Source organism: Jaculus jaculus, chromosome 1 (genome assembly GCF_020740685.1).
Source record: "Jaculus jaculus isolate mJacJac1 chromosome 1, mJacJac1.mat.Y.cur, whole genome shotgun sequence".
In the NCBI taxonomy this organism is placed as follows: Eukaryota; Metazoa; Chordata; class Mammalia; order Rodentia; family Dipodidae; genus Jaculus; species Jaculus jaculus.
In genome coordinates this window covers 46,604,470-46,748,648 of record NC_059102.1, presented here as the reverse complement: position 1 = coordinate 46,748,648, position 144,179 = coordinate 46,604,470, and the positions used below count along the sequence as shown (strand labels likewise).

Here is a 144,179-nt window from a genome sequence, read left to right as displayed (position 1 = left end):
GATGACCTCCCATGCACATTCATTCTGGCATTCTTAATTTCATGCAATTTATCAACTTTTTTCAAGTTTCATTAAGCTTAAAACAAGTTACAGTAAACTTTTCAAGTCTTATGAAAACACTTCCACATTACATTTTAGCCATTTTGAGGGACCATAATGCCCTCAAGTTGTCCTTAGGCTCATAAAATGACATCACCATCACCATCGCCATCGTCATCACCATTGCCAGCTGTTTCTAAATTTCTGCAGAAACACATTCAAGTAAGCAGATTAATTGGCTGGCTTACATTCTATCATTCTTTATCTAATTTAAATATGTACTTTTGTGACTACTTTGAATGATTTGTAGTATTTGCATAGTTCTAACATTCTGAATTAAGTAAAATATTAACATATATTCATTCTTATGTGTCGTTTCTTACCCTCTTTTGAAAATTAACTTTTCCTAGTAATAATTCTCTTTCAAGAACATGTTAGGTCTTACTTTGTGGTAAAATTGCTGCCACTTCCTGACACCAAACCACCACTACACTACTATATCCCAGCCACAAACAGGATCTGAATTCTCCTCAGATGTTGGAACTGAACCTAACTCAGAAAATCATGCCCCTGGCTAGGAGTCAAACAATGGCATCTTTGTGGTGCTTGACAAAACAAAATACTTACTAACAAAATTTTGGAAGTCAAATAATAGAGAAAACTAGAAAACTGATGGATTTACTAATTCATCTTCTTCTAATTCATCTAATTCATCTTTCCCTAAGACTCAGCTTTCAGTGTGCTTTTCTGGGCATGTGCCTTACTCATTCCAATGAGCACTTATTGGGGATTTACTGTTCTACTACTTTCCCGCTGTTAGTATGGTGTGTGTGTTTTTAACAAGAGTAGCCTAGCCAAACATTTTTTTTTCAGATTCTTCATTATAAAAATACCCTAAAAGACCAGTAATGGTTTAGACAGATATGCTGAAAAACCTCCCGCTATAAAATACCTAGAATGACAGGAAAAATAAATCAAACATCCTTTTAAATCCACAGCTAAGCTTAAAAGGAAATAGGACTAACTGTTGTAGAGCAGCTAGACATTTACATGCAAAATAAGAAATCTAAACACACACGTAGCCCCTTCCACTAGGTGTTCATTCAAAATGATCATAGACCTGAATACCGATCTGAAGAGAAGAAAGGGAAAAGTCTGGACGACCTGTGATACAGTGATAGCCTTTTAGTTATAACAACAGAGACATGATTGATGGAAGAAATAAATGATAAGCTAAAATATTAAAAATTAAAATCCACTATGCAAAAGACTCAGGATAAGATGACAAGCCACAAGGTAGGATAAAAATATTGAAAAAGACACACCTGATTAGAAAATGTGTTGCCAAAAACATACAGAGAATTCTTGAAACTCACTGAGAAGGAAACAAACAACCCCACTAAAAGGTAAATGGGAAAGATCTGATTCCACACATACCAGAGGAGACAGACTGATGGCAAACTGAAAAGATGTTCAATGCATTTCACCAGGAACCTGCTAGTTATGTGGCTACCCTGACACCCCTTTTCTCCTAGGCCGCTTACCTACCCCCTTCAGCAGGGAACTAAGGTGGATTCTGATGTAAGGAATAATATAAACAGCAATATTATTTTCTCAGCCTTTACATCTCTTCTAGATTCACTTCTTCTTTTACATCTGACTCAATTACTCCTACTCTTATTTCCATTACCCAAAACATACAAGTAAAATGACAGTTTGAAAGCTTGAAAATAAATGGCTCTATGAACCATTCATTCTCTTGGCTTTCTCCCTTCCTCTAGCCCTATACTGTTTTAGTGAGAAGTTTAAGTTAAACTTAAACCAAGAGCCTTCAAAGCTCTGAGCAAGTTCAGACACTTAACTTCCAGTATTAAGGATTGCAAGAATTTATCCTCTGCCTGTTGAACAAATCAAGTGATTCAAACTAAATCCTTGCTAGATTGATGGGATCTGACACCCACAAAATTTAATTAACAGCTAAATACCCTAGTCAACAGTATTCAGTCCACTTCTGCCTTCAAGAAAGCAGCAAAGCAGGAGAAGCATTGGCAGAATTGATATTTGTCCTTTGAATTTGAAGTTCAGTGTGAAGTTTCCCCTCAGGACTTAGTTAAAAGAGGAAACAAGGGCTGGAGAGATGGCTTAGCGGTTAAGCGTTTGCCTGTGAAGCCTAAGGACCCCAGTTCGAGGCTCGGTTCCCCAGGACCCACATCAGCCAGATGCACAAGGGGGCGCACGCATCTGGAGTTCGTTTGCAGTGGCTGGAGGCCCTGGCACGCCCTTTCTCAATCTCTCTCTCTCTCTGTCTCTTTCTCTCTCTCTGTCATTCTCAAATAAATAAATAAAAAATGAACAACAAAAAAAAAGAGGAAACAAGCTCCATCTTCAGGTTTGCAGGCTAACGATTATTCAGACTTCTTACCTAGTCCCTTAACCACTGACTGTCCCGCATGAATATGGGAATTATACCTATTATTCAGAGCTGGGGCTGAAATAGTGGGGTACTGCCCTAGTCCATCTTATCTGAGCAGAACTAATTCTGGAATAATATATAATTCTGATTTTATAGAAAATGATTCAAAGCATGCAAAATGAAGGAACACTCCACAACAGGATCTTGTCATTAATCTTCGAAGAATAAAACCTGTCTGGACACTAAAACCAAAATCACATAGTGGGGTCTAGGTTAGTATGACTTTATGATGTCCCTTTGATTCTCTTAGGTTTTTGTTGTTGTTGTTATTGTTGTTGTTGCTGCTGCTGCTGTTTGTTGGGTTTTTGGATTTTTTTGGAGGGGTGGTTCGTGAGGCAGGGTCTCGCTCTAGCCCAGGCTGACCTGGAATTCACTATGTAGTCTCAGGCTGCCATCGAACTCACACTGATCCTTCTACCTCGGTCTCCCAAGTGCTGGGATTAAAGGTGTTTGTTCACTACCACTCCAGGTCCTTTGTTTCTGTTAGTATGGTGTTTTTTGTTTGTTTGTTTGTTTGTTTAACAGAAGTAGCCTACCAAAACATGTTTTTTTCAGATTCTTCATTACAGACATATCCTAAAAGACCAGTAATGGTTCAGTCACTACCCACCTGTCACTTGATTTGCCCCAACCCATGTTTCCACCAATCCTGAACTACTTCATTGTTATGCTTGCTCAATTTTAATCAGCTATATTCTCACTGAAAGACTTGTTTTCAATAAAATTCCCAATTCAATAAATTCTGACTTACATTCTTCTCTTCAGAGACACTGCTAAAGTTTTTCAGGGGTCGTAGTGTCTTGCTGAAGTGAGCAGTTGTCACATCAACAGACAATGTTGGATATGTTTCTGGAATCACCATTTGACCTGCCAAGACGACACACTGCTGTGGAACACTGTCCTTCAGGCATAACCTGGCCATTACTATCTTCTTCAGAGTAGCTGTGACTATCCAAGAGGCCTTATCAAGATCAGGCTTATGGACATTCTCTTAAAGAAGAACGGGATGGGCAGAATCCTTAAACCCTTGCCTGAGATCTCACCCACTCATTCCTCCCCTAGGTACTCCCATTTTATATAATTTTGTCCTCATTCCACATGGCTTTTGGAGTTTCTGGACTACATTGGAGGTAAAAGTTAACAGATGGCATTACTCCATCTACCACGTCTGGGGACTTCAGCTAGGGTGGACTTTTCTGTAACATAGTTATTTTGGGGTCACCCATGCTCCTATAAGTAACCCTCACCTATGTGGTTGTGAACAAGCCCAACAAACCAAGCTAGACATGAATGGAATTATTTCTTTGGTCAGCTGTTGATTTGGGTTATTGATCTATCTATGGTGAATCAACATTTGCTCATGTCTCCCCAGAAAAAGTCATGCAACAGGCTGAGAAAAAAAGAAAGAAAGGAAGGAAGGAAGGAAGGAAGGAAGGAAGGAAGGAAGGAAGGAAGGCTAGCTTATCTGTTCAAATGGTGAGCTGTGGTTTCAGCAAAAGACCTTGTGTCAAAAAATAAAGTGAAGGGCTGGAGAGATGGCTTAGCGGTTAAGCGCTTGCCTGTGAAGCCTGAGGACCCCAGTTCGAGGCTCGGTTCCCCAGGTCCCACGTTAGCCAGATTCACAAGGGGGCGCATGCGTCTGGAGTTCGTTTGCAGAGGCTGGAAGCCCTGGCACGCCCATTCTCTCTCTCTCCCTCTATCTGTCTTTCTCTCTGTATCTGTTGCTCTCAAATAAATAAATAAATAATTTAAAAAAAAATAAAGTGAAGACTGATAAAGACATCCAACATTAACCTCTTCCCTCCACACATGTGCACCTACATGTACACACACACACACACACACACACACACGCCAGACACACATACTAAGGAAAATAACAACCTTATTTATACCGATAGATGCAAACAAAACATAAGCAAAACCTGACATGACTAAATACAGAAGCTACTCAACTTAAGATAGGGTTAGATCCACATAAACCCACAGCAATTTGAACATGCATCTGGTAGATAAAACCTCCCCAGTTCTAGAGCTTAGCAGCAGATGGCAGAGTCCAGGCTGTTTCCCCTCGCACAGGGGTGACTAGAAGCTGCATGTCACTGACCAGCATCTAATGCAAATGTGTTTTACAGAAACTGTGCTTGTAATTTTGAATCTTGACCATTTCCTGAGCTAGTGAGCCTTATGCAGTACAAGCTTTCTGGTGATGTTTGGCAAAAGCAGCAAGTCTCAACTCCCACTCAACAATAAGATCATGAGATAAATACGATCCTCTTCGGCTGAGTGGATTGTGAAGCTAAGTTCTGGTGTTCTAGAGGTTTGGTGTGTTAAATGCATTTTGAACTGATTGTGTTTTCAGCATATGGTGGCCTTATCTGTGCTCAATATAAGTCCACAGTATGTTAAGGAGCATATCTATATAGTAATGTATCTAGTTGCTATATGACAAAAATGTATATAACTATATATATATAAAATGTATAATAATATAATAACTATTATGCGACAACCAAGTTTAGTTTATCCCAAAAACATAAAATTGAATTAATATTGAAATATTTTGTAGTGTAATTTACCCTATGATCAACTCAATAATGTAGAAAACTTACATGATAAAAAAAAATAGCATTTGTGGTTTGGAGAGATGGCTTAGCAGCTAAGGCATTGGCCTGTGAAGCCTAAGACTCAGATTTGATTCCCCAGTAAGCCAGATACACAAGGAGACACATCAATCTGGAGTTCATTTGCAGTGGCTAGAGTCTTTGGTGTGTCCTTTTGTTCTCTATGTGCCCCTTGCTCTCTTTCTCTCTCAAAATAAATTTAAAAAATAGCAATTGTCCAAAATAAAGAAAAGTATCAGATTAAATTTGCCACAGTTGAATTCATTAAGTAAATATTTACTTATAAGCATAATCAAAATAGCTTAACCTGGTCTAAACCTTGCACATAACCAAATAGCACTAACAATAGGTATGGTAAACATATTTAATAAACAAGTAATGAAAAAAATCCCTTTCAGATAAGAATAATACAGGGGTATTTCTATCACCATCTTTTTCTCCCAACATCTCATCAGAAGTTCTGATTGTGGTGGTTTGATTCAGGTGTCCCCCATAAACTTAGGTGTTCTGAATGCTAGGTTCCCAGCTAATGGAGATTTGGGAATTAATGCTTCCAAGGAGAGAGTGTATTACTGGGGGCGGGCTTATTGGTGTTATAGCCAGCTTCCCCATGCCAGTGTTTGGCACACTCTGCTGTGGTTATTGTCCACTTTATGTTGGCTAGGGGGTGATGTCCACCTTCTGCTCATGCCATTGTTTTCCCAGCCATCATGGAGCTTCCCCCTTGAGCCTGTAAGCCAAAATAAACATCTTTTTTCCACAAGATGCTCTTGGTTGGGTGATTTCTATCAGCAACATGAACCTGACTGCAACAGTAAAATGATACCAAGCAGTGGGCTTGCTGCTAGACACCTGACTGTGTGGCTTCAGCCTTTTTGGAGCTGATTTTAAAGAAGAATGTGGAAGGATTTGAAACCTTGGCCTAAGAGATGCTTGCATTTCTGTAAGTACAGCTTGATGGACTATTCTAGTCAGAGTAGAAAGACCTGAATGAAATAAGAACTATGGACTGTGAGGTTTGGCTTATGAGGATTACAAAGAGCTTTGCTTGGACTGGGCTAGAGGTAGTTTGTGTGAAATACTTGCTGTTATGCCCATGTCCTGAGAAGTTGTACAGGGTAGCTTTGAGGGCAATGAACTGGTATGAGCAAAGGGATATGGCACAAAAAGAAAAATCGTTGGGTAAATTGCTACCCATTCATCTGTAATTGAGAGATTACAACCTTTGAGATTGGACCAGCTGACCTGCACTTGGACAACAGGAAGAATGTAGACTCTTTTGAAGGGGCCTGAGTGCTCAAGGAGCATCCTGTTCTTCAAAGTCTGCTTTATTCCCCCATGGATTATTAACAAATTGGCACCCCAGCTGGTATTATGGAGTATAGGAAATGCAGGAAAGAGAAGGTCATTGAGTTTGCAACACGGTCTTGTGTTTTGGAAATGGCAGTGCGCAGTGTGAAGCAGGTTTGCTGGATGCCTGCATGGAGACCCCATGAGGCCATGAGGATGAACCATGGATTGCAGTAGAGACCCAGTGGAGATGCCAGGACCATGAGACAGCTGGCAAGGAAAACTGCCAGCCCTCATGAAGTTTTCTAGGACTGTGAGTAGCCTAGCTGGAAGAGTGGAATTGGAACTCCAGAGACTTATTTCTGGTTAGAATTATCAGACTTGAAGATTTGTCATTGACTAGCATTGTTGGACTTGGAGCTACAGAGTTTTATGTTTGCTCTGGTTGCTTTAAATCTTGTATTGGTTAAATATTTCTTTGCCATGCCCAATGCCATCTTTTGCAGTGTGAATGTTTCTTCCACACCATCATGGGTTTTTTTTTGAGGTTACTTTTTGGTATTATGACTCAGTTAAAAGACCTTAGATTATGGGGATGTATGAATATCATTGGAATTGATTAAAAAAAATATGGGGACTTTTAAAGTTGGATGAATGTATTGCATTTTACATCACAATTGGTTATCAGTTTATGGGGGTCAGGGGTAGAATGTGGTGGTTAGATTCAGGTGTCTCCCATAAACTCAGGTGTTCTGAATGCTAGGTTCCCAGCTGATGGAGATTTGGGAATTAGCAACTCCTGGATGGAATGTATTATTGGGGATGCCATAGGGGCATTATACCCAGTTTCCCCATGCCAGTGTTTGGCACACTCTCCTGTTGCTATTGTCTACCTTATGTTGGTCAGAGGGCGATGACCATCCTGTGCTCATGCCATCATTTTCCCTGCCATCATGGAACCTCCCCCTTGAGCCTATAAGCCAAAATAAACGTCTTTTTTCCCATAAGTTGCTCTTGGTTGGGTAATTTCTGCCAGCAATGTGAACCCGACAGCAACACTTATGCAATAAGAAAAGGAGGTAAACAGGTTAGAAAAGACAAGAAAATCTGTTTAGATGATTAAATTAGAAAATTATCTATTCTGGAAGTAACTCCATACTAAATAAGATTTTTAATTATTTGTATGTATGTATTTAGCCAGTTATGAAATCAGGATAATAAATAATTTATAAGTCTATACAACACAAAGTAACTATGATTTTAAAGGGAAAAAGACTGTCACTTGCCAATGCTTCCAGAAATGTAAAGTACCTAATAATAAAATTTAGCAAAAATACGTATTCATGTAGAAAAAAATTATAATATTTTAAGTGTTAGTACAACCTTATTGAATGAATAAAGAGCTGTTTCAATTGATTAGAAATATACTGTCCTAAAGATGTCCATTCTCCTTGAGACCACCTAAGGATCTAAAATTATTACAATTAGAATACCCATGGATTTGGGGGTTTGCTTTCTTGGTGGAGGGAATTTGATTAGAAATTGAAAACATGGGCTGGAGAGATGGCTTAGCGGTTAAGCGCTTGCCTGTGAAGCCTAAGGACCCCGGTTCGAGGCTCGGTTCCCCAGGTCCCACGTTAGCCAGATGCACAAGGGGGCACACGCGTCTGGAGTTCATTTGCAGAGGCTGGAAGCCCTGGCGTGCCCATTCTCTCTCTCTCCCTCTATCTGTCTTTCTCTCTGTGTCTGTCGCTCTCAAATAAATAAATAAATAATTTAAAAAATATATTAAAAAAAAGAAATTGAAAACATAATGTCAAAAATAAATAATGCTGAGAATGGTTAAAATATTTCTAAGACAGTAAAAAAAGACAATGGCCATTTCTAGATATGTACAATTATTGTAACACTATAATGATTAAAACAGTATATTAATGATTAAGACAATATGTCAACTAGTTAGATAGCATGTTATCACAAAAAAGTCTAAATTAAACAGAATAGGCTAGAAATAAATGTATCTGTATATACATGTAGTATATGATATATGTGGCTATGAAAATCAATGGTGAAAAATTTACAAAAGGGGGATTGGAAAAATGTTACACATATCTTTAAGAAAATAAAATTGGGTCCCTAACTCAAGACATACTCAATCAAAGTCCAAGAAGGCTGATTCTTAGAAATGGACAAACTGACTTTAAAATTCATACAGCAATTCAAGAGAGCCACAACTTCTTAGAAGAAGTGGGAAGGGACATGAGACTTATTAAATCTCTGTGGTTTTGTTGCCAGGACTTATACACAAATCAATGGAAAAGAATTAAATATTCAGAAGTAGATCCAAACATATACAAAAGTTAATTGACATTAGACAAATTAGAAAAGCATAAAAGTGTAGTCTTTTCGATAAATTATGCTGGAAACATTAAATATCTATATGGAACACAATGCATTTCAGCCTTACTTTACCCAGGACATAATTAATCAAAAATAAGTTGCATTTAAATGATTTAATTATAAAGCTTTTAGAATAAAAATAGCAGAAACTCAAGAATCTTGAGTTAGGATTTCTTAGATGGGATCCAATCACCATGAACTACAGAAGAGAAAACTTTTGGTTCATGAAAGAATTGTTAAGAAAATCAAAATACAAATCACAGATGGGCAGAAAATATTTGTGATTAAAAAAATAAGGAACACATAACCAAATGATAAGATAAAAATTTAAATACAGAAGGAATTTGAATAGGTGCTTCACAAGAGAAAATAGATGAATCACCATAAGAGACAGATTCTCCACATGTTTATAGATGAGGAAATTTTATTTTAAAACACACTGATATATCACTGAATGATCTCAGAACAACAGAAATTGCAGACATGTAATCCCAAGAGTTGGTGAAGATGTAAGTCACCAGAACTCTACAATATCATAGGCATATATGCAAAAGTATAACCACTTTGGACAACAGCTTAGAGTTTCTTATCAAAGCAAGCATGTACTTGCATAACTCAACTCCATAACTCAACTCCATGATTAATGTTTTAAAAAACTTATATATTTAAAAGCACATACGATAATAATATACTTACTGATTAGAATCAGAATGACATAAAAAACAAATAATAGATAATAAATAATAAAAATAATAAATAATAAAAAATACACTTATCATATGCCACAACAGTACAATTCTAGGTAATTATCAAAGAGAAATAAACCTATATACCTACATAAAAAATGTATCTGTAGGGCTAAAAAGATGGCTCAACAGTTAAAGGCACTATCTTGCAAAGCCTGATAGCATTGGGTTCAATTCCCCAGTACCCATGTGTGGTGGTTTGAATAGATGGCCCCCAATATATTCAGGTTTTATTGTTTGTACTTTGCATCTGCAGCCACCTGGCTGGAAGCAGTGTCACTGGGTGGATCTTAACCTGTGGTGGTGGGTTTCAGGTTTCAATATAAAGATATGCAAAGTGTACCTAGCAGGAGTTCCTGAAGTGTGCTGTGGCTTTGGGCTCTTTGGCTGTGCTTCTCTCTCTCTCTTGGTTCTGTAAAGGCAGGCCAATTTCTTCTGCCATTATGGAACTTCCCCTGCATCTGTAAGCTACAATAAATATCCCATCCTCCATAACTGTGTCTGGTCTGAAAGTTCATCTCAGTGAACCTGAAGCTGTCTGCTACACCATGTAAAGCCAGATGCACAAAATGGTGCATGTGTCAGGAGTTTGTTTGCAGTGGCAAGAGGCCCTGGCATGTCACATGTCTATGTACACATGTCTGTGTATCTGTGTTTCTCAAATAAATAAATTAAAATGTTTTTTAAAAATATGTATGTACTCAGGCATGGTGGCGCACACCTTTAATCCCAGCACTCGGGAGGCAGAGGTGGGAGGATCACCAAGAGTTCAAGGCCACCCTAAGACTACATAGTGAATTCCAGGTCAGCCTGAGCTAGAGTGAGACCCTACCTTGAAAAAACAACAAGAATAAATATATATGTGTATATGTATATGTATATGTATATGTATATGTATATGTATATGTATATGTATATGTATATGTATATGTATATATCCGTGTGGTGGCACAAGCCTTTAGTTCCAGCACTTGGGAGTCAGAGGAAGGATGATCAGCATGAGTTCAAGGCCAATTTGAGACTACAAAATGAATTCCAAGTCAGCCTGGCCTACAGCAAGACAGTACCTTGAAAAAAAAATGTATATATAAATGTATATATAAATGTTGATAATAGGTTATTTATAATAGCCCTAAACTGGAAATAACCTAACTGTTTATCATTTGAGTAATGAATAATGAAAAGGAACAGCCGCTTACATACACAATGGGTCTCAATAATATTGTACTGTGTGAAAGGATAGCAAATCATCCTGTGAGCTGCTAGTAATGATAGATTTAATGAACAGAGGTAAGAAATGGTGGCTGCTGGGACCATGATTGGGTGGACATGGACACAAATGGGTATGGGGAAACTGGAGTGACACATGATTTTATGTCTATTTTTTATTATTACTAAATGAGTGGATGCATTTGTCAATGTGTATACTTAAAATTGGTAAGTTTTATCATTACATACCCATATCTCACACCTCAATAGGTGAATGGAACAAAATAGGTAATTCAGAATTAGACTCATGTGTGTGTGTATATATATATATATATATATGTGTGTGTGTGTGTGTATATATGGCCTCCTGCTTTTAAGCAAAAGTAAACTTCACATTAAAATAGACATGGGCTGGAAAGATGGCCTAGCAGTTAAGGTGTTTGCCTGCAAAACCAAAGGACCTAGGTTTGATTCCCCAGGACCCACATAAGCCTGATGCACAAAGTGGTGCATGCATCTAGAGTTTGTTTGCAGCAGCTAGAGGCTCTGGCACACCCATTCTCTCTCTCTCTCTCTCTCTCTCTCTCTCTCTCTCTCTCTCTCTCTCTCTGCCTCTCTCTTCTTCTTTCTCTCAAATAAATAAATAAAAATATTAAGAGCTGGATAGATAGCTTAGTGGTTAAGGCATTTGCCTGTGAAACCTCAGGATCCAGGTTTGATTCTCTCAATCCCATGTAACCCAGATGCATAACGTGCCACATACATCTGGAATTTGTTTGCAGTGGCTGGAGGCCCTCGTATGCCCATTTTCTCTCTCTTTCTCACTCATAAATAAATGAATAAAAAATATTTTTAAAAATAAAATAATGTTTTTAAAACCACATTAAAAATAGACTTGAGGGGCTGGAGAGATGGCTTGGTGGTTAAGTGTTTGCCTGTGAAGCCTAAGGACCCCAGTTCAAGGCTCGATTCCCCAGGAACCACGTTAGCCAGATGCACAAGGGGGTGCATGCGTCTGGAGTTAGTTTACAGTGGCTGGAGGCCCACATGAACCCATTCTCTCTCTCTATCTGCCTCTTTCTCTCCATGTCTGTTGCTCTCAAAGAAATAAATTTTTTAAGAAAAGTGAAAAAAAAATAGACATGAGGGCTGGAGAGATAGCTCGGTTTTTAAGGCACTTGCCTGCAAAGCCTAACATCCTGGGTTCAGTTCTCTAGTACCTATATAAAGCCAGATGCACAAAGTGATACATGCATGTGGAGTTCATTTGCAATGGCTACAAGACTTGGCAAGACCATTCTCTCTGCGTGTCTGTCTCTGTTCTTTCTGTCTCTCTCTGTGTGCAAATAAATAAAATATTTTATTTTTATTTAACAAACTCCAGATGCATATACCATTGTGCATCTGGCTTTACATGGGTACTAGGAAATTAAATCCAAGTCATTAGGCCTTGCAGGCAAATGCCTTTACTGCTCACCAATCTCTCCAGCCCAAATAAAATATTTTTAAATACACATAACAATTAAAAATGAACTTAAACATTTATCATGAATATGCAAAAGTGGGGGATCAAGATGATGCATTCTGTGGCTAAAGTACTTAGTTTTTCGAAGAGAGTACTGTTAATCATTTACTTTGTTTTCTTTATATTAAGTATATGTTTTTATTAGACTTAACCATCAAAAATAGAATTCATTAGAAATAAAACATATAACATTAAATCACAATGTAAAGTTAGGCAAATAAATATCCAAAAGAATCCAAGAAGAGTTGTAAAAAGTAAAGTGTAGGTAAAGTGTTAAATAACACTAAATGATATAAATACAAATACATGAGTAAATCATGGATCATGTGGGCTGCATTTGCCCAGTAGATGGCAGATGGGTGTCAACTGTCTACAAGGACTGCATATGGTACCAGGAGTAGAAGCAAGGAATTAATGGAAACCTGAGATGTCAGGCAATTGAGGACAGAGGTCACTGAGGGGTGCTACAGGACACCAATAGGAAGGACATAATCTCCTCTGGGAAGTCACGTGTCCTGGTCAGGAGCCAAGTCACCATCCAGTTAAGTTACAAGGAACAGCCAGGAAAACCACAGAGAAGATGACGGATAAGTTGCTTGACTTAGGGTCCATGAGCAATTTCACACTGTGAGAGTGCTATTAGCCCAGGTTGTTGGTTTTGGTCAACTCTTTCGCAGTCCTCAGTTATAAAACTGGAATATTAAGCAGCAAAATATATTTCTATATATGCCTATATACATAGATAGATAAAACACAGATAGATGATAGATATAGTGTTTTTTAATATATTTTAGCTATTTATTAGAGAGAGAGAGAGAGAGAGAGAGAAGAATTGGCACTCCAGGGCCTCCAGCCACTGCAAACAAACTCCAGATGCATGAGACTCCTTGAGTATCTAGCTTACATGGGTCCTGGGGAATCGGACAGGGGTCCTTTGGCTTTTCAGTAACTGCCCTGCCTAATGCCACTAAATGCTAGGATCACAGGCATGTGCCACCCCACTCAGGAACCAGGGCATGTTTAGAAGGTGACAATGAATGCAAAGCCTCAGGCAGAAAATGACCTTTTGTAAATAAATAGTTGGTGGACACCATCAATGACAATTTTCTCATTATCGTCACAATCATTTTGTAGATGGTCATTATTTGAAAACCTCTTCTTTCTGCTACACTCCATTTTTTACTAGTGCACAACATACTTAGATTATTTTCCTTGTTAGAATAATAAATGAAAGGACCCTTCTTTACCCTCTAGTTAGTCTCCACCATAGCCATATTTCTTCCTGCAAAGCATCATAACAGAATTTCTCTAGTTCCTCATTCACTTGTATCTGCTATAAGAAAGTATTCTGCCCAACAGATGACCAAATCAGCTTTTCTCAAGAACACCAGTGACCACTACTGGCCTAAACACAAGAAATCATTTCGCCAGCCACATATTACTTATCTTATTACTGTATCATAAGCATTCTTCTTCCTTGACTCACATTTTCATTTTAATTCCAAGACTACACTCAACTGGTTCTTTCCTTGCTGTTCCTTCTCAGCAATTTTGCAAGAAATTTTTCCTCTTTCATACTGACAAATTTTCGACATGCTGCAGGGTGCAATATTTGGAAAATCACTCTCTCATAAATCTAATGGCTTTAATTATGGTTTCATCTATTAAGGGATAATTTCTAACTTGTTTGTTTGTTTGTTTGTTTTGTTTTTCAAGGCAAGGTCTCACTCTAGTCCAGGCTGACCTGGAATTAACTATGTAGTCTCAGGGTGGCCTCAAACTCATGGTGATCCTCCTACCTCTGCCTCCCAAGTGCTGGGATTAAAGGCGTGCCCCACCACACCCGGCTTCTGATTTCTAATTTTTATCTGCAGTTGAGATCCTGTCTCTATGCACATGCCTATGTCTACAACCACCTACTTGCTGTCCTCAGCACTCAGAGTTTTCCCCTCACTTCCTTTTCCTCTTTACTCAAAACATCACTATTTCATTGAAATGCCCTGGGCATCCAAAAATTCCAACAGCCCTGTCCAAAAAAAAAAAAACATCTTGAGTAAGAATGTTGCTTTCATGGCAAGCCTGACCACCTGGGCCAGGGTGATGGAGACAGACACTCAGGATACACAAAATGTACCAAAGCAGAAATCCAGAAGCTGCTGAGAGCTCAACGCTAATGTGGATTGATAACACACCCACCAAGACTCAGGGAATTTTGTGGAAGAGGGGGCGGAAAGATCATAAGAGCCACAATTGGGAGGGAACATCCAGAGGCATTGTCCCCCACATACAACGACTGACTGCTATCCTCACAACCCATAGCCCGCAACTCCATGGTGAATGTCAGCAATCCCACTGAGGAAGGTCCTTAGTGAAGTGGAGGTAGGGAGGAGGAGAATGAAGGAACCAACACACGATGTGTCCATATACAGTTTCTCCTTAATAGAAAAAAGCAATGCATTTCCTTTCTGTTTTACTTTTATTCTCAGCACTTGTCACTACCTAACATATGATACCTCTCAACTACAATGTCAGATTGCTGGACAAGCATTTCTGTTTTCTTTATTCTCTACAGTATCTGATGTGTTTGGCCTATAGTTGTTGCTCAGTAATGGAAAAGGGAGTGTAGGATGCCCTTGTGTAGTGGAAGGAGCACTGGTTCAGGATTGTCCCTACCAGGGCCAAAAGCTAGTCAACGTCAAGGCTGTAAACTGAACCCGAGGCTGCCTGAGGACAGCTCGTGCCCTCTTCACACTCAGGATGGGCTCACACCCAGCGTCGTGCCCGCGCTCTGTGGAAGGGTTTTCTTTGCATGATCACGTTCACTCTGGGGCTTTCACTTTGTCAATGACAGTTTCTGAGGAATTCACTGTTATCCCCGAGCAGGATATCAATCTTTTCCAAACCTTGTCAAGAGCACAGCATCGAAAGATGAGGAAATGTCTGGGTGACATCTTGCCTCAGGCTTGGTGCTGGCCAAGAGTCAGTTTCAGAAAATTTGTGTCAGAGCAAAAGAGAAGTGTGTAATACTTTCACATCACGTCTTCCTGTCACTCTCCTCCCCACCCTTTCCTCTGCCGTTGGAAATAGTGCTGGAGCTTTCTTTCCACAGAAAGTACAGAAAAAATAGGAAATAGAGGTTTCTTACATAGCATGACTCCTCTAAAAATAAGGCTTGGTTTAACTCAAAAGGAAACAAATTTGCTTCTTTTTTATGAGTAGGAAAGAGTGACTTTGTACCCTCAGCAGCCGGATGGAATGGAATGTGAGCGGAATTTGAACAAAAGCATTCCAGCTCTGTATTTTCCTGATTGCTGTCTGGACATGCCTGAGTTTCATTGTCCTTTCCTCAAAAATACATATCATAGCATTACCTGGGAGTGTTGCTACAAGTATAACACACACCAATGGCTTTCCACAAGGCTTAGAAGCTGGATGAAAGCCAACTTGTTTCTGATTACAATTAAACTTGTTGTTTATTCTCTTTAGCAGTAAATGAGACGGGTTGGCTGACAAGGAATGGACTTCACAAGGTAATAGACTCCTATGTGTGCCATGCTGCTGTGGCCACACGTGCCACCTTCTGCCTCTGGTTCTCACGGGGACTTCACAAGGTAAGGGAAACCAGCTCCACCTGAGATGCATGGGTGGTAAACACGCGGCTCTGGGCCATATTTCATAAGTGACGGAGGATAGAGTCACTCTCAAGTCCAACTCCAAGGAGCCTAATTTTACAGCATCACCTCCAACATCCTACAGGCACAAAATCAGCCTCACCTCTCTAACTCACAATCACCTCTCTCAGTCTTGGCAAATATCATCATGCAAAGAGGCCCAACCAGCTCTCAAACAGGGAAATGCAGGTCCAATCACTTACTTGCCTAAGGCAGCTCACAGCATTGTGTTCTCTCTAGCCCTGGTGGCACACCCATTCACACGTGCCACCTCTCACCAAACCATCATGTCTTCCTGTCATTTTCCAAGTGCCCATTCTAGTGTCAGTGGCTGTCAGATATGGCTCAAGGAACACAGGTAGGGCCTTCCCTTCCTCTGAGTGTTTGAAGGGCACCAAGTGCTTAAGGAGTAAATCTCAAACTTCCTATTATGTCATCCAAACAGTCTTTCTAAGTTCACCTCATGCCGCAGCAACCATCTCTACTATTTCCTAAGTCTGCTGGATTCAGCCCGACTGGTCCAGCTAGGCCTATGTGCATCACAGTGCTTTGCGTCTGACTCCTTTGTTCGTGCTCACCTTTGCATGCGAGTGGACAACTGAAACAGAATTTCCAGAAAACTATCTAGCAAACGGTACCAAAATTCTTGTGACTATCTGAATCTCTATCTCGATATTCCACTTGTGGGAATTCACCCTCAGGACCACTACAGAGATGAGCGCATGTGGACTATGCAGCAGGATGTATTTCTCCAGAGTTGTTCATAATAAGAGTACACAGCCAGAGGAAACTTACTCTGAAAATTGTAAAAATGTATACATGGTGATGCATTCACAGAATAGAAACAACTGAATATTTAATCTTGACTTTCAAAATATTTAATACATGAAAATGTTTTCACAACTGAAAAAAGGCAATGCATATGTTATAAGTTCAATTCTGCTAAGAAAATATAAAATAATAATATAATATAAATAATATGACATGATGTAACTAAGTATAAAGTAATACAAAACATAAACATAAATATGCATTTTATACAAATATAAAAATAAATAACATAAAATATAAATGTATACCCTTAAAATTCCTGGAAATATATATTCTTTATCTTTTAGTGTATCTTTCAGTGTAGGAATTATTTATAGTTTCAAACTATGTAGTGAGCATTTTCTATTATTTAAATGTGTCACCCAAAAGTTCATGTGCCAGAAACTTAATCCCTAAATTCATATGTTAGTAATATTTAAAGATGAGGTGTTTGGAAGGCAGTTAGGGACCAATGAGGTCAGAGGACAGTGTTATTGACTTTATAGAGAGGAGAAGTCTAAGTTAGAACACTTGTTTCATCTCACCATGAGATACCCCTCCACCATGTCTTGATAAAAGAATGACTCCTGTCCATATGCCAAGCTTCTTCCAGCACCATGCTCTTGAATTTCCCAGGTTCCAGAATTTTAAGAACTTTTATCTAAATAAGTTTCCCATTCTCAGGTATTCAGTTATAGAAAATGTATGATGATCATATGTGTGTTTATTTTCTATATAGAGAAAATCTTTAAAACATTATATTCACCCTTGAAACCTTAGTACAAATTGCTTCTCTAAAGCCATCCCTAATTCTCAGCCTGATAAATGTCTCTTCCTCTCAACACCTAGAGCGGTCTTGGTCCATTTGGTCCACTCATACTACAGAGGGCTACTTACGAGTGCTTCTCCACAGTTACTATGCAAGGGCTCACCATAAGCCTAGGTCCTAAGCCCCTGGCACAAATATTACCCATTCCAGATGAGCATTCCCCAAAGACACTTGAGGGACTATTAAGTCCTCAAGCCAAAAAGACAAGGAGAAAAGGCTGATGAGTTTTATTAACATAGTTTCATAATTGGCTGGCTTATGCCTGGGACTCATTTGAAACAGAACTCTTTATGCAAAAAATCACTTGGAATTTAATGCTTAGAATGGGACTTTCTGGATTCTAGTTCTAACTTTTGATAACTTTAATTTTACACCCCACCCCACCCCACACACACACAGGGAACCCGTGAGTACAAGTTCTCCAAAGCCACGACTCATGCTGCCACCACTGCGGTGCCAGCCCCCCCGCACCCCCACCCCCCATCAGCCCAGCCTTGACATTGTAACTTGCAAGCCTTTGCTGCACATGCTCTGGGATGACCATACCTTCTGACCTTATGCTTATTGCACAAGAGTTTCTTGCCATGCTTGTTTGAGGTTGTTTTATTACCAATGCTATAATTCTCAAGATGCCTTGGCAAAGTAAATTTTTATGGTTATACTTCTAGCATAAATCATCCACTTTATTTCAATGAATTCTTCCCTCTCATATGGGATACATTTTCCATTCTTATTGAAACAATTAACCTGTTCAGTTCTTATCCTTCAACCCCTGATTCCAGTGCTTTGTGGATTTTTATGCTTGCTAACCATGAATGTAATTGTGTTCCTTCACAGTTTTTGAATTTTTTTCTCATGTTTCCTTTAAGGACCAAAGACACACACACACACAAAAAGAGAATTGTAGAGAGGATATCCAAGGCAGAAAAGTATCAGCAGTCAAAATATTCCTTGTTTGTCTTCTGAATTTCCATCTCAATCTTTTCTAATCTATGATGGTTTTACCTGCACGTAAGTGACATGGCACGCTAGGGAAGATTACCATTTTAATACCAGATGCGGACAAAAGCCTAGACTTCCCAGTAGCCTCCAGGGCCTTGGGAAAGTTTGTGAAGTGAATGTCGGTTATCTCAACCAGGGAATGGGAACAGTGATCCTTCCAGGCATGAGAGGGTAGCTGTAAAAGCGTAACGTGACTCCTCTCACTTAGTGTGTTAATTTTCTCATTGCTGTAGCCAAATTCCTGACCTAAGCAACTTCAGAGAGGAAGTATTTGGCTTGCAGTAGAGGTGGTTTTCAGTTCATCATAGGAGGAAGGCAGGCTGGTAGGAGCAGCTGTCTGTGTCTGCGAGAGCCTGAGGCAGCTGCTCACTATATCATGGTGGATCAGGAAACAGAACAAGATGAGAAGCGTTAGGTTATTGCCCTCCATGGTCAGCACCTAGCAGTTAGATCCCACGCACCAAAGTTTCTATCACCTGTCAAAACAGTACCACCATGTGTTTTGGGTTGATGATGACTTTTAAGTCATCTCAAACATTATGTTAACTAATTTAATTCACTCAACAAGTCCATAGAGGATGTTATTTCATTTCCTAAAAGAGGAAAATGAAATGTAGGGATATCAAACAACCATATGAAAATCACACAGCAGTAAGCAGTGTGGGCAAGAATTGAATGGATATCTGCCCGATCAGAAACCCAGGTCTCACTTCATAGGGAACTGATCACGAGGAGAGTTTCTCATTCCTTAGCCATGGACAGTAGTTGTCTGTGTCATGCTTCTGATTCCATTCCTAACCCACTTCTGTCCTTCTGCATTTGTGGTGGACAGTTAGCCTTCCAATACATGCAAAACTTAGACCATACAGTACTGAACAATGCTGTATATAGATTTATATATTTAGCTTTAAATGTATTTGTATTTATTTTCTATTCATTTTTAGGGGAGCAGACAAAGTAATAATAGGCGCCATGATGTCATTTTCATGCTTGTTTTCATTTGGTCTTGTTCCCCCACTCCACTTACAGTGCCCCCTGCTGCCCTCTGCCCACTCCCTTGCTTTCCCCAGGTCATCTCCCGCTTTGCTTTCATGTCACATTGCCCTCTCCTTTCTCCCTCACTTAAGACTGTATTACATGCAATCGCTTTATAAATCTGTGACAGAAAACAAAGGTAACTGTGCAATGTACATTCAGCCAATCAAACATGCCTACCTTACACAGATTAAATTTCATGCTATCTTAAACTCTCACTTGGAGATGGAAGTAGCTCAGACAAATGGCGCTGCTTTGCATTGAATACCTGATGAAACCCTAAGGTAGAAGATGCTGGCAAGTCGTAGGTTGATGATGTACTCATTGCTCCAGCGTAGTAAATCTTCCAAACCAAAGGGAAAGAGCAAGGTAAGGATTCTTCCCTGGTGAGTCAGAGCCCTTTACCCTCTGGAACCTCCTGACTTAACCAATCTTGCTGCTGTGCCAGAGGGCATTGGGCTGATTGTGCCAGACCACAGTCCTTCCCCCAGTGTCATCTCTACCTAGCCCTGGGAGGTAAACCCTCACGTTACTCTTGGGATCTTATTTCTTCAAGTATAATTGAGGAGACTGGGATAGATCAAATGATTTAATTTCAATTCTCCTTGAAAATTACTTGTTGGTTTCAAAGAAAAACACAACATAAATTTCACCACTTAAATTTCTGTCTCAGAACAGTAATAAGTATATCTACACAACAGCCCTGTAAAACTTTCACCCTATGCTCACTGTTGCAGTCCGGTTCATATTGCTGTTAGAAATCACCCAACCAAGAGCAGCTTCTGGGAAAAAGAGTTTTATTTTGGCTTACAGGCTCGAGGGGAAGCTCCATGATGGCAGGGGAAAATGATGGCATGAGCAGAGGGTGGACATCACCCCCTGGCCAATATAAGGTGGACCATAGCAACAGGAGAGTGTGCCAAACACTGGCATGGGGAAACTGGCTATAAAGCCCATAAGCCCACCCCCAACAATACACTCCCTGCAGGAGGCATTAATTCCCAACTATCCATCAGCTGGGAACCTAGCATTCAGAACACCTAAGTTTATGGGGGACACCTGAATCAAACCACCACACTCACTGAGCAAAAATTTCTCCTGTCCTCCCTGAGCCCTTAGCTACTTCCATTCTACTGCCTGTTTCTACAAGTCTGATTGTTTTAGAAACATCATTTTAATGGAATCATGCAGTGTTTGTCCCTGTCATTTATGAATTACAATTAGCGTAATACCCTCAATATTGTATTATGTAATCAAATCCCTTTTAAGGCTGAGTAATATTCTTCTGTAGGCATGTGTGTTAGAGAGATTTTCCTTAGCCACTCATCTGGCCATAGACATTTAAGATGTTTCCACATCTTCACCATTGTAAATAATGACCCACTGAAAGGGAGGAGGGTACTTAATAGGTTGGTATTGTATATATGTAAGTAGAATGATTGAGATGGGAGGGGTTATGATGGAGAATGGAATTTCAAAGGGGAATTTGTGGGGGGAGGGTATTACCATGGTATATTTTTTTTATAATCATGGAAAATGTTAATAAAAAATGAGGGCTGGAGAGATGGCTTAGCGGTTAAGCGCTTGCCTGTGAAGCCTAACGACCCCGGTTCAAGGCTCGGTTCCCCAGGTCCCACGTTAGCCAGATGCACAAGGGGGCGCACGCGTCTGGAGTTCATTTGCAGAGGCTGGAAGCCCTGGTGCGCCCATTCTCTCTCTCTCTCCTCTATCTTTCTCTCTGTGTCTGTCGCTCTCAAATAAATAAATAAAAAATTTAAAAAAAACATTGAGAAAAAAATAATGACCCACTGAAAAGGGGTATGTAAATAATCTCTTTAAAATCCTGTCTTTAGGGCTGGAGAGATGGCTTAGCGGTTAAGCGCTTGCCTGTGAAGCCTAAGGACCCCGGTTCGAGGCTCGGTTCCCCAGTTCCCACGTTAGCCAGATGCACAAGGGGGCGCACACGTCTGGAGTTTGTTTGCAGAGGCTGGAAGCCCTGGCACGCCCATTCTCTCTCTCTCCCTCTATCTGTCTTTCTCTCTGTGTCTGTCGCTCTCAAATAAAAAAAAAAAAAAATCCTGTCTTTAGTCATTTGGCTATACATGCAGAAGTGCAGTTCATGGATTAAATGTTCGTTTTCTTTTCCTTTTTTTTCTTTTTGAGTAATCTCCATTCTCTTTTCCATAGAGTCTATCTCATTTTACATCTCATCAATGACATACAAATGTTGGAATTACTTCACTCTCCAACCCTTCCTATGTTCTGGGGTTTGGTAACAGCCATGCTGATGGGTGTAGAGTGACGTCTTCTTAGTTTTGATTTGCACTTTCCTGATGATTAGAGATGAGCATTTTCTCTCATGGCTCTTGACCATGGCTGTGTCTTCTTTGAAGAACTGTCTTCAAATACTTTGTCCATTTTTAAGTTCAACGTGTCTTTTTTTATCACATTATAGGGTAAAATACTTCACAAACACAAATGAGATCCATGTGTTATCTTTTAGATGTTAAAACCTGAGGTATATCTCCAGAATGGTTTTGACAGTAAGATGGGAGATGGATTGTTATGTTGACCAATATCTCACACATGAAAAGCATTCACTAAGTATGAATCAATTTCTTCTTTTTGTGTCAAGTAACTAAATTAATCGTCATTTCTTTCTCTTTGTTTCTCTCTTTTCCTCCCTTTATCTAGCATTCCCTCTTATCCTCAGGGATAAATTTATCCTTTTTGTAAATGTGTCACTGCTAATAAAATAAAGCAGTTTCATAGTGTATTTCGTATAGTTCAGGCTGGTGCACATATGCTCCCTTAAAATTACTAACTGAGTAAAGACTGGGTGATCACTCCCAGAACTCAAACAAGTGCCTGGGAAGACTCAGAGACATCTACTTTATTTCTTATGGTATCCACATGGCTGCATAATACACATTGAACTCCAATAACATTAACCCATAATAATAAATCCTCAGTGGTGTTTTTCACATGGTTTTATTGCATGTCTATTTTTAATACATTATGTGGTCATGTGTGTGATACACAAGTTGAACCTACTCAAGAGACTTTCATGCCCATTCTCCACCTAAACATAGGTTACTGAGGTCCCTAATTAGCCCTACACTGACACATTCGGTGATTATACATCAGCCCCCTTTCATTTACCCTACATATTAAAGTATCCACTTATTAGGGTTGTGAAGCTATCTTTTAATATCTCACTTACTTATGAGAGAGGAGGAAAGAGAGAGCAAGAGAAAGAGAGAATGGTGACACCAACTGAACTCCACACACATTTGCCATCTTGTGCATCTGGCTTTATGTTGGTCATATGGAACTGAACCCAGATCCTTAGGCTTTTCAGGCAAGTTTCCCAACCACTGAACCATCTCTCCAACCCCTAGGAAGCTGTTTTGAATGATCCAGTAAGAGAGAGAGAAGAGGGCTGGAGAGATGGCTTAGCGGTTAAGCGCTTGCCTGTGAAGCCTAAGGACCCCAGTTCGAGGCTCGGTTCCCCAGGTCCCACGTTAGCCAGATGCACAAGGGGGCGCACGTGTCTGGAGTTCGTTTGCAGTGGCTGGAAGCCCTGGCGAGCCCATTCTCTCTCTCTCCCTCTATCTGTCTTTCTCTCCATGTCTGTTGCTCTCAAATAAATAAATAAAAAATGAACAAAAACATTTAAAAAAAAAAGAGAGAGAGAAGAGAGTAATACTGAAAACAGAAGACATGCTTACAGGGTGAAAGAGGAGATGGCAGCAAGGAGACAAATGAAGGAATTGGCATTTAGAGAGATGCCGCTCTCTATCCTTAGAAGGATGAGAAACAAATCTAGGCACATTGGTTGTGAGAAAAAGAAATTCTGCCCACATGGCTTCCTTTCTTCTGTGAAATAAAAGATCAAGGCAGAAATATAGAGAAAGTGTTAGAGGTTATGGAATGAGGATAGTCAGTAAATATTCTTGGCAAGTGATTAAACGATTATTGCTCGACACAAAACACCTTCCTAAGGTTAGTAATATGTGAGCTATGGGAAGGAAAGACATTGGCCAGCGGTAGAGTAACCTTTTTATTACAAATTTTATGACATCATATATAGTTAACAGATGTGGAAACTGCAATGAGTTAGAAGTTGTGTGTTTATTTCATTGGTCTTTCATGAGTGTGGGGGCTAGGTAATGTACACCCAAACAATGATGACTTCAGTACTTCATCTGTTCATCTTCCTCTTCTGCTCTTTTCTATACTGTAGGATTTGATCTGAGACTTACTTCCACATACACGCTTGCTGGCTCTGTTTCTGTGATAACTGTGCTACGTGATAACTAAACATCAAGGTCATTTCTGTTTCCTCAGAAAGTAATCTTAAATTCTAAAACAACTACAGGTTGTCTTATTCAATAATATTATGCTCTCGTAATAATATTTAAATTTCTATACCAGTTCCCTGAAAGGAATAAACTTGAATTTCCTTTGTTAATTATGGCCCTTATTTGAAAATTCTCTTTTCCTTTCCACCACTGGAAGTGAAAAATAATGCCAAATCTTAACTATAATATTTATTCTTTAAACAAATTCAAGAGTATGATATTTAAACAATGATGAATGACATGATAATTGTAAGGAAATGTTTTGATAGTAATATTTCTATGTTCAAAGGTAAATTCTTTTCTCAAACACATTGAGATAAAATTATGATAAATACCAAACCACTTTGTTGATTAATTTTTATAAGATTTTCAATTGTGGGAAATGGTCCAAAAGTTGTAGAGTTCCTTATATTTCAAACATTATGATAAATTATGTTGGTACTTAACTTAATGAGGATATTTAAGAAAGGAAACTAGAAAATACATGTATTCACTTAATGAATAATACTTGGCATGGAACTTCCTTTTTATCTTCATAAATTTTGACTTTTTGTGAAAAGAATAATAAGATACATAAATTTATTTGCCTTTTAATGGTTCCATATTTTATTAGTTCCATCAAATGTTTAAATTGTGTGATACTTGGAAACAATGGCCCTATTTATTGGGATAAAGATAATTACATTTGGAGGGAAGAGTAGAAGGAGGTTGGAAGGCTGAGTCATGAGCCTAAAGCAAAAAAAAAAAAAAAAAAAAAAAAAAAAATAAAAAGCATGTGGTTTTCATTGCTTTCAAAAAGTCCCCACAATATTCCAGCATGAGGAAGCCAGAATCCAGTTTCTTAACAAGTCTGACTTTCTGATGCTAACAGGAATGTGACCAATTATTTTTCAACTTGGAGTCATGAGGCTTCAGGGAAAACAGATCATTAAGACTTTGAGCATTGCAAGTGAAGAAAGACCCAGGTCAGGTGACTAATCAGAAGCTACTGGATGTCGCAGAACATTTTGATATGACTTAAACAAGTGAATTTCAAGTTAATACAGAAGAAAATTTCTGGAAAACAGGACCACACCTCAACCAGTCTGAGTAAGCATGACATGGTGAATGGCAAGTGTTCATACCCATGTTTATATATTTACTTGCAAGCAAATACAGAGAGAGAGAGAGCGTGCACCAGTGCCTCTTGCCACTGCAAATGTACTCCAGACATAGCACCACTTTGTACATATGGCTGTATGTAGGAATCAAACTTAGGCCATCAGGCTTTGTAAGCAAGCACCTTTAACTGCTAAGCCATGTCTCCAGCCTCTTTATATCTATGTGTAAATTTTTGGATCTTTTACAAAAATTAATGAGCTAGACATAGAAGAAGAGAGATGAGGGAAGAAAGAAAAAAGAAAGGGAAGAAAAGCTATCAATATATCAGAAGAAAAAGGAAAGAGTAAGAAGGACCTCCAGGATTGAATTCTGATTACTCCATCAAAGTAGTTGGATTAAAAGATGATTTAAAAAAATATTTTATTTGAGAGAGAGAAAATTGTGTGTGTGTGTGTGTGTGTGTGTGTGGAGAGAGAGAGAGAGAGAGAGAGAGAGAGAGAGAGAGAATGAGAATGGCTTTCTAGCCACTGCAAACAAACTCCAGACACATGTGCTACCTTGTCTAGTTTACATGGGTCCCCTGGAAGCAAATCTGGGTCCTTTGGCTTTCAGGCAAGTGCCTTAACTACTAAACCATCTCTCCAGCCCAGGATTTAAAGATGTTAATACTACAAACCTAAGATGGTGACGTACATAATTCTTTTTAGACTAGTTGGTCATGTCAGCTCTGAGAGTAGCTTCAGTTTCACATTGAAGAGAACATAAGAGTGAGCAAAATAAATTTTGTAAATCACATTACCTGTAAATTGCAAAGCTGAGACCTAAACTAGATTGCCTGACACCAGTGAAATTCTTTCACAATCCTTATAAGCATGGTGCCAATTAGCCACTACTATTCTACCTCCCTCAACTTTGACTTTCTTTGTATGCTATAAATATTGTAATAATTCTCAACTATACTTATTTTCTCCTGCATGACTTGTTTCTGCTATGAGTAGTTAAGACCCAAAGAACTAAAGGCTGCTATTATTCTCATAATTTCATTTTGAAGGGAAAAAAATGTTTCCAGGATCCACCCTGAGCAAGTAATCAAATATTTTTGTAAAAGCTCCAAGGTGATGCAAATGTGTAACTAAATGTGGAAACATCTATCTATGACCTATGTTCCTCCCACAGTTTTCAGTGACCAGAGCAGATTCTACCTGTTGGGGAAACTCAAGGGTGAGAAAGAAAGGAAGACAGACACAAGTAGCAGAGTGAAAGCTGGGTTTGTGTGGTCTGCAGGTTCTGATGCAGACACTGTAACAGCACCAAACTGGTGTCCTGTGGGGTCCCTGGTTCCTCAGGGGGCACACCAGCTCCCAGAAAGCTTCCAAGCAACTGTAGAGCAGGGTCTTGAGCAGACATGAATGTGATGGGAAGAAACACCTGGGAGACAGCTTCAGCGAGCAGCTCATTCATTGGTCAGGGGACTGAGTTTTTAAAAGCAGTTGAGATAGAAAGCAAGAAGAGTGTCCTAAGGACATTGGTGGGTTCAAAGATTGCTTGCTGATGCCTAGTTGGCATATAGGGACATTCATTCCAGCACATAGGGAGAGAGTCAGGTGATCTATGTACTGGCAGGAAGAGGTATGGGGTACAGGTCGCAGGGGGATGGGCTGTGTGAAGGCTGCTGGCTGATCCCATATAAGGAGTTTCCTAGGCAACTGGCCGAAGGTCACAGGCTATGAGTGAAGCCTAAGTCTTATCCGGACATCCAAGTACCCTGAAGGACTTGGGGAGGGAGTGCCTGTACTTCCTGCTGATCTCAGGGCCTGAGGTTTGTTCGGGGAGTTCAGACTCACTGCAACCCCCAAGGATGGGAGAAGGAGGCTCCCTGCTTGTCCAGGGCCGAGATTTTGTCCAGCGGTTCAGGCTGCTATGAACTCCCCACAGCCTAGTCATGTCTGATAGCTTAGGCTTGCCTTAACTTGGGGCCCTGTCTATTCCCAACAGTGTGGGTTTATGTTATACACATTCAGAAAAGCTTTGACAATAACTTTCTTTTATCAAATATAGAAAAAGCATGGGAATGGGGGAGACAAGGTCAGATGATGTAGGAATGAGGCAGTTGCACTGTTTTCTGCACATACTGTCTTCTGTACAAAGTCAGGCCTAAACAAACAGTCTAAGAGGACGAATTAAAGAGGGGCTATACCCCACTCCAGTCTCTACAGTTCAACTGGAGGCACACATGGCTGTGCCAATCTCAATGGTTTCTACTGGTTGTGGCTCTCTACAGCAATTCAAGATAGTATTAACTATGTTGGTATCCACCTCACATTGTGATATTGGGGAAATTTTCTTCAATAATTTTGTTGAATATGTTCTCTATGCCTCTGGCTGGGATTTCTTCCTCTTCTGGTATGCCTATGATCCAGATATTTGGTCATTTTATTGTGTCCTTCTATTTGCATGATTTTTTGAACTTAGCAAAGGTTTTGGATTCAAGATCAATTTCTTCTGTCTTGTCTTCCAGCTCAGAGGTTCTGTCTTCCACATGAGTAACTCTTTTTTTTTTAATTTTTTTGTTTATTTTATTTATTTATTTATTTGATAGTGACAGAGAGAGAAAGAGGCAGATAGGGAGAGAAGAGAGAGAATGGGCACGCCAGGGCCTCCAGCCACTGCAAATGAACTCCAGACACTTGCGCCCCCTTCTGTATCTGGCTAACGTGGGACCTGGGGAATCGAGCCTCCAACCAGGATCCTTAGGCTTCATGGGCAACCACTTAACTGCTAAGCCATCTCTCCAGCCCCACATGAGTAATTCTTAGTGAGGGCTTCTAGAGAGCTTTTCAAAAGCTCTATTTGATTTTTGTTGTCTGTTGTGTTATTTTGCATTGTGTTTATCTCTTTTTTCAAGTACAATTTCACTTTGTGGTCTAATTTTCTTGATGCTTCCTGGAATCATTCTTGCATTTGTTCATGTCTTCATTAAACTTAATAAGCTAGTTATTAAGCTCCTCTATTTGTTGACTCTCCTTCAATTCATTTATCTCTCTTGTGGGTTCTCTGGTTTTCTTCAACTAAGGTAAGCCTAGTGTCAAAAGCTGAGTGCACTAACAGATGATTCTGCTCAATTTCATTTATGCAATTGTTGGTTTTTTGATCCTTTGCTTCCAAATCAGCAATTTTCCTGATCAGGGTCATATAACTTATTGTGCTTTCATTTTTATATTCAATTTCTTCTGATTTCTCTATGATTTCACTGGAGGCTTCCATTGTAGGACTAGGCATCCTTGGTGAAGATTTCTGTTATCTGACTTTGGGGGGGGGGCATTGTAATCTATCCAACTCTTGGTAAAACTTTTATTTTATTGAGGAGGAAGCAAGTATTTGTCCTTGTAGGATCTTCAGTGAGTGTTCTGTTTCAAATGTGAACCAGATTGGTGTAAAATGGGGTTATAACTGCAGATGTACAGATTGTGGAGAAAGCAAGTACATCAAATGTACTAGGGAACTGGGAGGTGGGGAACTGGGAGCTCAGGCCTACTCACTTCCTTTGAGCTGCACTCTTCTGCACAGGAAAACCAAGGGTTGGGAAGCCAGGAAGCTGGGAAGCCAAGGACAAGAGGTCAGTTCCCATAGTGACCCATGTACCCCCTCACTCAGGAGAACACCGATTTGAGAACCCAGTGGCCAGCTAATGAGGAAGCAAAGAAGAAGCTGGACAAAAGGCCTGCTCTGGCAGCACACACGCAGGGTCCAGACCACCCCGTGACCGCAGCAGGAGCAGGGAGCAGTAAGCTGGGAAGTGGGAAATGAACCTCCTGAGCAGAGCAGAGGATGCAGGAGTGGGGGACACAGGGGCAAATCAGTCAAGAAGGTGGGGCAAGGGGTCTACTTCGGTAGCAAGAACACACAGTCCAGGCAGCCCCAAGCCAGCAGCAGGGGTACCTGAACCAGAAAACTGGTATGTGAGGAAGGAACCCGGAGCTCTGGCTTACATACTCTGTGCGTGCACCCTCTGGGACAGGGGAATCAAGATATTTTTATTATGATAATCACAGATACTGCTCCTTAGCTATGTATGCCTTGACTCCAAATTTGAATTTATATCCCTGGGATTCCATAATGAATTTTATCTCAGTTGTTGCTTCTATCATGTCAGGTGGTTAAATGGTTTTTTAGTGCTGCTTTTTACAAATGTACTTGACATCCTTCTCAGTTTTATGTCATTTGCAAACTTGACTGTCACAGTTCAAGGGCCTTTCTAATTACTAATATAAAATAAGGCAGAGTTTAATTGCATAATCTTAGAGATTCCCCTCCAATTTGGCATTGATCACCTTATTAATCATCTTCCTTTGCTATCCATCCCGCCCACATTGCATCAACTTTCCCTACTCCATACACTATTCTTAACATCTTAGCCATAACAATGAGATATTTTTAAATTACTTCCCTTTGGGAATTTCTTGGGCATTTTTATGGCCAATTTTAAAACATGTATAGTATTAGAGGCTTTTCTCCATGCTAATGGATATCCAGCTCAATGTTGACTAAACTTTATTGCATTTTATTTTATTTCATTTTTGGTTTTTCAAGATAAGTTCTTACTCTAGCCCAGGATGATCTGGAACTCACTCTGTAGCCCAGACTGGTCTCAAACTCATGGCAATTCTCCTACCTTGGCCTTCCGAGAGCTGGGATTAAAGGTATGTGCCACTATGCTGGGTTTCATTATCATTTTATAAGCATATTATCTACTTCAAAAGTCATGACTCCCTGAGATTTTGGCAATTAAACTTAGAAGCTACTAACAAGAACTTGAATTTACATAGAAATTAAAATGAAGAAATAAGGATGGATGCAATCATATACGCAAACAAGCTGGCAGCAGAACTTGGTGTGACTATGCAGGTAGCCCTGATTTCACAGGCTTCCAGGTGATGCATGGGTGCCTGGAGGCCTTCACCAAGGTTGCTGAAACCCTCTGAGGCCAGGCAGCATATAGCAGTGTGGAATTCTCCACACAAAGCTCCCAAGTGGGCTGTTTGTGAAATGAAGGTGAAGTTTAAATTGGAAGCATCAGGGATGTGGGGTATCTGTCAAGCAATGCTTTTGTCTCTGAGTGGAGGCAAAGGGAGAGGTCATATGCACAGCAGATAGCAGGGCTATGGGGACAGGATTACCAAGCCCAGTGCACCCCAGACATCACCACAACCCCCAGCTGCTGGACAAGAAAATTCACTGCAGCCTTTCAGTCTTGTTCTGGTGTGGCCATTATTTTTTTACTGTCTCCCTATTCTTCCCACTTATTATAGAAATATTTATTCTGTACCCATAATATGTTGGAAATAATGGTTTTTTTTTTCTTTTTATTTTACAGGGTTATGAATTTCACTTCAGTCTCAGAAGAGACTCTGGGCTTTCTAACAGTGCTGAAACTGTTAAAGTCTATTGGCGCTGTCAAAGTTTGACTGTATAAATTTTACATTATGAGATTGACATGAGTCTATGGGGGGCAGGTGTGTAATGTTATGGGTTGAGTATAAAATGTACCCCATAAGCTAAGAGAAACACTTGCTTCCCAGCTGGTGGTGCTGTTTAGGGAGGTTGTGGAGCCCTTAGGAGGTAGGATGTGGCTGGAGGAAGGAAGTCACGCTTGAGGGTTTTAACTTAACCCTGATTCTGGCTCCAAGATCTCTGCTTCCTCACCTGCTAAGGTGTACCAGGCTACATAGCAAGTAACTGTCACCATGACTTAAGCCAGCCATTATGCCTTTCTTGCCATGATTGACTGTGCCCCTCAAACCATGAGTCAAAATAATTCCTTCTTACCTCAAAAGAAAGTGACTACAATGGAATTAGAATATGAAAAGAAGCTGTGCAGATTATTTATTCATACAAAAGTTATCAAAATTGTTTTCTGTGATGTTGGAATTACCTCATTGTTTAATTATATATTCTATGGTGGGTGGTTTGTTGTTGAATTATTTATTAGTTTTGTCTTATTTGGATTGGATTAAGAAGATGAAGGAGAAACAAGTTATTCTCTACTGGACCTTTTTTATTAACTTTGCTGTGACACATGACCCCATACATTCTGTAATGGCTCTAGTGTTATCCTAAGAAACTAACACAGAACAACACATTTATTGCTCTTATTCACAAAGTCTGGTTTTTAGTCTGTTAGTGAATGTAAATGTAAAAGGTAAATAGGAAAAAAGAGGTAGTAGAGATTATGACCTGTTTTTTTTTCATTTTTTATTATACTTATTGTATTTTTGAATGATTATTTGTAAAATTTTGTCTCTTTCATAGTAATTATAACCTACACAAGTGTAAAGGCCTCATTCCCAGCATACTGTGTGGCTCTTGGTAGATGATCAAAAGATATGTCATGACAAATAAATGGAATGTCCTTGATACATAAATATATTCCTGAAGTTATTTAATTTTTTAAACAATCTTGTACTGTAGATGCTATATTCCCATTTCACAGATTTAGAGACTGAAGCTAGTGGACCTACTGAAGAGGCTGAAGATGCATGCTCTGCATTGTGACCTTGACATCCTAGTGCTGGTGGCCAAGTCAGGATTGACTCTAGGTGACGTCTCAGCTTGGGACTTTTCAGGGGCAGGTTTCCATTCTGTTCCTGAGAAGGTCAATCTTAGTGGTTTCCTTCATGTACATTGGGACTAGGTCCTATACCACGCAAGCTATATGCATGTTGCTGAAAAGCTGAAATAGATGCTCATCATCCAACATGCAAGAGATTGGGTCTTCTCCTCAGCAAATGAGGCCAGAATTGAAATATGGCTGGTGGCCAAGTCTCCAGTGATGATCCAGATCCTGAAGGGAAGAGGGAATGGGCATCTCTAGGAACTGACCTCAGCTGTGAGCTGGAAGCTCTTCCTGCAGTACCAGCTTGCTGCTTCTCCCTCCCTCTCTCTCTCTCTCTCTCTCTCTCTCTCTCTCTCTCTCTCTCTCTCTCTCTCTCTGGACCTCCGCTCATTTGTACCAGGTGAGTAAGCAGCAAAGTATGCTTGCCAGGAAACTGAAACCAGAGAAGCTCTGCAGACATGCCCTAACACTACTCGCCAGCATCACAGCTGACATAAGCACAGGCTCATCAAACAAGGCACTGGGATTTAAACTTATGCAACGTCAAAGTTTGACTCCGTGTCAGCTCCTAAGGAGGTGTCAATTGAAAGTTCTACTGGTGGTTCTAACTCTGTGGTGTTAGGAGCAATTTACCATTGATAAAGTTTGAACAAAGTGATGGAGAGTTCTAGAGAGAGAAAAAATATTAACCTTTGACCATGTGAGAGTGGTGCATACTGACCAGGAGGCAGCGTGTCCTGCTCCTGATGATGAGAGAGCTATGAGTGGTGGCCAGTGCCTCCGTGGTGGCATTAAGAACACAGAGGAGGCCCGGGGCAGAGAGGACACCAGCCAGGGAAAACACATGAAAGAGAACTGATTGTAGGACAAAGTACAGCAAGCATAGAACTGGAATGACTTTTGGGTTCAGTATCCTAGCCTAGGATCATTTGTCCTTTAGTCATGCTGAGAATACAGTTAGTGTTATGAATGAATATCAGAAGGAGAAGAATGGGAGGAAATTAACAGAAAAAAACAAGTGAGAAGTCTTAAAGGAAAAGGAGCAGTGAAACCTAAGACAGGAATTGGAGTGTGGAGAGCTTTCAAGGTGCTGGTAGAAGAAATTCCAGGAAGTTACCTCAGGAAAAAAAAAAAAAAAAAAAAAATCAAGTGATTCAGACGAGATTAGGTACATTCAGGGTGGTATGGCCGTAGACAGATTTCTGTCAGAGTACTTGATGACCCACCAAAAGTTAGTGATAAGACCCTACTGCTGAAGACACCTTATGCAGTTGACACATAAAATGGAATGGCATGGCTGGAAGCTGGAAGAGTCAGTCCCCAGACAGTCAGTGTATCTAATACCACAAGGTGCTACATGGGCAACTGGGGGAAAATGACCAATATCTGTTCAAGCAACTCATGGTTTAACCTACTTAGCAGCAAATAACTTGTTGTGATGCTCACACAAGTGCAATAGTGGCACACAGCCATGGTGAGAAACCAACTACTCTTGATTTGGCTAACTGATCCCCTCAATGATAAGGGACCCATAGCTGGATCTGGGAAACAAGTCAGAACCATATCCAAACATGAGCCCACTCTCCATTATCAAACTACCACCAATCGTGGGCTACAAGAGGGCTACACCTATTAAATTCTCTATAAAAATGTAAGGGTTATCTCATTTGTCTGGTGCTAACTTATTCTCCGTTGGAGAATCTGCTTCTGTTTTTCAGATAGACATAGATCCTAAGGAGAGAGCCACCCAATCAAACCTCAAAAGGACCCTGACTGAAACTAAGAAAAATTGGCAAAACAAGCAAGGGCACTGTTTTCTTGGTGAACCAGGTACCAGCACAAGGGTGAAGGAGATCAACACAGAGAAAAATCAACTCCTACCAAATCAGAGATCTAGAGACCCAGAGGCCCCAACCCCTCATCACTGAAGCAGACCAAAAATGAACCCAACATGGCTCAGGGAAATTTTGCAGAAGAGGGGCCAGAAAGAATGTCAGAGCCACATGGGTCATGATATGCAGAGACCTTTATCCTGCCCATAACTGTGGGCTAACTCCAGAATGCATGATCCATATACCTTAACAAGGAGGGGCCAGGGGGAGGAGGTAGGACATGGATGAGCCTAACCATGGTACCAAATTGACTGTATTGGCTGAGTACAAAACTAATTAATAAAAAAGAACTGTTTCTTTAAAAATAAAATCAAGTGAGGAAGTGTTTATTGAATCAGAATAAGAAAAGTTAGAGATACTGCTGCCAAAGAAAAGAAAAGAAGTAGTGCTTTGGGGGTAGACATCGATCAGCCAAGGAACAGAATGAAAGATACTACAGAAGAAGTAAACGTGAGGTCTTAACACAAAGAGTTAAGCATAGACTAGGGCTAGGGAAATGGCTTCGCAGTCAAAGGGGCTTGCATGCAAAGCCTGGCAGCCTGGAGTTCAACCCCAGGCACCTATGGAAAGCCAGACCAGCATTTGCTTGCAGAAGCAAGAGACCCTGGCATACATGTACATACACACACGTGTGCAAGTAAATAAAAATTTAAAAGTATAATGCCATTATTATCAGTAGGATTTTGTTAACCCAAACTCACACCCAAGATTTGATAACAGAAAAATATTATTTCTCAGTTTGACCAGGATTATGGGTGTGGGGAGATGGTGGAGGTGGTAGACAGATATTTGGCCAGGGTCTCTTCAATGAAGTGACAGAAATAGTCTCATGAGATATCTGGCAAGACTGACGAGAAGATGCTGACACACAACACACACACACACGTCTTTAATTTAGGTATGTGTCTGGTATTAAGCATACTCATACAACTTAGAGAGGATAGTCTAAATAACTGAGAATTTTTATTATCTCTCAAGACCCTCATCCTTTTTCCATTCTACTCTATTTGATAAAATAATCATGGTAAGTAGGGCCTTTGTGTCCACATTTTAAGTGGGAAGTAACAGAAAAGTAGTGGACAGAAAGCAAAGTGGCTGCTTGGAGCATTAAGGAGACTGGGCAGGCAAAGTTTTGCAATAGGAATTAATATTTTAAATAGATCCCATAATTATTCTACCAAAACATGTTCAATTTTCCTTTTATATATGAACAGTAGTCAAAATATGACCACTTAAAATGAATTTTAACATTATACTTTAAAGTGATCCTATTAAAAACAATCTATTCTCTAAACATTTTAAATGGCTTAGGCTTTTCCATCTCTGAAAGATGTTGCTATATAAAAAATGAGATTATAAATGTGTGTGTGCGTAAAGGAAATGCATAAAATCTGAGAATGAGAAATGTTAGTAATCATGATAAATAAGTAAATTATAGAATATATGCCACCTGGAGAACATCAAATCTAGGATGAGGATCACTGGGCAAGCACACAGTCAAAGATGGCATCAGGAGAAAGTCTTTCTTCATTGGACAACAGTCATGTTATCGGAAAATGGAAGACTGAATATATTTGTGACTGGCTTTTAAGAAGTTAAGGGCAATAAAAGCTATTCCCAAGCCAAATTCTAATCCATCAAGGAAATCCTGTGAGCAAATGTGAAGGAAGGAAGTAAACTGACTGCTGAGCAGGTGAGGATGAGGAAGACTTTGGGCTTCACCCTCACCCACACCACACTTCAGGAAAATATGTCTCAAGGCAGTGAGGCAGAAGAAGACAGTTAGAAGATGACAGTGTGTGGATTTAAGGCTCACTCCAAGACCGCAGCAGTCAAACAGGAGCTATGGTGAAAGGACAGACAAATGCATCAGCAGAGCAGAACACAGTATGCAGGAACCAGCCAACATGGACATAATCAGCTCATCTTCGGTAGTGAGCTAAGACAACACAGTGAAGAAAAGAAAAGAAGGTCGTTTCAGCAAATGGTGCTGGAACACTGCGCCCAGTGCTTCAAGCCTCACATCTTTACAAAGCCACTCAAAATAGATCGCACACTCATATGCTGTCACACTCATAACACTTCAGAGGAGAAAATCTAGATGCCTTTGGCTGTGGCGATAAATTGCTACGTGTCACACCAAAGGCACAATATATGAAAGTAATAACCGACAAGCTGGAATTTATTAAAATTAAACTGTTTCTGCTCTGCCAAAATCACTTTCAAGGATGAGAAGATGTCACAGCGATCCTCATGTTGCTGGGAAGAACCTGCAGACCAGACACAGTTAATGATTACAGATTCAGGGGAAGTTGCATCATGGCAGAAGAAGCTGGCCCACTTTTCAGAGGCCCAGGCAGAGAGAAGCACCACCAGCAGCATAAGCAAGCAAGCACACTGCAGGGACTCCAGGCGAACCTCAGGCACTTTACATATCTTTAAACCTGATTTTAAAATCCACCCCCACCCCTTTTGGCTGGACTCTAGGACCCACCTACAGTGACACCTCCTCCAGCTAGAGATACAAATTACAAGCTTTTAATCAACTCCTGAATCAACTGGGGGACATCTATTCAAACCACCACAGAAGCCAAGCCACAGACTAGAAGAAAATATCTGTAGAAGATAACTTGATAAGGAACTTGTATCCAAAATATACAAAAATCTCTTCAAATTCAACAATGAAATGAGCAAGTCAATTGAATAATAGAAAAGATTTGAATAAATATTACCAAAGATGATATATATGCATATATGACAAAATAGTATAGTATAAACATTATATGTAATCAGTGAATTGAAAAATTAAAACAATATTGAGATACCACTATGCAGAGGTTGTATAATCCAAAATCTAAAATGCTGACAACACTAAACAGTACTGAGGATGTAGAACAACAGAAACTCGTATTCATTTCTCATAGGAAGCAAAATAATATAGTTATTCTGGAATACATCTTGGTTATTTCTTATAAAACTAAATATACTTTTATTAAATGATTCAGAAATCATTCACATAAGCATTTACAACAATGAGTTAAAAATCCTAGTACATGAATGTCTATAGCAGATTTATTCATAGTTATAAAAGCTTTGAAGCAGCCATGATGTCCTTCATAGGTGGATAGAAAATTATATGAATGAATAAATGAATGAAATAATGCTGTCTTATACCTTCAATAATCAAAATTAGTACCTAACTGAAACTGATACCAGCAAAAGAAAGATCAATATTAGAATACATAAGTCCAACAGTGGAATAGATGCCTCAATATAGCAAAGTTTCTATCATTAGTAAGGCCTCAATGGCCAGAATACTGATTGAAGGTTGTATTCAAAACCTCTAAATGACTCTTCAAATGTCTATGGCTGTTTTAATCAAAAGTCTATGCCTTTTAATAATTATCATCATAATAGGCAGAAGATGATAAAAGATTATATGTCTTGAACAGTATCTCATAAATGGATTTATGCAGAATAATGAATGTATATGAAATGAAAAACTGACTCCCATTGCTTACTGCATCAGCATATTCAATTTTACACTATCTAATATTTTTCACAATGATTTTGGATAACAACACAGAGAGATTGCTAACTACACCTGATGCTAGAATGGTCCAGAAAAGATGTTAAATATTCAGAAAGCAAATATTTCTGAGCATTTGGCCAGTTTAAACAAAGGAGGTGATGTTTAGGATGACAGGAAAAATCAGAGCAAGCTCTGCTTGCAATACTGCACGTGGCTTTTGTATTTGAGGAAAAGGTAGACTGAACAAACAGAGAGATGTTTTTGTAAAATTTGACTTACAGAAGCTAATGAATTGGCAATGGATTAGAGGAAATACAATAAGATGTCAGGAGGCTTATAAGGTTCGAAGAATTAAAGTTGAGAGAAGCACATGAAAGTGTATGTGGTGCCTTCAGAACTAAAAATAAGGTCAGTTCTCCACAGGGAATGAATCTACATACATTGTAAGGTTGCAGTGTAAGTACTAAATGTCTGGAAAGCTTCACCTAACATACCCAAGCACCAGCTCTAAATGGGAAGGTCACTGTGTATGTGCTTGAGTGGCATCTTCTAGTACAGCTATGGTAGTCTTGCTGCAATGTATCAGAGTCACCTTCTTGCTTATCTCTCTCCCCACATGTGTGAAAAATACATCAGGGCAGGGTTTGATCTCATTCCTTGTCAAAACCCTGGAACCAAATTAATGTCTGGTGAAGAATGAACACCTTAGAAATAGTTGAAAGAATAAATAGTGACCTGTGATATGCCAAGTAGTAATGATGAACAGGATGAGGATGAGGAAGTGTTGGACAAGAGTGGAAAAGGAAGAGGAGGATGAGGAGAGAAAGAACAGAAGAAAGAGTAGGGGAAGAGAAGGATTAGGAGGAGGAAGAACCTCAGTGAAGAAAAGTAGAGTAACTCTGTCTTTCAGAACATCATGACAGATATGTGGTTTATACACATTGAAGGGCTAACTGATAAGAAAGAAACACAGAAGATTAAGGATCTCAGGCATTCAGATCCTGGTAAGCAAATATACATACATTCATACATGCATACATGTGTGTGTATATATATACATATATATGTGTATATGTATATGTGTGTGCATATATATATATATATATATACACACACACACACATACATACAAAGATGACCACCATAGAGTGGATTGTGATCATGGTGTATGGTTTATATTTATGGAAGTTTTCAATTAAAAAGTTTAAAGACCATCACCTGGTGATACAGATTTGAATCTGAGATCCCTCATACTCATCAAGCGGCCACCTGAAAACTGTTTCATTGCCTATAGCCTCACTTTCCCGGCCTGTAAGATAGTCACAATAACATCTTTCTCCTTGGGTTATAATGAAGAGTAAAAGAGTAATGTATTAGCATAAATCATCTATCACTATGTTCCTTTAACACAGCAGACATGAGATAATCTTTCTTTTTCTCAGCATTGATTGCACCAACTATTTCCTTTATTTCTCCCTACAGACATTTGGGATTTCAGAGTAAAAAGAGGGGAGAGTAGTAGTGATTATATAATGGAAGGGGAGTTAAGACACCTGTCACTAGGAACTGCCCTAAGTGCTATCCTATTCATTCTCTCCTCTCCCCCCCCCCCCCCAGTGACTGCACTTAGAGAACTGGCAGATCAACATGTGTAGGAACAACAAAGCCAGACTGAACAGGACTATAAATCTTAGCAGTGTTGGAATCCAAAAATGAAAGAAAGAAAAAAACTTGCTAACTACTGGAAAGGGTCAAATTTAAGTGAATGCAGTTAAATGTGATGGAATGTAAGCTCCCAGATGTGTGTCCTACATCCAGGCATGTGAAAACAATCAGAATTGAAGTGGGAACGTCAGCTCTCAGATGTGTGTCGTACAGCCTGGCATATGAAAACAGTCAGACTTGAGGTGGGTCAGTCAAAGAGTGAATGTAAGCTCCCAGATGTGTGCCAGGCATGTAAGGAAGATAAGCATCATACCTAGTCCAACAGAAACTGAAAGTTACACCTTTCACAGTATCTCATGCTAATTTGCAAAGTCACATGAAACTTCAGCCAAACACAGCTATGCCATTTGGCCCGTTTGCTTAAAAGTTTATGGGAAAAGTGAAATGCAGTCTGTGTCTGCATGACTCACGTGATAAGGAGGTCATTTTCATTTATGCCAAATATCTTCAGGCTGCCCTAAACACAACACAGCCTAGGTGACTCAGAGCCAATGAACATGACTTTACCTCCTATTTCCTCGTAACTACTTTCTTATATGCATGGCAGTCATACAGAATCTAGGCTTAAGTTCCTGAAAAAAAAATTAAAACTATTATAACAATGAGTTAACATCAATAACTTATATCACAGAACCAAGAAACAAATCAGGTAAGAAATGCTGGAAGTGAATATAGTTAGTTCATTAACAATGGTTCCACAAATATGTGCATACAACAGACCTAATTCCCAAGGACTAGAAAAAGGGGAAATCTCTTTGAGGGTGAACTTTTAAGTAAAGAAGAAAATATTCTAAATCCATAAACACAACTACTGTAAGAATGGCTCCTTATATAAATGAAAAATATTTAATTCAAGTAAACCAATAATATGGCAATTGATGGAGTTGGGACCTGAGAAAAAAACACAGAAGAATGAAGGAAGGATGAGACATGTGGTTTATTAAAGGCAATATGCTGATGTAGCAACCACCTGACTAACAGCACAGTTTCTTAGGTACTGAAGTACTAAAAACCATACATCCCTCCTTGTTAAGGAAAATGGAGAGATGGCTTATAAGTTAAGGCACTTGCCTGCAAAGCCAAATGACCCAGGTTTGATTCCCCAGATCCCATGTAAGCCAGATACAAAAGGTGGCACATGCGTCCAGAGTTCATTTACAGTGGCTAGAGGCTCCGGCAGGCCAATTCTCTCTGTGTGTGTCTCTCACAAACAAATAAATAAAAATAAATTTTTTAAAAGTAGACTATTCATGATGCTTTGCATTAAAACCAGTAGTATGAATTTACAGTTTAAGTTCAGTGTCAGGCTATGTACTGCATGCTACAATTAATTAACCCACTTTTATATGATGAATACTGGGCCTATGTGGATCATACACCATGTCTGGTTCTGAGAATGAAGTGAAGAACAGCTCCCACAAAGTTTAGGATCCAATTCTGTGCTTGTTTCTTCATATGAAACCAATTGCCTCCTGGCAACATGTTCATAATACCAAGCACGTTCCTCTGCCTCCCCACCACATGTGCTAAATCTAATTAAATTTCCCAGAGAACTTATAACCCATCTGAAGTTGTTACAAGAGCATAAAGTAAACACTTCTAAAGTTTTCAAGAAATGCAGGCATGCCACTCTTAACCTCTCTTAATTCCAGTTAGGACTAGAACATTGGACTCTATTGCTCAAGGATTAACAATGTGATCTTGATCTCCTTGAAGTCCTAACACAACATACCAAGAAAGTGTGCCTTCCTCTTTACTTTATAATGAAAACAGTAAAATTAAAAGTTATCTCAAGCTGGGCGTGGTGGCATACGCCTTTAATCTCAGCCCTTGGGAGGCACAGGTAGGAGGATCACCGTGAGTTCGAGGCCATCCTGAGATTACATAGTAAATTCGAGGTCAGCCTGAGCTACAATGAAACCCTACCTTGGGGAAAAAAAAAAAAAAAGTTATCTCAGATTACATGTTGGACAAATAAATGTCAGTGTCAATGTATAAAGAAGCTTGCCAGCTAGGGACAGTTCATGAATCTGATTGTCTTAAAGGAAAGTAAACTTTGAAAGTCCTGACAAGTCAGAGTACCATCCCACCTCTCTCTCTCTCTCTCTCTCTCTCTCTCTCTCTCTCTCTCTCTCTCTCTCTCTTTCTCTATTTCTGGATCTCTCTCTTTCTCACTCTCTCATACTGTTATAGATTTAATTAAGGATTTCTTCATGTAGAAATGCCTTGACTCTATTTGCCTCTCCATTTTGACATGGCTGTTTATTTGACACACATAAGAATACACCTGCTTCACTTTTAGGCAGGCAGGCAATTCACTATAAGAATGAGCCTGAACTAGTGCATGAATCTGAGATGAAGGTAGATTTTATAGCCAAGAATTCAAGTAAACTTCCCTCAATTCACAGTCCTTCCCCAGCCTATCCTTTAAGTTAAGCACAGGAGTCCAAAGGGGACTCAAATGCATAATCTCCACTTAGAGAGAAAGCTCCAGTGGGCCACTGCTGCTCTGAAGAAAGATTTTGCTTTCTTTATTTTTAGAAAGAGCCTGTAATTTCTTCTGGGTAAACCAGAACCAGAGCAGGCAGAACACTCAGCTACACAAACGGGGACCAGAGAGGCCTGAAAGCAGAAGTAAGTCAGTGACTGTTGTTGGAATAGTATTTGCTGAGACGTGCTAATGGTTCTATAGTCTAATTAACTTAAAGAATAACAAAGTAAAGCATCTCTGGAAGATCCACAGTTCCAAGACCCTCCACCCTGTGTGGTGGTTTGAATTAGGTGTCCCCATAAAGTCATATGTTTGGATGCTAGGCTCCCAGCTGATGGCAATTTGGAAGGTGGAGCCTTGCTAGAAGAGGTGTGTTGTTGAGGGTAGGCCAGCTCCTCTTTGTTAGAGTTCGGCTCATTCTCTTGTTGTCATTTCTACCTGCTGTGGCAGAGGTGATATCCAGCCTCTGCTCATGCCATCTTGTCCCAGCCATCATGTTTTGGGTTGGGTGTTTCACCCGAGCAATGACAATTAAAATATTAAAAATAACCCCTGTAACTGAGCTTGTCTCACACTGGTCATCTTTCAACAACACTGACATACAAGGATTTCCAAATAAACCATTCTCTTTGCCTTGAACCCCCTGCATCCTGACCATCACGGGACTACCTCCTTCCTGTTAGCTGAATCTCCAGTTGACTGGCAACTTCCCAGAGAAACACTCCTGACCGCCAAATGTAAGCCTCCCTTCAGCCCACTCTATTCCTTTTAAGGATACCTGTTTCAATTTTCTGTATCTTCGGTATGTGTGTTCATGTGAACATCAAACTGTTCTCCCATGTGGTAGATTGACATTCCCACTACAAATCTAGCATTCAGTAAGGGCTTGTGAATAAATTTCTGAATAAATATCTGCTTCTTCATAGAATATAATTTGGAAAATAATCCCCAATTTCAATTTTTTTTCTTGTACAGGTATGTGGTAGTTTGAATGGACATTCCCCCAATACATCCTAGTATCCAGCCCTAAAGTGTGTTTGGGGAATTCCAGTCTAAAGATATGCCAAGTGCCTGAGCTTTTCTGTGAGTTCCTGACTGCACTTGCTTGTGATGGTGTTGGCAATGGTTCTTCTCTGTGCCTGGACCTGTGAAAGCCGATCCAGCTTCTTCTGCCCTGATGGAACGTCCCCTCTATCTGTTTCAATAAGCCCTTCCTCCATAACTGTGCCTGCTTTGAAAGTTCATCCCAGCAGCTGACTGCTGCAAGGTAGAAACATGCTGGCCCAAAGATAGATAGTGGCTTTTCTAAGCTGTAGCTTGCCCTGCGAGCCAGTCAGCCTCAGTCCCACAGGAGGAAGAAGGAAGTGACTCTTGCTGGGTGACCGCCATGTGCTTCCCAGTAGGAGAGCTGATGTTACTACTGACGGCTTACAACAGTTCTACAAGACACACTACGTGGTCATTGCTTCAGAGGAGGGAACAAGGGCTCAAGCTAATAAAGACTGGACTGAAACCTGAGCCCATGACTTTGAACTCTACCACACTGCCATCAATTATCTGGAATAAACAATGGCAGCGTGTCCCAAACATGTGAAAAGTATTTGTCCACACAAATCCAACACCAGGGTGTACCCAGAACCAATGAGACTCTATGAGTACTCAAAGTTACTGAGTTAAAGCTTTCACAATTCTGCCTTATAAAAACAGTATTATTGCCAACCCCAAGGTCAAGAACAGCCTGCAGATGGGAGCCACATGCTTACAGCACCTTCCTTACAGCATTTGCAATGTAAGAGCAAGAAATAAATCAAATCACTGTAATTACTTAGGCTGGGCATTGTCTTGAAGACCGTGATAATCTGAGAGCCCTCTATAAATATGCTGCTTTACTTATGAAATTGATATATGAAGGGCCTTTTATACAACTTATATTAAACAAGGCTTGAGGATTTGCCACATCTAAGCACTGAGTTATGTGATAATTCAGGGAAGGCAAAGTCTCTATCCTAATCCCTAAATATTTAACTACAATGTAGGATGAATGTCTCTATAAAGGTTTGCAGGGCTTCAAGAGTCACTGCCTCTGCTTCAAAGCATGTGGCTCTGGGAAAAGACACTGTGAATATTGTATTTCTTATCTCATAATCAACTTACCTTGAGTAAATTTGAGTTCTGCTGCAAGGGAAGCTATTTTACTGTGCTTCTGTTTAGTGATTCAGGTCTAATCAGGTGTCAAGTACCACCAGCTTCTTCTCTACCCCAGTAAACTGACACCTGAGAAGCCTATATCAGTCTTTGACGTAAAAGCCCTTTAGGCTCAGAAAGACAACTGCCGCATGTTCTCCCATATGTCTATTCTAGCTTCAAATTGTTATCATATATGTGTCCTTATTGTGAAGCAAGCATAGGCTAGAGGCCAGGAAACTAGAAAAGAGCCTAAGAGAGTAGGGTGTGGAGGGTAGCAGAACACAAGTGATGAGAAAGTGGAGTGGGGAACACGGGGAGCAGAAAGGCGCGGTAGAGACAGCAGGGGCAGAGGGGTTGGGAGAAGAGCAGAGAGGGGGTGATCAACAGAAACTACATATGAAAATACTGTAAGGAACCCATTCCTTTGTTTGCTAATTTAAAAATACAAAATAAAAATAGAATCTCTGGGGGTATTTTTAAAATTTTTTTAAATTAATTTTTAATTATTAGGAAGAGAGAAAGAAGCCAAGAGAGAGAGAGAGAGAAAGATAGAATGGGCATGCCAGGACCTTCAATGGCTGCAAACGAACTCCAGAAGCATGTGCCACCTTGTGCATCTGGCTTTTGTGGGCCCTGGGGAAACGAACCTGGGTCCTTTGGCTTTGCAGGTGAGCACTTTCACTGCTAAGCCATCCTTCCAGCCCAAAAGTAGAATCTTAAAAATTGAAAAATAAACAAATAATCAATAAATACATACTAAAAACATACCTTTTACTTCAGCAAAAGATGTGGTATGGGTGTGTTAATAGCTTGGGCTCTCCAGAAAACTGAACCAATAGGACATTTGTGTACTTATAGAGAGATTTCATTTGAGGAATTAGCTAGCCTATTTGTGGACACGAAGAAGTCCTAAACAGGTAGATCAAGCCAGATGGCTGGAAATTTAAGCAAAATGTCTCTGACACAACTTTGAAATAAAATTCCTTCTCTAACTAACATGCTTCTGCTCTCAAGACCATCAATTCAGGCCATCTGCATTACCAAGAATAATCACTTTTCCTTGAAGACAATGGATGGTAATAGTTACATCTTCAGGATACCTTCCTGGCAGCATCTTGTTACTGTTTTCCCAAAGAACAAATACCATGCCCCAGCCAAGGCAACACACTACCGTGATCCAGCCATAGGTTTTGTGTAACCTAACTAAAAGCCTCTGGATAAACTGCTGTTACATGTTTTTTAGTGTTAGTTCCAAAGTCAATTATGTATCAGAGACTCCAAAAATGAAATAAGTTAGCCAAGAAAACAGAACAATAAGTGTATTTTTATTATTTGCAGAGGATTTTCATGGGCTTGTTGCGTGATATTTACAAAAAGTAAAAGCATTGCAAAATAACCTACCCAATTAGTATTGTCAACAAAATAACCAGGAGACTCACAAAGATAAATTATTGTGGGATGCTGGCTCCCCTGGGCAGTTGAGCCTGAGGAAATTGTAGAGGAATAAGTTGGCCTTGTTATTAAGGAGGAGATAAAAGGATAAGAAGATGATGGGGAAAAGGAGAAGGAATGGAAGACAGAAAATAAGGAGGAGCAGAAGTGACAGAGCAAAAAGGAGAAGGTGGAAAGCAGATAAGTAGAAGAAAGGGGGGGAGAAACCCTTTGAGAAGTAGAAGCCCGACTGGAAACGTGTGGGCGTGTGGGGTGCAGCATGTGCTGTGCATGTGTTATCACCATTCCCTCCTCTCCACCTGTCCCCCCGCCCGCGTGCACAAGAGCGCTGCATTCTAGGGTCTCTGGGAAGTGGCGGATACTTTCTTTTTTTTTTTTTTAATTTATCTATTTATTTATTTGAGAGCGATAGACACAGAGAGAAAGACAGATAGAGGAAGAGAGAGAATGGGCGCGCCAGGGCTTCCAGCCTCTGCAAACGAACTCCAGACACATGCGCCCCCTTGTGCATCTGGCTAACGTGGGACCTGGGGAACCAAGCCTCGAACCCGGGTCCTTAGGCTTCTCAAGCAAGCACTTAACCGCTAAGCCATCTCTCCAGCCCAAACTTTCAAAGGATAAGTTGAGCAAAAGCAGGATAATCTCTACTCTTCTCTCTTCCCTTCCATTCTGTTGAAACAACCGTTGCCTGCTTTCCATAGAGAAATCTGTCACCACGGCCAGAGTACAGATAAAGCAGCATTTAAAAATAAAATCTTGGCAGAGCAGATGTTCTGTGGGCGGGATGAGCTGCATAAAGCAGCAGAACCAAATTTCTTCAGAACTCACCCCTCCACAGTACCTCTGAAGGCCTCCAGTGCTAAAGGTTAAATCCAACAATGGTATCACTCTCCTGCCTTGTCTTTCTGGGAGTGGGGAGTGGGGAAAACTGAAGAGTTGCAGGAAAATAATTGCAAAGGAGACTGTTTAACTGTGGTTTCTACTATCCAAGAGCTCAGTGTTTCTTTTTCATGACACTCCTCCTGTGGGTACAGACTAGAACAAGATGCCTGGACCTCAGTAAGATGGTCATGTGGGGCCAGATAATTCTGTTGTAAGGAGCCTGTCCTGAGCCTTTCAGTATGGATATCAGCATGCCTGGCCCCAGTTTGTCTGTCTAGAAAATGCTGAATGTCACTTGGGATGACAATTGCCCCTGGTTTAGTGTGCTTGTTCTGAAGTCCCCTGGTCCTTCCCCAGTCAGGAGCACCAGAGTTGGCAACCTGAATTTAATTTAATTTAATTTGAAAGTATCAGCCACTTCCCAGAGACCCTCAACTGAGTTGCACAATAGCCCAAAACAAAAACAAAAGTCAGAAAAACATAACAAAAGAAGAAATAACAATTTAAACTCCAATGCTGCTTGCATTCCTAGCCTGACAACCTCCTTCAGAAGATGGTGATAGTGAAGAGACTCAAAACTCATGAAAACTGATATTCAGAAGATGCAGAGAGCTCATCACTAAAGAAAACTTGTAACATACCCACCAAGGCTCAGGTAACAATGTGGAAGGGGGAAGAGGAAAGACTGTAAAAGCCATAGGGTGGAGACATTGTTTCCCCACCACTACCACTGAGACTGACTGATGCACTCATGGCCCACAGTGAATAACAACAACCCTCCTAAAGATGGACTTCAGTGGGATAGGGACAAGGGAGAGGGGATATAAAAGTATAACCTGATAGGAATATGACCAGCATGAAATATATTCATACTATAAAGTTCTTAATAATAATAAAAATAACTATTTTGAAAGGTTTTGCAGTGCTGGAGAGATGGTTTAGCAGTTAAGGTGCTTGCCTGCAAAGTCTAGGGTCCTAGGTGTGACCCACAGTACCCAGGTAAACCAGATGTACAAAGTGGCACATGCATCAGGAACATTTACAGTGGCTAGAAGCCCTTGCATGCCCATTCTCTCTGTCTCTATAGCTGTCTCTCTCTCTTTCTCAAATAAATAAATAAAAATTAGATTTATTTAAGTTAGATTTTATAAGCAAAAAATAAAAAGGAAAAAGGTTGTATACTACTACAAAGAAGATATAATTGGGCTTTAAGAAGTTGTTTGTCATTCTTTTTCTATCAACACACTAAGGATAGCATTTTCCTGGTTGCCACCAAGCACTGTGACTTTTATTTGATAAGGACTCAGTCTAATAGTGGTCATCCCTTAGAAGATAAGGTATCTCATCTCTGAAGATTTTTAAGATTTTTCACATTACTTTTAGATCTCTGTAGAATCATTATGATGTCTAGATATACATTTAAACATTATATATATTTTTTACCCTTAGACCTATAAATGATTGGCTGGGTATCATGAGCTGCAAATATTCTATCTCTTATATATTTTCTTTTTTTGTTAAAAATTTTGTTTATTTTTATTTATTTATTTGACAGTGACAGACAGAGAGAGAAAGAGGCAGAGAGTGAGAGAGAATGGGCATGGCAGGGCTTCCAGCCACTGCAAACGAACTCCAGACACGTGCGCCCCCTTGTGTATCTGGCTAATGTGGGTCCTGGGGAACCAAGCCTCGAACCAGGGTCCTTAGGCTTCACAGGCAAGTGCTTAACCACTAAGCCATCTCTCCAGCCCAATCTCTTATATATTTTCATTTCTATACTCCAGATAATTCCTTTAATTGTTTAGCTGTTTTTGCATCACTGTGTCCAAAATATCTGGCAGAAACAACTTAAAGAAAGAATAATTTATTTTGTCTCACAGTTTCAGAGGACTTCAATTCATCATGGTAGGATGGCAGGAAGTTGGAACTCAATTCACAATAGTAAGAGTCCATATCACAGGGGAGTATGACACCAAGGGTAAAATGGGAAGAGGGCAAAGATAGCTTACTCCCAAGAACTTACCCCCAAAAACCTATTTTCTCAAGGTAGGCACCATGTGTTGGGTTTTCAGAACTTCCAAAATTAGCAATACCAGTTATGAACTAAGCATTCAAGATATTATCTTGTGGCCAACGTTTCAGATTTAATCTGTAACATTCTCTAGCTTCTAATTTATACATCTTCTATTCTACTATGTCCAATTTATACCATAGCATTTTTATTATAAATAAATACTTATATTTTAAGCACAAGTAAATATAGTTTGTTAACTGAAAATTAATGGTGGTCAGTTCCCTTCAGATATTTTAAGTATATTTAATTACTTGAACCCAATAAAATAATTGTTTTCCAATCTAAGTCTAGTTCAGAATTCTATAGAATGAAGTCAGTAAATCTTTTTCTGTTATCTGTTGTGTACTTGTTTTTAGCTGTGCAGCCCTGTTTTATAGAGTATTTGTTAAACTTGCTTATAATTGTACAAGGAAAAAACTATAGACATAATTGGAAATAGGAAGTTGAATATATGATTTTTAAATAAGGAAACCCCAAGAAATTAAGTAGAAAAACAAATACATGCAATGAGAAAATTATATTTCTGCCTCCATAAGAATAGTACAATAAAACTTCTTTTTAAAAAAGAACATGTTCTCTATCTCCTCCTCCAATCCCTCACCACTCCTAGTTCTTATCCATATTTTCCAAAGTGTCCTCCCCTTCCTTAAAGGCATCTCAGTTTGAATGATTTTCATCCTAGTTCTAATTCTCTTTTCTAATATGTTTTTCCAGTTTGCTATTTCTCGTTGGATGTTTCCCAGTCTATTGTGTCAGTTACCTTTTCATTGCTAGAACAAAATACCTGAGAGAAGAAACTTAAGGAAAGAAAGAGTTTATTTCAGCTTATAATTCCAGAAGGTAGTGTCTGTTGTGGTCAGGAAAGCACGGTGGGAGCAGGAAGCTGTAATCACAATGTCACATCAGCAAGGCAGAAGGAACAGCAGGGCTGGACTATACAGCGTCAAGCTCTCCTTCAGGGACATACTTCCCTCAACAAGGTTCTCCCTCCTCAAAGTACCACAACCTTCCCCAATAGCACCACCAGCTGGGATAAAGTATTCAAACACATGAACCTATGTGGGGGGAGGTACATCAAATTCAAATCACCACAACCATCTACTCACATGTCTTGTTTTTTAAGAGATGGTCATGAGGCAATTTTTTTCTCTTATTGTTCTAAATATTTTTAACTATTATCTATGCATGCATTTCCTATTAAAATGGGACACAAAGAAATTCAAATGAATTTTGCTGATTCCGCTCAATTTTTTCTCATCTCCCCTATAACACAGCAAGAAGCATGCAGCGTAGAGGTTTGAATTAGGCATCCCCCATAGACTCATGTGTTTTGAATGCTTAATTCCAAGCTGATGGCAACTTGGGATGTGGATCCTTGCTGGAGGAAGTGCGTTGTTTGAAGTGGGCTTAGGGGTGTTATATCCAGCTTCCCCTTGCATACAGCCACTCTCCTGCTGCTTTTGTCCACTTGCTGTGGCAGAGTTGATGTCCAGCCTCTGCTCATACCAAGCTTTCCCCTGCCATCATGAAGCTGTAAACCAAAATAAGCCACTTTCCTCCCATCAGCTGCTTTGGGTTGGGGATTTTTGTTCCCGCAATGAGAAGGTAAGCACGCCATGTGGCTTGGTTACTTTTTTCATTGTGAAAGAGTAGAAAGAATCACTCTCTCACATATGTTAGCTCAGGTTGCCCTATCTTTGGTAAACCTCTCCAGCAAGCACCTTTACTGTTTCTTCTACTCACTGTTGGAATGGCCAGGAGAAATTCTGTATCTTGAGTAGTTATCTCTGTGAACCCACATAAAATGTAGCTCTCCCACCTTCATAAACTTCTAAGTTTATTTTTTATATCCCTAGGAAGATTTGAGATGATTCAGGATGGATGATGTAGGGGATGAGCTGTTATCCAACCAACTGTAATCTCAGATCTAATCCAAGGACAGATAGCATGTCTTTCTAGCAAACTTTAGGCCAAAGCTGTCACATCAAACTAATGTGCAGAAAGACCTTATATTGATTGAGCTGTTCTTAAGTATTGCTCTCACTTGTTTCCCCAGGGAAGGAAACACACAAAGGCCCTGAGGAGAAGACATTCAGCATAGCACCTTAGCCTCAATATTAGGGTTCAAAAGAACACATATTTACACATCTCAATATCATTCAGGAGGTAACACAGCGGCCAAGGGAGTGCCCTCAGCACAGTCAGGAGAAGCAAACTCAGACCAAAGCATCAAGAAACCTTACTGGGGCTGGAGAAATGGTTTAGCAATTAAGGTGCTTGCCTGAAAAGCCTAAGAACCAATGGTCAACTCTTCAGATAACCCATAAGCCAAATGAACAAAAGTGAGGCAAGTTCAAGGTCATATATGCTCACTAGGTAGCCAAATGTCTGGAGTTTGATTGTAGTGGCTGAGGGCCTGGCACACCACTTCTCTCTCTCTCTCTCTCTCTCTCTCTCTCTCTCTCTCTCTTTCTCTCTCTCTCATAAAAAAAGAAACCTTATTGAAGATAGTTTAAATTCTGATTCTATGGTGATTTCTGTCTTACCTTTGTTCAGGACATATCTAACATTCTTAGCACAGAGTATAATTGTCAGGGCATGGAAATTGGTGTCCAACTAAGTTGATCATCCTGAGATATGTGGGAAGACAAAAAGTCACAGCACAGAGATATCCAAACCCTAGCATCATCTGTTCTGGGCAACACAGGCTGAAGATACCTTTCTTTAGTTCCTTGAAACCATCTACAATCCATGCTCACAATGGTCTGTACCCTTGGAAAGTTGTTTTTAAAACTGTCATTCTTCACACTAAGTAAAAGATTTGGAAGCATAGTATTCTTTTCTGGCATTTTATGCCACTGGCAAGTTTGTCTGAGATCCATTTTTCCCTGCCTAGGTTTGCAGTACATGCTACTTTTTGCTTTTGAACAACATTGTCCTTCTGCCATTCATTTATCTATGGTAAATAAAGTTTGCATCTAGCATGGATGTGAAACCTCAATAAATTCCTTTCTTTCCCCTCTTATAATAGTGTCCTTAGATCTTGAATCCCCATGTAATTTCTGATGGCCATTATATAAGAACACTGTAGAAATTAAGAGTAATGCAGGACAAGAAACTGTACAAAATTAGACAGAATTGTCTGTTACAATATGGAGAAATTTAGGAATAATACTTAAAGAGGCAGGTTACTGTTGCCTTCAAAATGATTTTGATCCCCACTGTCTACTCTGACCCTATCTTCTACCCTTCCATGTATCTTACAACCAAAATGAAAATCAGATCTTGGACAATATCATCAGCAGTAAAATTTCCTCCATCTGCAAGTGTGCCTTAATGAGGATCCATTCAGCCCCACATCCTAACTGAAACTGGCTCTTCCCTGAGGATTCTGCTTGCCCCTGCAGCCTTCTTGAATGCCTTCTTCTGGCCCTCTCTTCTACTTGCTGTGCTCTGGGTCTGAAGATAAGAAAGTGGGTGCTTTTCTTGCTCTTTGTTTACTTGTTTTTCATTTCTCTTTTTGAGACAGAGTCTCACTCTGTCCAAGCTGGTCTCAAACTTGTGATGCTCTTGCTTCAGCTTCATGCATGTTAGGATGACAGACAAGAGCCCTCACATCCAGCCCCCCTTTTTTTCTTTAGTGCTATTTTCTTTCCAAAAGTCCTTCTTTTTTGGATCTGATTTCCAGTTGACACCCTCCCCTATCCATCTGTGTTTCCATCTCCCAAGCATCTCTGGGACACTCTGCATTCTTTGAAAATTTTAGATGCTGGCTCACTGTCATTCACTCCAAAATTCTCAACCACTTTAATACTCATACAAAAGTGTTGTTTTTTAAAATAATTATCTTATTTCTGAATGCTGTGATTCCCAATGAGCTTGTCTACAAGTTTTACCTCTCTTCCTCCTGCCATTATATCCTGGATGCTGCTATAAATAACTCCTTTTCCACCAGAATCTAATTTCAACCTTTCCATATTTCAGTCACTCCATTGCCTTACTTTCATGCATCATCAACACAATGCCCTGGTTCTAGCAATGTTCTTACCTCAATGAGACCTATAATACATAGATTCATAGAACTCAGCTAAGATAAGGCTCCCCATAATTACTAGCAATAATCATTGCTGTGACTGAAAATAATACTGACATTTCTCTTGATATGCAAGTAATACATACTAATGTTTTTAAAATTGGAAATATAAGAAATGACACAGGTAAACAATTATAATTTTATCATGCAAAGAATACTCCTTTAAACTTAATACATTTTAAATATTATTTATTTATTTGCAGGCAAAGAGAGAGAAAAGAGAGACAGAGAGAATGGGTGCAAAGAAACTCACCTCTGCAAACAAACTCCAGATATAACCACTGAGCAATCTCTCTAGCCCTAAACTTAGCACTTTGAAAACTATATTACTATTGACTACAGATGCAAATACCTATATGTAATGGTAAAATTTACTGATAAAATTTCACATTTGATGAGGAAAATAAATGGATTCCTAGTAACTACATAGTGTGATAATATTTAAAGGAAGATTTAAAAGCAGGCGTAGTAACAAAAGTAATTACTATTAATGATACTATTAATGATTTAGAAGGAACCTTCTCTATGACTTTTCTTTTCCATTCTTATGTCCCCACAGAGCCACAAGCCTGTTCTTTAGGATGCTTTCCATCTTACCCTGCCCTGTTGACCAGTTCATACTTCAATGCAGAATGACAGTTGAGCTACTATCCCCCAGAGGGCAAGAACAATTCACATGTACACACACACATACACACACACTCTCTCTGCAAAGAGTATTGTTTAAAACTGCTAAAACTCATGTTCCAGGAAAAAGTCAAACCCCTTCAGGTCTTTCTTGTGGCTGGAAACCTTTCATTATGGATGGACTTGTCAGTGACTCTTGCTGAGTAGAGCTCAAGGCTTCTGGGATGAGTGGTCCTGGTTTTCTTCTAGGGCAAATTTGAATTTACACTCATGTACATATGCTTGCATCCATTTTCTTGTACTAGATCAAATCTAGTCGATAGGCCAGCAGCATTCATGACTCCTGAGGCTTCTCTCTGTAGTTACATGCAGTTCTTATATTCATTTGATCACCGATGTCACATTTCTCATCATTCCTGACCACAATTTATCACTTCTCAGATGCCATACTATAGCATGTCAGAGCTGGAATTGAAAATAGAGATTGAGCAGTTTGATTAGCATAGTATATACATTTATCCAGACATCAGCAGATGTTACACTCCTAGGGCTCATGACTACCCATGTTTTAAGTTTTCAGTATCAGGGATGTATTCCCTCCCATGGAGCGGGCCTCCAGTCCAATTAGAGGGCAGTTGGTTTCTGCCATGATAGACGTGCCACTGTTGCACCCATTGGCTCATTTGGCTTTCACAGGGGAAAGTGGAGGGAAGGAAGGTATTACCATAGGATATTTTTTATAATCATGGAAAATGTTAATAAAAATTGAGAAAAAAAGAAAATAGAGATTGAAGTTCATCATTACAAAGGGATAATTAGAGAAGTAAGTCATTGTTCAATGCTGTGTGTGGTGAGAATAGGGCTGGACGGAGTTGAATAAGATTTATCATTACCTTTGGTTGCAGTCAGGTTCGCAGTGCTGCCAGACAACACCTGACCAAGAGCAGCTTGTGTAGGGGAAAAGGGGGTTATTTTGGCTTACAGACTTGAGGAGAAGCTCCATAGTGGCAGAGAAAACTAATGGAATGAGCAGAGGGTGGACATCACCTCCTCATCAACATCAGGTGGACAACAGCAACAGGAGAGTGTGCCAAACACTGGCAAGGAGAAACAGGCTATAACACCCCTAAGCCCACCCACAAGAATACACTGCCTCCAGGAGGCATTAATTCCCAAATCTCCATCAGCTGAGAACCTAGCATTCCGAACACCTAAGTTTATGGGGGACACTTGAATTAACACCCCCCCACGTTTCTTTAAAACTTCTACTCCACAAACTTCTATCAGACAGGTTTATTACACTTTATTACACATCAGGATTTTGAATAAAGTGTAATGGTTTTAATGTTAAATATAGGAGAAATATATGTGCACAAAAGTTTATTAAAATTGTTTTAGTAAGTTTGGTGGCTTGAAACAGATGTCCCCCTTAAACTCATACATTCTGAATATTTGATCCCCAGCTGTTGGCAGTTTAGTAGGGGGAGCCTTGCTAGGGGAACTGAGTTGCAGGGGCTGGACCTTGAAGTTCATTAGACCCTGCCTTGCCCGTGTTAGTTTGGCTCACTCTCCTGCTGCTGACTTCCATCTGCTGTGGCAGAGGTAATGGCCAGCCTTTGCACATACCATGCTTTTTCCTGCTATCATGAAAGTTCCTCTTCAGAGTATAAGACAAAATAAAAACTTTTCATCCATCAGCTGCTTTTGGTCAGGCACTGTGTCCCAGCAATGTGAAGGTAACTATAACAGTTAGAGAACCCTAAAAATCTTCCTGGCGGACATATTCTAAGGACAAGTATTTCCTTTTCGTACCTTCTAATGCATGTTAAGTAACTTTTATATTCCTTGTCAGTTTGGCTGGGTTATTCTACACGCAGCTGTTTCCGAGTCCAAGCTGGTGGAAAGTAGCAGGGATAGCAAACCTCATCAATAACTGGAAGTATTTTGACCAAATGTTTACTATGAGTATAATAATATGGAAAACAGTTTGGTATTGTCTTAAGACACTAGAAACTGAACATCCATGTAGTCACTGAATCTCATGGTGTGGTGTATATCTATAGGAAATGAAATCTGCATGCTTGTGTTCATTATAACACAACTCACAATAGGCAAAATGTGGTGCCAAGAGAGTCGTTTGGAAAAAGTGAGGGAGAGAAAGAGAAAGAGTGCAAGGGCTTTGCATGGCATCGAGGAGAAAGAAGAAATGGTTGCTAAGGGATGTAGCTTGGGTGTTCTATTTTAACTGATGGTCTTGGGTTATGTAAGTTTTTCTGTACTACCCATGTTCTTTCCCATGATGTATCTGATTTTATTCATTAGTGTGCTCAATTATGGATAAGGTGCTAAGCAGGAGGCTCTCTATATAAGTCCATTCAGTGAATATAGTTCTCCTTACTGTGCATGCACCTAAAACCAGTCTAGTCAAAACAGCCCCCATCTCAAAATTCTCAAACTATCCTGGGACATATTTGAATAGAAAAAAGGTATTACCAAATAGTTGATAAAGGGAATAACATATTTCCATTGTTTAAAGCAATGTATGTACAGCTTGATGTATGTAAAGGACCCAAGTTGTCAATAACTTGCTAGGTACATGGCTAGGAAAGGGGTATGTTGACTGCCTGTGCTGGTTTGATTCAGGTATCCTCCATAAACTTGTATATTCTGAATGCCAGGTCCCCACTGGTGGCAATTTGGTAACCGGAGCTTCATGGAGGCAGTGTATTGTTGGGGGTGGGCTTATGAGCATTGTAGCCAGCTTCCTCTTGCCAGTGTGTATCACACTCTCCTGTTGCTGCTGTCCACCTAATGTTGACCAGAAGGTGATGTCCACCCTCTGCTCATGCCATTATTTTCTCCTGCCACCATGGAGCTATCCCTCGATTACTTAAAGCCAAAATAAACCCTTTCCTTTTGGTTGAAAGTGGCTTTTGGGCTTTTGGAACCAAGGTCAGATTCACATCCATGTGTATCTAGCTTACATTGGGTCCTGGGGAATTGAACCTGGGTCCTTTGGCTTTGTAGGCAAGCACCTTAGCCAACCCTCCATCTCTATAGCTTTATTTTTTAAAAAAGATTGCCTAACATTGTTAAGTGAAATCTGCCTTACCTACTTCTTCAGGCTTCATTGTGGATTAACGGATTAGAATAGCCTTGTTAAAACACTGAGTTTATGCAAATGTAAATTATTGATACCTGCAGGTGGGTTGAGCCTTTTGACATTGTTGACAGGATGTCAACTACAAAGCTCACACATAAAAACCAGACAACTGAGTTGCAAAACACCACACACACACACACACACACACACAACTCTCATAATGTTTTAAGGAGATTTACAGTTTTGTCTTGAGCCAAATTTAGCTATCCTTGACCACATTCTGTAGACCTCAGGTCAGTCACATCTGAAATGGTCATGATTTTAAAGTCATAATATTTAACAAGCAGGAAAACATCATAATCATAAAGGAACGTGATGTTTTCCACTGTATCTTGATGATAAATATGAAAAAACTTGCTAATAAGATAGCTTTCCCTGGAAGAATATGGTAGAAAATGTTGCTTTGTCATTCTTTCAACATTATTCTCACTTTATTCTAAGTACATTAACTCTGGAAGTGGGGGTGCTGGAAGCTTTGAGTAGAAGCATGTCAAAAATGCATATTTGGACTGGAGGGATGGTTCAGTGGTTAAAGGCACTTGCTTGCAAAGCCTGATGGTCCATGATCAAATCCCCAGTACCCACAAAAACACAGATGTACAAAGTAGACCAAAGTGTCTGGAGTTTGTAAATAATGGCAAGATGCCCTATTGTGTCCCTTCCCTTTCCTTTTCTCTCTCTCTCTCTCTCTCTCTCTCTCTCTCTCTCTCTCTCTCTCTCATTCTCCCTCTTTCTTCTGTCCCTCTGCTTACAAATAAATAAATAGTAGTTTTGTTTAAAGTGTAAAATTAAGGTTATATCTACAGTTGGAATCATCTTTCCCAGGCTCCACCTAAGTCCTACAAGATGAAATTTAGATGTAATATGGAAGCTATCATTCTGGAAAGTTCTAGCAAGCATGTCTGACCTACAGTGCACAGGCCATAAGCATGCTAGGATAGCTTTGAATGTGACCCAAAACATTTGTAGATTACAGCATGTCATAATGTCAAAAGGTTCAATACTCCTTTGTGTTCTGGAAATTGGTGCTTGGTTATTCGTTTGCCTAAAATTCACAAAATCTGGCAGTGTAGCTGTCACCTCAAAAATCATGCTGTCAAACATCAAAAAATCAAATGAAAATAAATGCTGGTAAGGATGTGGAGAAGCAGGGACACTCATCCACTGCTGGTGGGAATGTAGGATGGTACAACCACTTTGGAAAGCAATATGGAGACTCCTGAAAAAGATGACTATAGAGATACCAACAGACCCAGTTATTCCCTTACTGGGCATCCACCCTAAAACCTTCAAACCACAGGCCAGAGAGATTTGCTCAACCATGTTTGTAGCGGCTCAATTCATAATAGCTAAGAGCTGGGATCAACCCAGATGTCCATCACTAGAATAATGGATAACTAAGATATGGTATATCTACATAATGGAATTCTACACAGCAGTAAGAAAAAATGACACAATGAAATTTGAAGAAAAATGGTTGAATCTGGAACAGATCATTCTCAGTGAACTTACCCAATCACAGAAAAAAATTGCCACATAGTCTCACTCATCTACAGCACCTAACCTGAATCTACCCAAGATACCTTACATATCCAGCAAGCATCTCGTGGACTAGACACTAAGATGGATGGGGAGGGAGGGGAGGGCATCGGAGGGGTGGGAAACACAAATCTAGACCCAAACGGCAATGGTACCATAAAATTCTACTTCCTAAAAGGCAGACCAAATGGCTGAACCTTCACCAGGCCCTTACAGGGAACATCTGAACCACAAGACACTGGAGAGGGTAGGATCAAGGCTAACCTTAATCTTCTACATCTTCCCTTCCTCCCTCCCTCCCCCCTCCCTCTTCTCTCTAACTCTTGTATATTAGTTATCTTTTTCCTCATTGTCTTAGTAGGCACTGACCTGTAACTCCCAGTACCAGCATGGGGCTATCATCCACAATGAGTTTTTGATCAGAGAAATCTACAAGGTTTCCTAAAAGACAGACAGATTTCTGTCAGAGTACTTGATGACCCACCAAAGGTTAGTGGTAAGAGCCTACTGCTGAAGACACCATTTTCAGTTGACACATAAAATGGAATGGCATGGCTGGAAGCTAGAAGAGAGTCAGTCCCAAGACAGTGCATCTAGTGCCAGAAGGTGCTACATGGGCGACTGGGGAAAAATGAACAATATCTGTCCAAGCAATTCATAGTCTAACCTACTTAGCAGCAAATAACCTGTTGTGATGCCCACACAAGTACAATAGTGTCACACAGCCATGGTGGGGAACCAACTGCTCTTGATTTGGCTAACTGATCCCCTCAGTGGTAAGGGACCCATAGCTGGAGCTGAGAAACAAGTCAGAACCATATCCAAACATTAGCCCACTCTCCAATATCAAGCTACCATCAATTCATGGGCTACAAGAGGGCCTACACCTATTAAATGGTGCTAACTCACTCTCCATTGAAGAATCTGCTTCTCTTTTACAGATAGATGTAGATCCTAAGGAGAGAGCCACTCCATCATACCTCAAAAGGGCCCCAGCTGAAACTAAGAGAAACTGGTGAAACAAGCAAAGGTGCTGTTTTCCTGATGAACCGGATACCAGCACAAGGGGGAAGGAGACCAACACAGAGAAAAATCAATTCCTACCAAATCAGAGAACCAGAGCCTCAGAGGCCCCCAACACCTCATCACTGAAGCAGACCAAAAATGAACCCAACATGGCTCAGGGAAATTTTGCAGAAGAGGGGGTGGAAAGAATGTCAGAGCCACATGTTGGGTCATGATACACAGAGATATTTATCTTACCCATAACTGTGCACTAACTCCACAACGCACGACCCATATACCTCAACAAGGAGGGGCCAATTGGGAGGGGGTAGGTCACGGATAAACCTAATAATGGCACCAAACTGACTGCATTTGTTGAATACAAAACTAATTAATAAAAAAAAAATATGCTGTCACCTTTCATTTTAAACCTTCCACCTCATTCAATAAGGATTTATCACACATTGGCCTGATCCCCACCATACCACATCAGAGCTTCTGTTATTCAGCCCACAAAGCTGTACTAGTCACAATTTTCCCCAGTGACTCTTTTTTTAAAATATTTTTTGTTTATTTTTATTTATTTGAGAGTGACAGACGGAGAGAGAAAGAGGGAGAGAGAGAGAGAGAGAAAGAATGGGCATGCCAGGGCCTCCAGCCACTGCAAACAAACTCCAGACACATGAACCCCCTTGTGCATCTGGCTAACGTGGGTCCTGGGGAATTGAGCCTCGATCCAGGGTCCTTAGGCTTCACAGGTAAGCTCTTAACCACTAAGCCATCTCTCCAGCTCCTCCCCAGTGACTCTTATACATTCTACAACTTGGGAACCATGATCAGGCAGATTCTTAAGTCCAACTTATGGAGTGCAATATGAACTAGACCTGGTGATATTGATGCTCTATCAGGTCAATCTGTTGAAATCGCAGGTTCATCAATGCTCTGTATTTCATTCCTAATTGAAAAACAACAGGGAAAGGTTCTCTCCTGAGAGCAATGACGAAGACACCAGGTGACATTAGACCCTCAGTCATTTGCTCATATATTTAATCTTCTTCTTAGTTTAGTTCTATGTATTCTCAGTGACTAAAATACATATAAGGCATTTTTTACTTACTCAATAAATATTAATACCTGCCATGAGCCAGGTCTCGTACTTGTCAGCATAGCATAGAGATTAAGATGTGATATTTCCTCAGAGTAGAATCCTTTCTTCCAGATCTTTCCTAGCAATTCCTGAACAGCAAATACCTCATTCTAAAACTCTTCTAATCCACTGCTTTTATTATTTTTGTACTGTGTTCCTAAGAGTTCTAAAAGTGACTGTTCCTTGGGGATACATAGGTGACAGATCAAGGGGACTAGGTACAACTATGTCCCATCCAACTGTAACAATTCCAGTTTTCTCTACTTATTTTTACTAAATGTCCACATCCAATTTCAGGTGTGACAAGAAGGAAAGTTTATGAGATAAGAGCTTGAAATAGAAACATTTTCAAATATTTGTCTCTAACAAAGAGGTTTCAATATCTTCTGCATGTGTATGTATGTGCGCTATGGATGTAGATGTGTATGTGTGTTTGCATATGCAGTCATGTGTGTACAGTGCACATACATTCAGGTATGTGTGTGAGCGAATGCCAGAGGAGAATGTCAGATGTCTTCCTCAATTCCTGTTTTTAAGACAGGGTCTCTCACTGAACAAAAACCTCACTAATATTTTTTAATAGATCTGCATAGTTAGATACAAAAGCCTTAGACAAGCTGGCCAGGAAGCTGCAGGGATCCTTCTCTTTCCACTTCCCATTGGTGGGATTACAATAGGTGCTACCATGCCTGCCTTTTATGTGGGTGCTAGGAATCTGAACCCAGTTCTGCATGCTTGCATGGCAAATACTCTATGGGCTGAGTCATGTCCCTTACCCCTTTCGAATTTGTTTAAAGGCATAAAAAGTCTATTGACTTAATATTTGTAGGGAAAAAAACAGGTTTTGTGTGATATTTCAAGCATTTATACTTGTCTTAGAATATCTTCTGACAACATTATTATCATCTCAATTACTTTTGGTTAAAATTTCACAGAGATTCAGAAGAGATTGAGTGAAAAATTACAGATGCTAAAAGACTAATTCAAACAACATTTGGTTGTTACTTTACATTTATTAAATACACATAAAATCAAATAGGAAATCTTCTTCCTTTCTCTTTCATACTAAGAGTTTTCATTGGTTAAAATTAATTAAAGTCATCAATGTATGAAAAGAACAATCTAAATTACATCTACTTTTTAAACCTGCTGATTCATAGCCATTTATGTTACAAGCTCCAATATTTTAACAAAAGCGTTTATTCTAAAAGAATCAAAATCACTTCACAATAAATAAATATGGACAGTGGAAAAAGCACAAAGGGTTTAAAATAAGGCACATTTCCCAAAGAAAAATACTAAGTAAGTCATAATGAACGTACATTTCTTTCAGGCAAAGCAAACAAAGACCTTGGGTAGGATAGACTAGTGCTTTGTCTCAGAATTACAGGCCCAGCCCATCTTATCTTTTGATGGTGTTCCTATAAATCAGAGAAAACGCCCCCAAAGTGTGGAGGTTTTTTATTTGCTTGTTTGTTTTTCTTTGTTTTTGTTTTTGTTTATTGGTTTTCAAACTAAAGTCACACCATAGCCCAGGCTGATGTGGAATTAACTATGTAGTCTCAGGGTGGCCTGGAGATTACAGTAATCCTCTCCTACCCCTGCTCCTGAGTGCTAGGATCAAAAGCCTGCTCCATATTGGTGTCTATTGTGTATAAACTCATTTCCTGCTAGCCAAGTTTAGCAAAGGTCTTTGCCCTGAGGGAGCACAGGCAGCCTGTCAGAGAAAACACTGGTACTCACTGGGAAGAAGCTGGAACAACATCAAGCCACAAAAGGAACATTTTAAGTAAACCTTAATTCTCCCATTTCCTGAACATGCGCTCTCTCTCTCGCTCGCCCCCCCTCCCTCCCACCCTCCCTCTCTCTCTCTCTCTCTCTCTCTCTCTCTCGTTCCAAACCGTTTCTATCTAGCTATCTGTTGGCTGATCTGTGTGCTAAGTCTCTTTGAGGTATGGATTCGGGCCAATTTCTACTGAACTAAAGGCCTTTTCCATTTTTGTCTTGAACATCAAGACAAACTTTAAATTTGTTCAAGGCTGTTCCCAAGAAGGACGAGCAAGAAACAATTTTTCATTTGCCACTCGTTGGATCAACCTAAGCACTCAGACACAAAAGACCTAGGGAAGACAGATACAGACGTGCAAGCAGCAAAGCAGAGCCCTCGGAGGGGGAGCATAGTAAGTACAGGTCCCGTGTCCAGATACCTGAGTCTGAATGTAGCGCGGCCGAGCGGTGATCAGCGGGCTGGAATGTTTTCTTCTGTAGGCTGGCAGGCCACTTGTCTGCGTGGGAATGAGCGTTATCAGTTATGCTGAGGGGCATTCGTGTTGAAGCGACTCAGTGAACACTAATTGAAGTTCTGCCTTCTCCTGTTTATGCTGGCACTAGTGGGTGAGACAAAGGGTTATCTAAAGTTCTGTATCAGGATAAAGCAGCTTAAGGTCTTCATTCAACTCTTATTAGTCTAAGCTTTCTACAATACCTTGAAGATGTCTCTATTGTTTTTCTTGTTGCCATGGGAAGTCTTTATGGTTAGGACTTGGGGAAGCAAACGACATACTGCTCATAACCTCCAGATGGATTCAGAGTTCATCTAGGCATCCTTGAAGAAAAAGTTCCAGAGATTTCAGACTCTTATTTGGACATTTTATTTAACATTGCTATGCTTAGAATTTAGATCTGTCTTTTGTAAGACATAAGCTTATCCATCCATCCCACCTCACAAGGTTATAGTATATCTAAACATTCCTAACAGTAGTCTGCAAAGTTATTTAGAAACTGAAGGAAATATAATAATTTAATAACCATTAATGTGAAAATTAAATAAAATTATTAACTTGGGCCAACCCAAGCCATAGATCCTTTTCAGTTCCACTGAACCTCTCTGCACTGCTTCACCTTCCTGCAGCACAAACACCTTGATTAAGATATGATTCCACTCTTTGTAAAAGGGGGAAAAAAAAAGGAAAGAAAACTAATTTTTGAAAAAAATCAGTTGGTGGAAGAAGTCCTGTTATTATATTATAATATTATATTATTATATAACAGGTCTCTAGCATTTAGCAAGCTGGCCTAGAATAGAGGGAACCATACCCAACTAAAACTATTCATGTCCTCTCATCCCCCTAAATTCATATATACTTATATATGAACATATATGCTATATATATTCATATTCATATATAAATATAATACATGTCTCATCACTAAGGGCACAGAGTAGTATTAAGTTATCTTTTCTGGGTTTATTTCATTAAAGACTGTCTCTAAGACTTTTAGTAGATTAATCATATATAAATAAACATGTGCATGAAGGGAAGCTTCTGAAAATAAATCAAAGTTTTTGTTTTGCTTTGTTTTTGTCTATACCTTGGTTTTAATTCCAGATAGGCAATCTTTCTCCTGCCATGCTCTGGGGACAGCTATTAGCCCTATTGGAAGATAAATATTCAAAGAATAATACAAGTGAAGACATCACCATTACCTTGAGAAAGTGAAACCACATCATGAGAATTGATAAGATCAGGTTCATTCCTATTACTCAGTCACAGAATTACAAAATCATACATGGAAAGAACCTTCTGGAATAATCAAAGGAGCAATTCATGGTTGGGAATTTGGCAGTCAAAGCAAACAACTTCTTGGGATAAAACTCAATTATTCTAAGGGTTCACACATTGTATACCTCCAGGGGTGTCTTTCACATTGACCCCTATAAAAATGGCACACTCTGGAAGTGCTCAGTATATAACCTCCATGGCTGGCTGTACATGGAAAACCTAGAGCGTCTCATATATGCCAATGGAGAGAAAAGAAGGAAGATGTAGAATAAAGAGGCTTTATTTAGAAACTAAATTTGTATCTTGGCTCTCCTATTGTACTGTGGATGATAATGGGAAACCTCTCTGATGATTGCCTTCCTTCTTTTTATTATATTATAATATTATATTATTATATAACAGGTCTCTTTTATCTCCTCACTCTGGCTCCTGTTACCCTGGAGACCCTCCTCAGTGATGTTATGGTATTCACTATAGGGTCATGAAGGCCTCAGGCAGTCACTGTGGAGTAGTGGAAGCAACCATGTCATAGGGTCTTCCTACCCACTCTGTGGCTCTTATACTCTTTCTGCCCCCTCTTCCACAGTGATCCCTGAGTCATTCAAGGCATGTTGTCAGTCTAAAATAGTGTTGAGATCTATATAGCCTCTGGATTCCTGCTTTGATAGGTTTTGTTTGATCACTGTGTCTGTCACCATTACCCTGGAGCTGGTTGTTAGACTAACAGTAAGAGCAGTATTCATGTTGCCTCTTCCTCTGCAATTTCTCCTGGGGTCTGGTCGATGTGGTAAGGTGGAAAGTCTCATGGTAGGCAGTTGTCTCTCGTTTGTCTTATCAATGGATCTTGGCTCTTCTTGCTTTTCTGCGCCAACTGTGAGACACAACAGGTTCTCCAACCAAGAGTGAGAGCAACTTGTATTAGATGGGGTAAGCAGTTATTTGAGAAATTTTTTTTTTTTTTTTGGCATGCACTCTTCTTCTCTAGAGAAAAGTAGGGGCTTCTCTCTGATGTCTGAGTTTCCTGACCATAGGATTCTGACTTGGTTTCCAGTGCCTGATAAACAAATAAAATATTTTTTAAAAACTAGGACTACAAAGAGAAGTAGACATGTCCACAATTAAAATCAAATATTCCAAAACCATACCTTAAGTAGGACAACTAGAAAGACATAAGGATACAGGAGATAGCATCTCAATGGACTTGGTGTCATTGACAAATACAGAACATTCCAGCTGATAAGAGAATGCAGATTATTTTCAGGTATTGTTATGGGAAAAATCTTTGTGTCAACCTCATTGTGATTAGATTGGGAAGTGGGAACCTTTAGAAGGTAATTAGACTTAGATGAAGTCATAAGAGTGGGACTCCAAGAGCTTGTCTTCTTTCCACCATAAGCCATAACAAGAATCTCTACTAACTGAATTGCTCAACACCCTGGCTCTGAACTTCCTAGCCTACAGAACTGTAGAGGAACAAATAATTTATTGTTTAATCTATGGTATTTTGTTGTAGCAGATGAAAAACCTAAGCTCACATGAAACTTTTTTCAAAATAGATAATATTCTAGTTTACAAGGCAGCCCCCATACATTTAAAATTATTCCAAATAGGTCTGGAGAGATGGCTTAGCAGTTAAGCACTTGCCTGTGAAGCCTAAGGACCCTGGTTCGAGGCTGGAGTCTCCAGGACCCATGTTAGCCAGATGCACAAGGGAGCGCATGTGTCTAGAGTTCATTTGCAGTGGCTAGAAGCCCTGGCACACCCATTCTCTCTCTCCTTCTCTACCTGACTCTTTCTCTCTCTTTCTCTCTCTCTCTCTATCTCTCTCTCTCTCTCAAATAAATAAATAAATAAAAATTCCAAATATACAAAGATGGGTTTTGGCAGTGAAAATAGAGTAAGAACCTATGAAAGCTATTACTTCTTAAAGACATTCGAACATAATAAAAAAAAAAACTATTATAATGAAAAATTTTCAACACTATAAACTAAACAAATGCTTTCAACAAGCAGAAAAAAAGCTCACAATGCACATGCCCTAAAGCTGACTATCATTAAGAACAAAGAAATGAATGTTATTTAAATTTTAATTTACTTGTTACTTCCTCCAGCACCACATCACCCATTCTAGGCACACTGGTAAGATACGGGTGTCAATAGGAGCATAATAGACTTTAGCCACAAGGAATTGTGGTTTTGATTAGTGTGGTGAACTCCTGGAAGACAGGCCTCAAAAGATTTGCCATTTTGTTGGAGCAATAAGTAGTCATTGTGCAAACAGCTGAGAAACAAAACCCTTGTCAGGAAACACTTGAGAAGAAAATCTGGAATGAAAAGGAAGATGATACAGGGTATCAGGACTTTGAAACATTTCAGCATACTCCTGGGGCTCTAAAGATAAGCTCCGGTCTGTCTAGATGCTCAAAAGAGACGTGAAAGGACTGAAATTTGCACTAATCTCTGGTCTTCTTGGATCCTCAGAAACTGAAGGCTAAAACAGAATTGGAAACTGCCCAGCTGAGTGATGCAAGTGTGCCCAGACAGATGAGCGACTCCATCTTCAAGGGAGTGCTTCACTTCATGCATCTTAAACTAAACATGTGTCATTAAAGAAGCATATCTAACAACTAGGAAAAGCAAAACAGCGAACCTGGGAGGAGCAGAAGTCTGACTGACAACTTTGCTGTGTTATAAAATTCAAAGTGTTGTCAGGCATGGGTGGCACATGCCTTTAATACCAGCACTTGGGAAGCAGAGGTAGGAAGATCGCCGTGAGTTCGAGGCCACCCTGAGACTCTATAGTGAATTCCAGGTCAGCCTGAGCTAGAGTGAGACCCTACCCCGAAAAAAAAAAAAATTCAAAGTGTCTTATTTTTAATTAGAAATTAGGTGATATAGAACAAATCAAGAAAGCATATCCCATCAGTGAGGGAAAAGACAACTGTTGCTGAAGAAAGAACTCAGTTCACTTATTAAAGACTTTAAATCAGGGCTGGAGAGATGGCATAGTGGTTGAGGCACTTGCCTGCAAAGCCTAAGGACCCAGGATTGATTCCCCAGATCCCATGTAAGCCAGATGCACAAGGTGGTACATACATCTAGAGTTTGTTTGCAGTGGCTGGAGTCCCTGATGTGCCCATTCTCTCTCTGCCTCCCTCTCTCTCTCTCTCTCTCTCTCTCTCTCTCTCTGTGTCTCTCTCAAATAAATAAAAATAAAATATTAGAAAAAAAAGACTATAAATCATTTGTCCTAAAATACATGGAGTTAAAAAACAAAAACATGACCAAGAAAACCCTGAGGACACTCTCACCAAGTAGGTGATAACAACTAAGAAACTGAATGAAATTATAAAAAGGAAGCAAACAGAACCTCTGGAGTTAAACCCAAAATTGAAAATTCACTAAAGAAGCCTACGAGCAGATATTAGGAGGAGGAAAATGAATGCACCAAAAGCTTGAAGACAGGACAACTGATATTATCTACTCTGAGGAACAGAAAGAAAAGAATACAAATAAATAAATAAATAAAATGAATCTAAATGGCTTATTTAAGTATACCAACATGTATGTGAAACAGGAATTTCAGACAAAGGTATAGATTAAAAAATAGGAATATTTTTCTACCATTGTACTTTTATTAATTTCAGGATGCCTAATACCAAAGGAGTGAATAAACAAAGAATAGTGTCTTTTTTCAATTAGGTAGGAACTTTGGTGTATGGATAAATCATGTGTTGCTCCCATTTCCCTTTGCATTATCCTATTATATCCCCTCCTCCCGCCCTCATTCCACTATGGGGTTACTGGTATTCACCATGAGGCTATGGGTTATGAACGCTGCAGTGTTCAGTGAAGTAGAAATCTGCTTAGAGCTAGAGCCAGAATCTGCAGTGGAACTCAGACACAAGCTCAAAACGTGATGAGCCTAGGGAAATGCCACCCAAGTGAAGGATCAGCATTCACAACCTGACCCATGAAAGGACCAGAACCTTTATACCAGAACCCACAAAGGACATCACAGATGTGCAAACAACATTTGAACCCCAACCTATGAAGAACTGCCCACAAGTTTAGCCAGCATTCTGGACTGGACCAGTGAAAGTCTGGGGAGATAGCTTAGTTGATGAAGTAGTTAACTAAGCAGCATAAGGACGTGAGCTTGATTCACAGATGCCGTGTAGAAGGAGGAGGAGGAGAAGAAGAAGTCATCATGGGTTTGTAATTCCAGCACTAGGTAGGTTGAGGCAGGTGGATCCTTAAGCTCACTGACCAACCAGGCTACTTGGTGAGTGCAGGCCACTGAGAGACCTTGTCTCAAAAGAGATGCCTGAGGAATGACCTGAGGTGGACCTCTGGCCTACCTACATACGTGCACTTACATACTGGTGTAGTCAGGTTTGCATTGCTGGCAGAAATCACCCGACCAAGAACAGCTTGTAGGAAAAAAGAGTTATTTTGGTATAAAGACTTGAGAGAATTGTCCATCAAGCTGTACTTTACAGCACTGCAAGGTATTTCTGAGGCCAAGGTTTCAAATTCATCCACATTCCTCTTGAAAATCAGCACCAAAAAGCCAAAGCCACATCAGCTGGAGCCTAGCATTAAGAGCAATTAAGCTGGGCTGGAGAGATGGCTTGTGGTTAAAGCACTTGCCTGTGATGCCTAAGGATCCTGGTTCAAGGCTCGATTACCCAGGACCCATGTAAGCCAGATGTACAAGGTGGCGCATGCATCTGGAGTTCATTTGCAGTGGCTGGAGGCCCTGATGTGCCCATTCTCTCTTTATCTGCCTCTTTCTCCCTCTGTCACTCTCAAATAAATAAATAAAAATTTAAAAAAAAAACAATGAAGTTTATGAGGGACACCTGAATCAAACCACCGCACATACACATGCAAGTACACACACAAGTACACCCACATGCATGCACACATTACCACACGCACACAGACTTCTCAGAAGCACTAATAGCATCTAACACTAGACCTGAAAAAGACTGCCCAGGGGTATGGCTGGCATCTGCAAGCCTGGGGAAGAAACTCTCCAAGTTCCTTATGGAAGCAATGTAGGTGTCCATCAACAGAGAAATGTAAGTGTAGTGGACATGCACAATGGACATTCTCATCACAAATAAGAATGAAGCTATGACATTCATGGGAAAATGGATGTACCTGGAGATAATTATAGTAAGAACTAAATCAGTCTCAGAGAAATAGTGCATGTTTTCTCACCTTTATGGTTCCTGGGTTTTCTACGGAGACTATATCAGTTACTTTCTCATGACTCAAACGAAATAACTGTCCAAGAGCAACTTAGGCAGCCTGGAGAGGTAGCTTAGCGGTTAAGGCGCTTGCCTGCAAAGCCTAAGGACCCATGTTCTACTCTCCAGACCCCATGTTAGCCTGACACACAAAGGTGAGGCAAGGGCAAGGTTGCACATGCCCGCTAGGTGGTAAAAGCATCTGGAGTTCGATTCAGTGGCTAAGGCCTGGATGTGCCAATTCTCTCTCTCTCCTCTCCTCCTCTCTTCTCCTCTCCTCTCCTCTCATCTCCTCTTCTCTCTTTCTCTCTCATTCACTCTCTTAAAAAAAAAAAGAAAAGAAAAAAAGAAAGAAAAGAAAAGAAACTCAGGGAAAGGATTGATTGTGGCTTAGAGTTCAACATTTCAGAGGACGGACAACATCATGGAAAGGAAAGCATGAAGAGCAATGATTTGTGGTTTTCATTCAGCCGTCTCCCTTTTACTTAGTCCAGGACACTGGCCCAGTTAATGTAGCCTTCCCACCTCAATTAGCCTCACCAAGACAATTCCTCACAGGTGTTTCTAGGTCCTGCCAAGTTGAAAATCGACATAAACTACCACAGATACATAAACTCATGTGTGTTTCCCAGTACCATGTTCAAATAATATACACCAATTGAAGAAGATAATAATAATAATGGGAAGGAAACTATGACTCTCCTGTGTGAACAGAAACTCCTTGCACACCTCAGCTGCTCCTCATGCACCACCTGCTGCTCTTTACAATCAGTGCAAAGCCCTGTTTCACACTGAATCACCAAAGGAGGCATGTAAGGGCCCAAACCTTGCATTCTGTTTTCCTATCAAATTGTTTTTGTAATAAAAGTAAAGAGGCTGTTATTATTTTCTTAATCCAAGCATGACTTCATAATGTCTCTATCAAAAGAGAACAGAATCCTATAAAAGAAAAATCACAGATAAAAGAAGATTGTTCAGTGAAAGGTGGACAAATGTTTACTTTTTATTGAGGCAAATAATAAGCCACTCTGATTTACTTATAGGGAATTTTCACATGTTTTCAAATACTCTTGCTTAAAAATGCATCATATGCAAGAATATATCAAAGTCAGTGCATATCAAGGAGTGTGTCATAAGACAAAAGTAGAGATATATAAAGTCTGTCTTCTCAATAAAATGGTTTTGAAGTTACATCTCAGATGGATTCTATTATAAACATTATGTGGTATTGTGTTTGATGTAAAAAAAAAATAACCATTCCCTGATGGCAATTTTACAAAGTAACATATGATGAGTTTAATGGATATAATTTGCCCTGAATAAAAAGAGGATGTTCCTAAAATCACTTTGTTTTATAAGACTATAGCCAGGAAAGTCTAATAAACTAGAAAGATCTATCAAAAGAAGTTTGGAGAGTCGAGCTACCAGTTTGATACATTTTTCCTTGGCAGTGAATAGCAGTACTGCTGCTACAAATATGGCCCAACTTGCCAATTTTTCAGAGGTATGGCTGATGAATAGGTCACTGTCACTGAAGAAATGGGCTCACTGATGACATTTAAAAGACACAAATACATTAAAAGATTTGTATGAAGCAGTTAAAAATGAAGTTAAAGCCATTTTCCTTGTCTACTATCAACATATCTGGTATATTTACCCATGGTGCCCTCAAAGGCAGATAAATAGCCAGTCTTATAGTGAATACAAGATAATTGAATTGCTGCCTAAACCTTCATGTATTCATGCAGCACCACTGCAAAGTACAGAAGGACAATTTATGTTCAAAGGCATTGCAAATGGGTAGTGTGTAAATCATCATCACAGCTATGATTTTTTTTAAGAGCCAAAGAATTAAATCATTGCCAATGCCAGAAATTCATTCAAAGTATAATTCTGACTATAGCAACATTTTTTACTTTTCAAAAGCATGATGGATATGTTGAGTCAAAATATTGAAGAGGTTTTATGATTTGTGACATGTTGTAGAGACATTTATGGTATCAGAAGCACAACTTATGCCAGAACTTGATGATGAAAACTGTCTTGCCTATTTAGCATTTTATAGGATTTAAATGGATTTAAATGAGCATTTGCATGATCTTAAAGTGTGTCTTCAAGGTGAACTACCAGCCTGTGAGATCTGATTGGAGTGACCATTTTGTGTCTGGAGGACAATATTGTAAGCACTCCTCCCCTTCTTTTGGCTTTTATATTCTTTTTACCATCTCTTCTGCAATGGTCTTTGAGCCTAGGAGGGTGCCATAGAGATGTCTCACTTAGTACTGAACACTCCACTGTCAGTTTTTCTCAGCATTTTTTGAGTTTTGAGTCTTCTTAGTGGTCACCACCATCTGAAAAGAGAAGCTTCTTTAATCAAAAAGTGAGAGTAGCATTAAAATATTGGAATAAACATAAATATTTAGAGGGCATAATATATCCATTTAGTCAAACAACAGTAGCTTCTCCCATAAGACTTATGACATCCCCAGTTACAGGTTTTTGACCAGGTTTTCAGTACCAGGCAGGAATTCCTTCCTCTGGAGCAGGCCTCAAATGTAAACATAGCAGTTAGTCTCCCCCATAGAAGACATGACGCCATTGCCCCATTTGGTATGTTTTGCCTGGCTGGCTACCTGTGTAGCTTGCAGGGTCCACTGCTGGTTAAACCTATTGATGACTTTTCTCCCCCAGCAGGCTGCATAGCACTTTCCAGCACTATGACTGCTAGTCAACGGGGAGCAGGCTTCCAGCTCAGCTCCAGCTTGATTTCTCAGTGTTCCACAGTATCTTTCATGTCCATAAGAAAAATAAATTAGAAACTAATAATGAAAAAGCTCACACAAATAAATGGAAATCGCATCACATAGCCATAGTCAAAGAGAAATTACATGGATATTGTAACACTAGTTGAGATCAACAAACACAAAAGCACAACCTGCCAAAATGTATAGGATAAAGTAAAAGGGGCTGATGGCTATTTAAACTGTAAATGCCTACATTGTAACAAAGAAGGATTTCAAATCAGTAACTTAAGCTTATGCCTTCAGGAACAGGGAAAGAATAAATACTAGAATGAAGAAAAAGTTTCATAGCAAGTAAAACATCCATAGAGAATATATGTGAAACTAAATTGGAATGAAAAAATAAGCAAAAATGAAAATGCATGAACTAGATTAACCAAGAAAAAAAAATACAAGCAAAATCAGAAAGTAAAATTGAAACATTACAAAAATAAAAATAATTGCATAATATGATCAATTATATGACAATGAATTGAATAATTCTTTTTAAAATTTCTTAAAAAGAACACATTTTCCAATCTCAAAACTTGCCACAAAATCCCAGTATTTTAAAAAGTGTCATCCTGGGATAAGGACAAATGTTTAAATCAGGGTAACAGAAGTAAGAGTCTTGAAATAAATTCTTTTTTTAAAAAATGTTTTTGTTTACTTTTATTTATTTATTTGAGAGTGACAGAGAGAGAGAGAGAAAGAGGCAGAGAGAGAGAGAATGAGAGAGAATGGGCATGCCAGGGCCTCCAGCCACTGCAAACAAACTCCAGACGTGTGCATCCCCTTGTGCATCTGGCTAAAGTGTGTCCCCGGGAATCGAGCCTTGAACTGGGGTCCTTAGGCTTCACAGGCAAGCACTTAACACTAGGCCATCTCTTTAGCTCTGGAAATAAATTCTTGCATCAATGGTAAATTTGTTTTTGACAAGGTCCCCGAGATCACTCAGTGGGGAAAAGAGTATTCGTGACAGATTGTGGGTAAAGCCACTGGACACCTGCATGTAAAAGGATGAAGATAGACTGACCCTTAACTCACTCCATACACCAAAAAAGTAACTCAAAAATGACTAAATTTATGAATATAAGAATTAAATCTATAAACCCTTAGAAGAAAATATAGGTATAAATTATAATCAATACAAGTGAAGGATCAAAATTGTTTTAAATATACCACTACAAGCATAAGTGACATAAGAAAAAAAGTAGACATTGAACTTCAAAATACTTAAACTCTTTTGTTCATCAAGAGGACAATATCAAAGAAATTAACAAGATAACCCACATAATAAAAGAAAGAATAAGAAGCCAGGTGTGGTGGTGCACACCTTTAATCCAAGCACTGGGAGAGAGAGGTAAGAGGATTGGCGAGAGTTCAAGGCTACCCTGAGACTACATAATGCATTCCAGGTCAGTGAGACCCTACTGCAAAAACACAAAGAAGAAAATAAAAGAAAGAAAGGGAAAGAAGGAAGGAAGGAAGGAGGGAGGGAGGGAGGGAGGGAGGGAGGGAGGGAGGGAGGGAGGGAGGGAGGAAGGGAGGGAGGGAGGGAGGGAGGGAGGAAAGAAAGAATGTGGCATATATCTAAACAAAATATAGGCTCTAGGATAAACAGCAACTATTTAAATGGATAAAGAGAATGATTAAAGCATTCTGAAATAAAATCATACTTAAGGTGACACAGTGAAAGTTCTTCCATAACCAGAAACAAGAGATGGATATCCCCCCTCTTACTATTTCCATTGAGAATTTTACTGAAGGTAATAGTAGCCTGTAGCCAGAGCAAGAATGAAAAAGAAAGTAATGAAAGGAATCTAGATTGGAAAGAGCAAAGTAAAATGTCTTGATTTGCATACATATTTTGTTTCCATGCTTCTCCATTCTAGATTCCAACCTGTCCGCACTTTACCGTCATGTTGATTCTACAGGCTGAGGTCTGCAATGGGGTGATACCCTTAAGCCCCAAGACATGCTGCAGACTAACTGCAGTGGCCAGATGCGCCCACAATCCAAGCTTCATGGCAACTGCTGGGGCTAGAGGACATTTTAGAAGAACATATCTAGCTAAGGGTAAGACATACCTTAACAACTTTCCATAAAAAGTCAGAGGACAGAAGGAAATGTGTGACCAGAATGAAATAGAAATTTTAAGAAGCGGAAGCAAGGGAGGACTTTTAGAGGTGAGTGAGAAGCATCCAGAGCGGGTCGTGACAGGAGTGGCTTAGGGAGTGGCCGTAGAGGAAAGGTCACAGGTGTCAGAGCAGCCTGGGTCCTAGTTTCAGCTCTTACCATAAAGCTATTGGATCTTGGAGAATTTACTTAACCTTGTTGTTCTGTCTGTGAAAAAAAAGTAAGTGCTCAGTGCCCATCACCCAGCTGTCTCCCTCTTCTCAGTGAAGTCTTACTGAAATAGCACTGCCACCATTGGGTGTTCCCTTATTCCCTACCTATAAGAACCATGCCCCTACACCTCCAGGGTTCTTCCTATCACTGCTGTCTCATTTTCTTCATAAATTAGCCAAATCTTAAATTAACTTTTTCCTCAATTTGTGTAATGTCTGGAGTAGGTCCTTATGATCAGTGCATAAGTGTCAAACCAAGTAGAATGTTAGCTCTTGACATCAGATCTTTTGGAGGATGGAAAGGTATCTAGGTGCAAAGCATTTAACACTATGCCTAGGCCACCAGAAGCAATCGTTCTAAAATAACCACAGCTAGCATTTCTGCTATCATGACTCTTTATTATTCAAGTGCTAACTCACTCAGGTTTTGGCTGATTCAAGTGCTGGGCATTAGGCCAGGGAAATGGGATAGATAATTCGGGATAGTGTAGTAAGGTCAAGCACAGGCAATGTATCAGAGAGAAGTTGTCACTGGCGCAGGACCAACAAAAGGTCAATCCAGAAATAAGACTTGATCCTGGATGACCAGCCGGCCCCACAATTCTCAGCTTCCAGGTCTCACTCCCGAAAACTTGCCACTGCAGCCCCTTTGTAGTCTCCTTTATGGCCCTTCAGGAAGACTTGAAGTCCCCACTGGAATGATGTATGTAGTGCCTGCAGTGTGCACAGAACTTCTCTTCATAAACTCCTTTCCTATCTGATTCATCCTTTCATCAGCAAACCCGAGCTCCGGTGACCCCCACGCAGTCTCGATTCTCACTGATAAGCCCAGAGTGGGTTGTATAGCCACCGCTGCCTATGGGAATGTTCCATTGAGTCAGTTTGCAGGCTAGCTTCCTTTCAGGAAACTGAAACACTTGCTTGTGAGAACTCATCTTAGACCTGCAGAAAGAGGAAGAAGTTGCCAAAAGAAAAGCTAAAGACACAAGTCTAAGCAGCTATAAGCTCACTTTTCTCAGTTTAAGGAAAGATGAGCTACCAAGAGACAGAAAAATGTGATGGTGGGGAGGATGGCTTGATCCCAGTCTTCCTGGTGTGGACAACAGGTGCATACATTTAGCTACGAGAGTTTCCCTAATTTTCTGTGCTTTTCTGGGACTGCTGTGAGCAATTAAGAGTTGCTACATATAAAGTGAGTCAGGGAGTCTAACACCTAGAAAGTACTCGATAAATGTCATCCAAAGAACAAGATGAAACAGATGAGAGAAAAAGGAAGTAGAATAATCACAGCTAGTCAGACATCAAGACACATCCAGTGGGAAAGTGCCTGCAGAGGAAGCCAGGCCATGTGTTAACAGGCTGCTAGCATGAGCTGAAAACTGAAGGCATCACTGAAGGACCCATGACCCAAAACAGGGAGAACGGAGTCAGGGTAAGGTGTGAGCTTACAAATACACATTCAGTCAAAGTGACTGATTGAACTTGGAATATCTTAGTAAAAATGTGGAATAAGCTCTGCACTCAAGTTGCCAAGCAGTAGCCCTTGTCCACCTTGGGGGTTAGATGATCGAGATGAGGTTTCTCCCACTCCAAACTGCCAATGTCTTCCCCTCGGCCCTTAACATCCACACACAGTCGGCTGCCTCCCTGGCCTGTGGGGTACCACGGCTTCTAACCAGCACTTAGGATGTGGCTATTCGTTGTCCACCAAGGAAAACCACCCACAACCTCCTAGGTTCATTTACCCCGAAGGGACTTCCCCTTCAACGTAAAGGCAGAAGGAAGCCACAGAGCCTTTGTGTTCTTTTGAATAGAGGAACCAAAAAGGCATTTGACCAGCCAAGAAGGGGAAATTACTGGAAACCACGAAAGCCAGGGCAGGAAGCACCACAGACTTGAAACCTAGACTGGAGCTGACAGAGCCTCAGAAACGAAAGCTGCTGACTGCTCTCAGCCACCCCCTCTCCCTTCCTCTACTCTCTTTCCTGCGAGTCTGTCTCTCATTTGTTATTCCTAACAGTCTGGCTCTCTTCTTGGTCTTGAAATGATCTTTCTCTGTGCCACCATCTCCACAGCATGGAATGGATGGTGTGCCCAAAATGGTAATTTTGACCCTCTCATTTATGACTCCTAAATTCCTAGAAAATAGGTTATATGTTCATAAATGAATCGGATTTTCATCCAAGACCCAGAAAGCTGTGGCCATGACAGAAGTATCACATAGCTGCAGCGATCCAGCACATGTGTGTGTGTGTCTGTGTGGAAGTCCCCTGCAATACTTTTTGGCTTTCAAAGATTAAATCTTACAAAAGGTCCTGTATTTATCATAATCTTCACCACTACAACTATTATCATTTAGAATAATTCACATACAATAAACTATACATACTTAAGATCTATAATTAGATAAAAACCTGACATATGCATCCATTTACACAACCATCACCATATCAAGAAAGTGCATACATCCATCATCCCTCAAGTTTTCTAGAGCCCTTTGTAATCCCTATCTGCTATCCCTTCCCCTCTCCAAAAAACTGCTGACCTTCTTTTTGTCACAATGGATTTATTTGCATTTTATGGGGATTTTGGTATAAATGGAGCCATAAAATATATAGTCCTGAGCTGGAAGGATTGCTTAGTGGTTAAGGTGCTTGCCTGCAAAGCCAAAGGACCCAGGTTCAATTCCCCAGGACCCACGTTAGCCAGATGCACAAGGGGACATACGCGTCTGGAGTTCATTTGCAGTGGCTGGAAGCCCTGGAGCTCCCATTCTCTCTCTCTCTCTCCCTCTTTCTGTTAAATAAAAAATAAAAAACCAATCTTTTAATATACATGTATATTCTTATTTGTCTGGCTTTTATTCAGTTAATTAAGATTGGTCCTTATTACAGAATGTGTAAATGTTTAACTCCCATCGATTGCTGAGGTGTATTCCATTTTGGATGCTTTCTAAAATATATTTATTTTATTTTATTTATTTATTTACAAACAAGCACCAAATGCTTGCATTACTTTCTATGATATTTTTATTTATTTGTGAGGGACAGGAGATTGGGTATGCTAGGTAGGTCTGCAAAAAAAACTCCAGATGCATGGATCACTTTGACTTTATGTAGATACCAAGGAATTGAATCCATGTACACAGGCTTTGCAAGCAAGCACCTTTAACCACTGAGCAATCGTCCCATCCCCCTCTTAAAACATTTTAAAAATATTTTTATTTGTTTATTAGAAAAAGGGAAAGAAAAAGAGGCAGGGAGAGAGAGAGAGAAAATGGGCATGTCAGGGCCTCCTGACACTGTAAATGAGTTCCAAACACATGTGCCACTTTGTTCATCGTCTTTACATGGTTAATGGAGAACCAAACCCAGGTCATTAGGCTTTGCAAGCAAATGCCTTTAACCACTGATCCATCTCTCCAGCCCCTTAAGATATTTTTAATGGAATTTTTCAGAGTTGGTATGTGACAGGATGGGTCTAAAATACTTCCCCCACGTTCCCACAGGTCAACAGAGCAGTATATGTAAAAGATTAGTAGAGTATAGACTGCAACCATTTCTGAGTGCATACTATGACTGCCTTCCTGACAGCAAGCAAAACGTCCAAGGACTGTGTGGAACCAGAGGATGGGAGGAAAGCAGAAGAGAGGAGGGGGAAAGCACGGGTCTCTGTACTCCAGACCAGCTGTGAGGCCTAGAGAAAGTCACTTCCTATCACGAAACCTCAGTTTCCTTATTTACAAAATAGGGAAACTGGACAATGGCATCTCAGCCTTAGCTTTCGTGGATTCTCCTAATTTACCAGGGTCAGCATGCACACGTGAGCTCTCTTCCCTCCACAGTAATGGAGTTGAGTCATGTCCAGCTCATAAAGGCCTCACAGGAAACTCAGACTCTGTAGAAGTGACCTGTCCTCATATTGTCCAGCTCTGAGAGGCTGTTTTCAAAAGCTCTCTGCGGCTAGCATTAACTTGCGGAGCAGGAAGCAGCTCTTGGCTGTAAAGGGAGTGGGCCCCCTCCTGGAGACTCTCAGGCTGACAGTCCATCAGACTTGCTCGGCTGGTGTCAGCTGCGGTGACAGGGCCAGCTTCCTCCTTCCCTGGAAGTGCTGGTGCCTGGCCCTCCCAGATTCTCCTCACATCCTGCAGGAAGCCAGGGCTTGCGGAGGAGAGGAATACAAGGAATGGCGTCTGCAGTGCAGCCCAGGAGCTGCCTAGAACAAGGCAGAGCATCGTCCCAGCAGAGATGGAGGGAGGTAACGTGCCAAAGCACATCCTCTCTTCACGTGGTGTCTGGGCTCCTCTGCTCCTCAGCGAGAGCATGTCTTCACCCTGTACCCATTTTCCTCTGCTCTCCGAGAGTGCATTGGCCCCTCTGCATCCTGCCTCTAGGCCTTAGTCCATCTTCGTAACAGCTTTAGGAAATTGTCAAGACTAGCTATTCGTCCTCTACCCTCCAACATTAGCCCAGAGATGGAAGCTAGTGTTTCAAGTGATTTAATAATTTCCTTCAAAACAGATAATCAGGCAGCTCAACCCCAGACTCTTCAGACATTGATGGAGCCCTTTCCAAGCATACTGTCCTTTAAGGGACAAGCGATTTAAAAGAACTGGCCTCTTCTTTCACAGTCCTTTCTCTCCAGTAGGGGTGATTGCTTCAGTAGGAGGCAGGGAATGAAGTTATTGTAAAAGAACCAACGAAGCACCATAAGCAACTGAAGAAAATAGGAAATCTTCAGGGGCAGGAAGCAAGGTTTCCTTGCTTCTCCTTTGGCCTGACACCACGATGTCAGATGAGGAGCAGGCATGCCACCCAGCAAGCCTTCCACAGAGGCTTGATTAAAGAGTAATCAGGAGATGTAGAAAAATGGAAATGAGGGGCCTGGGAAGATGGCTCAGCAGGTAAGAGCATTTGCCACATAAGAATGAGGTCCTGGGAGAGGGCCTGATTCTCCCTGACTTTGATTTCCCAGCACCCATGTAAACAGCTGAACAAGGCCGTGAATGCATATAACCTCAGTCTGGTGGGGCAAGAGACCAAAAAAATTCTCTGGGACTCCCTGGAGTGATGGAGGAGAATATCTTAGATTCGCCTCTGGCCACCACATGCTAACACATCTGTACACACATGTACATACAACACACACACATACATACACACATGAGCAAATGTTCTGCCCTCATTTGGAAAGAAAGAAATAGAAAAAAATGAAATGAACAAAAAATAGGAGAAAAATAAATGTTGGAGATTCATTTGAAGAATTTCTGTTCATAATAATTTTTCAACTTTTAAAAACTATTAAATGAATCCTGGCTTAAAAAGAGGAGGAGAGGAATAAAATGATTAATTTTGGGTTTGGCATTCAAGATTACATCTGTAGTGCTAACCTAATGGAATGTGAATGAAAATTAAGTTTATAATTTTCATTGTTCTCCAATATTTGAAATCTTAATATGTGTATATCTTACTTTTGTAAAATAATAACTTCAGGGCTGGAGAGATGGCTTAGTGGTTAAGCGCTTGCCTGTGAAGCCTAAGGACCCCAGTTCGAGGCTCGATTCCCTAGGACCCATGCTAGCCAGATGCACAAGGGGGCACAAGTGTCTGGAGTTCATTTGCAGTGGCTGGAGACCCTGACATGCCCATTCTCTCTCCCTCTCTCCCTTTGTCTCCCTCCCTCCCTCTCTCTCTCTCTCTCTCTGCCACTTTCAAATAAATAAATAAATAAATAAAATAACTTCAATGGTAGAAGGGAGCTCCATTCCTCCACTCACGTCTCATGTATACTTGCTTTGTGACAGGCTCATTATCTTTCATCTGTACTCATGCCAATTTTATTACAATGTATTTTTTAAAATCTACAGAGGCCTGTATGTGTCAAGTTCCCTTAACATTATCATCCTTATTCCTCACCACACACTACTGCTCCCTTCAACAAATGGAAAAATTGGGGCTTAGAAAAATGAAGGCATTTACTCATCATCACAGAGCAAATGAGCAGTGGAGCCAGCGCTTGAATCCAGACAGAACTTGTCATGGTCTCTTAACTGGCATGCACTGCTATTCTCTGCTGCCAGTCATCCTCTTGAGCAGACGTAATTGTTGCCCCTGTGCCTCTGGTCCATGAAGAGCCCTGGCCATCACCTCCATTGCCCCAGTCCAGTTTTCAGTGCACTCATCTATCTAGTCATCATACAACATAACTAGCGAGTCTTAATGTTTGCTTACAAAGGATGTTACATGTGATTCTTCAAAACTCCTGCAGCATGGGCAGTGAGCAAGCAGTCCTAAGCAGCACCTATGGTCTGTTGAGGCAAATGCAGTCTACTGAGAACCAAACCCTGCCCCTGATTGCCTGGCTGGACTCATACCTTGTTCTTTCCTGGCTCATTCAGTGTTCTGAGCTTCCTATCAGGTTTTTTTTTTTTAATTTATTTATTTTGAGAGTGACAGACACAGAGAGAAAGACAGATAGAGGGAGAGAGAGAGAATGGGTGCGCCAGGGCTTCCAGCCACTGCAAACGAACTCCAGATGCGTGCACCCCCTTGTGCATCTGGCTAACGTGGGACCTGGGAACTGAGCCTCGAACCGGGGTCCTTAGGCTTCACAGGCAAGCGCTTAACCGCTAAGCCATCTCTCCAGCCCTCCTATCAGGTTTTAAGACTGTCAAGTTCTTTCATCTCTCTGATTTTGGAACTGCCCGGTAGCCAGGTATGCCCCTAGTCCTGACTGTGAGCTCATACACATCCTTCATCATTTGAATCCAGGAGCACACTTGCTTTGGGCTCCCTGATGAGCCTGTTATTTCCCTGACGGCAGTTACCACGTTAGATTAGACAGAGGTGCTTGCCTGACTCCTTTCCAGGAGACTGTAACCTTCTCTAGTAGTGAGCATTGGCTTGAATAGGAAACTGGGATGGACTAGTGATGGAGGAGGAAGAACAAGAATTAATAGATGAAAAAGGGCATAATTAGCTGTGTTTCCAGTGCTTTTAGAATTCAGGCAACACCAAACAAATATGGGTCAAGAAATACATAGAGTTCTGGAGAAAATAACTAGTAAGAAGAACAAAATTAGGAAGGGAAGGGAATAGGAAGAAAGAGAAGGTTTATATAGAGAATATATATACATATATATTATGTTCATATATGATAGACTATGTATACTATGGCTTACATATACATAACCTGTGTATAGAGTAGGTTTCTATATAAATATGAATAATGTGTGTATATGCTGTATACATAGCATACATTATATTGTATACAAACACATGCATATGTACATATGGAGTAGTACAGACAGCTGTATAATTTGTGCATAGTGTACATACGCGTAGTGACCATATGGTTCTATAGTATGTGCAAATACACACATACACGATATGCTCACATGCATGTGTGTATGCTATAATCTGTGCCATCAGGCAGTGCAATAGGAGATTCACGGAGTCCATTAGGATGTAATGAAAAAACACGTACTGTACACGATACAAATTTTTAAATAAAAATGGCTTGCCTGTGGCTTGCCTTCGTGTTGTGGTAAAGGAGTCACTGAAGAGGAAAGAAACATCTGGAGAATTAGGAGGAGAAAGGGTTTAGATAAACCTCACTGAAACCCAGCAAGAATACATCATAGGGTGAAGAGCTGTGTTTTCTGTATCTCTTGCTGGATATGGTGGTGCACGCCTTTAATCCCAGCACTTGAGCGGTGGAGGAGGTAGGAGGATCGCCATGAGTTTGAGGCGGCCCTGAGGGTGCAAAGTGAATTCCAGGTCAGCCTGTGCTAGAGTGAGACCCTACCTCAAAAATCCAAAAGAAACAGAAGCAAAAAAAACGTCTCCCATGTGCTTCTGCTTCCCACTGTCCTGCTTAGACTGGTCTCGGGCCACTTTCCCTGGCTATCTCCAACTTGGGCAGAGGCTGTGACTCTAGCACATCAATAGCAAAGATGTGCACCAGGGGACAACTGTGTTTTAGTGGCAATAGCCAAGGAGGAAGAGCAGGGGGAAAAAGTTTTGTTGGCTTGTGGGTCTTGCGTCTCTCTGGTAGTTGTGAAAATTACCATAAGCATCAGAAGAGAGATACAGTCACTGGCACTTGCTCTACGTTTAGGAGAAATGGCTCAAATGCATGTTGTGACTTAGAAAAAAAGGCATATAACCTGCGTGGATAGCAATTCCCCATCTGTAACACAGGATGGATGGTGTGGATGATGATAACTGTTGCTATTGTTGTTACTGGGAAAGCTCCTAGCATGTGGAACGGCAACTGAAATGTGTGAAAGGGCATGTGAGCTCTTTATAATTATTAAGACTTTCAACTGTGTGAAAAAAAATCTCTCCTTTTCTCAGTTTCCACAAGTCTCGCTTCCTCAGGCATTAGCGGCTGATATTTGGCTTGGAGAAAACCTTTCTAAATGCTAATGTTTTCTACATGCACAATCTGGCCTCATCTAAAATGCCTTTTATGGCAAGGTAATATGATACGTTTTTACAAATTTCTGAGAGTGAGCTGTGACAAAAGGTCATTACGCAAGATTTGCGGCATTGGAGTGCCAGAAGCATTCCCTGTCACTAATAATTGTACTGAGTGTCCTTCAGCTGACTGCTTGTCCTCTGTTTCTCCCCTAACCATGCTCATCATGGTGTTAACAGAGTCCTTCTAACTCAACTTCCCACCCCCCCCACCACCCCCAAATCTCACTTCCTCTGTCTTGAATTTCACTTTTATAAATCTGTGAGCTCTTTCAGTCTCAGCTAGGACCTAATACAGACAGAGGAGGCGGTAACTGCAGCCTCAAAGCCAGGGAAACACACTGGAGGGAACAGGAGACAGCTGGCAGACCCCAAGTCCACCAGGAGCGTATCATCTGAAAGGCCTAAAGCTAAAGAAATGTCATTTGGCAAAGTATGGAATCCGAGCCTTTAGATGGATTCCTTTTTCACCTTTAAACGAAAGTTAGGTTCTCACCTAAGGAGCCTAGAATTTCATGCAAAGTAACAGATTCCTCACATCTTCTATTTTAACATTAACCTATATAAACTCCACCTAAAATTTAACATTTAAAAAAACTGGCTGAAAATAAAATAACTGGCCAGCAGCCAGGCATGATGTGTGAAGGGTGACATTTGTATGACCAACCATAGCAACATTTATTTTCACAATCTGCAAAAGTTTCTGCATGCCATCTGCTTTCACAAATAAGGCAACAGATCTAGAACCACATTTCACTTTAAGCTTTTGTTGAGAAAGGGCTGTGGCTCTTGCAGGTACCCTCCTTGAGAAAATGAGCTACACAAAAACTCTGGATAGCAGAGTTGATGTTTGGAGGGTAAGTTGGACTCACTGAAGACGTCTTCCTCAAAGCAAGGCTTACTCAAAATGCCTGGGGATTGGTCAGCAAATCTCATCCACACACCTCACCTCCCAGTTTTGTAAAGCAAGACACTGCTCCAAGTCAATAAATTCCTCTACACACCCTACTTCAAATAACCCAATGATTTCCTAGTGTTACTCTCTCAGAAAAAGCTTCACAAAGTAATTCTATCATTTGTTTCTTAAGCAGAAACAGACCAAAGGAAACATTCAGAATGTTTCCCCCTCTATTAAATCTCTAGATCAGAGCAGTGAAACAGTCCTCTTTTCCAACTTCCTTCTTTTCTACATCCCCTTCCCCCAAATCACCCACCGCCCCATTCCTCTCTTTCCATGTCAGGGTAGGTAGGGGCTCTGGGGAACGCTGATCATCCTGAGTCCCGTCCCCTTTTCAGGTTTTATCCATCAAAATTCCAGTAAAACAAGACCTGAGGCCTTTTGGGTTTATTTTTATTTTTCATTTTTAAAGTATAAATATCATTTTCAACATAAATATACCTTATTTTTTAAAATAGAAAAATACTATAATTTTGGTTACTGCCCAGCAGGAACACACTTGATTACATTCTGAAGTCCATACAGACGTGTGTGCAGCCCAGTTCCGGCGCGATGTAGACCTAGGGAAGCCTCTACTTTCCAAACAAATCCTTCCAGAGACGATTCAGGCACACCTGTGAGGAAGGTCTACGTGATATCCAGGATACTGAAGTTAGAATTTCCACGAATACAACTATTTGGATATACAAACAACTATGTAATTTGTCAGGTTTCAAAAATCAACATTAGATATCTATGTAACAGTTTCCATCAGTTAATAAATTACTTGCTTCAAAAGCCGAGAACCGCCGGGGGGGGGGGGGGGAAGGCTGTCGTCTCAGCTCTATTTCTCCCGCTTCTTGGCGAGGGGCGCGGACTGCAGGGTGCCCATCATTTTGTCCCAGTGCGTGAAGTAGGGCGCGAAGTTGCAGTTGGGCCGGGAGTGGTGCAGGTCGTGGTGCACCACGCCCCCGTACCAGCCGAAGGGCACCAGCCGGTGGGTGGACCAGGGGAAGTCGTAGCCCGAGTGACTCTCCACGGACAGCCAGATGTTGACCAGGTGGAAGACGAGGACGGTGAGCGGGTGGCACCCGAGCAGCGTGACGTTCGCCAGGTCAAAGAAGCCCAAGGAGAAGAGCTCCCAGGCGCTCATGTACTGCGTGGCGAGCGCGAACGCGGCGGCGTTCTGGTGGTGCACCTTGTGGAAGCTGCGGTAGAGCCAGGGCACCCGGTGGTGCAGCACGTGCCACGCGAACACCTCGGCGTCGAAGAGCAGCAGGCCGAGCACGACGTGGCCCACGAGCTGCGGCACGGCGGGCGCGGGCGCGGGCGCGGGCGCGCGGGCGCCGTGCAGCAGCGTGGCGGGCAGCACGAGCACGGCGTGCTGGTACAGCGTCCGCGCCACGCACGGCAGCAGCTGCCGCGCCGACGGGCGGAAGCCCGGGTGGATCTTGTAGCGCCGCAGCGCGGGCGCCCACGGGCCCAGGGCGTCCAGCAGCGCGAAGGGCAGGCAGAAGCTCAGGTAGGCCGTGATGGAGAAGGCGACCGGGAAGAAGGGCGAACCCGTGAGCGCGTCCCAGGCCCGCACGCGGTCCCAGAGCGGCTGCAGCAGCAGCGGCGGCGGCGGCGGCAGCGCCAGGGCAGGAGGCGCGCCCGGGCTGTGCTGGACGCCGGGGAGCTCCGAGCAGTTGCCGGGACCCATGCTGACTGCGGCGGCGCAGGGCACTGTGCACTGCCGCGGCCCGCGGGCTTTTCTGCGGACTTGCGGCCCCGCCCCCCGGTGATGTCACGGGCCCGTGCGAGCCCTTCCCCGCGGGAAAGGGGGGTGGGGGGCGGGGGCCGCGGAGAGCTCTCGGAGATGCTGTGCACGGACACACCCTTGGCGGCTGCGTCGATGCTGCGCTTTCCGCTATGCGCGTGTGCAGAGGGGCTTGGCAAGGCTTCCTCCGCTGCAGCCACCGAGCTTTCACACTCCACCGGTGTCGTCACCTCTCCCAAACCCTCGATTCTTTGCATCGCCGTCGGAAAAGGCTGCTTTGCGATCGGTGTAGAGTGACTTGCATGTTAAAATGCATACCTGTAAAGGAGGGCGTCGAGGCTGTTTTGTTTTTGTTTTTTGTTTTTGTTTTCCACCAAAATGCAAACGTAATTACATTTTTTGAAAACTTTGGAAAAGCTGGTGCGGTTCGGATCTGTTGAAGCGCCTGGCGCTTCCTCGCCTTGAGTCGCCACCCGCGGTGAGCCTGCCCCGAAGGACCCCGCCGGGATTGCGACGGCTAGCCTTGTCTTGTGGTGGGAGATGGGGTGCTGGGCTGCACACCCAGAGGCTGCACCTCTAATGGGCCACCGCGTCTCAGCGCTGGGTGGAAGCAAGTGGGCAACTTACTTTGATTCTCCGGGGAATGATTGACGCGAGATCAGGCGAGGTCCTGCCTCTCACTGTCCTTACCAAGATCCGCCACCCCCTCCCGCGCGGGGGGCTTATTCCTCCTACCAGCCCTCCAACTCTCTTCCCCAACCACTCCTGGACTCCAGAGCCCATCCATCACCACCTCCTGCCACAAAACTTGAAAGGTGGGGCCAGCCGCTGCTGACCACAAGGTACTGGGTACCAGGTACTGGGAGAGCCCCACAGAGGCAGGAGCTCCATAGAAACCAGCCTCTGCTTTTGTTCCAGAGGTTGACTCAGACACAAGGACTCCCGGCCCCTCCCTCCCAGATGGCAGGCGTTTTGTAGGAAAACTTAGAAACCAGGTACCACTGTTTCCTAGTTTGTCCTCCTGTGTCATCTGTGTGGTCGCAGCTGGCCCTTCACTGCTGGAAGCGTGCCTTTTCTAATCCCACAAAAAAAAATTAATTAAAAAAAAAAGAGGAAGAAGAGTCGCAGCCATACTGGGAGCCCGCTGTGGGCACTAAAGAAAAAGTGCCCATTCCACACGGGTCTGCTGCCTGCTGGGCATCAGTAGCTTTTATGTGAAGTGATCCCATCCATTCCTCAAGAGCTGACTCCCCTCTGCCAAGAGCTATCCCTGTGGACTTGCAGCAGTTACATCACAAACACAACCGCAGGATGTAAGATGCAGAATATTTCAAATGGATACTCCACATTTTATCTAGTGAATAACTGAGATATTTGAAATTAAAATCAAATATGATTGATTACGAAACAAGAAAAGATACACAGCCATGCATTATGAGGAATGAACACCAATAAATGGTTCTAAATATAATATCTAAGGTACTGTGTAATAGACCACTTCATAATAAGTATAGGATATATACATACGCAACAGGAAAACATAATCCAGACCTCCTCCCATGTGGTCTGTGCCACAGAACCCTCATTCTCCAGAGCCCTGGGAGCCTGAAAGATTAATGTGCCCTAAGAACATCAGCATGGCCTGCTGGCATATTAGCCATCAGTGAGATAAAGGGTTAGAAAGTAACTGAGCTTCTTGACAGGCAATGCAAATAGAAAAGGAAGAAAGATTTTTTTTTTTTTCTAACACTTTTCTGGTAACAGTAGCAGAAAACAGGTGCCTCCCTCTTGGTGGGTTTCTTCCGATTAGACAAGGACGGATAGACTCCTCGACCCACCTCACACTCCCATGCTGTGTTCACTTGCATTTTGAGGGCAGCTTTGGAACTTTTTTCTTTTTCATTCTGGACAGACATGGCCCAGTCCTGGAAGAAGGTGGTTTTTGTTGTTTGCTTCTCTTTCTCTCTTGGACTCAGTGCACCAAAGAGACTATCAGAGCTCACTTTCTCAGAATAATAAATGCGTCCTATTCACAAATATTACTCAAATTTCCCTCAGGCAGGCACACAGTGTCCTTCTCTTGTCATCTCAGCTTTTAAGCTTGGGTGAGTGGGTGGCATTGGTGGATTTTGTTGATTTGCATTAAAAGCTGTTAGATATGCTGGCAAGATGACAAGCCAATCCATTATTTTCCTGCTTCCATGCTCCTGTCTTTTACCCCCTTCAGAATAGTTTCCACAGGCTTGCTTGTGACATCAAGTCCTAAGACCCAAGATCATCACTTCTCCTGGCCGCCCAACTCTTGGCTGTCCCTGGGACAAGTCTGTCTAGCATACAGAGGTAGTCATCTCAGCAAAGTCACATTAAACCCCTCGCAGCTGCCTACTCCATGTCCCAAAACAAGGTAAAGAATTGACCTAATACATTAGGAGACCAAACAGAAATGCATGAGCCCGAATAAAACCGTGTCCTGGATACTGTTTGTTAAAGTTGGGAGTTTTTGAATTTGGCATGCGTACACATTTAAATACTTTCCAGTTGCTCAAAATAGTTTTGTGTGTGAGTAGATCTTTACAGAGCCCAGGGTTCTAGGACTTCCTCCCATAGTTCCAAACATTATCTCTCTTTCTTTTTTCTCCCTTCTCTCTCTTTCCCTCCTTCCCTTTCTCCCTTCTACCTTTGTTTACTCCATGAGTGCTGGAAATGAAACTCAGGGCCTGGCAGATAGTAAGCACTCTACACTGATCTGCAGCTTCCTCCCAAGCCCTGTGTGCCCAAGGTGCTCTTTGCAGAGGACAGTGACTCAAACTGAGACTAAAAATAGAATGTGTGCAGTGTTCCTTGGTGGAGCACAAGTTGACACAGTTTTGGTCTGCTGACCTGCTGGGATTTTCTTCTTCACAAATGGATGTTTTCTGATTTTAAATGATTCTAGGACATTGGCCACCTTTTTTTTTTTTTTCTCCAGTTACTCATGACTTCCTCTTTTTTGTTATTATTCTGGACTGAGCTCTCTTTCTTCTCTAGTTATGCCAGTGGTCCATCCATATCTAACTCAGTCTCAAAGTTTTTTGGTACCAGTTTACTAAAAGTCTTTAGATACTGCCTACAAATAGAACATGTAACTGGAAAAGCCTGTTATCAAGGATGTGATCTCCTTTGTGTGCCCTGTGACTTTGTTCCTTCCCAACAACATTAAATGGGACTGTTTGGGCAGCTAACTGAAATAACTCTTACTGGATATCAGATATGCAGCATTGTAGAACTCATAAGATCCGTATGGGTGCAGTGATCTCAAAGGACAAAATATAACTTTGGATTTCAAGTATTAAAAATTCAGTCTCATGCCAGTCATGGTGGTGCACGCCTTTAATCCCAGCACTTGGGTGGCAGAGGTAGGAGGATCACCATGAGTTCAAGGCCACCCTGAGACTACATAGTGAATTCTAGGTCAGCCTGGGCCAGAGTGAGACACTACCTCAAAGAAACAAAACAAAACAAACAAACAAAAACCACCCTCAGTTTCAGGACAGTCAAGTCCAGATAAGATTAATAGTAAATCACAGCCAAATCAAGAGTGCAAACAGTGTCATTCCCCAGACGTGAGTCTCTACAGGAGGAGTTAGTGTCAGGAGGGCACATATAAGCTGCTTTGATGTGGCAGTTTTCACAGGATTCAGACCGTGAGTTAACACTGCCAAAACACAACAGGGGTGTTGGTGAAGAATCTCTGGGATGTGAGCCCTCCAGGGCACTCCTTGGAGGTTCCTGTTACCCCAGATGTGGATGCAGGTAGTTTTGATCTGCCATGTGGCATATAAGTGGGTACTTACTCTGTCAATGGCATTGGAATTCCCCTCAAATCTCTCTAAAACACTTAAAGTATATAAACTCACCCCTAATTTTAAAAAAAAAAAAGACATACCATGGTCAGAGTACACAATACTGCTCTGCCTATGAAATGCTTTATGAGAAGAATTTTAAAATTCAGAAGACATAATGTAAAATGTAAAGGGTTAGTTTTGGCAATGATAATATAATTCGGTGAAGGAAGAGTTTCACTTGCTTAGTTTGGAACTGAACTTGAAATCTGCACCTAACACACCAAATTTTGTTGTATGAATGCACGATAATTTTTTTCTCTCAATTTTTATTAACATTTTCCATGATTATAAAAAATATCCCTCCTCCCCCCCCCCACCTTCCCCTTTGAAATTCCATTTCTATCATATCCCCTCCCCATCTCAATCAGTCTGTCTTTTATTTTAATGTCATGATCTTTTCCTCCTCTTATGATGGTCTTCTGTAGGTAGTCTCAGGCACGGTGAGGTCATGGATATGCAGGCCCTTTTGGAATAGGTGGCAGAAAGAATGTCAGAGCCAAAGGAAGGGTAGGACTCCTTACAACATGCATGACAATTTTTAATCAGAATAATTGTCTCCTGTGTTGCCTAGCATCACAGGAGATCAGAGTTGCTTCTGTTTTGAAAATCTTTGCACATATTTAACAATAAATGACAAGAGATTGAATTATAGTCAATTTGAACTGCCTCCAATCAGAGAATTAATGCCTTCATTCTGCAGGAACAGTGTCACTAAATTTTGGTGATTGTTAGTAGTGTGAGGTCTTAGTTACACTCCACATCCACCACCACTCATGATTCATTATACTGTGTAAAAATGACCACAGCACAGCCCTCCCCAGCATCCAATCACCACCGGGTTCATAAAGCTTCCTCTCAGTTCTCTAAGGGAACATCCGGGGAAGAAGTATCCTCACAAAAGATGTGGAGGCACATGGTTTTAATTTCAGCACTCCAGAGACTGAGACAGGAGGCTTGCAAGCGTGAGGTTAGCCCGGAGCTGTCTAGTGAGATTTCCCCAAAGAAAACCAAGCCAATAATAATAGGAAGCTTGAGATTTGGAAGCAAAGCCAAGGGTGCCCTCTGGTGGGAGAGAAAAGCAACTATTTTTTTTTTCTTCACTAAATTGTGGTTCGTTTTCCTCACGCTCATGCATCTTAGAGAAGGGCTACAGTAGAAAGAAAATACACTTGATCTTAGCCAAAAGTAATAACCAGCGACGAGTATTAAGTAGTCTTCTCCTTGGGCGACAGGCTTGTGGAGATCTCCGTGTTCTGCTCAACAGAGCACACATCAATACCAGCTGAGATCAGAGATCCAGCGCCCAGTAGTAGAAGGCTTGCCTTGTATATACAAGGTCCTCAGTTCAATCCCCAGAACTGGGTGGGGAAGGCTGAGGTGTGGGGGCAGAGGGGCTTATGCTCCAGGCCAAGAGGCTATAGCAGGGAGAAGTGAGGAGAGTGAGCCACATGTAACAAAAATGCTTGGGTGATAGCTTCATCGTTCTACCCTTAAACTTGTCCACCATGTCTTTAGAAAAGTACTCTGTGCAGTTTGAAAAGACAAAGGTGGGAAGCAACGGAAGAAACCGGCCGTTAATTAGTCATTCTCTTGTCCTTGTGGGGAGACTTGGATGAACCTAGTCCTCAAGGGCATCTCTGGGAGCCCACATAGCAGCAGAAGCAGCTGGAGGAATTAAGTCACTTATGTCACAGAAGCAAATCTCTGGTAAGCTCTCCCCACAACTGGAGAAAATGACAGCCACAAATTCCCAATGTCCCTTTCTTTTCAGCTCTACCCAAGTAGGTATTTGTACAGGTTTGACCAAATTAATTTGCGTTTGTCAAAGGTGTAGGGCTTTTGGGGGACCTGTGGTAAGCAAAGAGGGTCTCCTGAGGAGGCACACCCACTGCATATATAATAGAGTGTCATTCCTTTCTGTGACTGTCAGTGACTGATGTGATGTCCATCCCTGGACCTGCCCAGTTACTCAGGCATCTAGTTTTATATTGCTAAACCAAGACATTCACTTTTGTGGTGTTGAATATGAAATGCCCCCTGCAGCTCACACACAGTCCCCAGCTGGTTCAGCCTAAGAGGAGGTATGTCACTGGGGACAGACCTTGAGATTTGTTAATCCAGCCCTACTGGGAGTACACTGACCACTTCACTCATGCTGCTACTTTCTAACTGAAATGACAAGATGTGAAGCCCAGCCTCTGCTCTGCCATGCTTTCCCATAATGAAACTTCCCTTCGGGACTGTAAGCTGAAATGAATCCTTTCCTCTCATGAGCTGCCTTTGGTTGGGTACTCACATTCACGGTCCCGGGGTGCGTATTGCCTGGTCTCAATTCACAGTCTCACTAACAAGGACCTTGAAGGACAATGTATAAGCATCTTCAGTACCAGGACCCCTTTATGTTCCCCACGTGAGAACAAAATCACCCATCAGTTACATTACTGACATTTCCAAGAAAGAGGGTCACACACCCACACACAATGCTTCAGGCATGTTAGATTGAGTTTTATTGAAAAATGTTAAATAGCTTTTAAAATGTTACAAAATAGTAGTATCCTTTCTGAATTCGCCAACACCAAGTATTATTATTACATACTTCTAAGATAACTATCAAAAAACATGATTGTCCACTTAGCAATAAACAAACACAGTTGCAAGCACAGCAGATAAGCATGGCCTTGCTGGCACGGGTGGCACACATCTTTAATTCAGGCACTCCAGGAAGCACAGGTGGGAGGGGCAATGTGAGTTTGCAGCCAGCCTGAGACTACATAGTGAATTCCAGGTCAGCCTGGGCTGCAGTGAGATCCTACCTTGAAAAAACAGAACAAAGTAACAACAACAGAAATCATGGACACATACAACATTATTTTTCAAGGCAAATTTCTGAGCAGAACTTCAGTCTGAAAATACTCATGTCCAAAGCCCGTGTGTGTGAAGATGAACTCGCACCCAGCCCACGCACAACCAGAGCTTTGGCCCCACACAGGCTCCGTCCCCGGAGCCATGGCAGCTGGCTCAGAGAGAGCACTGACTTCGGGAAAGAGTAGTCAGTCTTCCCAGAGGACTTTTCTTCTCAAACAAGTAGGATCATGGCCTGCTGTACAATCCAGAGTTCAGAAATACAGACAGATGAGTGCATCGATCTTCAAGATAGTAGACATAAAAGTACATTTTTTAATCATTGCAATCTGGTTTTGAAGACTCCAACAAACTGTCTCACTTGGCCTAGAAAATTTAATTATTTGGTTACCATTTGTTATTTAGGACCCGTAAAACTGATTACAGACTGTCTTTACTCCTGGCACAACTAAAATATCACTGGATCTGACTAGGTACCTAGTGCATACAAACATGAAAAATGTCTTTTAGATGATTAGACACAGAACCAGTGGTTAGGAAAGCCCTTTAAGGCAAGGAGATAAGACCCTGGTACTTTTTTTCTTTTTAAAAATATCTTATTTTTATTTACACATTAGAAAGACTATGAATATGGGCACACCAGCACCTCCAGCCACTGCAAATGAACTCCAGGCACATGCACCACCATGTGCACCTTGCTTACATGGGTTCTCAGGAATCGAACCTGGGTTCTTAGGCTTTGCAGGAAAGTGCCTTAACTGCTAAGCCATCTCTCCAGCCCCCTTTTTGGTTTTTTTGAGACAAGTCTCATTACCTAAGCTAGACCACAGACTGTCAGCAATCATCCTGCCTTAATCTCCCAAATTCTTGGATTACAGGTGTACACAGCATGCTTGGCTTAGAGTGTGGCACATTTTGTACTGTATTAAAGTCAGTGACAATTATTAAGACAACAACAGTGTACAATTTTCCATATGTGTCCATGTGTCTTGGGCAACATACAAAAAGCCCTCTGAGCAGGTTTAACATTGCAAAGAGAAACAGAATAATTATGACTTTTTCAGACTTAGTGATATTTTTCTAAAGGCTTAATAAGACAACATCGTGATTAAGACACTGGTTTATTTGTCATAATTACGTGAAATACAGCTATTGTATTTCTGGTCCTAACTAGAGAGAATTGGGAGTCTTTAAAGTCATCATTTTCTTGTATATAAAAGTACAAAAGCTCCAGGAAAGGAAGACAAGGGTTTTAAGCAAACCCATGACTTGAACTCATCCCATGCCTGGCTTTCACTGGTATTTCCTCATTAGACTAATCATTTCATTATACACCCTCCAGGGGGCGTCCAAGCCCCAGAGAAAGTCAAGATGTTCCCACTCAGGAAGTCGCTTGTGATACACCAAGTTAGTGATCTGAGTCATTAAAATTTTGATGTCATTGACATCTGCAAGCTGGTCGTGGTCTCCACTCCATAAGGCAGTAGGTACAAGCATATCTTTCACATTGTATTTGGGAGGGTAACTCTACAGTAAAAGAAACACGGAAAGTTTTGTTATACTTTTCAACATTGCAATAAGTAACAATCTTAATTTTGATAAATGTCTGGTAAATATAATCTGAGACTAAGAAACTGTTTTTTAATTGATTTCATTTATTTGAGAGAGAAAGAATGTGTGTGTGCGTGTGTGTGCATGCGCACACACGCAAGAATGGGCCCATCAGGTCCTCCAGCTACTGAAAGTGATCTCCAGATGCATGTGCCACTTTGTATATCTAGCTTTACATGGGTACCGGAGAATTGAACCTCAGAGGTCAGGCATTGCAAAAAAGTGCTTTTAACCACTGAGCCAACTCTCCAGGCCTCAAGAAACTAAACTTTAAAAATCACTTTTATTATACCAGGTAGTTGTTACCAGGAATGAAAAATGAATGCCAGATCTCTAGGAAAGAATGCAAGCTATGGGGCTGTCACCTAGGCTGACTTGGGAGGGACAATTTAGTCCCCAGTGAGGGGGACTGTTGTGCCCTCATGTGGATAGAAAGCAGCAGATCCAAGTGGAGGGGAAGGCTTTGGAGTCAAATCCTCCTATTTTTGTCCTTCTGGGTATAAAACAGGTCATAGAAATTATCTCCGTTTTCTCAGAGATAATCACGTCTGTCACAGGGATGTGAGGACTGAGGAAAACAGAGATAAAGTATCTCATACATTAATTCTCACTTCTCAAAAATGGGAACTTTATTTGTAGAGAAAGAAAAGACTTAAGCAATGTTATATGGCCAAGGCCCCGCCGCTGCAAGCAGGTACTAAATCCAGGACTGCGACTCTGCAGTGGGTGCTCAGCACTGGGAGCTACCTGTGGAATGAAGGCCCTTGACTCACAACCAGGGGAAGGACTGGGAAAGGAGGCCCCACCGATGCCACCAGCCACAGACCTGAGCCGTTCTGGAGTACACTCGGGAGAAATACTGTTTAGTCAGCTCTACCAAAGCCAGTAGCTGAGCACAGGAGGACAACAGAAAACCCATGCAGGCGTCCTTCGTGTGTTTTCAGAGCCCATTGGAATTAAAAGACTGAAGACTTTACCTGGTTGTAATGAAGAAAATTCTTGGCACTGCTTCCCCAGTCAAAGGCTTGAAATTTTTGTGATCTGCTAATCTAAAGAGAGAAGTTGGAGGAAGAAAAAAAAGTCTTAGAGAACCACACAGGTTGCAGGAGTCAGTTAAGTCCTCAGAAATCAATGTTACACCAAGCCCCAGGTGCACCATTCATTTCCAAGTCATTACTCCGAATATAATGAAACAGTTCTGTTCTACCTAAAATACTGCGTGTAGTAGCATGCAGTGTCTGACAGGAAATAGCTACCATACGGTTCCAGAAGGGAGCTGTGCAGATTCTTGGAATTACACCGGATGGGCAGGAGTTCCTGTTTGATGGACCTTATCTACGTGACGTGAACATGTTCTACGAAATGTGCATCTTAATTTTTTTCAAAGTGATTTTACATGGAGATGTAGATGCGTGACGACAGTTCAGGCAGTGACTGACCATATATATGACAGTGGTCCTGCAAAACTGTACCACATTTGTCATCACAGCTGCCACCGTCTGTGTACACATGCTCTGAGATGGTCACACAGTGATAAAGCTGCCTGTTGACACGGGCAGGTGAGTGCACAGAGTGCCACATGGGCACTGACATGTGCATACACAACACACACCACCACCACCACCACGCCATACCACACACCACACACGTACCATACCATATTACACATATGCACGTGCAAGCACAAAAATGCAGATTTCATGACATGGGACCAGAAATTCAGATTCTAGACATGTCTTAGGTCCAAGAATCTGCATCTCCACTGGCATCCTGAATAGGTAGCCAGTACTGGAAAGCCATATGAAAACAGACCTTCTTGCAAAGGAGCAAGGCCCCGAGCTCTAGGAAAGGTTGGGGAGGGGGTAGGATGGCAACAGTAGGCTTGGGGATGTGATGAATAATCTACTTGGTCAACTTGACCAGGTTTAGAATTACCTAGGAGGCACATCTCTAGATATGTCAGTAAGAGTGTTCCTAGAGAGACCCACCCTGAATATAGGTTGCACTGTCCCATGAGCTAGGGCCCTAGACTGAATTTTAAAGATATAAATAAGGAGAAAGTGAGCTGAGCACCAGCATCCATCTCTGCTTCCTGATTAGACGCAGTGTAACCCACCGACTCACCTTCCCCACCATGATCGCCCCGCACCACCAGCAGTGTGCCAAAAACACACCCTTCTGTCCTTGAGTTGCGTTTGTCAGGTATTTTTGTCACGACAATAAGAAAACCAACCAAGGTATCTCAGAAGTTTACCTGGTTTGCTTTGTAAGAAAGAAAATAGCTATATGGTTTACATGCCAAGGCAGGCATGAGGGTTGAGAACTGATAATGCATGAGTCATGAAGACAGAACGTCAACTTCTGAATATGCTATGAATAAAGTGGACCTTAATGAGCACCCTCAAAATCATACCACAGGAACCTTCAAATGCCACAGTAAAACTGTAGTTGGCACATCCAGGCCTTGCCTATCTGACAGCAGGCATGTAGGGCATCCTCAACAGCCCAAGCTCTGGGCATCAAGGAGAGGTGTGCTGGGAAATGGCTGCTGTGACCAAAGACCCTGATACAAGTTACCCAAGTCACAGTTTAAGGGTACAGTGCCTCCTCGTGGGGAAGGTGTGGCAGCTGGTCACAGCACTGGCAGTCAGAAAGAGTGCTGAATGGTGATGCCCATCTAGCTTTCTCCCTTCCTCTCAGTATGGAGCCCTTGCCCTTGGGATGGTGCCAGTCAGTTAGGGTGGATCCGCCCAACTTAATTAGGTTAATCTAGAAACTCCCTCACAGACATTGCCAGAGCTTTGTCCCCTTACTAAGCTTAGATCCAACCAAATTGACAGTAAAGACCAGCCTTCACTACTGCACGGAGCAGACATGTGTCAACACGGGGAGCAGAAGGACAAGGGGCAGCGCTGCCTTCTGCACTCAGGCACTGTGGGAAGAGCTGAAGCCACAAGGTCACACCCAGGCCAAAGAGCAATGCTCAGACCCTTAGCCTGCAGCCTGTGACTCCAGCTGCTTGATTCCAGGGGCTGAAACCACAGCAGATGCCTGCCTGACAGCCAATTCAGCTGCTTTACCACAAGCCCAGTGGAAGTGTGGAGCACAGAGTGGAGCCAGACTACTCTGTGTCACGAAGCAGGGCAGTCTTAGAGCAGCCCTGGTCTCAACATTCCCAAGAGTCCCTGAAAGCCCAGGGCCAGTTGTTGCTAAGATACGTGATATGCCACACAAGGACTTCTGGTGGTCACTAAGCTGCAGAGTCATTCAGCATCTGCCTTCAACCTGCCTCAGCCATCCTGGGGGTACCTTTGGGAATACAGACTCCTGATGTGACAGAAAGCTGGCCTTTCTGAAACATGTCCATTAGCACAGGGAAGTAAAGTGTTCATACACGTACAGGAGGTTTAGTAGGAACATATGTGGCAAAAAAAAAAAAAAAAGTGGTCAGGAGCATCAATTGGATTGAAATGAGAACAGCAGGAACCCAAAAGAAGAAAATTTATGAATCTGAAGAATTCTGACAGTGTAGGGCACTGGGTCAGCAGTGAGTGTGCCACCAGCATGTCGCAGACAATCTATATTCTGGAGACTCCTCTTCTAAGCCCCAGTACATTTTACCACTTAACATTTCACTTTTATGTCCCTACAATAAAGTAAACTCCTTGGACCAAGACCTGGCCCAGAAGAGAGGAGTCTGAGGTAAGGAGACGCATGTCTAGGTTTTTAATACCATACTTCTAAGAGACATATTCCAGGTTAGTGACTTTCAAGCCTGGTTAGGCAGAAGAGTCTGCTAGGCAGACTTTTAAAAAACACAGATCCTCTGGAATAAAAAGGACTGACACACTAGTAAACACAACAAGGACGAATCTCAAAAATACTTAAGGAGGGAAAAGGCCAGACAAGGGCTTGAGAGACGGCTCGGTGGTTAAGTGCACTTCCTGCACAAGCATGAGGGCCTCGGGAGATCTGGGACCGCCAGAGTTTGAATCTCCAGAATTCATGTAAACAGTTGTGCATGGCCAAGCGTGTCCGTAACCCTAGCCCTGTGGGAAGTGGAGAGCCAAGAATGACCAAAATGCACAAACAGCAAGCCCCAGAATCAGAGAGAGACTGGAGAGAGGCGAGTGAGTGACCGAGGAGGACACATGATGCCCTTTCCTGGCTGCCATTAAGTGAGCCCCTGGGCTCCACACCAGAACATACAAGTACCTGCACTACACCACGTGCACTGTTCACGTGGGGAAGAGCCAGATAAAGCAAATGCTCATATATGCCTCTACTTACAGGAACCCTAGAAAATGCATACCCACGAGTTAGAAAGGGGCATGAAGTAACTTGGGGTGACAAGCATGCTCACTATTTTCCCTAGGGGCAGGGGTTTTGCAGGTGCACACCTTAGCCAAAATGTGTCAAGATGTACAATGTAAATATCATCAGGTCTCTTATCAATAAAGCTATGACAGCAAAAGTAGAGTATTAAATCCCCCAATCCAAATGAATTAGAATCTCTAGGGACATTGTTTCTAAAAGCATTTTGTATCCATTTCTACAAACCAAAGTCCCATCAGTCTTTGAAGCAATGCTTTTAAAAGTTCAATTCAGGGACACAGAAATGGCTTAGCAGTTAAGGTGCTTGCCTCTAAAGCCTAAGGACCCAGGTTCAATTCTCCAGGTCCCACGTAAGCCAGATGCACATGGTGGCGCATGTGTCTACAGTTTGTTTGCAGTGGCTAGAGGCCCTGGTGCACCCATTCTCTCTCTGTCTCCCCCACCCCTCATTCTGTCTCAAATAAATAAATAAAAATAAATATTTTTTTTTAAAAAGTTGAATTTGTGGGCTGGAGAAATGGCTTAGCAGTTAAGCGCTTGCCTGTGAAGCCTAAGGACCCCAGTTTGAGGCTTGATTCCCCAGGACCTACGTAAGCCAGATGTGCAAGGTGGTGCATGCATCTGGAGTTCGTTTACAGTGGCTAGAGGCCCTGACATGTCCATTTTCTCCCCCCCCTCCCTCCCTCCCTCCCTCTCTCTCTCTCTCTCTCTCTCTCTCTCTCTGCCTCTTTCTCCTTCTGTCTGTTGCTCTTAAATAAATAAATAAGTTAAAACGTTTTTTAAAAAAGTTCAATAAGTATAATGTAAGTAGTGACTGGACTGGTACTTGGAAACTTCTATCCAAGAGACCTATATAGTATCTTGGCTTGAAGCATAAACAGTCAAGTATTTCACACTTAAAATAAGGTTAGCTGGGGAAAAAGTTCTCAAAAAGAGGTGGAAAAAAACTGCCTCACATATTGTCAGATGGGAGAAGAAAAGCAAATTGTAAAACAGGAAGAGGAAAATCCCATATTAAATCTGTCAATTCTATCTGTATTCCTAACTGCTTCTTTTTGAAATGATATGCACAAGAGGCATGGAACAAAATGTAGAGATTCACTGTATCTCTGAATATGCTTTCTTATATCTGTGTAGGCTTACTTGTTTTATAATTTTTATTTTTCAGTTCAGACAACATTGGGCACATTCAGGGTGGTATGGCTATAGACACTGTTTTCATCTAAAGATAATGTTCCCTTTTGCCATCTGTAAATCCTAAATTTTCTAGAATGGACACATCCATTACTTAGGTGATATTGTAAAGCTCAGTGTCTCCCATTCTCATACACAATTGCTTTGGCTCCGGCTTAGCCACTGATGCTCCAGGTACTGTGTTTATGGGCTCAGGCTGATAGGGCACCTTCTCTCTCCAGTGTTGTTCTGCTTTCTACTTTATGAAACAGTATAAAATAATGCTGGGACTCAGAGAAAAACAGGTAGAGCGAAGGGAGGGGGCAGAAGGAAAAGGAGGTAGAGAGGGAATATATAAATGAGATGGAGATAAAGGAGAAATAAAGGGAGGGGAGGAAAAAGACAAAGCTCATCCCTGGTAACTGGTACACTCGTGCGACAGTGTGCCTCATGGAGGATAACAAAAGCAGCCCAGACCCAACAGGGATCCCTGACCGCTGGAGGAAATCCACATGCAGTGTGTTGTTTGGATGCAGAGATGGAGCACATAGCTTTCCCAGCGCTGACTTTACATGAAGCCACTGTACCTGCCCCCGGAATACCGACCTGCGTCCAGTGTATCATGTCCTGCACAGAAGTCCCAGCAAGACCATGTGACGCATACACATCCACTCGAGACTGCGAGAGAAAAGAAATAAATGAGAGGGAGAAACTGTGTTAAGATGATAATGATCGTAAGTATATTTCTTAGGCTTAGGACATGGCTTAATTGGTAAAGCACTTGTCACACAAGTATGAAGACCTGAGCTTGAATCCCCTGCACCCATGTAAATGCTGGGTGGGGTGGAGGTCCCCTGTAATCCCAGCACTTGGGAAACAGCAATAGGGCATTCCCAGGGCAACCTGGCTAGCTGAATTGGTGAGCTTTAGGTTCAAGTGAGAGGTCTGAATAAGTGGAGGATGATTGACAGTGGCATCCATCCTCAACCTCTGGCCTTGCACACACCTGCATATACATGTGCTCATATACAGACAAACACATATAAACACACATATGCACACCTCAAACACATACATATATAAAACCCCCACATCTCTTCACAAAAGACCACCTATGACTCTTCTTAGATTTAAAATCTAGCAATATGTCTTTACAAACAAAATCTACAGTGAAAGAAATTCAACCAGGGTTTTTTTTTTTTTTTTTGATGTTTTATTTTTTGTCTTGAAGCAGGGTCTCATTATAGTCCAGGATGACCTGAAACTCTGTAGCCCAGACTGGCCTTGAACTTACAGCAATCCTCCTTCCTCAGCCACCCAAGTGCTAGGATCAAAGGCATGAGCCACCACACCCAGCAAATCAGTTTTTTGCCAGGAACAGGGTAGTGGAGAAAATGGGTAAGAAATTGTTAAGAATATGAAATTTCCTTTTGAAGTAATGAAAATAGTATCAAATTAAGTATAGTGACAGTTGCATAACTGCAAATGTATAAGAACATTAAATTACAACTTTGAATGAAATTTCATCCTACAAAGATTAAAAGATACAGAGCTATAATCTCAGGATGGAAAGATTTACCTAACTACAAACATGTCCAACAGATGTAGCTACAGACATAGAATACATATGGTAAGCATGGGGGAACAGACTGCAATGCTGGTCACTTCTGATTTCTTCATGATTTCTCAGATTTTCAAACACCTTCCTTTAATCATCAAAAAAATTCAAAAGTAATACTGCTGTAAAAATTGCTCTAGAGCTTTCATTCTAGTTTTTTTGTTGTTGGTTTTTTTTGTTTGTTTGTTTGTTTTGAGGCAAGATCTTATGTGATAGCTTAGACTTACTAGAAACCAAAATCTTCCTGCCTCAACATCCCAAGCTCTGGAGTTACAGCATGCACCACCATGCCTCCATGCCTGGTTTCATTCCAGGAATTTGAAATCAGTTTTCAAAGTGCAACATTCCAAACCACAAAAGAAACACAAGCATATTGTAAGCCAAGGGTTTACATTTCATAACACAAATAAATAAGCATGTACATGTACAATATATCTCTATGTATGTCATCTGTACAAATAAATATGCATGTGAGTATGCAATATACCTGTGAGTACACCATCTGTGCAAATAAATACACATGTATGCATGTAATATATCTGTGCATACATCATCTGTGCAAATAAATACACATGTACATGTACACTATATCTATGTGTACATTTATCCAAATGGTTACTCCAGATGTATGCACACATAGCATTTTTAAAGAACCTCCTTGCTGAATTAAATACTACATCAGTGTTATGACTCAGGCCATGACAAGTCTTCACACTTACAGCTTCCATGTAGGTTTAGTGGAAGAAGCCGACAAGAGCAAGCCCGAGGACAGCCGCACATATCAGCACTTGCTAAGGCTGGTTCTTGTGTCTCTTAAATGAAGGACTTTTTAGAGCTCTGCTGAGGCCGTCTGTGCATCTCCCCCATTATGCAATACGGGCAAGCACACTTGCAGATAAAAGTCATTGAAAGCTTCAATCAAGTCTAAGTCTCAATATACATACATACCATATTCAGATTCCTCTCATTAAATCCACACAAAACAAAAAAGAAGTTTCCACAGAGCTCCTTCAGGATGTTATGGGGACACATGTGGATGCTCAGCCACTTCAAAATCTCATTTGGGCCAAGGAGTTCTTTACGTCCAAACAAGTCCTATAAGAAAGAAAGAAAGAAAGAAAGAAAGAAAGAAAGAAAGAAAGAAAGAAAGAAAGAAGAGGAAACCCAATAATGTGTCAGCATTTCAGTGTTGGGCACAGACTTCTGTAACCCGCCCCAGAAGCACAGACCCACGAGAGTCTCCAGCAGTGGTTCTGGAGCAAAGTGGTGACCAACCAACACTAAAACCAGGAAATGTATGCAGTGTTCACTAGGCTAAATCAGATGCGCTAAAGAGATGCATTTAAATTCTCAAATTGAAAACACACTGGGGAAAAATTAAGCTTCTATCAGACTATTACAAAAGGAAGTGTCCTTGACTGTTCACCCAGAGTATTCCCAAGATAGTGTCATCTTGTCTCTGAAGGGCTGAATTGATGGTGACTTCTGAGAAACAGATTAGCAATGCCCACCAGGTGTATATACATTTACCCAGACCCGGCCCACTGTCTGTTATTGGGGTTTTTGTTTTGGTCTTGGTTTTGGTTTCTCCAAGGTAGGGTCTCACTATAGCCCAGGCTGAACTGGAACTCACTCTGTAGTCCCAGGCTGGCCTCAAACTCATGGCCGATTCTCCTGCCTCTGCCTCCAAGTGCTAGGATTAAAGGCATGTGCCACCACACCGTGCTTGTCGTTTATTTTTAAGAAATATTTTTAGGGCTGGAGAGATGGCGTAGCGGTTAAGCGCTTTCCTGTGATGCCTAAGGACCCCAGTTCGAGGCTCGGTTCCCCAGGTCCCACGTTGGCCAGATGCACAAGGGGGCACACGCGTCTGGAGTTCGTTTGCAGAGGCTGGAAACCCTGGTGCGCCCATTCTCTCTCTCTCTCCCTCTATCTGTCTTTCTCTCTGTGTCTGTCGCTCTCAAATAAATAAATTAAAAAAAAAAAAGAAATATTTTTACTGTGGTAAAATACATGACATAAGATTCAGAATGTCCATCATTTATAATGACTCAGTTCAGTGGTACTAAGTACATTTTCACTTGGGCAGTTATTACCACTTCTGTCTTCACAGGTTTTTAAAGCTGCCTAGAATGAAATCCTATATCCATTAAACAAGGACTCCAAACTTCCTCTGCCCCTAGCACCACATATGGTTTTCCAAATCCTACCGGGACACAGCCATGCTGCCCCTTCAAGTCTCATCGTGGCTGTTCTCACTTTACACCAGCAGAACGAAACAGATGCAACAGAGACCATGCGGCCCACAGGGCAAAATGCAGTTACTGTCTCGCTCTCATTTTAGAGGTAACTGATTTTTATTAAATTTGAAATTCTCCTTAAAATAAAAAATACTGAGAATGAAGCTTTATAAATATTGCAAAATTGCTCCATTTTGATATGGCTTTCACATTAATTGGACTTATAAGAAAAAGTAATTTAAAGTTAAGGCAATTAACAACATGTGCAGACCAAACATATTATCCTACTTAGTCCTCAGTAAGAAGCGGCTTAGGTTAAGTGACAGTTGTTACTGCTGCATGCAGGTCTCATAGCTTTAAAGGATAAACTATAAACAAGTTCACTTATTGGCCCAGAATGGCCAGAAGCAGCCTTCAGTAACCTCCACTTGTGTCAACTGAAATCACTGTGCCAAGGGTCTTCTGGCACATCTGAATGAACATCTGCTTTATTTGTACATGATCAGTCTCATTTCAAGTGACCATAATGGAGTCATCTGTGGTGGCACCTCATAGAAGAGCCCAGCATTTGCTGAGGTAGAGTGGCTTAGGGTACATTGCAATATGAGTCTTCAAGTCACTCTCAACATACCCAAAACCTCACACTGACACTGCTTAACAAATCTTGACTTGCCATTTTGAAATATGTCTCCATGGTAGCTTTCAGCTGGGGAAGCAAACTTCTTGAGGCAAAAATCATGGTAACGGAAGATTCATCTGTCCCTAGCCTCCCCTCACCAGCTTGACAGAGACACCAACCTTCTTCCCAAGCCATTTGATGGTTTATATTTGTTTTGTCACGATTTCCCTGGCAAATATCCATATAGGTATTCAAGATGTCCTGAGTATCTCACCCAATGCCCTTTTTAAGGTCTCATCCAAACTCTGATAACATTTGGCGACTTCTTGATTTGTTTTTGTGCACAAAATCTCAAATCAGTGCACATCCTTGAGTTCCTGCTCCCTGCACTGTGGTATATAAACTCTACACATCATAATACGAAGGCAGCATGAGCTGGGCAAGGATCAATTCTTCCATATTTCCACTCATCTCTTATCTGAGACCTTGAATTAAATCCTTGCCATGATCATAAATGCTGATGGAATTTTTTTGTCTCTGATCATTGAACGGTTCGCTCCAACATCACAAGTGCCTGCTCATCTGTCACAAATCCTTTTATTGTTTTGCAAAGGGTTTTTGCATCTCTTGTAGCAACAAAGTTTCAGGCTGGCTAGATTGTCCCTTGAGTGCCCTAAGTCACTGCAGGAGGCTGGCTAAGGTACAGAGCTGTCCTTTAGGACCCTGGGGAGGCATCTGTCCTCTAGGAGAGCACCAAAGACTGGGGCCTGGGCTGGTCCACCACCGCAGGACTCTGTGGACACCCAGGAAAGCCTGGTGAACATATACCTGGTAGGGCTCCAAATCCCTTTCCTGGGAGGAACTCGGGGACAGCATGGAGACCCTCTGGCTGTGAGGAACCGTGATAAACTCCAGAGGCTAGGGGCAGTGTAACATCTAGCCTCTGGGTGGTCACCACTGGGTACTAGTGAGTGGGCACCTCCTGCCATTGGAAGAGAGCCACTAGAATAAGGATACCACCTGGGGTAGGGGAGGTGACTGTAGACATGCAAGAGGATATCCAAGGAAGGGTGGGTAGCCGCCTGTGGGGGTACGTATGGCATCCTGACTCAGAGAGCAGTGTCGGAGCTCACTGTGCTCTCCCGCAGGACAGAGAAAGGCAAGGCTGGAGAATAGCCAGTATCTGCTACTTTATGGAAGTTTACCATTCCTAACCTACTTGTGCCTAGCCAATAGTTACTGAATCTGTATTCATTAACTACCAGGGCAACCACTGTATTCCCAAAGCAGATCTTTACATGCAATGCAATAGGAAAGAAGGAGAAAGGTTTTCCTTGTATGGAACCCAAATTTATTTCCTTATATTCTCCTCACATCTACCAGCTGTAAGGACAAGAAGAATGGAATACTCCTCCCACATATATATCCCACAATCCCATGGGGAATACCTGTAACCCCACTTAAGAGGACCCCCAGCAGAATGGGGGTAGGGACGAGGGATAAGAGGGAACCAACACATGGTGCACTCATATAAAATATGTTGTTAATAAAAAAAAAAAGGAACACAAATGTTTGCAACAGCAATTTTATGGGATGAGTTATGTTCCCTTTAGAAAGCAGATGTTTCAAATCTTAACTGCCTTATTTCAGAATGACCTTTTTTTGATATTAGGTCTTTTCAGAGGAATCAAATTCAACTGAAGTCATTAAGGTGGGACTGCATGCAATGTTATTGGTAACTCTAAAAGGGGGGGTTCCTTTGGGACACAAAGGTAGACATGCCTACTGGAAGATCACCAAGTGAAGATGAATGCAGAAATTTGGAGGATGCTTCCAGAAGCCAAGCAAAGCTAAAGCTCACCAGCAAACCACCAGTAGGGGTGAGGCATGGAAGAGACTCAACCTCCCAACTAGAAAACTAATACAGGGAAGCGTGCAAGTGTAAGGGAATAGAACTGTACCTACAGAATGCTATAATAGAACGCTACCCTGACTCGGAGCTGATGATCAGGTCCTTTCAGTCAAGAGCTGTGTAAACCCAACAGCTTATGCTCAACAATGGAGTCTACAAGTCCGAGCTACTTTGTCTACCTATCTCAAATCCATAGGTGATGGAGTACAGCTTCTGCTTTTCCTTCTCTTAAAAAAAATTTTCAGGGCTGGAGAGATGGCTCAGCAGTTAAGGCACTTGCCTGCAAAACCTAACAGCCTGGGTTTAATTCCCCAGAATTAAAGCCAAATGCAGAAAGTGGTGTATGCATCAGGAGTTCATTTGCAATGGCTAGAGGCCCTGACTTGCCCATTCGCTCTTAGCTCTTAGCTCTCTCTTTCCTCTCTGGATCTCTCCACTTGCAAATAAATTATTTTTTTTTTAAAAAACTCAGTTATTATGAGTTTAACTCAACATCTCACTATTTTTTTAATTTATCTTTTTTATTAATTAGTTTTATACTCAGTGAATACAGTCGAGTTGGTACCATTGTTAGCCTCCTCTGTGAGCAGTGTGCACAGTACTGAGGAATTTCCACAGAATTCTCTAAAGAAGACATCAGAGAGAAGGCTAAATAGTTGCGAAGTACTGTACATTTTGAGTTGTTTAAATGAAAATCAATGCTTCTATTCCTAAGGACACTAGAAAAATTTATCTTCATAGCTAACAGTGCAGTAATTCTTACCATGGGAGTTTAGCTAAATAAACTGCAGTACCTTCAAGTCAAAACACATTGCATGTAGCAGCTATAAACACAATGAGGTAACATCGTCACTCTTGCATATTATATGAACCCCAGGCTTGGAGATCAGAGTACATTCCATGTTCCTGCATAAGTCTTTTAAATGACCTGTATGCTCTGTTATCCTTAGTTGAAGTAAGTCACTTGTACGTCGTGGTCACCTGACAGCAGGAGTATGTTCTAAGAACCACATCCCCCAGCAATTCCACCTTGGTGCAACCACTGTAGGTGTTCACACAGTACTAGATGGTTACCGTACATAACCTAATTCAGCTTTGTGGGGCAGGGAAGAGACGCAGGGAACATGAGGTGGGTGAGGCTGCTGCGAGCATAGCACGGCATACTCCTTTAGCATAAACCTGCTTTTTGTAAATTCAAGGAGTACGCTCTAGTGATAAAATGCATAGAACTACAATAACCAATAACACAGTTACTGATTATCAAGCATGCTTTTCTATGACTGGCAGAACAGATTTGTTTGTACCAGCATCACCACAAACACAATGTGTTTAACTATGGCATCACCAGTTGACAGGAACTTTTCAGCTCCATTAGAATCTGATGGGGCCACAGCCCCATGCATGGCCCATCTCTGACGAGCATGGCAGGATATGCTGCTTTAAAGGATTTCATGTGTGTAAATACATAAAATACATAGTGCAGGACAAGGAACAATCTCGCCTCGGTGGGCCCAACATTTCTCATGAGTGCTGTTACCTCCACAGCACAGCTTGAAGCTGCACACCTTTAGGAGTCAAGACTGATGTGTTGAAGGGGCATAGTATAAAATACAGTAACATTATGTCTTTAGATAATGCTCAGTGTGGCCGGGGATGGCCCCGTGGTAATGGCATACTTGTCTCCTGCCTACTGCTATAAATGACCTTACCTTGTTGAATAAAAGGCAACTCTATAAATGTCTAGATTACAGTTTTGCAGACTTTCTTGTACTCTCTTTGTGTGGTTAGTTGAGAGCTGTACTAACATACTAATCTTGAGTACAGGTAGCTGCATGTACAGTTAATTGTATGACTTCCTGGGTTCCCCTGCATGAGAGGGGGATAGAAGAAAGAAACAGCGTGCAGAGTATAACATCAAGGATTCTCCTCCAAGAGACAGTTGTTCAGATCTGAAGAGGAAATTTATAAGTAAAGGAGAGGGGTCAAGGACCCAAGTACCTCATAAAAAACTTCTGGAAATTTTGAAATTTTGGACACAAGACCCGAAGAGAATTCGAGTAACGTCACAGGAGCCAAGGCTAAAAACAGTTTAATCTTCTTGGCTACCTCAGGGATCTGTGAAAACGTAATGAAACCTGTGGGGACAAAAAGAAGAAAGGGAAATTGCATCTTCTAGCATGTTCTCCTCAGAAAACACACACAAAAAAGAGTTATTTATGATGTCCTCCAGGTGAAGCCCAGGGACCACACAGCACAGCACTGCCCTTGGAGACAAAGTCCTTGCAATGAAGCCCTTCTAGTATATTTGCACAAAAACTCTGAACTTGATTCAACTAGTGAGTCCAGGGTTTGTGAAGTACTTGTTCCACATCTTGGCCTACACATGCATGGGAAGACATGCAGGGTAGCAGAGCCAAACATCTCCTTGTTCCCTTAACATGAACTGGAAGTCTGTACTCTATAGCTTCACCTCACCACCTCCATGCCCTTGCCCCTTCCTTCATCTGTTTAACAGACCATCCAAATAGACCAACAGTGACCCAAAAATTTAGAGTCCCCTTAGCTTTAAAGTGTCTTATAGCCGCCAGGCATGGTGGCACCCATCTTTAACCCTAGCACTCAGTAGGCAGAGGTAGGAGGATCAAGGGCAACCTGAGACTACATAATGAAATTCGGGTGAGCCTGAGCTAGAGCGAGACCCTACCTTGAAAAACAAACAAGCAAGCAAAATATCTTAGAGCCTTTTCTCAGGTCACTTCTTGCCACTTGACCCCTGTGCTAGTTTGAATGAATATGCTCGCCATAGCCTCACATGTTTGGGATTAAGCTTCCTACTTAGTCCCCAGCTGGAGGAGACTTTGGGAGGTGGAGCCTAGCTGGAGGAGGTGTGTTACCAGGGCACACTTTCAGAGGACTTGTCTAGCCCACTGGCTGTGCACAGCCAGCTTGTGCTTGCTACTCTCCTTCCGCGGCAGGTGTGTGATGCTGTGGGCCAGCTTCCTCTGCCCCGGTGAAGCTTTCCTTCAAAACTGTGAGCCTGAAACCAACCCTGTCCTCCCATTAGTTGCTACTGGTTGTAAACTTTGTCTCAGCAATGGGATACTAGCTGTGAAGGCTCTAGAATATCACTTCAGAAAATAATAGGAGACAAGTGAATTAGTCATGAAAAAAGAAATGTACATGGACAGCAATGTCCAGTTCCATTTCCCAGAAAGTGAGATACCTTAACCAGGCATGTTAATATCCTAGGACGAACTCAGACTGCTCACATAGTAACTCTGCTTGGAGGAATGTGGTCTAGGAAGATCATGTGACATGAATACAGGTGTTAATGAACACTAAATGAGAGAATTACATAAATTACGGAGCAGATTCCCAGCCCCTCATTGGAGAATCTTGCTTGTTAGAATTGTATGCAACTTGTCTTTTTTTTTTAAGTTTATGAAATTTTTTTCTTTATAATAAACATATTACTTTAAGAAACAACATACCTAAAAGATGTAGATAGTTTCTTAAGACTGTCATCATTGTAGTTCAATTCCACTGACATGGGATAATACACACTAGGGTGTGGCTTCCTTACAATATTTTTTTCAATTTTAATATTTCCATAGACTGTTACTAAAAAGTCCTTGCCCTATTCATGATTTCTGCTCAGCATTAAAAAATATTTGGACTAACATTATTTTGGATATTTCACAGTAAAGACATTTTATCAACTTTTCTCATACTTGACACATACATACCTATTGTGCAACCTTGAGAATGAGCCACATAGTAGAGTTGTTCTTGGCCACTTTTTTTCAGAACGTAGTTAACCATAGCAGGTAGGTCATATTTTGCCATCTCATGAAAACTATAATCCAGAAGAGGAGAATTTTTACTGAAATAGTACATAAAAGAGAAAATCACACAAACACTGAACATGAAGCTTCCAGAACTGAGCTCAGAAAACCACAGAAGCACCTGGAAATTCCCTTCCAGGTGTATCTCCCAAGATACAATTTTTTTTTATCACTGTGCCCTATTTATGCTTCAATTGACTGGGAGAGCCAAAACTAAGAGAGAAAGGAGAATTTTTGAAAAGAAGAAAAGTGGATGTCCAGGTATATGTTTATGGAAGGTGGGGGAGAACAACAAGATAGCATTTACCTAGCAGCTCCCACAACACCAGGGGTAGTAAAATAACTTAAGATTTCCTAATTAAATCAAATTATTTAGGTAATCATTTCTTTATCATTTACAATATAATTCATAATTAATGCTGGTTATTAAATTCTTGACAAACTTTAAAACTTTTTAAGATAGATCTGTCTCTCCCTCATACAACTTCAGAATGGTTCCTGGATCTGCCTCTCCAGTGAAATTCCCATGTGTCTGCCTTAAGGATGGCAAGGAAATAGACTTAAATCATAATCCATTGCAATAGACCTGAAAGCCCAGAATTCCTCATCAGAAACGGAAAGAGTCTTGTGTCTCTTGGACCAGATGTTTCCTCGGCTGTTTCCCATCCACACATCAAAACCAGCATCGGCGAGGATGAAGCCCAGGCTGCTGTTGTCAGGATTTGTGATCCAGTTCGTAGCATCTGCCAGGAAGCCATGCTGCAGAATCACAGCTGGTCTGGGACCTGAAACACATTTGTGTTTAGGAGACAATAGACTCAATCTTCAAAACAAACATGAGGCCTTGGAAAACAGAGGACTATTGAAGGATAACAAAGCAAATAATGACATACAAACAATTGAAACACTGTGGTTATGGTGTATGTCGATGCAACATTAGTAACATTTTCCTACCAGCAAAACACTGACTTAACCTCAGGAAATTAAAAATTTTGATGAACTTGCAAAATATTTCTGTCATTGGCTCTAACATTTCATTTCTCATGATGATACCTAGCAAAATAAGAAATGGTCACATGCAGTGAGATACAACTATTTACCTATTAGATTGACCAAAACCCAAAACAATGATAAAATCAATGGCTATCCTGGATGGAGAGCACCAGGAACTCACGTGCATGGATGGTGAATTTTGACTACAGCTTTATTCATAATTGCCAACCTCTAAGTATAGACTCTGGGTATTAATAATGTGTCAACAAAGGCTTATCAATTTTACACCTGGAGAGCATTCATGAAAGAGGAGGCTGTGTAAGTGTAGAGGACGCATATGGAAAATCTTTGTGTATTTTTTGATGCTTTCAGTAACTTCATTAAAAATTGCTAAAATCTGTAAGTCCTTGCTTACTCAATTCTGTATCTGATTAATGTTGCTATGGCCTGAAAGCTGTTCTAAAAACATAAAGTCTAGGGCTGAGGAGATGGCTCAGGAGTTAATTACAATTGCTTGCAGTACCAGCTTGAGTTCAATTCCCCAGCACCCATGTAAAGCCACACACAAAGTGGCACATGTGTCTGTGATCCCAGCATGCATATGACAATTGGAGGCAGAGTCAGGAAACTCCAGAAGATTGCAGGCCAGCTACATTGGTGCACATGCTACAGGAAAACAATAGGACAGATCAAGAGGCTGTGTCTCACAACAAGATGAGAGGAGATTACAAGCACCTCAAGGTTGTCCTCTGGCCTCCACCCACGTACCATGGTGTGTGTGACTACATGCACACATACATAAACACACATAATATGTACTCACACATGCATACTCTTTAAAAAGCAATACAGTACATTAAAAAGAAGTCTGTGTGTGTGTGTGTGTGTGTGTGTGTGTGTATGTGTGTGTGTGTATGTAGGTATATATATGTATGTGGGCTAGAGAGATGGTTCCATGGTTAAGACACTCCACAAGCGTGCCAACTGAAATTAGGATCCCAACACCCAGGTAAAGCCAGATACCCTCACAACAATGAGAAGTGAAGTCAGGAGACTCCCCAAGCTCATGGGACAACTAATCTGGCCTTCTCAGCAGCAAAACAAGAGACATCATGTCTCAAACAAGGTGGGAAGAGAGGACCAACACCCTGAGGTCATCCTCTGACTTCCAATGCATGCCATGTCACATGCATACATGTACACATATAAATTAAAAAAAAAAAAAACAAAGAGAAAGGAAGGGAGGAGGATACTTAATAGGTTGATATTATATATATGTAATTACAATGATTGTAATGGGGAGGTAATATGATGGAGAATGGAATTTCAAATGGGAAAGTGTGGGGGTGGCGAGGGAGGGAATTACCATGGGATATATTTTATAATCATGGAAAATGTTAATAAAAATTTAAAAAAAAATAATAAATAGATAAAAACAAAAAAACACATATGAATTCAAATTCATAAATGTGTATATAAATTTCTACTGAAATCATGGTAGGGGAAAAAGTCTTTGAAGCCAAAAACATCCCTGATCTCAGTCTGCTTGTAGTGTTGAGACCACTCAGTCACTCACCAAGTAAACCTTTATTAAATGGTGCAGTGTTCTCAGCACTCAGCAAAGAACAAAAACAGGAAGAAACTCCACTGTCAGAGAGCTGACAGCAGTTTTACAGCCAGACAAATTTGGGTTCATCTCTGCTGTTTGGAAGTTCTTTAACAATATAGCAGCCTTGCAGAGTGGGAATGATTGCAAATTCCTTACTGAGAGCAGAATCGTGCGTGATAATTATATGAAAAGTCCTCTGCAAAGTGTCTGACAGATAACACAAGTACAAACAACATCAGCTCACATTAGTGTGCTGCTTAGCCAAACTGAATCTCAGCTCCATAAGCAATAAGAGGATCAAATGTTATCATTAAACTGGGTTTCAGAGCTGGAGAGATGGCTTAGTGGTTAAGGCATCTACCTGCAAAGCCAAAGGACCTTGGTTCAATTCCTCAGGACCCATATAAGCCAGATGCACAAGGAGGAGCATGCGTCTGGAGTTCTTTGCAATGGCTGGAGGCCCTGACACACCCGTTCTCTCTTCCCCCTCTTCTTCTTTCTCTCTCTCAAATAAATAAATAAAAATAAAGTATAAAAAAAAAAAAAAAAACCTGGATATGGTGGGCCACATATGCAATCCTGACAGGAGAATGAGAGAGGCCACTAAGGGCAACTTAGGTTACACAGTAAGACCCTATCTCTGAAAAGCAAAAGGGTAAGATAATTAAGTGAGACTCATGGTGACTGGCAGGGACAAAGTGACCAAATGAGAGAGTTCTGTACTTTATGCCATCCTTTACAATAATTGAACACTAGAAATGAACTAATTATCAAGGGGTCAGAAAATTCAATATAATTTACTCAGTGCAACACTGAAGCCATCAGCAATGACAGGGACTATGACAGCACAGAAAACTAGTAATACAGTTTTAAAAAGGTAAAACAAGTTCAAGGCCACCCTGAGACTCCATAGTGAATTCCAGGTCAGCCTTGGCTAAAGTGAAACCCTACCTCAAAAAAACAAACAAACAAACAAATAAATAAATAAATAAAAAGGTAAAACACAAAAGCATACAGACAACTGTAGCTATGCAAAAACAAAAAACAGGAAAAAAGGAAAGGGAGTGCAAAAACTGTCAAGGAAAAATAGGAATGCTGACCTGTCCAGTGATGAGCTTGGAGGTGAACTGACAATGTCTTTTGTTTGTTTGTGTCCAATAGGTACAAGTAGTTCTTTGGTTTCTATAGGAATATGGGATCCCAAGGCAGACACCAAAACCCATGGGGTGTTCAAGTTCCTTATATAAAATACTCCATTAGCAAGACTAGCTTCATTGTGGGGTCCCTGCCTACGAATACTGCTGTAGATGTGGAATCTCATGACCAGGCTCTCTGCTTGCAATGAAGAAGATTCTAATTCCACTTGGGAAATAAAAATTATCATTGAAAACTTGAAATTATTAACACCATTATGTCAGCAACAATCACTGAAATCCATTCATCAAGAAATTGGCTCTAAAAGCTGGGGGCTGAGGCAAGAGGTAAAAAGCCATAGGATCTTTATTTTATATAGTGTGGGATAAGTTTAGGTCAGTTACTCCATTATATCACCTCAATACCTAGGAACAAAAAGTTGTTAGAAACCAACTGAGGTCTGGGCAGCAAAACCAAGAACAAAGGTCAAAGCTGAGGGTGTCAGTGTGAAACAGACCTTAGTTCTCGCCGGCTTAGAGAGCCTCACAGGACTTACTCAACTCCTCTGTGTGTGAGTGACCTTTCTAAGGCGGGAATGATGCAGTGGCCAGTGTATGACAGAGTTCAATAACAGCCCTTCTTACTAAATGTAGCAAATGTCATTAGAACACATACATTGTGAAGAAAGAAAGTGAAGTGGCATTGTTTGGTCCAGAAAAAATAATCATAGATCCAGCAAGAGCACAGTTATTGATGGTGTATTAGATACTGTGCTAAGCACTTTACAAATATTCCCTCAGATCAAGAACCTGACAGTCCACTGAGCTGGTGCAGAGGGAATAAAATCCACCTCCCCTCCACCACCCAAAGATGGCCATATCCTAGTTCTGAAAAACAGAGAACGGGTTACCTTACTTTGTGCTTGAAGTAGAGAGGTGACCCTAGATTATTCAAGTACACCCAACATAATCACAAGAGAGGCCGTAAGGGTTCTGTGGAAGGAAATATGAAGATTCACAGTGCCGGCTGTGATGATGCCATCAGCCTCAGCAAGCCAAGAAACAGTCCTCCCCAGAACCTCCAGAAAGAACTGCCCTCTAGATTTTAAAATTCCTGACCTAGAACTCAAAGAGAATAAAGAAAGAAAGAAGGAAGGAAGGAAGAAAAGCTACCTTTTAAGGCACAATGTGAGAGGTAACTGTTAAAGTAGAGTGTGGTTAAGGAAGCCATTTCCTAGGCTGACAACCAGCAATGGTAGAACCAGGCTTCGGAGAGACAGTATGGCTCTTGGGCCAAGCTTCAACCACCCCATAAAAATCTCCCTAGGGGGCTGGGGAGATGGCTTAGCAATTAAGGCACCTGCATGTGAAGCCTAAGGACCCATGTTCGATTCTCCACATCCCACATAACCCATATGCACAAAGGTGAAGCAACTGCAAGGTTGCAGATGTCCACTAGATGGCACAAGTGTCTGCACTTCATTGCAGTGGCTGAGGCCCTAGCATGCCAATTTTCTCCCCTCCCCTCCCCCCCCCCCCCCGTCTCTCTAAAATTAAAATTAAAATCTTGTAGGGAATAGTGAGTCCAGGAGTGAATGACTGTTGTCAAGGTCATGATAGGTCCTATGTGTCCTCTCATCCTTGCTCTGTCTCTCCTTTGATTGACTTTAGCCCTCTCCCACCCCCACCCAAGCCCCTTTATAAATCACTACATTTTCTGTGTGTGAACATTTATTCATAGTTGACCCAATGACCCCTAAACTTGTTTGGCTATCAAACTTCCCTGGGGATCTGGAAACCACTCAGCCAACAGGGAAACACTTCCCACATGCTCCAAGATGAGGCCCATAACTCTGCCTTCTAAAGCTACTTTGTTGTGCTGGGGTTTCTGTCTTGCCTTCCGCAGCCTGACAGCCCCTGGCTCCCAAAACCCCAGGAAAAGCCTGGCTCCCTGTTGTCCTCCTGCATATACCTCAGAAGGGACCTGTGTCTTTCTGCAATGGCAGATTCTAGACACAGTGGCAATAAGGACTTTGCATATTGGCACCTACACGTTCCCATGATTTCACACTGAGTGATGTGAAGCCTGAGTTTTCCCTCACTTTAAACCTCCCTGACTGGTCCACATAGCCAGAAAATTCATGAAAGCTCAACACTAGCAAACCAGGCTAACTGTATGGGTCAAACCTATTGTCCATAGGCTGATTCAACCATCTCTAAGACATGTTTTAGATCTCCAACAGCCCTGAGGCCTTGGGGCTTCTGGAACATACTCCATCAAGGTCAGAGCTCAAGCAAGCATCAGCCATGTGGATAATTTCACACTCATACTCATCAAAATAGCTACTAACTATTCATCAGGCATTGTGTTTCAGATAACTTACATTTTCATTCCAATTTTAAGGATATGGTATCCTACACCTAGATTCTAGAGAAAGAATTCAAGCAACCTACCCTAAAATCCAGCCAAAGATGTGCTAGAAGTGAAATCCAAGTTTGCCTCACCCCATAGTCCTTGCTTTGAACCAACCAATGTTCTAAAGAAAAGCAAGTCTATAAAAACTTGAGTGGCGGGGCTGGAGAAATGGCTTAGTAGTTAAGGCAGTTGCCTACAAAGCCAAGGACCAGGTTCAATTACCCAGGACCCATGTAAAGCCAGATGCACAAGATGGAATATGTATCTGGAGTTCGTTTGCCTGGCATACCCATTCTCTCTCTATATATACATATATCTGCCCTTCTCTCTCTCTCTCAAATAAATAAATAAATAAAAGTAAAATCTTATGGCGCACGCCTTTAATCCAAGAACTTGGGAGGCAAAGGTAGGAGGATCGCCATGAGTTTGAGGCCACCCTGAGACTACATAGTGAATTCCAGGTCAGCCTGGGCTAGAGTGAGACCCTGCCTCGGAAAACCAAAACCAATAAAATAAAATAAAAATAAAAAATAAAATCTTTAAAAAAAAAAAAAAACTAGAGTGGCAGAGAAGAGGTACACATGTAAACATTAGGTGTAACTCTAGGCACTTCAACACCAAGCCAAGCCACATTTGCCGTAAGTGGCTACGTGTCAGAATCACCCAGACTGATTATAAATGCATTACTGGTACTGGTTCTGACTTGGAGAATCAGGAATTCCAAAGACAGAGCCTGACCTGGAAGTGTTTGTTTCTTACAAGCTCTTTCAAGTATTCAACATCGGCCAATACAGAGCTGCATGGAAACGGATTCACCGAAAGGGGAGTAAAGTCCAGCTATCTACTTCAACAGCTTGGCGAAGAGTGTGTTTCCTGAAACACCCCGGGAGAAGCAACAGAGACATGGCACATCCCTGGCCACCTTCTCCAGAGTGACTGAGTGGACATGGGCACGAAGGAAGAAGGTAAAGATGTGGCTCACGGCACTGCAGAGCCTAGTATGAATAAGGCTCTGGGTTTACACCCTGACGCTACAAAAAAAAAAAAAAAAAAGGAATGAATAGGTTTTCATTTATCCAAAGTAGAGAGCTACTGGGCGAATTTTTATAGTCTCATTCTAGTTTGAAGAGTTGGCCTCAAGAAATACTCCAGAGTACAATCTCTTTTGTGCTACCTTGACAAGACACCTGAGATTAGATGATCTATACAGAACAGAGATCTACAACTTCCAGCTCAAGGCACAGAGTCCAAGGCTGAAAAGCACAGATCTCCGGAGAGCCTTCTTGCTGCCTTCCCAGGGCAGAATGTGAGAGGGCAAAAAGCACATGTGACAGAGAGAGGGAAGGGCCCAGACCTACCCCTGAAGAAACAAGGGACAGCTTAGCTCTGACGCATATATCCCATGAACCTGAACAGAAGCTGATCTGAACGGGACACTTTCCTGACTTTTTCAGGGACAGCACTGCAACTCCAAGGCCTGGCCAAAGGGCTGAGCACTAAGCTATACAAATCCTGGCCTTATGTCTCATCAGCTGTTTGATCACTGGCAAGTGACTTAGCCACGACTGCCCTTGGTTTCCATGTATAAAGCAGGACAATGCACCTGATAGCTCACGGGGGACATGGAGCACAGCACCTGGCCTGTCCACAGGAAGCAAACAGAAAGGTGGAAGGCCTTCGCCACAGTCCAGGCCACTGGACAACACACTTGCAGAAAAGAGGGTGACCTGTCAAAATGAGCAAAAGGTCCAGTATAACTGGGTCTCATCTCTCACACAGTGCCATTCTGCCTACCACCATCAGTAGTACGTGAGCATGAAGAGCACGTGAAGCTCCGTCTAGCACAGGGCGTGCACAAGCAAACCGTCATGGACATAGCAGGCCCACTCTTCTGGCGTGTTGGTTCCTATGATTTCAATGACATGTGGCCAGCCAGTGTCTGAAAATATTAAACAGAAAATTCAAGAAGTAAACTAGTTTAAAATTATGCCCTACTCCAAGGAGCATGGTAAAACCATACATCGTCCTAGCTGGTAGGCCTTGGTACTGCAGTGTTGTTGCCATTCAAAGTCAGGCAAGTGCCAAGACTCAGGGAGAATGAACCACACCCCAAGACACACAGTGAGTGTAAGGCAGAGCTGAGAATCATGCCATACAACACCAAAGTGCAATGTCTGCATGCCACACTGCCTTTGTGCCTTCTGCTGCCCTTCCAGCCACCAGAGCCCATCTTCAGACAGCTCCATGTCGTGACAATGGAGTTCACAAAGTTAGCTGAATACTGAGAAGTTACTTAGCTCTGGAGGGCAGCAGAAAGACCCAAAGAGAGGAGCGCTGGCAAGGGGAATGAGTGCACATGTCGTCTGACCCACAGCATTGTTCTGTTTATTGTCTCTCTTACTTCAGTATCTCTGCCAAATATAAATCCTGACATCTTCCTAGAATTTAGCCTTGTACTTTAGGATTTACTCCCTGTCAGAGAGGGCAGGATACTGAAAAGGCAGGTAACAGAGACCACCATCCAATCCACTACGTTTAGAAGCAAAAAGAGAAGGTAGGGCTGGAGAGATGGCTTAGTGGTTACGGCACTTGCCTGCAAAGCCAGAGGACTCATGTTTGGCTCTCCAGGTCTCACATGAGCCAGACGCACAGTGACAAAAGTGCACAGACAGTTCAATTACAGTGGCTGGAGCCCCTGGCATGCCAATTCTCATTCTTATTCTCATTCTCTCTCTCATAAAAAAATAAAAATAAAAATAAAAGAAGGTAAAGCTTTCATCTATATAGGGTGAGATGTCTCACAGGCCTCTGCTACAACCTTTGAAACAGTAAAATTTTACTTTGCCCATGTTAACAGATGGAGAAACTCCAACTCATAGAGGGTATATAAATTGCTGAAGTCACACTGATAGTTAAAGTAACAGAACTGAAACTTAAGCCCGAGAGTGTCCCTTTGAATATGCACACACTTAACCGCCAAGTGCTACAGCCTCTAGTTTTGCCGTCCACTGTGAGCCCATAGATTGTTTGTGGACATCACTGCTAGTGAACCTGGGAAACCCTGACTCAAATGCAGCTGAACATAATGAACACTTTGAAGTCTAGGCTTTGTTTAACCTATGCCCAGGGAGGCTACAGTCCTTGGGCTGGAATAATCACAAAGCAAATGAGTTGGAAAATACTTTGGTCTCCACCACAGTCTCCCCAGCAAGACAGTGGTCATATACTTTATTGCCTAGTTGAGTTTTGTTGTGTTAACTGCTATGAAAGTAATGCACAGAGAACTCAGAATCTGTACCTCCAGGGGTCTCACCCATAGGAACAGCTGAGGCAATCTTCTGGATACATGACATGTAGGAGCTAGCCAAGAGGAAGAAAGGAATACTGGAGGAAAGAAGGGCATAGATCACTGTATGCTCCTCCATTCAACAGTGGTGCTTTGTCTCAGCCCAACCTGACTATGGGAAAAAAAACTGCAGGGCTGACACCATTGTATTTGATCAGTTTAACAAAGGGTCTGAATGTAGTCCCCCACCCAAGACACCATCAGAGCCTTCTGAAAGTGTCCTGAGCTCAGTTCCAACCCATATCTAGCTATACAGAGCCTCTGGGGGCAAAGAATTACATACCAGATTATCCAGGCCTACTGTAGCTACATTTGCTTAATCTTTGTTTTTTTTTTTTTTTTTTTTGGTTTTGTTTTTTTTTTGTTTGTTTGTTTTTAAGAAGGGAAGAGTTATCCTAAGGAAAGAAAACACTGGAGATAAGTCAGAATGCCCACACAAATAAGCAAAGCAAAACTTCAGCCAACAGCCTTTCCTTCCAATATTTAACAAGCAAATGTTCACTTATTACTCAAACAGCTCAACAGGAAACCCCCAGGAAAACTGCCAAGAACACATGAGAAGCCTAATATATATATTAGACCATTCAGGAAATTAATCCCCATGACTATGTGAAGTAAGGCTGGGTGAAGAAAGCAAAACCACTTCCCTTATATATATATTCCAAACCGTTCCCCCATCTCTGATTATGCAAGTTATACCTTTTCATTACCTAACCAAGAGGAAGGTTTTCATGGTACTAATTCTTGCTACCTTTAGTCTTGTGTATCTCCCCACTCACCTCCCTCCATTACCTCAATCACCCCAGACCCTTCTACCCCTGTATGCTGTCTCTCCATCTGCCTTTCAAGTATCTCCTCTTCTTATCCCTCCCTGCTTCCTCTCTCCCCAAGCCTCATTCTAGCTTCCTTACTAATACTACTGGTGCTATACAGTTAGAAACAAATCAAACTGTTCCCTGTTAGAATCCACATATGAGAAAGAACATGTGGCCCATGTAACCTCACTTAGTATACATACTATTTTTTTCCAGGCCCATCCATTTTCCTGCAATTTCATTTCATTATTCCTTATCACTGAGTAGGACTCCACTGTGTATATGTAATATGTACCACAATTTCATTATCCATTCATCAGCTGAGGAGCTTCTGAGCTGTTTGTGAATTCAGCAAGAACCAACTGGCTCATTTCCTGGTTCAGTAATGAGCAAGTCTGCCTTGTTGTTATTTTACGTATTTTTCTTCTAATGCTGGCACAACCAGCACATCCTTATTTTAGCTCAACAATGTGCATATTACGACTATGGTGGGGTCAGTTTGCTCACTGCTTACAATATAAGGCCAAGTTCTCAAGCTCCAGGAACAGAGTCTGTAGTCAGAGTGGCCAGGCAGTAAATTCGCTTCTTGACCTGTGGCAAAGCTTTTCTCTTTTTTGACTGTAAAACTATCTCAACAGGAAAAAAAAAAAAAAAAAAAAAAAGGCTACTGATCTCTTCGAACACAATGATCTACAAGCTTTGGCCTCTACCAGGAGTGTGCTCAAAATGCAAGCTTTCTAAATCCTGGGCCTAAGCAGAAAATGAAATCCACATGACTATGTGGAGTGAGGCTGGGTGAGGAAAACAAAACCAGTTTCCTACACATGATTAAGCTCTAAGTTTCAATTCCCTTAAGGAGTCAGCAGACAGCAAGTATCATTCACCACTGAACAAGAGTTGTTGAGAAGTGGGGAACAACATAACATGCATGTGTGACAGAAATGGGGGCAAGTGGTACAGACAATAGCTAGGACAAAATATGGAGGAAAGGATGTATCTCTAGCCATTAGACCCCTGAAGATTATTGCCTCACAAGATCACGTAATTATATCTGGGCTTTAAGTAACTTTACCTACAAGGTAGGAAAGAGGAAAACAGGGAGATTAGCAGAGAGGACAGCAGGTGAAATAGCTTTCTAGAAGAAATGAGCAGAGGAGCCAGTTGGTTCAGCCTTATGCCTATAACGAAACTCCATTAACCTTCAAGTGAGGAATCCACACTGTCAGAACAGCCCACAACTACATATGTTAGGCATTACTTTGTGTGCATTAAAAGCATTAATTTCATGTGTGTGTGTGTGTGTGTGTGTGTGTGTGTACTTGTGCATGTCACAGTGCACATGTAGAAGTCAGACACAATGTCACAAGCCTTGCCTTCCATGTTATTTGGAATAATCTCTCTTCTTGTGGACAAACATGAGGCTAGCCTGCCCTGGAGCTTTGGGATTCTCCTGATCAGTGTTCCGTTCACGCAGGCTCATTGCGATTACAGGTTCATGCACTACTTTCCTCTGCTTCATATGAGTTCTGGGATCCAAATTCCAGTTGTCAGGCATGTGCAGCAAGTGCACTTAATCACTGAGTCCTCTCCCCAGCTCCACTAATTACCTTTTCTAAAAATTATTTATTTACTTATTTAAGAGAGAGAGAAAGAAAGAAGCAGGGAGAGAGAGAAAGAGAAAGAGAGAAAGGGTGTCAGAGCCTTCAGCCACTGCAAACAAACTCCAGATGCATGTGCCACCTTGTGCATCTGGATTTATATGAGTACTAAGGTATCAAACCCAGTCTTTAGGCTTTGCAGACAAGTACCTTAACTGTTGAGCCAGCTCTCCAGCCCTCCATTAATTTCTTAAAACGTAAGATTAAACTTCCATTATCCTATTTTAAAACTTTTCCTGTAACATATGGGGAGTCACCAAAATGAAAGTCATTCAAGCCTGTGTCACCTTCTAAAACATTTCAAGTAACTAGTAGAATGGTGACAAGAGCCTCAGGTAGAGTGTGGTCAGGACAAGTGAGAAAGGGATGATCAAAGGGCTGCAAAGTAGGTGACCTAAAATCAAGAATGATTCTGCAAGGCGTGGGGATGGAACTTGGCAGTAGAGTGTTTGCCTAGCATAACTGAGGACCTAGGTTTAATCCCCTAAAGTACAAAAAGAGAGAGAGAGAGAAGAGAAAAAGAGAAGGGAAAGAAGGGAGGAGAGGGGAAAAAAGGGAAGTAGAGGGGAAGGGAGGGGAGAGCAGAAGAAGGGAGAGGAAGGGAGGGGAGAGCAGAAGAGGGGAGGGGAGGGGAGGGGAGAGCAGAAGAGGGGAGGGGAGGGGAGGGGAGAAGAGGGGAGGGGAGGGGAGGGGAGAAGAGGGGAGGGGAGAGGATGACTTTGCACTTTTCAGTCTAGGTCACAGGAGCATGGGGGTGCAGTTAATAGAAAGTCAGTACAGCAAGCAGCAGTCATGAGAACATGAGCTACATGTGAAGGGCAAAGGACTTTCAGTCTGTTTGGATTTTAATGAGACAGAAGGAAACACTCAATGTGCTGCTCCTGAACAGACGGAGGACAGTAAACAGTCTCAGTCCTGTACTGGGCCTTAGACCATGAAAATCATCAGAAAGTACCTAGGCAGTTCTCAGGAAAAGCACAGTTCCTTTAGTGAATGAAGTCACTGGTCGTGAACTTCTTTGAAAAGCTCCTCCGCAGTTAGCTCATAGAAAGTACTGGCCACATATCCCTTGATCGCCCACGGGATGGCAAAGACTCTTCAGAACAGTAAAAGAAGATGGAAGCCAGGTGTGGTGGCGCATGCCTTTAATCCCAGAACTCAGGAGGCAGAGATAGGATCTCCATGAGTTCGAGGCCACCCTGAGACTACATAGTGAACTCTAGGTCAGCCTGGGCTAGAGTGAGACGCTACCTCAAAACAAACAAACAAACAAAAGATGGAACCGAAAGCCAGTTTAGCTGAGGACGCTTTCAGTTTAAGTTCCCCATTCTGAAGTCAAGGGTATCACTTCCCCATTCCACACTAAGGTCACCTAACGCCTCCTCTTCCCCATGCCTGGAAGCACACTACCCCTCAGCTTTCTTTCCCACATCAGGGCTAGGCTTCTTCACCTGCCACCGTGCACACACACACGGGGAAGGAAGCTCTGTAAACTTTCATGGCTGGGTGGACAGAGAAGCCTGGGGATGGAGGTAGAAAAGGAAGAGGAAGTTCGTGCACCCAGCATGCTTTTACTGAGGTTCCTAGTACCTTTCAATAATGGCTTGTATTACCAGTTATTAACTAATTTATAAGAAATGATATCCACATCTGCTTTTATTTATATTGAGTCTGAAATCTATATACAGGAGTGTGTTTGCTTTAAGAAAATAAGATCACATGTTCACTGTGGTATAAAATAAGTTGCCCTTGTGTTTGAGCACAGGAAACACACAAGTCTGCACTGCATTTCATCATTCAGTTTGGAAACAGTTCATGTAAGGGAAGCTTAATGGTGCATAGCTGCAAGGATTATGAAAAACACAAGATTAAACTTTTTAATTGAATTTCATAAAGACTATCATAGTCACTTAAGCATTATTTAATGTCTGGTTCTAGCTAAAATTCACAGGAGAAACAAAACGTAAATCTAATTAAGAAAAAAACATAAAGCAAAAAACAATGAAAATTGCTTCTGAATGATTATTTGAGAAGGGTTTGGGAGCAAAAAGGGCTTCTGCCCACATAAAACCTTCACAGAAGAGATAGTTATTCAATTGCATTAACCTAAACCCTACTTGGAGAAAGGTCTCTAGAGGCAGAATATGTTAAATGGGCTATACCTGCAGACACGCTGAATAAGGTCTGTCATTCTGCTATCTGATTAACAACTTCAAGGGGTCTCTCTAGAGATGCTTTGAGCTAAATCGGGAAGCACAGCTTTGCCGGAGTTATAAAATGACCAAGAAAAGTACATGTAGATATGAGATATGAGTGTAGACCTATTATATGAGGCAGGATAGAAAGGTAGGGAAAATTCGAATGGCATGGGAAGAGGGGCATGAGAGAGAGGAGCTCTGTCCAAACGTCTGCTGTGCTTTGGCCCGTCTTCAGACACTGGAGCTAAGGAGAAACCAAAGGATTTCAAACTGCTGAGCACCACTGGTGGAAGACAAATGGCTCAGTGAGATAAGACCCAAATCTGTAACATTCCTGTCACATTCCTAGGCTGGGGATAATGCCCACCATGAACTTTGGTCAGTGGGGGGGAGGTTGTTTGTTTTTTGGTTCTGGAAAATAGAGCAAATGTTGTTTACTAAGGGAACTCTTTAACCTTGGGCCTTGTTACAAAGAATGCTGTTTTAGAGAAAGGAAAAAGTGGATTTAAGGAGAGTCACCAAGTCCCTCTACAAACTCATTACGAAGAAATCTCAGGACAGTCCTCCCTGAAGAGGTCCATGCCCATGCTTAGCTGTCTTTTCCTTTGCCTAAGCAATTTTGCTTTAGAAAAACTTACACCTGTTTATCCAGTGTGTTCTTTCCTTCCCTTTCTGGAAACACCTTTTCTTTCTGTCTTTAATAAAGTTACCAACTCTGGTTCCCAACAGGGTGGAGGTCTATAAAAAGGAACTTTGTAGCCTGCTGGGAGAAGGACAGGTTCAGGCCAAAAATGACAGCAAAATTTTCATCCTACCAGCCACCGCTGAGATTAGATTTACTTTTTCAGGTAAAGCAGAAAGAATCTTTATATAGTCCCAGTGAAAGAGTTATCAAGACAAGTACATAAAGAAAGAAATCTAACAAAACCTATCAAAAACGCAAATGCATAGAGCTGTCCTAAAAAAGTTGGTGTTTTGAAAATATATCATAAATAAGCTTGTGCACACAAACACAAGTTTTTAGAATAACAATATTTGCAGAATACTGAAATTAGCACAAACACTCTAATAGGATGCTTGCTAAATAAATCATGACACAGTTGTATGATGTAATATTACATATTGCTAGAATCTGTGCCCTGTGTATTGTCTGGAAGATCCCTGTGAATTAAATGAAATATCCATTTTTATATGTTTACTGATATTAAACAAACAAATAGTTCAAAGTACATGACAGTTGGCATTGTATGAAGGGATTTGCATTAAAAAGGAGACGGGAAATAATGAGTCTATGTTTATATTCATTCTAATGACATTTTGGAGGTGTAAAGATTAACAATGAAGAGATTTCAGAAGCATGCTTTAAAAATGAAAATGAGGGCTAGAGAGATGGCTTAGCGGTTAAGCGTTTACCTGTGAAGCCTAAGGACCCCGGCTCGAGGCTCGATTCTCCAGGACCCACGTTAGCCAGATGCACGAGAGGGCGCACACATCTGGAGTTTGTTTGCAGTGGCTGGAAGCCCTGGCGTGCCCATTCTTTCTTTCTCTCTCTCTCTCTCTCTCTCTCTCTCTCTCTCTCTCTCTCTCTCTCTCTGTCTCTTTCTCTCTCTGTCACTCTCAAATAAATAAATAAAAATGAATAAAAAATGAAAATTAGTTGAGAAAGGATATTTTACTGTGTGTTTATTTATTCTCTTTGACTTCTGGATTATGTCAATATATTACCTGCTCAAAATATTACAAAATTTCCAAACAGCAAAAGCCATCCATTTAATACTCACATTTCATTAAAGGTTTTCTTATAAGACAGAGCAAGGAGACACTTGAGCATCATATGAAAGGAATTTAGAACCTTATGCAAAGTGTGAAATGAGGTGAGTCATCTTTACTTCCATAAAAGTAGTTTCCTATGGCTTGCTTGCTTAGTACTTTGGTCTGAAGCTGATCCTGTGTCCACGTTGTCATCTAATGACCGCAGTGCAGCTGCTTTCTAGAGCACACCAATCTTACCACAGAAAATTCCCACACCTGGTTCAGAATGGTTCTTCTTCCCGTGGGGGATGCGGTGAAGGGAAACAATGTAGCCATCTTTGGTCTCGACTAAGTGCTCCTCAAAGGGGTATCCCCAGTAAATGATAAGTTCACTCTGGAAAGAGAAAGGACAGTGGATATGATTCTGCCTCCTATATCAACAGGCAAAGGAGAAAACAAGATGTAACTACATTATCCAGGCTTTATTGAATAAGTCAACAGTTAATCTGATCTGCAGACATTCCTTCTCAAGAGGAAACCTGCCATATTTACACGTGTTTCACCATGCCAGCATGTTCCACACCTAACGCAACTGACGTGGGCCTTGTTCACAACCTGCGAACCACATACAAGTGCGCAATTCTTTCTTTTCTAAATATGTCGGCTAACACTTTCTTAAGAAATAAGAACCATTTTCATCAGTGAACTAAAAAAGAAACTTCACTAGAATATCAAGTTGCAGTTGGAGAAAAGCTAAAAACAAGTCATTGGGATCAAAGTCACTTCCTCGTCAGGAAAGTCCCAGGGAGCAACTGTGACTTGGGAGCTCAGCAGGACATGGTAAATCAACTACCCAGAAGATTTGGAGTAACTAGTAAGTGGTTTACTACCCTCTGTGCCGTAAATATTGGAAATGATTTAATTTTACTGTTCTGATAGGAAGGACTTTGTTAAGAGAGGGACAAGTCAAAGGACAGATTTGAGAAAACAATAAAGACTTCGCCTTAGGTGCTGGCTCAGTGTGAGCATGCGTCTCTGTAATCGCCTGGCTCTTTGGCTATTCTACTTTAAATTTTCTATTCCTTTGTTTGTTTGTTTGTTTGTTTATTTTATTTATTTATTTGATAGCGACAGACAGAGAGAGAAAGAGGCAGAGAGAGAATGAGCTCACCAGGGCTTCCAGCCACTGCAAACAAACTCCAGACGCATGTGCCCCCTTGTGCATGTGGCTAATGGGGGTCCTGGGGAACCGAGCCTCGAACCCGGGTCCTTAGGCTTCACAGGCAAACACTTAACCGCTAAGCCATCTCTCTAGTCCTAAAGTTTCTATTCCTTTAACAATCTACATTTTCCCACTATTTTATGCTTAACTGGGGTGTTTCTAAATTGGATTGTTCCCTTAAGATTAATAATTTTCAAATGCCTTAATTTAGGAGTCTTTTCTTTTCTTTCTTTCTTTCTTTTTTAGTGCTTTTCAGTTAGGGTCTCACTCTAGCCCAAGCTGACCTCAAACTCACTCTGTAGCCCAGGCTGTCCTCAGGTTCACGGGGATCCTCTTACATCTGCCTCAAGAGTGCCGGGAGTAAAGGCGGGCACCACCATGCCCAACAAAATTTTTCTTTACATACTTTGACACCTGTATTGAAGTATATTCCCTGGACATTTTTAACCACAATCTTTGTCCCACATACAGTAGTAGCATTCTTGCAAGTTTTAACACATTTTTATCATTTTTAGATAAATTCTTTCAGACTTAAAAATGAAATAAATTAATAAAACTTGTGATTTCTCTTCAGAAGTGTATGGTTTTCAACAGTCTATCAAAGTCTGTTTCATACCTGGAGGGACCAGTGTAACAGACGAAATCTAAGGTTCAGGAAGGTGAAAATCATGATAAAGAGATTAGCGTTATGACTCCATACAACCCTTCAGGGAAAAACACTTGTCATTATTGCATTTTAAAAGCAGGTGATTGGATGGAGAAGTGGCTTAGCAGTTAAGGCGCTTGTCTGTGAGGCCTAAGGGCCCAGGTTTGATTTGCTAGAACCCACATAAGCCAGATACCCAAGGTGGTACATACATCTACAGTTTGTTTGTAGTGGCCATAGAGGCCCTGGCACGCCCATTCTCTCCACCCCCACTCTCAAATAAATATTTTTTTTAAAGCAGGTGACTTTTGAGACTTACCACATTCATGTATACTTCAGGATCCACAGTGGACACTGTCCCTGTTGTTCCCTGGGAATGCAGGATCACCAGGACCAAGCTGACCAGCAAGCCCATAAGCTGCATCTTCTTTCTGTATAAAATAATCAAGTTTATTTGCCTGAATTTTACTACACACAAATGTACTGGATTAGTAATGTACTGCTACAGTCCTGAACCAAATTCAGAATAAGAAGACAGATACAAAACAAAGGATGCCAGCCATCTCTGAAAAGAAAAAATAGATTTTTTCTTTTGTACTAGAAAACCTCCATAAATCCAGTTAACATGCATAGTCCCATACACCCACTTAACAAAGTAAAACAAATGTTATATGAGACCAAGCTCAGGAAAGGATGAGAAAAAGGAAGAGCTCTCTCTACTAGTAGTTTAAGCATTTAAGTTCAGTCAACATAAGCTCTTCCCTGCCATTATTCATACACTTCTGTTCTTGCCCCAAATTACATGTGAGGATTCAAATTGTCACTCAGGTGAACAAGAGTAAAATGAAAGAAATGAGAAACATTAAATAAGCCAGGCTGGGGACGGAGTTCAGCGGGTAATAGCACTCACTCACTGCGCAAGCGTGAAGACCTGAGCTTAACTCCCCAGCACACATATAAAAAGCCATGCCCAACATGCACGTAACCCCAGTGCTACACAGGGCATTGAAAACAGAAACAAAAGGGAGGGCTTGCTAGTCAACCAGTCTAGCCAAAAAGTGGGGAGCACGGGTTCAATGAAAGAATCTCAGGGAAACAAGTTGAAAGAGTGATACAATGGACACCTGACATCCTTCTGAAGATGTGCACAGAATGCAAGGATATTTGTACATACATGTGCAGACAGCACACATACTACACACATACCACACACACATACGCACGCACACACACACACAGGAGGAGCAAGGAAGAGAAGTTATCAAACCCTCTACTTTTAAAACTGAAATTCCCAACCATCAACCCAATGTCATCCTAGTTTCTGGTTAGTATTGGCTCAAAATTCCAGTGTAGCAAAGGCCTGGGAGATGTTAAAGGTGAAATAATGCAACTCTCCTCACTGGTAAGAACTGCTGAGTCTATGGCCCAGGACTTTAATAGCATATATGTCTTAAAAAGATGGAAATGCCCAAAGACTAGTACATAAATTATTGCAGTTTTATGTATAATAACCAGAAACTGGAAAAAAAAAAAAAAAAAAACATCATATACCTCAAATGGCTGAATGGCGAAACCAATTAGGTTATATGTATACCTCGCTCAGCAATAAAAAATAATGAACTTGACTTCCAGGTAAGACGGTAGCACAGGAGCCACGTCAAACCAGCCTAGGGAGGGATTTAAGCAAAACCACAGCAAAATACACTCTTTCTCTGAAAAGTAAAGGCATATCGGCTAGTTTTAGACACAGCGGAGAATTCCAGAGAGACCAAGATCCAGAAGGAGGAAAACGGCCAGAGTCCCACAGAGGCACTTGCAGCCCTGCTAAAAGAAATGCCAATGCAGATACAAGAAGCTTTTAGAACACCAAACAGAAAAAACCTGGAAAGAACCTCTCCTTGCTAATTAAACTACTGAACACACAAACCAAAGAAAATATATTGAAAGCAGTTAGAGAGAAAAAAAAACAAGTCACATACAAAGAGAAGCCTATCAGAATAACTGCAGATCACTCAACACAAACTTTAAAAGCCAGAGGGCTTAGAATGATATACTCCATGTTCTAAAAAATAACAACTATCAACCAAGATTACTTTATCCTGCAAAGCTATCTATCCAAATTGATAGAGAAATAAGGACATCCCACAACAAAAACAGGCTATCTATCCAAATTGATAGAGAAATAAGGACATCCCACAACAAAAACAGGCTAAAGGAATTTATGACAACTAAACCAGCTCTACAGAAAATACTTGAAGGGATTCTTCACACTGAAGAGAAAGCACAACACACACAGGAGGAAATAGGAAAAAATAAACCACATTCAAATAACAGTTAAAACAAGTGAGTAAAGGTAAAATAGGAAACACTAAAAAATAAGAAAAATGGCAAGAATAAATGCATACCTTTCAATAATAACTCCTGTATCAATGGCTTCAATGCACCAACCAAAACACACAGGTTAGCAAACTGGGTTAAAAGACAGGATCCTGTCATGGAGCAAATGAACCTAATAGATATCTACAGAACATTCCATCCAAATGCTGCAGAATATACATTTTTCTCAGTAGCACATGGAACATTCTCTGAAAAAGACCATATATTAGGACAAAAAGCAAAGCTCAAAAAAATCCAGGAAAATTGAAATAACCCCCTGTACTCTATGTAACCACATGTGATTAAACTGTAAATCAAAACAAGAAAAGCTACAGAGCATATAGAAGCGCATGGAGACTACACAGTATACTATGGAATGATCAATGGGTCATTGAAGAAATCAAAAAGGAAATCAATAGATTCACAGAATCAAATTATTATGATAATACAACATAGCAAAACCTTTGGGACACAGTGAAGGCAGTCCTAAGAGGAAAGTTATAGCTCTAAGTGCCTATATTAAGAAATTAGAAGCCAGGGATGGTGGCACATGCCTTTAATCCCAGCACTTGGGAGGCAAAGGTAGGAGGATCACCATGAGTTTGAGGCCACCCTGAGACTCCATAGTGAATCCCAGGTCAGCCTGGGCTAGAGTAAAACCCTACCTCGAAAAACCAAAAAAAAAAAAAAAAAAGAAGAAAGAAAGGAAGAAAGAAATTAGAGAGTTGACATATAAACAATTTAATGCTTTACCTTATGACCTTGGGAAAAGAAGAACAAAGCAAACCAAAAATCAGTAGGTGGGAAAAAAATGATAAAGATTAGGGCAGAAATTAATGAAATAGAAACCAAAAAGCAGTCCAAAGAATCAATGAAACAAACAGTTGGTTTGTTTGACTGATAAACCCTAAGCAAATCTCACCAGAAGAAAGTGAGAAGAGACAAAAATTAATAAAATTAGAGATGCAAAAGGCATCATTACAACAGATACCAAAGAAACTCAGAAAATTAAAAGGACATGCTTTAAGAATACATATGCCTTTAAGTTTGAAGATCTGAAGGAAATGGATGACTTCCTTGATTCCTATGACCTACCAAAATTAAATCAAGATGAGATAAACCATTTAAATAGAACTAAAACAAGTACAAAGATCCAAGCAGTTCTAAAAAGTCTCCCAACTAACAAAAGTCCAAGCCCAGATGGATTCACTGGTGAATTTTATCACACCTTCATGGAAGAACTAACACCAATGCTTCTCAAACGTTTGCATAATATGGGGGGGGGGGAGGAATTCTACTGAGCTCCTTCTATGAAGCCAGCATCACCCTGATACCAAAACCAGAGAAAGAACAAAAACAGAAAATTACAGACCAATCTCCCTCATAAACATAGATGCAAAAATTCTCAATAAAATATTGGCAAACAGAATACAAGAATATATCACAAAGATTATTCACCCCAACCAAGTTGGCTTTGTCACAGGGATGCAGGAATGATTCAACATATACAAATTGATAAATATAATACATCTTATAAGTAGTCTGAAAGACAAAAATCACACGATCATCTCAATGGATACAGAAAAAGCATTTGACAAAATCCAACATTCTTTCATCGTAAAAGTAATACAGAAACTGGGAATAGAAGGAACATATCTCAACATAATAAAAGCTATTTATGACAAGCCTACAGCCAACATAATACTAAATGATGAAAAACTGGAAGATTTTCCACTTAATTCAGGAACAAAGCAAGAATGTCCACTGTCCACACTTTTATTTAATATAGTACTGGAAGTCTTAGCAATAGCAATAAGGCAAGAGACACTCATAAAAGGGATACAACTTGGAAAAGAAGAGATCAAATTATCATTATTTGCAGGTAATATGATTCTATACCTTAAAGACTCTACCAACAAACTGTGAGAGCTGATAAACACTTTTAGCAATGTAGTAGGATGCAGAGGATGAAGTCAGGGAATCTCTTCCATTCACAATTTCCTCAAAAAAATATAAATAAATAAAGTACCTTAGAATAAAATTAACCAAGGAAGTGAAGTATCTCTACAATGAAAACTTTAAAACACTCAAACAAGAAAATGCAAAAGGCACAAGGAAATGGAAAGACATTCCATGTTCTTGGATTGGAAGAATCAATATTGTGAAAATGGCAATCTTACCAAAAGCTCTCCCCATTAAAATTCCAATAGCATTCGTCACAGAAGTAGAAAAAACAATCCTAAAATTCATTTGGAAGCACAAAAAAAATATTGAATAGCAAAAATAATTTTGAGCAACAAAAATAAGGCTGATGGTATCACCATACCCAATTTTAAGATATATTACAAAGCCATAGTCACAAAAACACATAGCACTGGCACAAAGTAGACATGTAGTAGACATGTAGACCAATAGAATAGGATAGAGGACCCAGATATTGATCCAGGCAGCTTTAGCCATCTGATTTTTAACAAAAATGCCAAAAATATTTATTGGAGAAATGATAGCCTCTTCAACAAGTGGTGCTGGGAAAACTGGCTATCTATATGTAGAAAGATGAAAATAGATCTTTGTCTTTCTCCATGCACAATAATCAAATCCAAGTGGATCAGAGACCTTAATATCAGACCTGAAACTCTGAAATGGCTACAGGAAAAGGTAGGGGGAACCCTTCAACATATTGGCATAGGTAATGACTTTCTGAATATAACCCCAATTGCTCAGAAAACAAAACCACTAACCAACCACTGGGATCTCATGACATTACAAAGCTTTTGTACAGCATAGGACACTGTGAATAGAGCAAAGAGACAACCTACAAAATGGGAGAAAATCTATGACAGCTATACATCTCAGAAAGGATTAGTATCCAGAATATACAAAGAACTCGAAAAACAGAACAATAAGAAATCAAACAACCTAATTAAAAATGGGCTATGGAACTAAATAGAGTCCTCACTGGAAGAAATACAGATGGCATATAAACATCTAAAAAATGTTCTACATCCTTAGCCATCAGGGAAACGTAAATTAAAACTACCTTGAGATTCCATCTCTCTCCTGTCAGAATGGCTACCATCAAGAAAACAAATGACAATAAATGTTGGCGAGGATGCGGTAAAACAGAAATCCTTCTACACTATTGGTGGGAATGTAATCTGGTACAGCCATTGTGGAAATCAGTGTGGAAGTTCTTGAGACAGCTAAAAATAGATTTACCATATGATCCAACTATAAAACTCCTAGGCATATATCCTAATGACTCTTCTCACTACCTTAGAGATACTTGCACAACCATGTTTACTGCTGCTCTATTCACAATAGCTAGGAAATGGAACCAGCCTAGATGCCCATTCACAGATAAATGGATAATAAAGATGTGGTACTTTTACACAATGGAGTTCTATTCAGTGGTAAAGAAAAATGAAACTTGCAGGAAAATGGATGGAACTCAAAAGGATTATACTAAGAAAGGTAATCCAGGCCCAGAAAGCCAAATGTCACATGTTCTCTCATATGTCGATCCTACCTACAAATGTATAGACTTGTGTGTGAGCTGGAATCAAAACTCAGTAGCAAGCCGGGCGTGGTGGCTCACGCCTTTAATCCCAGCACTCGGGAGGCAGAGGTAGGAGGATTGCCATGAGTTCGAGGCCACCCTGAGAATCAATAGTGAATTCCAGGTCAGCCTGGGCTAGAGTGAGACTCTACTTCGAAAAACCAAAAAAAAAAAAAACTCAGTAGCAGAGGCCCATAAGCTAGAAAAAGGCTATGAGGGAGGGAGGAGAGGGGAGGTCCTTAAGGGGATGGTATTGTGTATATGTAAGTAGACGAACAGATTACAGGGAGGGGAAAGGCCTAAGCGAGGTCAGGGAAGAGATTGTATAAAAGAAGGGAGGGGGGAGGGTCAATCAAAATTCAAGATATTCTGAAAAATACATATGAAAATCTACTTTCTTTAAAAATGGCACATCCAGAAGCCATAGATTGTTAGTAGAAAATGTTCAGTGTCAGGGATGGGATACCTTCCAGTGAGTTGTTGGCCAAGGAGGTTCCTGTTTGCCTCTAAAACATTACAGGCTATTGCCAAGACCCTTTGTTTCCTGTGAGAAAGAGATGGTAAGACCCTATTGCTGAAGACTTCACATGCCTGAGTGGCAAAGTCACTGAGAAATAAAGCTGGTGCTGAGCAGAAAACCTTCTCCCTGTAGCCCAGCCAACTGAAAGCTGGAAAAAGCTACACTGTATGCAGCCTTATAGGAGACAGAACTCATCAGTGGTGAAAACAGTGGACACTGGCCTCAAGTTTGGCTACACTGGCAAAATGACTGAAGGAGTGCAATAGTGGCATGTCTGCTGTGGAGAAAACAAACTGCTCTTTAATTGTACTGGAGACTCACACTATGGGAGGGAGTGCATGCCTGGAACAGAAAACCTAATCAAAAGCCCATGGCAGTAGAGGTCATGATCTTAGGGGTATAAAGCCTTCTCTTGTCTGGGTAAATACATATATTATTTTCACCAAATTTCCCTGAAAGCACTACACTTAATGTTCATATTCATATATTAATGCTACTCACACTTAAGGAAGCTTCTCTTTTCAGATGGCGGTGACCACTGGGATGACCCAAAAGGCAATGTAGTGCTCAGAAGAAGGGATGGAGGAGTGTCCAGCACTGAAACATCTCACACCCTCCAAGGCTCTGGGTCCACTGCAGAAGAGGTGGCAGAAAGAATGTAAGAGCCAAAGGAAGGGTACCACTCCTTACATACAACTGTCCAGATAGAAATTAGCCTCAATATCCAAGACCTCGCAGTGCCTAGCAATACCCACACAAGACCCTCATAATAGGAGAAAAAGATGGTGACATCAAATTAAAAGAGAGACTAATGGAGAGAGGGAGGGGATATGACAGAGAGCAGAGCTATGAAGGAGAAAGTGGGGGAGGAGAAGGAAATACACGGCTTGTTGTCTGTAAGTATAGAAGTTGTCAATTATATACATACACACACACACACACACACACACACACACACGATGAACACATAGCATAAACATCAAAGAAGCCATGGTGGAAGGAGGGAAGAAGAGAAAGGGAAGGGAGAGAGGGAAGAAAAGAAACAGTTTCTGTGTGAAAGAGAATTACTGGTCCCCCTCATATAACTGTATTGACAGAAAGAAGGAAGCTTCCTACAGATGAGCACCTGAGAAGAAGAAAGGACAGATTTCCGAGAGCTTGCAGCCCAAGGAACTCTTTGTGGGGGGATGTGCACATTCACAATACTGAATGTACTAATTTTACAGGTGTAAACATATTATGTCAAAGGAATTGCTACAATGTGCCCTGCTATTGAATGTCAACAACACCCTCAAATTGTTTCATTTTAAAAAAAGACATTCTTAGACCACATATCTTAAGAAATTGGTTCTCAAGCGACAGCAACGTTCAATTAATTCTTTCTGTTGATGCAATTCTTCCTGGGGTCATTTTTGCCACACAATAGTGAATACCATAATTACAGATAGAAGAGGATATCATCTTGAGTTGTGTTACCCCAATAGCCTTCTCCTTGGAAATTCAAGCACCGGCTTCATTATGGTACCTTCATTATGGTACCTCGCTTTAATCAGCCTTCTGGAATAGAGGTTAAGAAGCAGACTGGAAAAAAAAAAGCAGCAGCAGCAGCAGCCACATGCTTCAGAGCCTGAACCCTCAGCCCACACAACACTTGCTGTGTAAGGGTGTCAGAGGAAGCTTGCTCAAGTGGAAACGTAGCCAGTTAATTTTTCCTTCTAACACAAGCTTCTCAACGTACTTGACAAGTTCTTACAGAAGGGACTGTGAGAAGTGCAGGCACACCCGGCTGAGCTGAGGGTGCTCTTCTGGACTGTTAGCGCGCGTTTACCTCCGTGCTCGTAATCTGTGGCAATCCGATTCACGGCAGCTCACCTTCGCCCTGGCAGGAGGAAGGGCAGAGTCCGACTGGCTTAGTACCCCCGGACGGAGCCACGTCCACGCACGTGCGCACCGTACCGCTCAGATTTGGGAAGATGGGACCCGCAGTCCCAACAGTTCGGTGACTTGAGAAAACAAGGGCCTAGAGCGTCTGTTACCTAGCTTTCTAGTAAGCACTGCCCAGCCAGAGCATGCTGCAGACAGAGCGTGTGACACCGCCGAAGGCCCCTCGGGCGGCACTGTCAGTCCCCACAAATCACCTCTTCAGGAAAATGGGAGCACACAAGTTTAGCACTGGCAGCAGTGAGCCAGCCAGGTAAGTTAGCAGGATTGCAGGGATTTTAACCAGGACCCCACACAGAGGTCAGCTGTTGACCTGCTACTGACCACTGCCTGGAGGAGCTAACGGGAGAAGGGAACAAAGAGGGGTTGAGAAACAGGCATCCCGGCGGTCCCCCAGTCCCGGGACTTTGGGGAGCCACGGTCGCGTCCGGACACGAAGCCCACCTCTGGGCGCTGACCCGAGTGCGAGGGAACACCCCGGGCCACCCGGGCACCCGCAGGCTGGCCCAGCTCCCACCGTGGAGACCTGCGGGGACCCCCGCCCCGACCTCCCCGGCCCCGCAGCCCCGGGGCCGCACTCACCCGGAGCCGTCCTCCGCCGCCCGCAAGAGCCGCAGCGCCCACTCATGAGCGCCCAGGGCACGGGCCGCCTCGTAGCCGCCGCCGCAGCCAGGTGGGAGGGCCGCGACCGCCACCGCTCGGGCCTTCCCCGCAGCCAATCGGAACAGCCGGACACAAGGAAATGCCCCGAGGCCCCGCCCCCTCGGAACTCCCCGCTGCTTCGGGAGGGCGGGGCAGGCCGCCCGCGAGGAGCATGCGCCTGGAACTCCCCAGGGGCGGCCCAGCTTTTGCCAGCGGGAGAAACTTTCATGCAACCTCGGGTGTATGATATAGGCATGCACATCAAACATTTACTGATAATAAATCATAATCCTTAAAAACTCGTTGGTATGCATACAGTTTTGTCGTTTATTAAAAATAATGACAAACTTAACATTAATGAGACGACTGTACTACGTAATCAAATTTGTGGGCTGGAGAGATGGCTTAGCTGTTAAGCACCTGCCTGTGAAGCCTAAGGACCCCGGTTCGAGGCTCGATCCCCCCCCCAGGACTCACGTTAACCAGATGCATAAGGGGGCACACGTGTCTGGAGTTCGTTTGCAGTGGCTGGAGGCCCTGGCGCGCCCATTCTCTGTCTCTATCTGCCTCTGTCTCTGTCTGTCACTCTCAAATAAATAAATTAATTAAATTTTTAAAAAAGAATCAAATTTGCAGGGTTGATGAGAGTTCAGACTGGGTTCAGTCCCCAGTAGAAACCCTGTTCTGTGGGGAGCAGAGACGTGAGGCTCTCTGGCCCACTGGTCAGCCAGCCTGACAGAGAAAAAGGCATCTCTGGATTCAGAGCGACTCCATCTCAAGAAGTGCATGCCTGCACAAGCACGTGCAACACCCCACCCAAAGACCCAGCATGCACACACACGCAACACAAGCCTTCACGGCTTGTTGACATTTTTGTCTTTGTTGAGAATTACACTTCACATAAATATGTAATATAAGAAAACATTAGTGTGGTTAGGGTCTCTTATACTCCCAAACAAAATTCATTAACAATCCTGTTTTTTTCTTTTTTCTTTCTTTCTTTTCCTGAGGTAGGGTCTCTGTAGCCAGTGCTTACCTGGAGCTCATAGTGATCCTCCTACCTCTGCCTCTGCCACCTGAGTGCCGGAATTAAAAGCATGCACTACCCATGTCCAGCTCTCTTAAAATTTTTTATGAAATCAAGTCAGGGGCTCAAGCAGCAATTTTTTTTTAATTTATTTATTTATTTATTTTTAATTTGAGAGTGACAGACACAGAGAGAAAGACAGAGGGAGAGAGAGAGAATGGGCGCGCCAGGGCTTCCAGCCTCTGCAAACGAACTCCAGATGCGTGCGCCCCCTTGTGCATCTGGCTAACGTGGGACCTGGGGAACCGAGCCTCGAACCGGGGTCCTTAGGCTTCACAGGCAAGCGCTTAACCGCTACGCCATCTCTCCAGCCCACAAGCAGCAATTTTTTTAAATCAAACATTCTAACAATCCAATCCAAAGATATTCTAATTTGTTGCATGCTGAGGAATGAAGGAAAATATTAAAAGTCCTTGCTTTTCATAATTTCATTATTATATTTCTGGAAGAGCAGAAAGTGTGCATGCACCATAAAAGGCACCGCAGTTCATAATGTGAATAGTCTCACATTGGAGCCAGGGTGTTTGGGGCAGCATTTGTGGCTGTTGTGTGGTGTGACAGAGGTTCAGGATGAATTGCAAATGTCAAGGGTTCAGAAGGAAAATTCCAGTGAAGTTATGCAATACACAGTGAGTACGCCCACAAACACCTCTGACACATGACATTGGATTTTGAAGTAATTTTCCAACTTTCAGTGTTCAAAATCCTTGTTTTCTACTGCCAAATTTTAAGCACATGGAGTACATAAATTAAAACAAATTAAGCCAGGCGTGGTGGCGCACGCCTTTAATCCCAGCACTTGGGAGGCAGAGGTAGGAGGATTGCCATGAGCTCAAGGCCACCCTGAGATGACAGAGTTAATTCCAGGTCAGCCTGGACCAGAGTGAGACCCTACCTCGAAAAAAAAAAAAAAAATACCCACTCCATATAAGGTGCTGGGCATGGTTCCTGACTGGGAGCACTGTGCTGTGCACTTTATATTTGCTATTATTAAAGATTTCTGAGTGCAGAAGTAAGATAATATTAAATATATAATATTAATAATAATTTCATTTAATGAAAATGTTTTTGAGAACTTACTACGTCAGTATATAGCTGCCAAAGTCCCTGTTCTGCCAATGTCTAACAAGAAGAGACACACTGAAAAAATAACTATGTCCTATATGAGAAGGTGAAAGTGTTATAAACAATAAAATAGGGCTGGAGAGATGGCTTAGCGGTTAAGCGCTTGCCTGTGAAGCCTCAGGACCCAGTTCGAGGCTCGGTTCCCCAGGTCCCACGTTAGCCAGATGCACAAGGGGGCGCACGCGTCTGGAATTCGTTTGCAGAGGCTGGAAGCCCTGGCGCGCCCATTCTATCTCTCTCCCTCTATCTGTCTTTCTCTCTGTGTCTGTCGCTCTCAAATAAATAAATAAATAAATAATTTAAAAAAACAATAAAATAGTGAAGGGTAATAAAAGAAGATGCTGTGTTGACATATACACATATATATGGCAATCAGAAAGGGTCTCTAATGAGGTGATATCTGAGCACAGACAGGAAAGAGGTGATGGAGAGGAATGTAGACATTAGGGAACAAGCATTCTGAGACATTAACAGCAAAAGCAAGTCTGGAATACTTCTCGTGGCTTCTAGCTGGAGTATGAGGTCAAGGGAGCCAAAGCAGAATGTGCGTCAGTGCGGAGGGTAACATGGCATACTCAAGGTAGCTGGGTAGCTTGAGGCCCAATTGTCAAGATGTTCCCTTTTCTTCTGACCAAGATGAGAAACAGTAGTCAACAATCCAATGTGGCTTACAGAAAAACTACTCCAGTGGCTGAAGTCAGCTGTGGGAACAGCAGTAGCCCAAGCAAGAGTTGGTGATAGCAGGGCAGGTGAGGGAAAAGAGCAATCATTTCTAGGTAGACTCATAAGGCCACGGGGACAGGATTTGCCAGTGGGTTGGGAAGAGAGAAAATGGGGTCAAAGATGGCACCAGTGCATCTAGCCTAAAAAGGAACCATGAACTGAAATGCAGATGGGATCATAGGGAGCAGCTTTATGTGTTGGTTTTGAGATGCCTGTTAAAGAATTCTACCTGGTAAGGCCATGGCATAAAAGAGGCATTCCAAGCGGAGGGAATGGCTACAAAGGAAAGAGCATTAACTGAGAAGTGGAAGTGGGTATAGGCAGATGCCACAGAAATTACTGGAAACAATGAAAAGATTGGGGCATAATGGGAAGAAGAAAGTATTATCACAGACCAGCACAACACCCAAATTAAGGGGGGAAAAGAGGGAAGCTAGAAGTGTACAGTTTTCCATGCCCTTGGCCCTTCCCCCTACACACCCTCCTGTAGGTAGATAGAAAGCAACCTTAAGCTGGCTAGCCCGGGAGCCTAAGAAATACAGCAAACACAGGCAGAGCAGGGAAGGATAGGTAACGGATCTGTGTCTAACAAGCAAAGTTTTGCCAATCACACACATGGATATGTTGAGGGAAAGCCAAGACCTGTCAGACCAGAAGGTATAATATGGGAATGATCAGATTAGACAGAGAATTTAAAGCCATGAGACCAGACAAAATCTCCCTTGAAGTTAACATAAATAGGTTATACATAGAGATTCAACAAATGTCAAAGATGACAACTGGAAAACTGTACACCCAGAAAGAGGAAATGAGTAGCTCCAGGAAGTGAGGCCAGCCTTGAGAAGCAAGCATCCTTTCAGGATGGGATGCAAAGTCCTTTCCATGGGGGGTAAGCAGTCAGTCCTCAACAGCAGCTCCATGCTCCCGTGTACAGGAAAAAACACTGGGACTTAGAAATGTTAACTACTCTGCACAAAGTCACAGAGGTAGGAAGTGGTGCTGCCCAAAGTGCAACCCAGGGACTGGCTTAGCAGTTAAGGCATTTGCCTGTAAAGCCTAAGGACCAAGATTCAACTCTCCAGATCCCGTATAAGCCAGAAACAGGAGGCAACACAAACACACAAGGTCACACATGTGCGCAAAATGGTGCATGCTTCTGGAGTTCAACTGCAATGGCTGGAGGCCCTGACACACTTATTTTCTCTCGCGCTTGCTCTCTCTCTCTCTCTCTCTCTCTCTCTCTCTCTCTCTCTTTCTCTGTCTCATTAAAAAAAAAAAAAAAATGCAACCCAAAAAGCTCAAAACAGATCATCTGTGAATGAATGAACAAGGTGCTACCAAGAAGTTGCTCCATTCACCTAAGAGAACATTGCTCCAGCTCTGGCTTTGGTCAACAAGTTGACTTGTGAGTATCCCATTAGTGTGCTATGAAAGAAAATTTTACAGGAAACCAGAAGTAGACGGTGACTGTGGTGACAGAATGTATGTGCATGCAAGCGTGCAAGTGTGCCTCACACATGCCAGGTGAGTGTACCAAAGAGCCACATTCCTAGCACTGGCATGGGTACATTATATTATAATCCTGACTGTCAATGTCCGAAACAATAATGCCCTTGGCAGTTCTGCTTGCAGCCATGATGAAGAAATGCTGACTGAACTGTCATATCTTACACAATTAGGAAAAAAGCAATATAGGAAAGCGGGGTTTCCTCCTGGACAACACCCAGGCTAGGCACAAGGCAAGCAACCCTCCAGCGAAGGGAAATGAGCCCTGCTACTTCCCAAAGACTTCTTGAACAGAATTCCCGCATGGCAGCTCCAAGAAGGGAATCTGGCCACAATACAGAGACTGCTCCAAGTGGAGGAGACAGCTGATAATTCAGAAGGTGGGAGAATCGCAGGGCTCAATATTAGAGCAAAGAGAGCTGACTAGAAAGATTCCCCTTCAAGTTTGGCCTCAGTGTTACTCATGGCTTGAAAGTGACAAAACACCACACACTATGCCAGGGAAAGACCCATCTGAAGGGTACTTTTTTCATGAGGATTAGTTTTGTTTAGAGCTAACTAAAGTAAAGAAACCCTAAAAATATATAGGGCACCATGTAGAGGGTAACAAAAAGTGCCAGAATAGACTCCCTGTTGGTTTTCACCATGGTTTTTTACCATGTCCAGACAAGTCAGTGAGGAATGAATAATCTTTGTAATAAACGGTGTTGTGATGTTTGGGTGTGGATAAGTAAAAAGTGAGCCTAGAAATACAAAACTTAATTAAAAATGGACCCTAATACCTAAATCTGAAAGACAAAATTATAGACCTTTCAGGGGTGAAGAGACCAAGGGAGGAAAAAATTAGGGAATTTGGGCTTGATCAAATTGCTTAAATACAATTCAAAAAGCACAACCTGCCGGGCGTGGTGGTGCATGCCTTTAATCCCAGCACTCGGGAGGCAGAGATAGGAGGATCACCATGAGTTCTAGGTCACCCTGAGACTACAGAGTGAATTCCAGGTCAGCCTGGGCTAGAGCGAGACCCTACCTCGAAAAATCAAAAAAAAAAAAAAAAAAAAAAAAAGCACAACCTATAAAACAAAAAAGTGCAACTAAAAAAAAAACCAAAATCTGTTTACATTGACCAGTGATGTTTGGATAGATGCGAATGAATGCACAACAACAACAACAAAAATTTGATTTAAAGGAGGATCAGGGATTCCCTGGAGAAAAACCCCTGTACTGACTGTACTCACCTCTTTTATTTAAGGTTTATCAACAGAAAACTGTGGGGAGCTAGAGGTGAATTAAAAGATTGTTTGTAATTACCAACATATGACAAACCATGAGTTGAGTGGCTCATGTGTGTCCACATAGACCCTGAGTTGTGTGCCTCGTGCTGATCAAGCTCAGATCGCACTTCCGAGTTGTTTGGTTCACGATCATGTCATCTGTAAATCTTTGGAGAAGCTGTGAGCTGCTGCCTTCAAGATACTCCACCCAAGGTGTACAGCCTTCCATGTCCTCAGCCTTCGCTTGTGCAAAGACTCCCCTGTCGTGAATTAGCTTGAGGTCAGCATCTCCCTGAGTTAGCCTGCCATCCACTTCTCCCCTTTTTCTTTTAAAAGTCATGTGACAAACCAGACATATTGTTGTCATCGCTGGCAAGTGAGTATCTTTAAGTTGATCCCTCTAATACAAAGAACAAATAAAGCAGAGATAATCCAACGGCTACCAAATTGGAAGGCCAAGTGTTTGAAAACTAGGAAGATGAATTAGGCCAAGACAAATTGTTGGCAAAATCATGATACCAAGATGTCTTTTCAATAGTATCTTGTAAGCAAGTATAGTTTCACTGATTTGCTCATGTAGCTGACTGATATCTATAGTAACCCATGTAGGGATCCTTGAAGATGTTTATTAATTTTGTATCATGTATAGTTAGATTTATTTTAACCATACAAGATCATACATATGGACTTATGCCTCCAATCAAAACTTAAAACAGCCTGTAGCTGAATGGCTTGAATTTGGTCCCCAACATACATTATAGCTGATTCCATTAATTGTACTCAGGTTACCAATTTGTTGTCTATCCCATGCTGCACAGTAAGGACACTACTTATATTACCTACAGCCTGATTTACAAATTAAGCAGTATGAGTAGATTAAGTGATGTCTGTTACTACCATGACAGAAGTAGCTAGGACAAAAAAAAAAGCAGTGACTATGAGCATGAAATAGATCTTTTTGTGTAATGTTAAAAGAACCAACAAGAAAGATACATGGGTGGGGAGTACAAAGCCGAATTGGTCCAGTGTGGTAATGATGGAAAGTAAGGGAAGAGACATTATTTACTTTTGTAAATTTACTTCCCCACAGTGAATAATTTAAAAAGGCAGAGCCGTCGGGTGTGGTGGCGCACGCCTTTAATCCCAGCACCTGGGAGGCAGAGGTAGGAGGACTGCCAAGAGTTCAAGGCCACCCTGAGACTACATAGTTAATTCCAGGTCAGCCTGGACCAGATGGGGCCCTACCTTGAAAAATCAAAAAATAAAATAAATTAAAAAAAAAATAAAATGGCAGAGCCAAATAGCCAAACAGAGGTATGTAGTGGTCCTTTTCCTAAAAAGGCTGGGGACTATATAGCCCTCTTTCTCCCCATATGATGGAATAATTATTATATACTGTTAAGCCACTGGTAGAAGCATGGACAGAAAAGGAACAATTATGTGTATCATGAATCCAACTTTCAGGGCCCCATTCGAAAATATAATAATTTCCCAATCTGGTAATATGTCCTGTAGAGCATCAACATGTTTCACATGGACCTTTTTTAAATACTCAAAATGAGGGTCTGTATGAACAGTGAACAGGATAAAGGAGGCTGAAAAAAGTTGGTTGTTCCTTTGTCACGTGCATAGCTACCCACAGCCAAAATCTCAGCTTGGCCAGTTTTTTTTTTTTTAATATTTTTTGTTCATTTTTTATTTATTTATTTGAGAGCGACAGACACAGGGAGAAAGACAGATAGAGGGAGAGAGAGAGAGAATGGGCACGCCAGGGCTTCCAGCCACTGCAAACGAACTCCAGACGCGTGCGCCCCCTTGTGCATCTGGCTAACGTGGGACCTGGGGAACCGAGCCTTGAACTGGGGTCTCTTAGGCTTCACAGGCAAGCGCTTAACCGTTAAGCCGTCTCTCCAGCCCAGCTTGGCCAGTTTTTAAGTGGAGCCAAGCCTATGGCTTGGGTGTAAGGCACAAATCATTAGAACCCATGCATCTTTTCAGGAGACTCTATGCATCCTAGCCAAGAAGTGACATTATTAAAAATGGGGAAAGATGAATCCATCCATGTAATGGGTTCCCACAATGGGAAGTTAGCAATGAGAGCCCCATATGCATTCCCAGCTCTCCTGGGCCCACAGCATAGCAGTAGGACGTCAGGCTGTCAGGACATAGGGGAACCACCTCAGCCTGATGGGAAAGACCCTTCGGGCTCCAGCGGGTCACAGTGGGGCCTTCCTGGTATGCAACAGGAACGGAGGGCCAGGCAGGATTGACTTGGGCTGCTGCAAGTTTGAGCAACCATGAAACCATCTCTTTGAACATTGAAAAAGTTAAAAGTAATGAAATTAAAAGCAATGATAGTAGCATGTAGGTTAGTCATGGTTGACTTTGGCTTTATTCCTTCTTTTCTTGTTTAAATAACATGGTTCTTATATAACATATGTCCTTTTTTTTCTCTAAAATATGTCTTTTTTAATTGAAAACATACATTATTTTTGTAATTTTATATTTTTATGTTAAGTGGTCTCTTATTATTTTTATTATCATTAGTATTATTATCATTTAGAAATTAAAAGGAAACCCCAGGAAGCTATACTTTACAGAAAGCATAACACTTATAAATATAGACAAAATATATTAGTGTCTTGTGGTTTGTTAATAAATCCAAATTAATTCATTTGTTAAAGATTTAATCATAATATATATTTAGAAGGTAACTTTAAAATTGCTGTAGTGACTGTGTGACAGAGAGTCAGCGCGGCAGAGGCTGTCACATAACACAAACACTTCCCCGAGGTTCACATGGGGGGAGAAGAGCAAAACGGGCAGACACAGAAGATCAAAACAGGAGGGTGTGTTTTCCTTCAGCCCCAC

The 144,179-nt window shown here is 41.5% G+C and overlaps 2 protein-coding genes and 2 pseudogenes across 6 annotated transcripts; all 4 read right to left on the bottom strand.

Moving 5' to 3' along the window:
* Positions 1-130: 130 nt before the first annotated feature.
* LOC123457901 lies at positions 131-285 on the bottom strand (annotated as a pseudogene).
* Positions 286-83,309: 83,024 nt separating this feature from the next.
* Ch25h (cholesterol 25-hydroxylase) lies at positions 83,310-84,611 on the bottom strand. The gene has a single exon (XM_045151188.1). It carries the CDS (start codon positions 84,609-84,611, stop codon positions 83,754-83,756), a length of 858 nt encoding a protein of 285 aa, XP_045007123.1. The 3' UTR covers positions 83,310-83,753.
* A 6,425-nt stretch (positions 84,612-91,036) lies between these two features.
* On the bottom strand, positions 91,037-135,626 carry Lipa (lipase A, lysosomal acid type). 5 transcript variants are annotated; one of them, XM_045133192.1, is made up of 11 exons: positions 135,534-135,626; positions 134,749-134,889; positions 126,875-126,986; positions 124,964-125,081; positions 109,354-109,552; positions 108,669-108,778; positions 106,921-107,057; positions 101,100-101,246; positions 99,140-99,211; positions 94,003-94,074; positions 91,037-92,941 (listed from the first exon to the last, which is right to left on the bottom strand). In XM_045133192.1, the coding sequence occupies exons 3-11, from the start codon at positions 126,977-126,979 to the stop codon at positions 92,708-92,710; spliced, it is 1,194 nt and encodes a 397-aa protein (XP_044989127.1). In that variant the 5' UTR covers positions 126,980-126,986; positions 134,749-134,889; positions 135,534-135,626; the 3' UTR covers positions 91,037-92,707. The 5 variants fall into 5 exon arrangements, with proteins under 5 accessions (XP_044989127.1, XP_044989128.1, XP_044989130.1 ...); XM_045133193.1 differs by having other exon boundaries at positions 134,764-134,889; XM_045133195.1 differs by having other exon boundaries at positions 134,839-134,889; positions 135,534-135,550.
* Positions 102,776-106,325, bottom strand: LOC123463421 (annotated as a pseudogene).
* Positions 135,627-144,179: the final 8,553 nt, after the last annotated feature.

Coding starts and splice junctions, on each gene's coding strand:
- Ch25h (XM_045151188.1), bottom strand. CDS start 84,611: ATGGGTCCCGGCAACTGCTCGGAGCTCCCCGGCGTCCAGCACAGCCCG.
- Lipa (XM_045133192.1), bottom strand. CDS start 126,979: ATGCAGCTTATGGGCTTGCTGGTCAGCTTGGTCCTGGTGATCCTGCAT. Junction 125,082..126,874: donor CTGAAGTATACATGAATGTG/GTAAGTCTCAAA, acceptor TTCTCTTTCCAG/AGTGAACTTATCATTTACTG. Junction 108,779..109,353: donor GAGGAATTCTGGGCTTTCAG/GTCTATTGCAAT, acceptor TCTGGATTATAG/TTTTCATGAGATGGCAAAAT.